Genomic DNA, 130,736 nt, shown 5'->3' with positions numbered 1-130,736 from the left:
TCATCGCTCTCTCTCTCTCCCCCCCCCATCGCTCTCTCTCTTCTCTCTCTCTCCCCCCCCATCGCTCTCTCTCTCTCTCTCTCTCTCTCCCCCCCATCGCTCTCTCTCTCTCTCTCCCCTCCATCGCTCTCATCTCTCTCTCTCTCTCTCCCCATCGCTCTCTCTCTCTCTCTCTCCCCATCGCTCTCTCTCTCGCTCTCTCTCCCCCATCGCTCTCTCTCTCTCACTCTCCCTCCCCCATCGCTCTCTCTCTCTCTCTCTCTCAACCGCATCGCTCTCTCTCTCTCTCCCCCCATCGCTCTCTCTCTCTCTCTCTCTCACCCCCATCGCTCTCTCTCTCTCCCTCTCTCTCCCCCCCATCGCTCTCTCTCTCTCCCTCTCTCTCCCCCCCCCCATCGCTCTCTCTCTCTCTCTCTCTCCCCCCCCATCGCTCTCTCTCTCTCTCTCTCTCTCTCCCCCCATCGCTCTCTCTCTCTCTCTCTCTCTCCCCCCCCCATCGCTCTCTCTCTCTCTCTCTCCCCCCCCCATCGCTCTCTCTCTCTCTCTCTCTTCCCCCATCGCTCTCTCTCTCTCTCTCTCTCTCTCTCATCTCCCCCCCAATCGCTCTCTCTCTCTCTCTCTCTCTACCCCCATCGCTCTCTCTCTCTCTCTCTCCCCCCATCGCTCTCTCTCTCTCTCTCTCTCTCTCTCTCTCCCCATCGCTCTCTCTCTCTTTCTCTCTCTCCCCCCCATCGCTCTCTATCTCCCCCCCATCGCTCTCTCTCTCTCTCTCTCTCGTCTCCCCCCATCGTTCTCTCTCTCTCTCTCTCTCTCCCCCATCACTCTCTCTCTCTCTCTCTCTCTCCCCCATCACTCTTTCTCTCTCTCCCCCCATCGTCTCACTCTCTCTCTCTCTCTCCCCCCATCGTCTCTCTCTCTCTCTCTCTCTCACTCCCCCCATCGTCTCTCTCTCTCTCTCTCTCCCCCCATCGCTCTCTTTCTCCTCTCTCTCCCCCATCGCTCTCTCTCTCTCTCTCCCCCCATCGCTCTCTCTCTCTCTCTCTCCCCCCATCGCTCTCTCTCTCTCTCTCTCCCCCATCGCTCTCTCTCTCTCTCTCCCCCCCATCGCTCTCCCTCTCTCTCTCTCCCCCATCGCTCTCTCTCTCTCTCTCTCCCCCCCCATCGCTCTCTCTCTCTCTCTCTCCCCCCCCCATCGCTCTCTCTCGCTCTCTCTCCCCCCCATCGCTATCTCTCTCTCTCTCTCCCCCCCATCGCTCTCTCTCTCTCTCTCTCTCTCCCCCCATCGCACTCTCTCTCTCTCTCTCTCCCCCCCATCGCACTCTCTCTCTCTCTCTCTCTCCCCCCCATCGCTCTCTCTCTCTCTCTCTCTCTCTCTCCCCATCGCTCTCTCTCTCTCTCTCTCTCCCCCCATCGCTCTCTCTCTCTCTCTCTCTCTCTCCCCCCATCGCTCTCTCTCTCTCTCTCTCTCCCCCCATCGCTCTCTCTCTCTCTCTCTCTCCCCCCATCGCTCTCTCTCTCTCTCTCTTTTTCTCCCCCCATCGCTCACTCTCTCTCTCTCTCTCTCTCTCTCTCACCCCCCATCGCTCTCTCTCTCTCTCTCTCCCCCATCGCTCTCTCTCTCTCCCCATCGCTCTCTCTCTCTCCCCCACATCGCTCTCTCTCTCTCTCTCGCTCTCCCCCCCATCGCTCTCTCTCTCTCTCGCTCTCCCCCCATCGCTCTCTCTCTCTCTCGCTCTCCCCCCATCGCTCTCTCTCTCTCTCTCTCCCTCCCATCGCTCTCTCTCTCTCTCTCTCCCCCCCATCGCTCTCTCTCTCTCTCTCTCCCCCCCCATCGCTCTCTCTCTCTCTCTCCCCCCCCATCGCTCTCTCTCTCTCTCTCTCTCCCCCCCATCGCTCTCTCTCTCTCTCTCTCTCTCCCCCCCATCGCTCTCTCTCTCTCTCTCTCTCCCCCCCATCGCTCTCTCTCTCTCTCTCTCTCTCCCCCATCGCTCTCTCTCTCTCTCTCCCTCCCCCATCGCTCTCTCTCTCTCTCCCCCCCATCGCTCTCTCTGTCTCTCTCTCTCCCCCCCATCGCTCTCTCTGTCTCTCTCTCTCCCCCCATCGCTCTCTCTCTCTCTTTCTCTCCCCATCGCTCTCTCTCTCTCTCTCTCTCTCTCTCTCTCTCCCCCCCATCGCTCTCTCTCTCTCTCTCTCTCTCCCCCCCATCGCTCTCTCTCTCTCTCTCTCTCCCCCCCATCGCTCTCTCTCTCTCTCTCTCTCTCCCCCCATCGCTCTCTCTCTCTCTCTCTCTCCCCCCCATCGCTCTCTCTCTCTCTCTCTCTCTCCCCCCCATCGCTCTCTCTCTCTCTCTCTCTCTCCCCCCCCATCGCTCTCTCTCTCTCTCTCTCTCTCTCCCCCCCATCGCTCTCTCTCTCTCTCTCTCTCTCTCCCCCCCATCGCTCTCTCTCTCTCTCCCCCCATCGCTCTCTCTCTCTCTCTCTCTCTCCCCATCGCTCTCTCTCTCTCTCTCCCCATCGCTCTCTCTCTCTCTCTCCCCATCGCTCTGTCTCTCTCTCTCTCCCCCATCGCTCTCTCTCTCTCACTCTCCCTCCCCCATCGCTCTCTCTCTCTCTCTCTCTCACCCGCATCGCTCTCTCTCTCTCTCCCCCCCATCGCTCTCTCTGTCTCTCTCTCTCCCCCCATCGCTCTCTCTCTCTCTTTCTCTCACCCCCATCGCTCTCTCTCTCTCCCTCTCTCTCCCCCCCCATCGCTCTCTCTCTCTCTCTCTCTCCCCCCCCCATCGCTCTCTCTCTCTCTCTCTCTCTCTCCCCCCATCGCTCTCTCTCTCTCTCTCTCTCTCTCCCCCCCCATCGCTCTCTCTCTCTCTCTCTCCCCCCCATCGCTCTCTCTCTCTCTCTCTCTCTCCCCCATCGCTCTCTCTCTCTCTCTCTCTCTCTCTCTCTCCCCCCAATCGCTCTCTCTCTCTCTCTCTCTCTACCCCCATCGCTCTCTCTCTCTCTCTCTCCCCCCATCGCTCTCTCTCTCTCTCTCTCTCTCAGGATTAAATTCCATTTGCCACAGCTGCCTAATTAACTCGGTACAGCTGCTCTCAGACAGCTTGTATATCCCTGTTCAAGACTGGAAGAAACTTAACTTGCCTCCAAACTTACACAGTATTGTTAGTTAATTGCTAAATGTAAGCAAAAACTAGACTTAGAGAGATTAAGATCCCTTCACTCACCAAACTCCTGGTTTCACACTCCGTGCACTCAAGCAACATTCAACATCAGCTTCATGTGGTCAGCAATGACATTTCTAGAAGAACCATAGGCAACCGCCATCATTCCACCCAACTTGTACAGCAATGCTAGGAAGGTGTGTCACATGTGGTTCTTTTAGCTGCTTGCAGGAAGTATTTGGGTGTCAGAAAGGTCTGTGCATCATATCCTGTCGAGTGATGGACAGCCGTTTCAGATAAGCCCCTGAAAGCAATACTGCAGTATTTAAAACAATATCACAATAAAGGTAGAATTCATTTTGCAAAAGAAGAAAAACAAAATTGTCTGTCTTCCTACAAATGTCTCTTTTCTGTCTTAATTGCTAATTATTTGTGTTGCTCAGTGTTTATGTTGGACTTTCACTCTATTGCTAATGCTCTCCGAACCATTAGAACAAATACTGATAGAGCCCCATACAGAGGTGATACAACCAATACCACCTCCTCAGCAGGACAACCATTCAGCAGACCATTGGGTGGTGCCCTCCAATATGCTCCTGCAAGGGTCTCAGCCAATATGGTGATCTGCTGCTATCTCCATATCAGAGAGGGTGTAGACCTGGAGGATGGAGACAGCTCATAGGGGAGGGGCAGGAGCAGGTGATGGAGGAGCAAAAAGAGGCTAAGGGAGATGTTGCTGAAAAGAGACATACCTTCGCTGCACGAGGAGGTGGCCTCCTCCTGTCACCCTCCAGGAAGAGGACCTCCCTCCTCTCCCTCACAGCCTCCAGCGTTAGAGCCAGGTCAGTATCAATAAAGCGAGGGTCTTCCCTGTCCCTGGTGCCAGACGTCTGGCTCCCCTGTGACATCGTGCTTCCCTCTGGTGCAGTGGAAGACTTTGTCCCTCAAGACAACCAACAGCGGTGAAAATTCAGTCCTTCGTAACTTGGGGCCGAATTCAGTGGAGCCGGCAGGGCTACTGGAGCCACGCCAAACAGGTGGGGGGAATCCCACCTCCACTGTTCAGACCCCCCAATCCCAGCACAATTCAATGGTGCCAGGCCAATTTACAGCCCAGGATCCCCATCCCTTTAAAGATGAGGATCCCACCTCCAAGAGCTGCTGGCAATCACAGGGCTGGCAGCTCAGTAGTATCAGCAGCACCACCGGGATTGTTTCTACAGCATAACCTGGGTTTAGTGATAACCCACAGGAACTAGGCTCTCCAAGTTTTCTTTTTTACCTGCTGAATAAGTAGATTCTCAACGACAACATGTAACACAACATTGCAATTTTAATGGACTTGTTTTACAGGAGGAGACTAAACTTTAAGACTAGATTTTCCTCCATACTTTGTGCTCCATACCTGCTCGGCTGCTGTAAAATGGCATTTAAACAGCATGTGCATGTTGATATGACTCAATCATGGAAAATGTTAGTATTGCTCAGTAATTTTAATTTCAGGTTGGTAAATCTGTGCATAAACATATTTATTACTCTGGCCTAATGCACCAACTACAGTTTTAATTACAGGTTTGCTTAAAATTAGTGTTTTAACAAATGAACACAAAATATTACATCAGTGAAAAAACACACTTGTGAAAACCATAAAAATCACAAAAAGTAGAAGGTAAATAGTTGTCTGTTGAGAAATATTTTTATTTGATAAAGCAGTCTTGTAAAGTCTTCTTCACACATAAAAAAAGGAACAGTGAAGTTTTGGAAAAGGGGTCCGTTATTTGAGCCAGCTTGCTGCTTAAGATTTACATCGAGGTATTTACTTTATACAGCAACATGGTAAATACAGCTTTACTCAGGTTTCTTTTTCACATGACTACAACTTAGAAACTCTGTGTTTGCTGAGAAGACTGTTTCTTGACAAAAAGGATTGACAAGAACCATTCCAGTGTCCACATAGTCACCATTTAGAGGGGATTGAGGATCAGATAGATGGCCCTGAAAAATAAAAACAAGCATTTTCAGACCCCAAATATTCATTCTTTCTTGATAAGTAGAGCCTTGTATTTCTGGTATCATCCTTGTAATTCTTTTTTGAATGTTCTCCATTGCCTCTATATCCTTTTTATACTACAAGTGTGGTTTAACGAAGGTTCAATACAAGTTTAGCTCAACTTACATACTTTTCAATTTTAACCCTCTAGAAATGAAATCTAGTGCTTGGTTTGGCCTTACAGCTTCTGGCTTTATAAACCTGCACAAGTACTTTTACTGACTTGTATATTTGTCTTCCCAGATCCCTTTGCTATTCCAAAAGATTATTATTTTCCAATATGCAACCTCCTTATTTATCTTACCAAAGTGAAATCATTTGCCAATTATATGACCATTATACATTGGGAGTCCTCCACAAGATTAACTACCCTCCATCCCACCTCAACCCAACATTTGATTCAGCCACAAATTTAGAAATTGTGTTTTTGATTCCAACGTCTAAATCATTAAAATAAATTGCGAACAAAAGTGATCCCAGCACTGATCCTTGTGGGACCCCACTTTCACATTCTGCACTTTGAATAGTTTTCCTTTAGCCCTATTATTTGCTTTCTGCCTTGCAGACTGTTAGCTCTACATTCTGCTACTCGTCCCCTGATTCCGCATATTCTGACCTTATTCATTAGTCTATTACGTGGCACCTCATTGAAGGTGTTTTGGAAATCTAGATAAACTGCATATGCTGAATTAGTCATGTTCACTCTCTCTCTTCAAGGAATTCAATGAAGTAGATCAAGCAAAACTTTCCCTTTTAAAATCCATGCTGAGTATTAATTGTTTGCTGTCTAGATGGTTTTCAATTTCTCCTTTATTCTATATTTTTTACGCCACTATTTTTCCTACCACTGGTCTATAGTTCCCTGGGTATGTTTTATCTCTTTCTTAAATATTGGTATAATGTTGGTGGACGTAGTATACTTTGATTTTTAGAAGGCTTTTGATAAAGAAGGTTGGTTAGCAAAATTAAAGCACATGGGATAGGAGGTAATATACTGGCATGGATTAAGGATTGGTTAACAGGCAGAAAACAGGCTCCAGTTTCCTCCCACAGCCAAAGACTTGCAGGTGATAGGTAAATTGGCCATTGTAAATTGCCCCTAGTATAGGTAGGTGATAGGGAATAAGGGATTACTGTAGGGTTAGTATAAATGGGTGGTTGTTGGTCGGCACAGACTTGGTGGGCCGAAGGACCTGTTTCAGTGCTGTATCTTTAAATAAAAAATAAAAAAAACAGAGAGTAGGAATAGATGAGTCATTCTCATGTTGGCAGGCTGTGACTAGTGGGGTACCGCAGGCCCCAGTTGTTCACAATATATATCAATGATTTGGATGTGGAGACCAAATGTAATATTTCCAAGTTTGCGGATGACACAAAACTAGGTGGGAATGTGTGTTGTGAGGACGATGCAAAGTGGATTCATGGGGACTTGGACAGGATAACTGAATGGGCAAGAACATGGCAGATGAAATATAAGGTGGAAAAATGTGAGGTTATCTACTTTGGTAGGAGGAACAGAGGTGCAGAGTATTTCTTAAATGGAAAGAGATTAGAAAGTGTAGATGCACAAAGGGACCTGGGAGTCTTAGTCAATAAGGCACTGAAAGCTAACATGCAGATGCAGCAAGCAATTAGGAAGACTAATGGTATGTTAGCCTTTATCACAAGAGGATTTGAGTACAGGAGTAGCGAAGTCTTGCTTCAATTGTATAGAACCTTGGTTAGACCGCACCTGGAGTACTGTGTGCAGTTTTGGTCCCCTTACCTTAGGAAGGATATTATTGCCATAGAGGGAGTGCAACAAAGGATCACTAGACCTGTTCCTGGGATGGTGGGACTGTCTTTGGAGAGAGATTGGGGAAACTGCAGTTTCGAAGAATGAGAGGTGATCTCATTGAAACCTACAAAATACTTAAAGGGATAGACAGGGTAGATGCAGCTAAGATGTTTCCCCGGACTGGGGAGTCTAGAACCAGCAGATACAATTTCAAAATAAGGGGAAAGCCACTTAGAACCAAGGTGAGGTAAAATTTCTGTATTCAGAGGGTTATGAATCTTTGGAATTCTCTACCCCAGAGGGCTGTGGAAGCTCAGTCATTGAGTATGTTTAAAGCAGAGATGGACAGATTTCTAAATATCAATGACATAAAGGTTTATGGGGATAGTATGGGGGAAAAGGCATTAAAGTGGATGATCAGCCATGATCGTATTGAATGGTGGAGCATTCTCAATAGGCTGAATGGCTTACTCCTGTTCCTATGATCCTATCAGCCAGACCTCTGGCACGACACCTTTTTCTAATAAGTTATTAAATATATGTAATAGTATGTCTGCTATCTCTTCTTTAGATTCTTTTAAATGCATGGATGGAATCCATCTGAACCAGGAGTCTTGTCCTCTTTGAGTTTGGCTGGTTTATTTAATATTTCTCCTTCTTCTGTTTTAAATGCAGTTATATAATGTCTAATCCCAGCGTCTGACATCATGAACATCTGATCTGTCTCCCTGGTAAATAATGAAACAAAGTAATCATTTAATATTTTTTGAAATTTACTTATTGCCGTCTGTAATTTTATCCTGTCCATCCTTTAGTGGCCCTATTCCCACCCTGACTTTCCTTTTATTAATGGCATGCCTGTAGATTATTTTACTATTTTGATTTATGTTCTTTGATTATATAATTTCATTAATAATAATTCTCTTTGCCTTTCTAATTGTTTTTTTAACTTCTCTCCTAGTTCTCTGGTGAAAAGCTAGAAACAGTGGTGGTCCAAAGTACTTGGGGTCCAGCTCCACAGATCATTACAATGGACAGGTACATAAAATGCTCTCCTTTACATCCAGAAGACTAGAAACAAAGGAGTAGAAGTCATGCTTCAGCTATACAAAGCCCTGGTCAGGCCACAGCTGGGGCACTGTCAATAGTTCTGGTCACCACAACTTAGGAAGGAAGCCTTGGAGGGAGTACAGTTGGGGAGTCTGGAACCAGGAGAATAGTCAGAAAAAATTGGAGCCAGACCTTTCAGGAATGAAATTAGAAAACATTTTTTCATACAAAAAGTTTGGAACTGTCTTCCGCAAATGATAATTGATGCTAGATCAATTGTTAGTTTTAAAATACTGATATTGTTAGCTAAAGGTATCAAAGGATATGGGCAAAGGAAGGTATATGAAGTTAGGACAGAGATCAGCCATAATCTCATTGCATGGCAGAATAGGCTCGAGGGGCCAAATGGCCCACTCCTGTTCCTAAGTTCCTGGTCTCTTCATATTCTTCCACATCATGCTGTCCCCTGCTGTCCATGTGCCTCTTTCTTTACCCTCCATTCTTCCTCTTCTGCCTGTATTCATCCATAGTTTTTCAGTAGTGTTAAATTTGTTCTTTTTAGCAAAATACGAAATATATTTTTTCTTGGACTCTGCTGAATACCTTTTCAAATGTTTCACAGTGCTGTTTGCCCATATTGTTGTCAATTATATTTTCCCAAGTTCTATTCTTAGTCTATTTCCCTGGTGTTTGTCATGCTTAAATACTTCTGAATTATTATTTTATAGCATATTATCTTGTATTAAAGTGTTATTTTCACTGAATTAAAGCTTTTCCTATCATGTATTACTATTTTTAATGAAATCAAAATCATTTTCAGTTGTTCTTGGTAAGTTTTGATTTTCTTGCATAAGTGTTGATCTCACCGAGTTAAAGCTTTTTCTGTCATGTACTGCTATTTTTATTTAAGTCTCGAGTCTTTCTCGCGAACGTTGGATTACATTGTATAAACTTATTTAGCTGACTGAGGGGTTATAGGGATAGTTTTTACCAGCCTTGTGGAGATGGAGGCCAGGAAAATAGTTGGGAGCCGCATTGGGATGGTTTCCCGACTTTTTCCTGCCTTGGGGGGGGTGGGGGGGTGGGGGGTACTTTCCCATGAACGGGCTGACACCTGGTCAGCTGCCGGATTCATGGAGGCAGCCAGCCAATGAGTGCAATTCTGGCTCCACTTAGGGTCATTCTGAGCCGGTGTTGATAATTTACTGACGTTGGAGCAGCCTCCTTGCCTTGTGCTGAGGACACCAGCTCAACCAAGGCAGCCTCCCAGCGGCAGGCCAGGAAGCCATCAGAGCCAGAGGCTTCATGCCCCCATGATGGGGCTGTGGGGAATGAAAGGCAACAACCCCATCTATGAATAGGCCTGTGGAGGGGCTTCCCCTGCAACCAGTGTCCCTACTGTCTTCGAGAATCTTCAGTGCAGGCTTTCTGTGTTGCCCATGAAGGCGCCTCTATATTGAGGCGCCCTCGCAAACCTGTCCTGCCTCAGGAATGCACACATTTCCTGGTGTGGCCATCAAGGCTCCAGAGCTGGCAGCCCTCTGATTGGGCCTGTAGCATCGGAAGCCTGCCTGCCATTCTTAATAGGATGGTAATCGTGCAGACAGCCAATTAGGAGGCCGCCTCCCAGAAGATTGAGCTGTTGGTCGCGCTCCAGGCAAGTGTCGACCGGGGACCTCCATTTGGTTCCCACTTCAGGTGCCTAAAGCATGCGGGAAAATCCAGCCCAGGGTCTCAGGATAACGGGTTGGTCATTTGGGACTGAGATAAACATAGAAACATAGAAAACAGGAGCAGGAGTAGGCCATTCGGCCCTTCGAGCCTGCTCTGCCATTCATTATGATCATGGCTGATTATCCAACTCAGTAGTCTGTTCCCGCTTTCACCCCATACCCTTTGATCCTTTTAGACCCAAGAGCTATATCTAACTCCTTCTTGAAAACATGCAATGATTTGGCCTCAACTGCTTTCTGTGGTAGCGAATTCCACAGGCTCACCACTCTCTGGGTGAAGAAAATCCTCCTCATCTCAGTCCTGAAAGGTTTATCCCGTATCCTTAGACTATGACCCCTGGTTCTGGACTCCTCCACCATCGGGAACATCCTTCCTGCATCAAGTCCTTTTAGAATTTTATAGGTTTCTATGAGAACCCCCTCACTCTTCTGAACTCCAGCGAATATAATCCTAACTGACACACTCTCTCCTCATAAATCAGTCCCACCGTCCCAGGAATCAGTCTGGAAAACCTTCGCTGAACTCTCTCTATAGCAAGATAAGGAGACCAAAACTGCACACAATATTCCAGGTGTGGTCTCACCAAAGCCCTGTATAATTGCAGCAAGACATTCCTGCTTCTGTACTTGAATCCTCTCGCTATGAAGGCCAACATACCATTTGCCTTTTTTACTGCCTGTTGCACCTGCATGCTTACCTTCAGCGACTGGTGTACGAGAACAACCAGGTCTCACTGCATATTCCCCTCTCTCAGTTTATAGCCATTCCGATAATAATCTGCCTTCCTGTTTTTGCTACCAAAGTGGATAACCTCACATTTATCCACATTATACTGCATCTGCCATGCATTAGCCCACTCACTCAACTTGTCCAAATCACCCTGAAGCCTCTCTGCATCCTCCTCACAACTCACCCTCCCACCCAGTTTTGTGTCATTTGCAAAGTTGGAGATAATACATTTAGTGCCTTCATCTAAATCTGGTGGCACAGTGGCGCAGTGGTTAGCACTGCAGCCTCACAGCTCCAACAACCCGGGTTCAATTCTGGGTACTGCCTGTGTGGAGTTTGCAAGTTCTCCCTGTGTCTGCGTGGGTTTTGTCCGGGTGCTCCGGTTTCCTCCCACAAGCCAAAAGACTTGCAGGTTGGTAGGTAAATTGGCCATTATAAATTGTCCCTAGTATAGGTAGGTGGCAGGGAAATATAGGGACAGGTGGGGATGTGGTAGGAATATGGGAATAGTGTAGGATTAGTATAAATGGGTGGTTGATGGTCGGCACAGACTCGGTGGGCTGAAGGGCCTGTTTCAGTGCTGTATCTCTAAACTAAACTAAATCATTAATGTATATTATGAATAGCTGGGGTCCTCGCACCGATTCCTGTGGTACCCCACTAGTCACTGCCTGCCATTCGGAAAAAGATCCATTTCACCCTCTTTGTTTCCTGTCCGCCAACCAATTTTCTATCCATTGCAATAGACTACCCCCAATACCATGCGCTTTAATATTACATGCTAATCTCTTATGTGGGACTTTGTCGAAAGCCTTCTGAAAGTCCAAATAAACCACATCCACTGGCTCCCCCTCATCAACTCTACTAGTTACATCCTCGAAGAATTCTAGTAGATTTGTCAAGCATGATTTCCTTTTCGTAAATCCATGCTGACTCTGCCTGATTCTACCACTATTCTCTAAGTGCTCTGCTATAAAATCTTTGATAATAGAGTCTAGAATTTTCCCCACTACCGATGTCAGGCTGACTGGTCTATAATTCCATGTTTTCTCTCTACCTCCCTTTTTAAATAGAGGGGTTACATTAGCTACCCTCCAATCAGTAGGAGCTGTTCCAGAGTCTATAGAAACTTGGAAGATGACCACCAATGCCTCCACTATTTCTAGGGCCACTTCCTTAAGTACTCTGGGATGCATACCATCGGGTTCTGGGGATTTATCGGCCTCCAATCCCACCAATTTCCCACAACACCATTTCTCTACTAATACTGATTTCCTTCAGTTCCTCTCTCTCACTAAGCCCTGTGTTCCCCAACATTTCTGGTGTGGTATTTGTGTCCTCCTTTGTGAAGACAGAACCAAAGTATGCATTTAGTTGGTCAGCCATTTCTTTGTTCCCCATAATAAATTCCCCTGTTTCTGACTGTAAGGTACTTACATTTGTCTTCACCAATTTTTTTCTCTTCACATACCTATAGAAACTTTTACAGTCAGTTTTTATGTTCCCTGCAAGCTTGCTCTCGTACTCTCTTTTCCCCTTCTTAATCAATCCCTTGGTCCTCCTTTGCTGAATTCCAAACTGCTCCCAATCCTCAGGTCTATTGTATTTTTCTGGCAGAGTTATATGCCTCTTCCTTGAATCTAATGCTGTCTCTAATTTCCCTTGTAAGCCATGGTTTGGCTACGTTTCCCATTTTACTTTTGCGCCAGACAGGGATATACAATTATTGCAGTTCATCCATGCGCTCCTTAAATGTTTGCCATTGCCGATCCACCATCATCCCTTTAAATAACGTTTCCTGATCCGTCATAGCCAACTCGCACCTCATATCTTTGTAGTTTCCTTCACTAAGATTCAGGACCCTAGTCTCAGAATCAACTACGTCACTCTCCATCTTGATGAAGATTTCTATCATATTATGTTCGCTCATCCCCAAGGGGTCTCGCACCACTAGACTGTCAATTATTCTTTTATTATTAATTATCAATTAATTATTAAATTAATTATTCAATTATTATAACAATATATTTCTTCATAAAGTCATAGCATCATTATGGCACAGAAGGAGGCCATTCGGGCCATCGAGTCCATGCTGGCTCTCTGTACAGCTATCCAGTCAGTCTCATGCCCCCGCTCTATCCCTGTATTACTGGAAGTTTATTTCTGTCCAGTGTCCATCCAATTTCCTTTTGAAATCATTGATCGTCACCGCTTCTGTCACCCTTGTAGCAAGTTTCACGTCATTAACACTTGCCATTCAAAAAAGTTAGTCTTCACATTCCCCCTCTATCTCTTGTGCAAGACTGTGTTCCCTAGTTCTTGTACCATCAGCTAATGGGAACAGCTTTTCTTTGTTTACCTTATCTAAACCTATCATAATCGTGTACGCTTCTATCAGATCTCCCCTCAATCTCCTTTCCTCCAAGGACAACCAGCCCAGTTTCTCCAAACTAACCTTTGTTCCGTCATCCCTGGAATCATTCTGGTAAATCTCCTCTGCACCCTCTCAAGGACCTTCACATCCTCCTAAAGTATGGTGAGCAGAATGGGATGAAATACTCTCGTTGTGGCCTAACCAGAGCTTTATAAAGGTTCAGCATAACTTCCCTGCTTTTGTGCTCAGTACCTCTATGCATGAAGCCATAAGCTTTGCTAACTACTCTTTCAATATGTTTTGCCACCTTCAAAGATCTATGTACCTGAATCCCCAGGTCCCTCTGTCCCTGCACACTCTTTACAACTGTACCCTTAAGTATATATTGCCTCTCAATAGCCCTTCTGCCAAAATGCAACCCCTCCAACTTCTCTATGTTAAATTCCATCTGTCACTTGTCTGTCCATTCTGCGACCCAATCGATGTCCTGATGCAGTTGACTGGTATCATCCTCACTGTTTACTACACCTAAGTTTGGTATCATTGGCAAATCTTGAAATTTCATTCTGCATTTTACTGTCCAAGTCATTTATATGTATCAAAAAGCAGTGGTCCTAGCACTGACCCCTGTCTACTATCCTCCAGTCTGAAAAACAGCCATTTACCACCACTTCCTGTCCTTAAGCCAATTTTTTATCCTATCCCATGAGCCTCAATTTTTTTAACCATCCTTTTACATAGTACTTTATCAAATCTTTCTTAAAAATCGTATAGACAGTATCCACACATCCCCTCATCAACATTCTCTGTTACTTCATCAAAAGATTGAATTAGTCAAGCACAATCTGACTTTTACAAATCCATGCTGGCTCTCCTTAAATAACTCAAGCCTCTCCAAGTGCCTGTTGATTTTTTCCCTGATTATTTCTAAAACAGTACCCACCAATGATGTTAAAATGAATGACCTGTAGTTACCTGTGGACCCTTAGATTACAGGATGATATAGATGGGCTGGTAAGATAGGCGGAGCTGTGGCAAATGGAATTTAATCCTGAGAAGTGTGAGGTGATGCATTTTGGGAGGACTAACAAGGCAAGGGAATATACAATGGACGATAGGACCCAAGGAAGTACAGAAGGTCACAGGGACCTTAGTGTACTTATCTACAGATCACTGAAGGCAGCAGCACAGGTAGATAAGGTGGTTAGAAAGGCATATGGGATACTTGCCTTTATTAGCCGAGGCATAGAATATAAGAGCAGGGAGGTTATGATGGAGCCGCATAAAACACTAGTTAGGCCACAGCTGGAGTACTGTGTACAGTTCTGGGCACCACACTATAGGAAGGATGCGATTGCACTGGAGAGGGTGCAGAGAAGATTCACCAGGATGTTGCCTGAGGTGGAGCATTTCAGCTAGAAAGAGAGACTGAAAAGGCTAGAATTGTTTTCCTTAGAGCAGAGAAGGCAGAGGGGAGGTATCATTGATGTATACAAAATTATGAGGGGCACTGATGGTTAGATAGGAAGAAGCTTTTTCCCTTAGCAGAGGGGTCAATAACCAGGGGGCATAGATTTAAGGTAAGGGGCAGGAGATTTAGAGGGGATGTGAGGAAAATTTTTTTTACCGAGAGGGTGGTTGGAATCTGGAACACAATGCATGAAGGGGTGGTAGAGGCAGGAACCCTCACAACATTTAAGTGTTTAGATGAGCACTTGAAACGCCAAAGCTTACTAGGCTATGGGCCAAGTGCTGGAAAATGGGATTAGAATAGATAGGTGCTTGATGGCCAGCACAGACACGATGGGCCGAAAGGCCTGTTTTTGTGCTGTATAACTCTATGACACCCAATTCTTTGTATTGAATTCCATCTGCCACTTCAATGCCCATTCTGCTCACCTGTCTATCACCTGCTCCAGTCGATTTGAAAGATCCTTGCTGTTTGCTACACCTCCAAGTTTGATATCAGCAGCAAATTTTGAAATTTTACGCTGTATTCCAATATCCAAATCATTTACTGTTATGGAGATCAAAAAGCCAAAAGAATTGAATTTACTGACCAGCCCCAGTAGGAAAACCAAACAGACAAGATGTCACTATTATAAATTTTGCTTTAACACTCAAACTGACATAAATTAAGCACACATTGACAATTAAGTCACAGTAGTTTAAAGATTACAAGTTAACTATCAGGTGCAACCAAGCTCGATCTTATGGATTTACTGGGCAGTCCACTCAGTAAAGATGGCACCGAACAGCCACAAACTCTGAACTTCTTCAGGTAGATTTCCAGCTCCAGTTTTCCAAGATGTAGTTGCCGATTTGATACTTCTCATTGAATTCTCATTGCAGTCTTCCCTTCAACATTTCACTCTTGTTGCTTCTCGAACCTCCTCGGCCCATCTCACGACAGTCTTGATGGCATAGTTCCACCGGGGTTTCTTTAGGTCACTGAAAGCAGTTGCTGCAACTCATATTTGCCAATGGCCAGCTCCCAGAATCAGTTTTCTCTTTCTGCATCTTCTCTGCCAAAAATCCTGCAGCCCGCTTGAACTCTGTGTGGCTAAAATATGAGCTTGGATAGCTCTAGTCACATGCCTCTGGTCAAATGACTTTGGTTCCAACCAGTTTCAATTTCCCCAGAGCCCTGAAGTTTTTAGTTTCACTTTCAAGTTACGTCTGTCTCACAAACAAGCTTTGAAACCAGGGTCAACCAGGGGCACCTTACAAAACATTTGACAGCTCACACATGCTCCCCCACTGGTCCTGCTAAACCATGGACCCCATCACATTTACATATATCAGAAAAATGGTCCCAGCACTGACCCCTAGGGGAGCATCATTTACCAACTGAGAAACAACCATTTACCATGAATCGCTGTTTCTGTCCTTAAGCCAAATTTTTATCCAAGCTAACAGTGATCTTCCTATTCCATAACCCTCACTTTTGTTAACCAGCTTTTTATGTGATACTTTGCCAAATACTTTCTTAAAATCCATATTGACAGCATCTATTACATTCCCTTCATCAATCCTCTCTGTTACTTTATCAAAAAATTCAATTAGATTAGTCAAGCACAATCTGCCTTATGTTCTTAAATATTTATCCACTTCACTTTTGAAAGCGTTTATGGATTCTGCTTCCACCATTATTTCCGGGAGTGAATTTCTTGTCGTAATCACCCTCTGCATAAAAGATTATCCTAGCCTCTCCATTTGTTTTTTCGATGATCTTAAGTTTACACCCTGCAGTTACTGATTCACTCACCAAGAGAAACAGTTATTTTTATGGTTTTTACCACCTCTATCAGAACTCCTTTTAACCTTCTCTGTTCTGCTGAATAAGTCCCAGTTTCTCTAATCTGCCTTCACAACAAAATATCTTTACTCTTATTGTCAATTTTCTTCATGAACATCCTCTGTACACACAATCTAGCTTTGATATCCTTCCTAAATAGCGTGCTTTAAATAGAATACAATATTCTAACTGCAATCTAATCAATGACTGATGTTGATTTAACATTAACCCTTTGCATTTATACTCTATTCGGCTATTTAGGATGCAATGTGCTTTTTAAACAGTTTTATCAACTTGTTTTCTAATTTTTCAAGATTTGCAAGTCTGAACACCTGCTCCTCCTCTGGGTCTGCATTAATTAAGAAAAATGACTCAAACTCATGTTTTAGACAGTGGCCAACTGTATGTCAGGTGAAGTTGAGTCAAGCAGGCCCAGCATGTTCCCTTTGCCCTGTGGGATCATAAAACAGATATTAGGACCCTTATTTACATATGTAAGTGGCTTACTGCCTGTTTCAGGTGTTTTAGGCCACCAAGGATGCCTACAAAATTGCCCAACCCAATTTCATGTCAGACGTCATTCAGCCATCCTGGTGAGTTCCTTACTTTGGCCTTCAAAAAAAGGATGTGGAGGCTTTGGAGAGGGTACAGAAGAGGTTTACCAGGATGTTGCCTGGTCTGGAGGGTACTAGCTGTGAGGAGAGGCTGGATAAACTCGGATTGTTTTCACTGGAACGACGGAGGTGGAGGGCGACCTGATAGAGGTTTACAAAGTTATGAGTGGCATGGACAGAGTGGATAGTCAGAAGCTTTTTCCCGGGATGGAAGAGTCAGTTACTAGGGGACATAGGTTTAAGGTGCAAGGGGCAAAGTTTAGAGGGGATGTGCGAGGCAAGTTTTTTTACACAGAGGGTGGTGAGTGCCTGGAACTTGCTGCCGGGGGAGGTGGTGGAAGCAGATACGATAGCGACGTTTAAGAGGCATTTTGACAAATACATGAATAGGATGGAAATAGAGGGGTACGGTCCCCGGAAGTCCAGAAAGTTTTAGTTTAGACAGGCATCATGATAGGCGCAGGCTTGGAGGGCCGAATGACCTGTTCCTGTGCTGCACTGTTCTTTGTTCATTATGTTGATTTTACACCCATAAAACAAGCACAAAAATTTCTACCCCTCAAGATTCTCATTAATTCCATTTTCATTTCAAATCAGTTCAACTCTTTCTTTAAATTTTCTTCTTTTTAATGTGTTGATAAAATCCTTTATTATTTACCCTTTCATTTGCCATGAAATTTAATCCCCCTTTTTGCATCCTCTCTAGATATTAGGCTAGGTCCTAATGTCCCAAGAATATTAATCCTTCCGTCCTAGGTGGATTTTGGAACTCACTTCCAAATGCTCGACCAATTGCTAATTTTAAATATGAGATTGGTTGATTCTTGTTAACGTAAAGTACTAAGGGATATGGGGCAAAGGTGGATATATAGAGTTAGGGCGCAGATCAGCCATGATCTCATTGAATGGCGTAACAGTGGTTAAATGGCCTACTCCTATTCCTGTGTTCCTATATCTATACAGCCAAGCATTTAACTTCCTTATCTTACAATTTATGTACTCTATAAATTCTGTTATGTAGCCTAATGTGGCAGCCAATTGCACATAGCAAGGCTCCACAAACATTTAACTATTCAACAAATTTGGGCGGCAGGAAATTTTCTTCAATTATGGGTACTGTTATGGTACCACCGCTCAGGACAAAGCCCCCAATCAAAATATATGATTCTGATCGCGGTGGGAGCAACGCACTGTCAATTCAGTCCCACCGCTCCACTGGTCACATCATACATATCTTTTAAGCTTTCCAAATCAAAGAAAGTAGCAGCTGAATTGAAACAATCTATAAACCCCCGAATGAGGCGAATCAAACCAGGTATCTTTAAATATCAACAAATTAACTATTTATTTTTTAAAAACTAAAATCTTGAACACTACTAAGATAAATCAATATCTAAAGACCTTATAACTTATTTAAAGCATCTAACTCCTGCATTTGCATACACATTTTCAAACTAACAGTATTTTGTTGTTTAATTAGCTACCTGAAAAATAAATAAAATAACAATAAAGTCTTTGCAGATTACGCTTCCTGATGAACAGTCCACTTATTCAAAGTTCATTTGCAGTCTTCCAAGGCCTGAGGAAAGGATCCTTTCAGAGATAGGAATTCAGCAGTTCTGTTCAGCATTTGAAGCGTCAAACTCTTCTCTTTCCAGCAATGAACACAGATCAATAATTAGTTTTGTTTTAAAAAGAATTAATCTGGCTTAACTTTTTAGAATTTTGAGAGATAATAATAAACTAACTTCTCTTCCTTCAGTTTAAATGGTCTGAGAGCCCTCCTTTCTCCCTTCAGGTGCTAGCACACAGCAGTGTCAACTGTCTGTGTCTGCCAGCCAGATTCAAAGTCAAACGACAACATTGTATTTCATCTCTTTCTGATTTATGTGGTTGTAGCTAGGCAACTAGAATCCACTTTCACTTATAGTGCTTGGAGATTGTTGCCTTAAAGCAGTACTGATCTTTTTACAGCCTTAAAGGCACACCGCAATATTTCCCGAGGAGAAAAAAAATCAGGATCATGACACCTCCACCCCTGGCGAAATGAAACGCCATTCCCGAAATGCATTTCATTACAATGTAAAAAATAGAAATTGAAAAAACACTAACTTTTTTTCCCCCACTGAGATATAGGCATACATTTTTTCTAAAATGGTAAGACTACAGCAACAAGTTCCATTAGTACATTTTCAGCTTTAAATTTTACAAAGGTTGTCCCAATTAGCCTATTTCAAATTTCCAAACATAGTCTCCCAGTTGTTTCATATTTTCCTTCCAAGTGTCCCTATTGTCCATCACCTCAGCCAGGTGAACTGCACAGCTAGGAGCACTGACCACTACTGGATTCACTATTCCCTGAGAAGTTTCTCGAGTACCCCTTAACCTGTGTGGCATCACTTGATACTGGAAAACCCTGTCCTTATCTTGGGGTGTCAAAGGAATTTGAAAGTAACCCTCCAATACATCTGCCTTTTGAAGACACATGGTGTTGCCCACGCTGTCCATATAGTCCTTTAAATGACAATTTGGGTAGGTGTCTGCCTTCTTTACCGCAATGATTTTTCTATAGTCTATGCAAGTTTGAGCCGACCCACCAGGTTTAGGCATCAAGACCACCTACGAATTCCAGCTGTCCTGACTACATCCTGGGCATGTATTGGCCCTCTGCTTCCATTTGGGCCCATCTGTCTGGACCTAAGTGGTAAGGATGTTGCTTCAAAGGAACTGTTCCCCCTATATCCACATCATGAGTTGCTAAGGTTGTACATCCCAGCTTATCCCTACAAACTCTTTTAAACATTGTGAAAAGCCTGGTTAGGTCTTCACGCTGTTTTGCCTCCAAGTGCAAAAGCATATTGTCTAATTTTCCGAGCCATTCTGTATTCGCAAATCTGATAGTTGGAGGTTCAATCTGAGAATTTCCTAGGCCTGCTTCTGCCTCATCCTCACTATCCTTTTCCTTCTCAACAGTCCCGATTACCTGACATACCTGTACTGACTTATCCTCCTTCCTGGGGTAATATTGCTTTATCATATTGATGTGACACAACCGGTTCTTCTTCTGGCGATCAGCAGTGTCAATCAAGTAATTTCCCTTACCCACTCTTTTGATCACTTTATATGCGTCACTGAACCATACTTTTAATGGTTCTCCCTGTAACGGTAACAACACTAATACTTCATCCCCTGGTTGAAAATCACGGGCTTTTGCATTCCTGTTTGCCCATTTTTTCATATTGGCTTGAGATGCTTTAAGGTGTTCCTGAGCTACACTGCAAGCTTTCGTGAGCCAGTCCCGGAACACAGATACATAGTCCAGCATCGAAGATTCATTCTTTTTTTCCAAGAATCTGTCTTTTAATCTGGTCTGATTAGTAAGTTTGCGGACGACACAAAGGTTGGTGGAGTTGCGGATAGTGATGAGGATTGTCAGAGGATGCAGCAGGATATAGATCGGTTGGAGACTTGGGCGGAGAAATGGCAGATGGAGTTTAATCCGTACAAATGTGAGGTAATGCATTTTGGAAGGTCTAATACTGGTCGGTCGTATACAGTAAATGGCAGAGCCCTTAGGAGTATTGACAGGCAGAGAGATCTGGGCGTACAGGTCCACAGGTCACTGAAAGTGGCAACGCAGGTCGATAAGGAAGTCAAGAAGGCACACGGCATGCTTGCCTTCATCGGTCGGGGCACTGAGTATAAAAATTGGCAAGTCATGCTGCAGCTGTACAGAACCTTAGTTATGCCACACTTGGAATATTGCGTACAATTCTGGTTGCCACACTACCAGAAGGACGTGGAGACTTTGGAGAGGGTAGAGAAGAGGTTTACCAGGATGTTGCCTGGTCTGGAGGGTATTAGCTATGAGGAGAGGTTGGATAAACTCGGATTGTTTTCACTGGAACGACGGAGGTGGAGGGGCGACACGATAGAGGTTTGCAAAGTTATGAGTGACATGGACAGAGTGGATGGTCAGAAGTTTTTTCCCAGGGTGTAGGGGACATAGGGGACATGTCCTAGGGGACATAGGTTTAAGGTGCGAGGGGTAAAGTTTAGAGGGGATGTGCGAGGCAAGTTTTTTTACACAGAGGGTGGTGAGTGCCTGGAACTTGCTGCCGGGGGAGGTGGTGGAAGCAGGTACGATAGCGACGTTTAAGAGGCATCTTGACAAATATATAAATAGGATGGGAATGGAGGGATACGGTCCCTGGAAGTGCAGAAGGTTTTAGTTTAGGCAGGCATCATGATCGGCGCAGGCTTGGCGGGCCGAATGGCCTGTTCCTGTGCTGTACTGTTCTTTGTTGTTTATAAGTTTTAGAGGACCTCTTACTTTATGTCTGTAAACTAATTTGAAAGGACTGAAGCCTGTAGACTCATTCAGTGAGTCTCTGGTGGCGAATACAAGAAAGACTAGTCCTTTATCCCAGTCATGTGGATATTCGTGACAGTATGTTCTAATCATCGTTTTGAGAGTTTGGTGAAATCTCTCAAAGTTCCCTGTGACTGTGGGTGATATGCTGAAGATTTCAACTGTCTAATCCCCAAATTGCCCATGGCTTCTTGAAATATCCTAGACATGAAATTAGAACCTTGATCTGATTGAACTTGGCAACCCATATCTCGTAAAGAATTGGGTTAGCTTTGGGTTTACCTCAAATTGCAGTGTAGAACTGCACAGAAATTCTGTGACCAAGTGTAAGTATAATGAATGGTGAACACCGTTTGTTCTCTGCTGACTACAAAATCCAGGCTATGGCCTTGTAACTTAAAGGTGAGAGTTCTACAACTCCATCAAATTGACATTTTGAAAAAGAGCTGGACTCTGGCTGAAAAAGATGAACAACAGCAACTGCAAAACCTTCCCCTATAGATGCTGCAGGTTTCAAGAAAATATTTTTTTTCATTTACCCAATTTATACCCTCCTTGCTATTAGCCGCAGAACAGGACAAAATAAGATATGTTAATCCTGCTGTTGGCTAGTTTAGTTTAGAGATACAGCACTGAAACAGGCCCTTCGGCCAACGAGTCTGTGCCGACCATCAACCACCCTATAATCCTAGTATAATCCTACACTAATCCCATGTTCCTACCACATCCCCATCTGTCCCTATATTTCCCTACCAGCTACCTATACGAGGGGCAATTTATAATGGCCAATTTACCTATCAACCTGCAAGTCTTTGGCATGTGGGAGGAAACCGGAGCACCCGGAGGAAACCCACGCAGACACAGGGAGAACTTGCAAACTCCACACAGGCAGTACCCAGAATGGAACCCGGGTCGCTGGAGCTGTGAGGCTGCTTTTTTACACAGAGGGTGGTGAGTGCCTGGAACTTGCTGCCGGGGGAGGTGGTGGAAGCAGGTACAATAGCGATGTTTAAGAGGCATCTTGACAAATATATGAATAGGATGGGAATAGAGGGATACGGTCCCTGGAAGTGCAGAAGGTTTTAGTATAGGCAGGCATCATGATCGGCGCAGGCTTGGCGGGCCGAATGGCCTGTTCCTGTGCTGTACTGTTCTTTGTTTCTTTGTTGTTTATAAGTTTTAGAGGACCTCTTACTTTATGTCTGTAAACTAATTCGAAAGGACTGAAGCCTGTAGACTCATTCAGTGAGTCTCTGGTGGCGAATACAAGAAAGACTAACCACTGCGCCACTGGGAAGAAGGTGCAAGTCAGGCAGATCTGCTGGCTGATATGGAATCACCAGATGACAAATGGTAGAAGTCAAGTAATTATAGTAAGCTTAAGTGATCATCTGGCTGGGAGTCAGATATTTAATCTTTGTTAGGCCACCACAGCACAATATTTAATGAATCTATAAATTTCTTCAATTTAAAAAAAAATTACCTCTGATGTTTCAAGAGACTGAATTTCTCTTGGAAGTTCCACAGCGTGTCTGTTGAAGTAATCCATAGTGATTGCATTGTTCCAATAACTCAAATTGTTTTCAGGGTTTGATGTCTTCCTCTTTTTCTGCATACAGCACACTGTAAGTAAAACTGCTGTCAACAGGGAACAAAAGTTAATTTTATGTAAGAAAGCACCTTGTGCTGATGATGATACTATTTTACACCAGGCAGTCAGAACATTAAAAGACTCAAAGAGGACAAAAAGAGGCGTGTACTGCAGGCGAGAGAGCAACACAGCGAGAAAGAGAGCCCCAGCGAGAGAGCAAGAGAGAAAGAGCGAGCGAGAGCGAGAGAGCGAGAGCGAAGCAAGAGAGCGAAACGAGAGTGCGACCGTGAGAAAGGGAGAGCGCGAGAGAGAGCGCTAGCGAGCAAAATCACGAGCGAGAGCGTGAGAGAGCGCGAGCACAAGCAAGAGCGAGAGCAAAAGAGCGAGAGAGAGACAGCGAGAGTGAGAGAGAGATCGCGAGTGAGAGCCCGAGAGCAAGAGCACGAGCGAAAGAGCAAGAGCGAGAGTGAGAGCGCGAGCGACTGAGAAAGAGCGAGAGAGAGCCCGAGAGCAAAAGCAAGAGCGAGAGTGAGAGCGCAAGCGAGTGAGAAAGAGCGAGAGGGAGAGCGAGAGCAAGAGCGAGAATGCGAGCGAGTGAGAAAGAGCGAGTGAGAAAGAGCGAGTGAGAAAGAGCGAGAGAGAGAGAGCGAGAGAGAGAGAGCGAGAGAGAGGGAGCGAGGCAGCGAGAGCAAGAGCGAGAGCACGAGAGAGCGCGAGAGAGAGAGCACGAGAGAGAGAGCGCGAGAGAGAGAGCGCGAGAATGCGAGCGAGTGAGAAAGAGCGAGTGAGAAAGAGTGAGAGAGAGAGCGAGGCAGCAAGAGCAAGAGCGAGAGTGCGAGAGAGCACGAGAGAGAGAGCGCACGAGAGAGAGCGCAAGAGAGAGAGAGCGCGAGAGAGAGAGAGCGCGAGAGAGAGAGAGCGCGAGAGAGCGCTAGCGAGCAAAAGCGCGAGCGAGTGAGAAACAGCGAGAGCGAGCGAGAGAGAGATCGTGTGTGAGAGCCCGAGAGCGTGAGCAAGAAAGCGCGAGAGAGGGCCCGAGCGTGAGCGAGACAGGGCGAGCGTGAGAGCGCAAGCGTGAGCGAGAGAGCGTGAGTGAGAGAGCGAGAGCAACAGCTAGAGCGCGGGAGCGAGAGAGCGCGGGAGCGAGAGAGCGCGAGAGAGAAAGCGCGAGAGAGAAAGCGCGAGAGAGAGAGCGAGAGCGCGAGAGAGAGTGAGAGCGCGCAAGCGTGAGCAAGCACGCAAGAGGGCGAGAGAAAGAGCACGGGAGAGAGCGCGAGCGAGAGAGAGCGCGAGCGAGAGAGCGCAAGAGAGAGATAGCGCAAGAGAGAGGGAGCGCAAGAGAGAGGGAGCGCAAGAGAGAGGGAGCGCGAGCGAGAGACAGCGCGAGACCGCAAGAGAGTGCAAGAGCACGAGCGAGCGAGAGCAAGAGCACGAGAGAGAACGCGAGAGAGCGAGACAAACGAAAGAGAGCGAGAGCGCGACTGAGAGCGTGAGAGAGAGCGCGAGCGAGAGAGCGCGAGCGAGAGCGCGAGACAGCGCAAGAGAGAGCGCGAGAGAGCGCAAGAGAGAGCACAAGAGAGAGCGCGAGAGCGAGAGCGCGAGACAGCGAGAGCGCGAGCGAGAGCGAGCGAAAGAGAGCAAAAGTGCGTGAGAGAGAGAGCGCGAGACCGCAAGAGAGAGCAAGAGCGCGAGAGAGAACGCGAGAGCACGAGAGAGCGATACAAGCGAAAGAGAACGAGAGCGCGAGAGGGAGAGCGCATGAGAGAGAGCGCAAGAGAGAGAGCGCAAGAGAGAGAGCGCAAGAGAGAGAGCGCAAGAGAGAGAGCGCAAGAGAGAGAGCGCAAGAGAGAGAGCGCAAGAGAGAGAGCGCAAGAGAGAGAGCGCAAGAGAGAGTGCTAGCAAGCAAAAGCGCGAGCGAGAGCCCAACGAGCAAAAGCGCGAGTGAGAGCGAAAGAGTGAGAGCGAGAGAGAGAGAGCAAGAGCGAAAGCGCAAGAGTGAGAGCGAGAACGAGAATGAGAGAGAGAGAGAGAGAGAGAGTGAGAATGAGCGAGAGATCGCGAGTGAGAGCCCGAGAGCGCGAGCAAGAAATCGCGAGAGAGACCGTGAGAGAGATGCCCAAGGGTGAGAGAGCGCGAGCGTGAGGGAGAGAGCGCGAATGCAAGAGAAAGCGCGAGAGAGAGCGCGAGCGTGAGGGAGAGAACGTGAACGCGAGAGAGAGCGCGAGAGTGAGCGCGAGAGAGAGCGCGAGAGAGTGAGAGCACGAGAGCGCGAGAGAGAGCACGAGAGCGCGAGAGAGCGAGACAAGCGAAAGAGAGCAAGAGCCCCAGCGAGAGCGCGAGACTGAGAGAGAGAGCGAGACCGCGAGAGAGAGCCAGAGTGCGTGAGAGAGCGAGAGGGCGTGAGAGAACGAGAGCGTGTGAGAGAGCGAGAGAGGGAGCGAGAGCGAGAGAGGGAGCGAGAGCGAGAGATAGAGCGCGCGAGTGAGCGCGAGGTAGCAAGCTATAAAGCGAGAGAGCGAAAGAGAGCAAAAGAGAGCAATAGAGAGCGCGAGCGAGCGAAAGAGAGTGCGAGAGACCGAGAAAGCGAGAGCACGCAAGAGAGCGAGAGCGTGCGAGATTGCGAGAGGGAGCGAGCGAGAGTGAAAGAGAGCGCGAGAGCACGCGAGTGAGCGAATGAGAGCGTGAGAGTGCGAGTGAGCGAAAGGGAGTGCGAGTGAGCGAAAGAGAGTGCGAGTGAGCGAAAGAGAGTGCGAGTGAGCGAAAGAGAGTGTGAGTGAGCGAAAGAGTACGAAAGAGAGCGCGAGAGAGAGAGTGCAAGAGAGAGAGCACGAGAGAGACCACGAGAGAGAGCACGAGAGAGAGCACAAGAGAGAGCACGAGAGAGAGAGCGCAAGAGAGAGAGCGAGAGAGCGAGAGCACGCAAATGTGAGTAAGTGTGCAAGAGCGCGAGAGAAAGAGCGCGAGCGAGAGAGAGCGCGAGAGAGAGAGAGAGCGAGAGAGAGAGAGAGCACGAGAGAGAGCGCGAGAGAGAGCGCGAGAGAGAGCGCGAGAGAGAGAGAGCAAGAGTACGAGCGAGCCAGAGTGCGAGAGAGCAAGAGTGCGAGAGAGTGCGCAAGAGCGCGAGACTGTGAGAGAGAGCGAGAGTGCGAGAGAGAGCGAGAGCGCGTGAGAGAGCGAGAGAGCGCGAGACTGCAAGAGAATGCGAGACAGCGAGAGAGAGAGAGAGCGAGAGAGAGAGAGCGAGAGAGAGGGCGAGAGTGAACGAGAGCGAGCACGAGAAAGAGAGAGAGAGCAGGAGAGCGAGAGTGAGAGCGAGTGAATGCAAGAGAGCGCGAGAATGAGAGAGAGCTAGAGAGCGCGTGGGAGAGCGGGCGAAAGTGCGCGAGGCAGCGCAAGATTGAGAGCGCGAGACCACAAGAGAGCGCGACCGCTAGACAGCGCGACCGAGAGCGAGAGCGCAACCGAGAGCGAGAGCTCGACCGAGAGCGAGATCTCGACCGAGAGCGAGACAAGCGAAAGAGAGCGAGACAAGCGAAAGAGAGCGAGACAAGCGAAAGAGAGCGAGAGTGCGAGCGAGATCGCCAGACTGCGAGAGAGAGCAAGAGCGCGAGACAGCGAGAGCGCGAGAGAGCAAGAGCGCGAGAGAGAGCGAGAGAGGGAGCTTGAGAGAGGGAGCGCGACTGAGGGAGCGCAAGAGAGAGAGCGCGAGAGAGAGCGAAAGAGAGGGAGTGCGAGCGAGAGGGAGTGCGAGCGAGAGAGAGCAAGAGAGAGCGCGAGTGAGAGAGAGCGCGAGCGAGAGAGAGCGCGAGCGAGAGAGAGCGCGAGAGCGAGCGCGAGCGAGAGCGAGCGAAAGAGAGCGAAAGCGCATGAGAGAGAGAGCGCATGAGAGAGAGAGCGCGAGACCACAAGAGAGAGCAAGAGCATGAGCGAGCGACAACGTGAGAGAGCAAGAGCGCGAGAGAGAACGCGAGAGCACGAGAGAGCGAGAGTGCGAGAGGGAGAGCGCAAGAGAGAGAGCGAAAGAGAGCGCAAGTGTGCGAAAGAGAGCGCAAGAGAGCAAGAGAGAGCGAGAACGCGAGAACGAGAGAGCGCGCGACAGAGAACGCGAGAGAGAGCACTAGCGAGCAAAAGCGCGAGCGAGAGCCCAACGAGCAAAAGCGCGAGTGAGAGCGAAAGAGTGAGAGCGAGAGCAAGAGCGAAAGCGCAAGAGCGAGAGAGCGAGAGAGAGAGCGAGAGCGAGCGAGAGAGAGATCGCGAGTGAGAGCCTGAGAGCGCGAGCAAGAAAGCGCGAGAGAGAGCGCGAGAGAGATGCCCAAGGGTGAGAGAGCGCGAGCGTGAGGGAGAGAGCGCGAACGCGAGAGAAAGCGCAAGAGAGCGAGAGCGCAAGACCGCGAGAGAGAGCGCGAGCGTGAGGGAGATAACGCGAACGCGAGAGAGAGCGCGAGAGAGAGCGCAAGAGAGAGCGCGAGAGAGCGAGAGCACGAGAGCGCGAGAGAGCGAGAGCACGAGAGCGCGAGAGAGAGCACGAGAGCGCGAGAGAGCGAGACAAGCGTAAAAGAGCGAGAGCGCTAGCGAGAGCGCGAGACTGCGAGAGAGAGTGAGACCGCGAGAGAGCGAGAGAGGGAGCGAGAGCGAGAGAGAGAGCGCGCGAGGGAGCGCGAGGTAGCGAGCTATAAAGTGAGAGAACGAAAGAGAGCGCGAGAGAGCAAAAGAGAGCGCGAGCGAGCGAAAGAGAGCGCCAGAGACCGAGAAAGCGAGAGCACGCAAGAGAGCGAGAGCACGCGAGATTGGGAGAGGGAGCGAGCGAGAGCGAAAGAGAGCACGAGAGCATGTGAGTGAGCGAATGAGAGCGCGAGAGCGAAAGAGAGTGCGAGTGAGCGAAAGACAGTGCGAGTGAGTGAAAGAGTGCGAAAGAGAGTGCGCGAGAGAGCGCGCGAGAGAGCGCGCGAGAGAGAGCACGAGAGAGAGAGCGCGAGAGAGAGAGCGCGAGAGAGAGAGCGAGAGAGAGCACAAGAGAGAGCACGAGAGAGAGAGCACAAGAGAGAGAGCGAGAGCGAGAGAGCGAGAGCGTGCAAGCGTGAGTAAGTGTGCAAGAGCACGTGAGAAAGAGCGCGAGCGAGAGAGAGAGAGCGCAAGAGAGAGCGCGAGAGAGAGAGCGAGAGAGAGCGCGAGAGAGCGCGAGCGAGAGTGCAAGAGAGCAAGAGTGCGAGAGAGTGCGAGAGAGTGCGCAAGAGCGTGAGACTGCGAGAGAGAGCGAGAGAGAGAGCGCGAGAGAGAGCGCGAGAGAGAGCGAGAGCGCGAGAGAGAGCGAGAGCGCGAGAGAGAGCGAGAGCGCGTGAGAGAGCGAGAGCGCGCGAGAGAGCGAGAGCGCAAGACCGCGAGAGAGAGCGCGAGCGTGAGGGAGAGAGCGCGAATGCGAGAGAGAGCGCGAGAGAGAGCGCGAGAGAGAGAGCGCAAGAGAGAGAGCTCAAGAGAGAGAGCGCAAGAGAGAGAGCGCAAGAGAGAGAGCGCAAGAGACAGCGCGATAGAGAGCGCGAGAGAGAGCTCGAGAGAGAGCACGAGATAGAGCACGAGAGAGAGCACAAGAGAGAGCACGAGAGAGAGAGCACAAGGGAGAGAGCGAGAGCGAGAGAGCGAGAGCGCGCAAGCGTGAGTAAGTGTGCAAGAGCACGTGAGAAAGAGCGCGAGCGAGAGAGAGAGAGCGCAAGAGAGAGCGCGAGAGAGAGAGCGAGAGAGAGAGCGAGAGAGAGCGCAAGAGAGCGCGAGCGAGAGCGCAAGAGAGCGCGAGCGAGAGCGCAAGAGAGCAAGAGTGCGAGAGAGTGCGAGAGAGTGCGCGAGCGAGAGCGCAAGAGAGGAAGAGTGCGAGAGAGTGCGAGAGAGTGCGCGAGAGCGCGAGACTGCGAGAGAGAGCGAGAGCGAGAGCGCGAGAGAGAGCGCAAGCGAGAGCGCAAGAGAGCAAGAGTGCGAGAGAGTGCGAGAGAGTGCGCGAGAGCGCGAGACTGCGAGAGAGAGCGAGAGCGAGAGCGCGAGAGAGAGCGTGAGAGAGAGCGAGAGCGCGAGAGAGAGCGAGAGTGCGAGAGAGAGCGAGAGCGCGTGAGAGAGCGAGAGCGCAAGAGAGAGCGAGAGCGCGTGAGAGAGCGAGAGCGCGCGAGAGAGCGAGAGCGCAAGACCGCGAGAGAGAGCGCGAGCGTGAGGGAGAGAGCGCGAATGCGAGAGAGAGCGCGAACGCGAGAGAGAGCGCGAGAGAGAGCGCGAGAGAGAGAGCGCGAGAGAGAGAGCGCAAGAGAGAGAGCGCAAGAGAGAGAGCGCAAGAGAGAGAGCGCAAGAGACAGCGCGAGAGAGAGCGCGAGAGAGAGCACGAGAGAGAGCACGAGAGAGAGCACGAGAGAGAGCACGAGAGAGAGCACGAGAGAGAGAGCACAAGAGAGAGAGCGAGAGCGAGAGAGCGAGAGCGCGCAAGCGTGAGTAAGTGTGCAAGAGCACGTGAGAAAGAGCGCGAGCGAGAGAGAGAGAGCGCAAGAGAGAGCGCGAGAGAGAGAGCGAGAGAGAGAGAGCGAGAGAGAGCGCAAGAGAGCGCGAGCGAGAGCGCAAGAGAGCAAGAGTGCGAGAGAGTGCGAGAGAGTGCGCGAGCGAGAGCGCAAGAGAGGAAGAGTGCGAGAGAGTGCGAGAGAGTGCGCGAGAGCGCGAGACTGCGAGAGAGAGCGAGAGCGAGAGCGCGAGAGAGAGCGCAAGCGAGAGCGCAAGAGAGCAAGAGTGCGAGAGAGTGCGAGAGAGTGCGCGAGAGCGCGAGACTGCGAGAGAGAGCGAGAGCGAGAGCGCGAGAGAGAGCGTGAGAGAGAGCGAGAGCGCGAGAGAGAGCGAGAGTGCGAGAGAGAGCGAGAGCGCGTGAGAGAGCGAGAGCGCAAGAGAGAGCGAGAGCGCGTGAGAGAGCGAGAGCGCGCGAGAGAGCGAGAGCGCAAGACCGCGAGAGAGAGCGCGAGCGTGAGGGAGAGAGCGCGAATGCGAGAGAGAGCGCGAAAGCGAGAGAGAGCGCGAGAGAGAGCGCGAGAGAGAGAGCGCGAGAGAGAGAGCGCAAGAGAGAGAGCGCAAGAGAGAGAGCGCAAGAGAGAGAGCGCAAGAGACAGCGCGAGAGAGAGCGCGAGAGAGAGCACGAGAGAGAGCACGAGAGAGAGCACGAGAGAGAGCACGAGAGAGAGAGCACAAGAGAGAGAGCGAGAGCGAGAGAGCGAGAGCGCGCAAGCGTGAGTAAGTGTGCAAGAGCACGTGAGAAAGAGCGCGAGCGAGAGAGAGAGAGCGCAAGAGAGAGCGCGAGAGAGAGAGCGAGAGAGAGAGAGCGAGAGAGAGCGCAAGAGAGCGCGAGCGAGAGCGCAAGAGAGCAAGAGTGCGAGAGAGTGCGAGAGAGTGCGCGAGCGAGAGCGCAAGAGAGGAAGAGTGCGAGAGAGTGCGAGAGAGTGCGCGAGAGCGCGAGACTGCGAGAGAGAGCGAGAGCGAGAGCGCGAGAGAGAGCGCGAGCGAGAGCGCAAGAGAGCAAGAGTGCGAGAGAGTGCGAGAGAGAGCGCGAGAGCGCGAGACTGCGAGAGAGAGCGAGAGCGAGAGCGCGAGAGAGAGCGTGAGAGAGAGCGAGAGCGCGAGAGAGAGCGAGAGCGCGAGAGAGAGCGAGAGCGCGTGAGAGAGCGAGAGCGCGTGAGAGAGCGAGAGCGCGTGAGACTGCGAGAGCGCATGAGAGAGCGAGAGAGAGAGAGAGCGAGAGAGAGAGCGAGAGAGAGAGCAAGAGCGAACGAGAGCGAGCACGAGAGAGAGAGAGAGAGCAGGAGAGCGAGAGTGAGAGCGAGTGAACGCAGGAGAGCACGAGAATGAAAGAGAGCTAGAGAGCGCGAGAGCGCATGGGAGAGCGGGCGAAAGTGCAATTTTGAGAGCGCGAGACTGCAAGAGAGCGCAACCACTAGACAGCACGACCGAGAGCGAGAGCGCGACCGAGAGCGAGAGCGCGACCGAGAGCGAGAGCGCGACCGAGAGCGAGAGCGCGACCGAGAGCGAGAACTCGACCGAGAGCGAGAACTCGGCCGAGAGCGAGAACTCGGCCGAGAGCGAGACAAGCGAAAGAGAGCGAGAGCACGAGAGGGAGAGCGCAAGAGAGAGAGCGCAAGAGAGAGAGAGCGCAAGAGAAAGTGCACAAGAGAAAGAGCGCAAGAGAGAGAACGAAAGAGAGAGAGCAAAAGAGAGCGCAAGTGAGCGAAAGAGAGCGCGAGAGAGCAAGAGACCGAGAGAGCGAGAAAGCGAGAGAGCGAGAAAGCGAGAACGGGAGAGCGAGCGACAGAGAGCGCGAGAGAGAGCGCTAGCGAGCAAAAGCGCTAGCGAGATCCCAACGAGCAAAAGCGCGAGTGAGAGCGAAAGAGCGAGAGCAAGAGCGAGAGCAAGAGCGAAAGCGCAAGAGCGAGAGAGTGAGAGCGAGAGCAAGAGAGAGCGAGACCGAGCGTGAGAGAGATCGCGAGTGACTGCCCGAGAGCGGGAGCAGGAAAGCGCGGGAGAGAGCGCGAGAGAGAGCGGAGAGAGGGCCCAAGAGCGAGAGAGCACGAGCGTGATAGACAGAGGGCGAGCGCCTGAGCGAGAGAGGGCGAGCGCCAGAGCGAGAGAGCGCGAGAGAGAGAGCGCGAGAGAGAGAGCACGAGAGAGAGAGCACGAGAGAGAGAGCGCGAGAGAGAGAGCACGAGAGAGAGAGCACGAGAGAGAGAGCGCGAGAGAGAGAGCGCGAGAGAGAGAGCGCGAAAGAGAGAGCACGAGAGAGAGAGCACGAGAGAGAGAGCGCGAGAGAGAGAGCGCGAGAGAGAGAGCGCGAGAGAGAGAGCGCGAGAGAGAGAGCGCGAGAGAGAGAGCGCGAGAGAGCAAAAGTGTGAGCGAGAGCGAAAGAGCGAGAGAGTGAGAGCGAGAGCATGAGAGAGCAAGAGAGAGATCACGAGAGAGAGAGGGAGCGTGAGGGAGCGAGCAAGAGAGCGAGACGAGCAAAAGAGAGAGAGCGAGAGAAAGATAGCACGAGAAGGAGCCAGAGCGCGACAGGGAGTGAGAGCACAACAGGGAGCGAGAGCACAAAAAACTGGGAGAGTGTGAAGAGAGAGCGGGAGAGGGCGGGAGAGAGCAGGAGAGAGCGGGAGAGAGCGAGCGCGGGAGAGAGCTCGAGAGCGAGCGAGAGATAGCAAGCGCGCGCGAGAGAGAGAGGGAGCGCGAGGGAGCGAGCAAGAGAGCGAGAGAGCGAAAGAGAGCACGAGAGAGCACGAGAGAGCGAAAGAGGGCGCGGGTGAGCGAAAGAGAGCGCGAGAGAGCGAGAACGAGAGTGCGCGTGAGAGAGCGAGAACGCGAGAGAGAGAGCATGCGAGAGCGCGCGAGAGAGCACGCAAGAGAGGGAGAGGGCAAGAGAGGGAGAGGGCGAGAGAGCGAATAGCGCAAGAGAGGCGAGAGAGAGCGAGACGAGCGAGAGAGAGCGAGATGAGCGAAAGAGTGATGGAGCGCGAGAGAGCAACAGCGCAAGAGAGCAAGAGCACATGAGAGAGTGAGAGCGAGACCACAAGAGAGCGAGACCGCGACCGAGAGCGAGAGCACGACCGAGAGCGAGAGCACGACCGAGTGCGAGAGCACAACCGAGAGCGAGAGCACGACCGAGAGCGCGAGAGAGCAAGAGCGCGAGCGCGAGAGAGCAAGAGCGCGAGCGCGAGAGAGCAAGAGCGCGAGCGCGAGAGGGGTGAGACCGGCGAGAGGGGCGAGAGCATGGGAGAGCGTGAGTGAGAGAGCGAGTGATAGCGCGAGTGAGAGCACGAGTGAGAGCGTGAGTGAGAGCGCGAGTGAGAGCGCGAGTGAGAGCACGAGTGAGAGCGCGAGAGAGAGAGAGCGCGAGTGGGAGCGCGAGACCGCAAGAGAGAGCAAGAGCACGAGAGTGCGACAGAGCGCGAGAGAGAGTGAGAGAGAGCGAGAGAGAGCAAGAGAGAGCGAGACGAGCAAAAGAGTGCTGGAGCGCGAGAGAGCAAGAGCGCGCGAGAGAGAGAGAGCGACACCACAAGAGAGTGAGACCGAGAGCGAGAGCACGACCGAGAGTGCGAGAGAGCAAGAGCGCAAGCGAGAGCGCGAGCGCGAGAGGGGTGAGAGCGGCGAGAGAGGCGAGAGGGGCGAGAGCGCGAGTGAGAGCGCGAGTGAGAGCGCGAGTGAGAGCGCGAGTGAGAGCGCGAGTGAGAGCGAGAGAGCGCGAGAGAGCGCGACCGAGAGCGACCGATAGCGAAAGCGCGAGAGAGAGAGTGAGACCGCAAGAGAGTGCGACCACAAGAGAGCGAGAGCGCGACCGAGAGCGAGAGAGCGAGAGCGCGACCGAGAGCGAGAGCGCGAGAGCACGAGCGAGAGCGCGCGAGAGAGACAGCGCACCAGAGAGAGAGAACGCGAGAGAGAGAACGCGAGAGAGAGAACGCGAGAGAGAGAGCGCGAGAGAGAGAGCGCGAGAGCGAGCCAAAGAGAGCGCGAGAGAGCGAAAGAGAGCGCGAGAGAGTGAGAACGCAAGAGCGAGAGAGGCGAGAGCGCGAGTGAGAGCGAGATGAGCGAAAGAGAGCGATAGCGCGAGAGAGCAGGAGCATGAGAGAGCAAGAGAGCGCGAAAGAGAGCGACCGAGAGCAAAAGCGCGAGAGAGAGAGAGCGAGACCGCAAGAGAGCGCGACCACAAGAGAGCGAGAGCGCCACCGAGAGCGCCGAGAGCGCGAGACAGCGAGAGCGCGAGACAGCGAGAGCGCGAGAGAGAGGGAGCGCGAGAGAGAGGGAGCGCGAGAGAGAGGGAGCGCGAGAGAGAGAGCGCGAGAGAGAGAGAGCGCGAGAGAGCAAAAGTGCGCGCGAGAGTGAAAGAGCGAGAGAGTGAGAGCGAGAGCACGAGAGAGCAAGAGAGAGATCACGAGAGAGAGAGGGAGCGCAAGGGAGCGAATAGCGCAAGAGAGGCGAGAGCGCGGGAGTGCGCGCGAGAGCGCGAGAGAGCAGGAGCGTGAGAGAGCAAGAGAGCGCGAAAGAGAGCGACCGAGAGCGAAAGCGCGAGAGAGAGACGGCGAGACTGCAAGAGAGCGCGACCACAAGAGAGCGAGAGTGCCACCGAGAGCGCCGAGAGCGCAAGACAGCGAGAGCGCGAGAGAGAGGGAGCGCGAGAGAGAGAGAGCGCGAGAGAGAGAGAGCGCGCAAGAGAGAAAGCGCGCAAGAGAGTGAGCACGCAAGAGAGAGCGCGTGAGAGAGAGAGCGCATGAGAGAGAGAGCGCGTGAGAGAGAGAGCGCGAGAGAGAGAGCGCGAGAGAGCAAAAGTGCGCGCGAGAGCGAAAGAGCGAGAGAGTGAGAGCGAGAGAGCGAGAACGCGAGAGCGCGAGAGAGATCACGAGAGAGAGAGCACGCGAGAGAGGGAGAGCACGAGCGAGCGAATAGCGCAAGAGAGGCGAGACAGGCGAGAGCGCGGGAGTGCGTGGGAGAGCGCGAGTGAGAGCGACAAAGCACGAGAGAGCACGGGAGAGCACGCTAGAGCGCGAGAGAGCTCGAGAGAGAGCGAGAGAGAGCGAGAGAGAGCGAGAGAGAGCGAGAGAGAGCGAGGCGAGCAAAAGAGAGCTGGAGCGCGAGAGAGCAACAGCGCGAGAGAGCAAGAGCGCGTGAGAGAGAGAGAGCGAGACCACAAGAGAGCGAGACCACAAGAGAGCGAGACCACAAGAGAGCGAGACCACAAGAGAGCGAGACCACAAGAGAGCGAGAGCACGACCGAGAGCGAGAGCGAGAGCACGACCGAGAGCGCGAGAGAGCAAGAGCGCGAGCGAGAGCACGAGCGCGAGAGGGGTGAGAGCAGCAAGAGAGGCGAGAGGGGCGAGAGCACGGGAGAGCGCGAGTGAGAGCGCGAGAGCGCGAGTGAGAGCGCGAGAGCGCGAGAGAGTAAGAGAGCATGAGAGAGAGCGACCGAGAGCGAAATCGCAAGAGAGAGAGCGAGAGAGAGCGCGAGAGAGAGCGCGAGAGAGAGAGAGAGAGCAAGACGAGTGAAAGAGAGCTAGAGCGCGAGAGAGCAGGAGCGCGAGAGCGCGAGAGAGCAAGAGAGCGCTAAAGAGAGCGACCGAGAGTGAAAGCGCGAGAGAGAGAGCGACACTGCAAGAGAGCGCGACCACAAGAGAGCGAGAGCGCCACCGCGAGCGAGAGCGAGAGCACGACCGAGCGCGAGAGCGCGAGCAAGAGCGCGCGAGAGAGACAGCGCACCAGAAAGAGAGAACGTGAGAGAGAGAATTCGAGAGAGAGAGCACGAGAGAGAGAGCGAGAGCGAGCCAAAGAGAGCGAGAGAGAGCGAAAGAGAGCAAAAGAGAGCGAAAGAGAGCGCGAGAGAGCGAGAACGCAAGAGCGAGAGAGGCGAGAGCGCGAGAGAGGCGAGATCGCGAGAGAGGCGAGAGCGCTAGAGAGGCGAGAGCGCTAGAGAGAGGGAGCGCGAGAGAGAGGGAGTGCGAGAGAGAGGGAGCGCGAGAGAGAGGGAGTGCGAGAGAGAGGGAGTGCGAGAGAGAGGGAGCGCGAGAGAGAGACAGCGCGCAAGAGAGAGAGCGCGAGAGAGCAAAAGTGCGAGCGAGAGCGAAAGAGCGAGAGAATGAGAACGAGAGCACGAGAGAGCAAGAGAGAGATCACAAGAGGGAGAGGGAGCGCGAGGGAGCGAGCAAGAGAGCAAGACGAGCAAAAGAGAGAGAGCGAGAGAAAGATAGCACGAGAAGGAGCGAGAGCGCGACAGGGAGCGAGAGCACGACAGGGAGTGAGAGCACGACAGGGAGCGAGAGCACGACAGGGAGCGAGAGCACGACAGGGAGCGAGAGTGCAAAAAACTGGGAGAGTGCGAAGAGAGAGCGGGAGAGAGCGAGCGCAGGAGAGAGCTCGAGAGCGAGTGAGAGAGAGAGAGCGAGTGAGAGAGAGAGAGCGTGCGACAGAGAGAGAGAGCGCGTGAGAGAGAGAGAGAGAGCGCGAGAGAGAGAGGGAGCGCGAGGGAGCGAGCAAGAGAGCGAGAGCACGAGAGAGCGCGAGAGAGCGCGAGTGCGCGCGAGTGAGCGAAAGAGGGTGCAAGTGAGCGAAAGAGAGCGCAAGAGAGCGAGAACGAGAGTGCGCGCGTGAGTGCGAGAAAGCGAGAGACAGAGCACGAGAGAGCATGAGACAGCACGAGAGAGAGAGCGCGCGAGAGAGAGACAACGCGCGAGAGAGAGACAACGCGTGAGAGAGAGACAACGCGCGAGAGAGAGACAACACGCGAGAGAGAGACAACGCGCGAGAGAGAGACAACGCGCGAGAGAGAGACAACGCGCGAGAGAGAGAGAGTGGGAGAGCGAGAGAGAGCGCGAGAGAGTGAGACAGAGCGAAAGAGAGTGAGACAAGCGAAAGAGAGCTAGAGCGCGAGAGAGCTAGAGCGCGAGAGAGCAAGAGCGCGAGAGAGCAAGAGCGCGAGAGAGCAAGAGCGCGAGAGAGCGAGCGCATGACCGATAGCGCGAGAGAGCAAGAGCTGGAGCGAGAGCGCGAGAGAGTGCGAGAGAGCGCGACAGAGAGCGAAAGCGACAGAGAGCGAGAGAAAGATAGCAAGAGAGGGAGCGAGAGCGCGAGAGGGAGCGAGAGCGCGAGAGGGAGCGAGAGCGCGAGAGGGAGCGAGAGCGCGAGAGGGAGCGAGAGCGCGAGAGGGAGCGAGAGCGCGACAGGGAGCGAGAGCGCAAAAAACTGTGAGAGAGCGAGAGAGAGCGCGAGAGTGGGAGAGAGCGCGAGATAGCGAGAGCGCGAGACAGAGAGAGCGCGAGACAGAGAGAGCGCGAGACAGAGAGAGCGCGAGACAGAGAGAGCGCGAGACAGAGAGAGCGCGAGACAGAGAGAGCGCGAGACAGAGAGAGCGCGAGACAGTGTGAAAGCGAGACAGTGTGAAAGCGAGACAGTGTGAAAGCGAGACAGCGTGAGCGAGAGCAAGATAGCGAGAGCGTGAGACAGCGAGAGCGAGAGAGCAAAAGCGAGAGCGAGAGAGGCGAGAGAGAGCGCGCGAGAGAGAGAGCACGAGAGAGAGAGTGCAAACGAGAGAGCAAGTGAGAGAGCGAGAGCGCGAGAGAGAGAGAGCACGAGAAAGCGAGAGCGCGAGAAAGCGAGAGCGCGAGAAAGCGTGAGTGCGAGAAAGCGAGAGACAGAGCACGAGAGAGCATGAGACAGCACGAGAGAGAGCGCGAGAGAGAGCGCGAGAGCGCGAGTGAGCGCGAATGAGCGAAAGAGGGTGCAAGAGAGCGAGAACGAGAGTGCGTGCGAGAGAGCGAGCACGCGAGAGCACGCGAGAGAGAGAGCACGCGAGAGAGGGAGAGCACGAGAGAGCGAATAGCGCAAGAGAGGCGAGAGAGGCGAGAGCGCGGGAGAGCGCGAGAGAGAGCGCGAGAGAGAGCGCGAGAGAGAGCGCGAAAGAGAGCGCGAGAGAGAGCGCGAAAGAGAGCGCGAGAGAGAGCGCGAAAGAGAGCGCGAAAGAGAGCACGAGAGAGTGCGCGAGAGAGAGAGAGAGAGCGAGTGAGAGAGCGAGAGCGCGAGAGAGAGAGCGAGAGAGCGAGAGAGAGCGCGAGAGAGAGCGCGAGAGAGCGAGAGAGAGCGCGAGAGAGCGAGAGAGAGAGAGAGAGAGCGAGAGAGAGCGAGAGAAGGCGAAAGTGAGAGAGAGCGAAAGCGACAGAGAGTGAGACGAGCGTAAGAGAGAGCGCGAGAGAGAGAGCGTGTGAGAGAGAGAGAGAGTGCAAATGAGAAAGCAAGTGAGAGAGCGAGAGCGCGAGAGAGCGAGAGCGCGAGAAAGTGAGAGCGCGAGAGAGCGAGAGCGCGAGAAATCGAGAGACACAGCGCGAGAGAGCGCGAGAGAGAGAGAGCGCGAGAGAGAGAGAGCGCGAGAGAGCGAGAGCGTGAGAGAGAGAGCGAGAGAGCGAGAGAGAGCGAGAGAGAGCGAGAGAGAGCGAGAGAGAGTGAGAGAGAGCGAAAGTGACAGAGAGCGAGACGAGCATAAGAGAGAGCGCGAGAGAGAGAGCGCACGAGAGAGAGAGAGAGTGCGAACGAGAGAGCAATTGAGAGAGCGAGAGCGCGAGAAAGCGAGAGCGCGAGAAAGCGAGAGCGCGAGAAAGCAAGAGCGCGAGAAAGCGAGAGCGCGAGAAAGCGAGAGACACAGCGCGAGAGAGCGTGAGAGAGAGAGCGCGAGAGAGAGAGCACGAGAGAGAGAGCGCGAGAGAGAGAGAGAGCGCGAGAGAGAGAGAGCGCGAGAGAGAGAGAGCACGAGAGAGCGAGAGCGCGAGAAAGCGAGAGCGCGAGAAAGCGTGAGTGCGAGAAAGCGAGAGACAGAGCACGAGAGAGCGTGAGACAGCACGAGAGAGAGCGCGAGAGAGAGCGCGAGAGAGAGCGTGAGAGAGAGAGCGCGAGAGAGAGAGCGCGAGAGAGAGCGCGAGAGAGAGCGCGAGAGAGAGCGCGAGAGAGAGCGCGAAAGAGAGCGCGAAAGAGAGCGCGAAAGAGAGCGCGAAAGAGTGCGCGAGAGAGAGAGAGAGAGCGAGTGAGAGAGCGAGAGCGCGAGAGAGAGAGCGAGAGAGCGAGAGAGAGCGCGAGAGAGCGAGAGAGAGCGCGAGAGAGCGAGAGAGAGCGCAAGAGAGCGAGAGAGAGAGAGAGAGCGAGAGAGAGCGAGAGAGGACGAAAGTGAGAGAGAGCGAAAGCGACAGAGAGTGAGACGAGCGTAAGAGAGAGCGCGAGAGAGAGAGCGTGTGAGAGAGAGAGAGAGTGCGAATGAGAAAGCAAGTGAGAGAGCGTGAGCGCGAGAGAGCGAGAGCGCGAGAAAGCGAGAGCGCGAGAAAGCGAGAGCGCGAGAAAGCAAGAGCGTGAGAAAGCAAGAGCATGAGAAAGCGAGAGACACAGCGCGAGAGAGAGAGAGCGCGAGAGAGAGAGAGCGCGAGAGAGCGAGAGCGTGAGAGAGAGAGCGAGAGAGCGAGAGAGCGTGAGAGAGCGAGAGAGAAAGCGGGAGAGAGCGAGAGAGGGCGAAAGTGAGAGAGAGCGAATGTGACAGAGAGCGAGACGAGCGTAAGAGAGAGCGCGAGAGAGAGAGCGCACGAGAGAGAGAGAGAGTGCGAACGAGAGAGCAAGTGAGAGAGCGAGAGCGCGAGAGAGAGAGAGCACGAGAAAGCGAGAGCGCGAGAAAGCGAGAGCGCGAGAAAGCGTGAGTGCGAGAAAGCGAGAGACAGAGCACGATAGAGCATGAGACAGCACGAGAGAGAGCGCGAGAGAGAGCGCGAGAGCGCGAGTGAGCGCGAATGAGCGAAAGAGGGTGCAAGAGAGCGAGAACGAGAGTGCGTGCGAGAGAGCGAGCACGCGAGAGCACGCGAGAGAGAGAGCACGCGAGAGAGGGAGAGCACGAGAGAGCGAATAGCGCAAGAGAGGCGAGAGAGGCGAGAGCGCGGGAGAGCGCGAGAGAGAGCGCGAGAGAGAGCGCGAGAGAGAGCGCGAAAGAGAGCGCGAGAGAGAGCGCGAAAGAGAGCGCGAGAGAGAGCGCGAAAGAGAGCGCGAAAGAGAGCACGAGAGAGTGCACGAGAGAGAGAGAGAGAGCGAGTGAGAGAGCGAGAGCGCGAGAGAGAGAGCGAGAGAGCGAGAGAGAGCGCGAGAGAGAGCGCGAGAGAGCGAGAGAGTGCGCGAGAGAGCGAGAGAGAGAGAGAGAGAGCGAGAGAGAGCGAGAGAAGGCGAAAGTGAGAGAGAGCGAAAGCGACAGAGAGTGAGACGAGCGTAAGAGAGAGCGCGAGAGAGAGAGCGTGTGAGAGAGAGAGAGAGTGCAAATGAGAAAGCAAGTGAGAGAGCGAGAGCGCGAGAGAGCGAGAGCGCGAGAAAGTGAGAGCGCGAGAGAGCGAGAGCGCGAGAAAGCGAGAGCGCGAGAAAGCGAGAGCGCGAGAAATCGAGAGACACAGCGCGAGAGAGCGCGAGAGAGAGAGAGCGCGAGAGAGAGAGAGCGCGAGAGAGCGAGAGCATGAGAGAGAGAGCGAGAGAGCGAGAGAGAGCGAGAGAGAGCGAGAGAGAGCGAGAGAGAGTGAGAGAGAGCGAAAGTGACAGAGAGCGAGACGAGCATAAGAGAGAGCGCGAGAGAGAGAGCGCACGAGAGAGAGAGAGAGTGCGAACGAGAGAGCAATTGAGAGAGCGAGAGCGCGAGAAAGCGAGAGCGCGAGAAAGCGAGAGCGCGAGAAAGCAAGAGCGCGAGAAAGCGAGAGCGCGAGAAAGCGAGAGACACAGCGCGAGAGAGCGTGAGAGAGAGAGCGCGAGAGAGAGAGCACGAGAGAGAGAGCGCGAGAGAGAGAGAGAGCGCGAGAGAGAGAGAGAGCGCGAGAGAGAGAGAGCACGAGAGAGCGAGAGCGCGAGAAAGCGAGAGCGCGAGAAAGCGTGAGTGCGAGAAAGCGAGAGACAGAGCACGAGAGAGCGTGAGACAGCACGAGAGAGAGCGCGAGAGAGAGCGCGAGAGAGAGCGTGAGAGAGAGAGCGCGAGAGAGAGAGCGCGAGAGAGAGCGCGAGAGAGAGCGCGAGAGAGAGCGCGAGAGAGAGCGCGAAAGAGAGCGCGAAAGAGAGCGCGAAAGAGAGCGCGAAAGAGTGCGCGAGAGAGAGAGAGAGAGCGAGTGAGAGAGCGAGAGCGCGAGAGAGAGAGCGAGAGAGCGAGAGAGAGCGCGAGAGAGCGAGAGAGAGCGCGAGAGAGCGAGAGAGAGCGCGAGAGAGCGAGAGAGAGCGCAAGAGAGCGAGAGAGAGAGAGAGAGCGAGAGAGAGCGAGAGAGGACGAAAGTGAGAGAGAGCGAAAGCGACAGAGAGTGAGACGAGCGTAAGAGAGAGCGCGAGAGAGAGAGCGTGTGAGAGAGAGAGAGAGTGCGAATGAGAAAGCAAGTGAGAGAGCGTGAGCGCGAGAGAGCGAGAGCACGAGAAAGCGAGAGCGCGAGAAAGCGAGAGCGCGAGAAAGCAAGAGCGTGAGAAAGCAAGAGCGTGAGAAAGCGAGAGACACAGCGCGAGAGAGCGCGAGAGAGAGAGAGCGCGAGAGAGAGAGAGCGCGAGAGAGCGAGAGCGTGAGAGCGAGAGAGCGTGAGAGAGCGAGAGAGAAAGCGGGAGAGAGCGAGAGAGGGCGAAAGTGAGAGAGAGCGAATGTGACAGAGAGCGAGACGAGCGTAAGAGAGAGCGCGAGAGAGAGAGCGCACGAGAGAGAGAGAGAGTGCGAACGAGAGAGCAAGTGAGAGAGCGAGAGCGCGAGAGAGAGAGAGCACGAGAAAGCGAGAGTGCGAGAAAGCGAGAGCGCGAGAAAGCGTGAGCGCGAGAAAGCGTGAGTGCGAGAAAGCGAGAGACAGAGCACGAGAGAGCGTGAGACAGCACGAGAGAGAGCGCGAGAGAGAGCGCGAGAGAGAGCGCGAGAGAGAGCGCGAGAGAGAGCACGAGAGAGAGAGCGCGAGAGAGAGCGCGAGAGAGAGCGCGAAAGAGAGCGCGAGAGAGAGCGCGAAAGAGAGCGCGAGAGAGTGCGCGAGAGAGAGAGAAAGAGCGAGTGAGAGAGCGAGAGCGCGAGAGAGAGAGCGAGAGAGCGAGAGAGAGCACGAGAGAGCGAGAGAGAGCGCGAGAGAGCGAGAGAGAGAGAGAGAGAGAGAGAGAGAGAGCGAGAGAGAGCGAGAGAAGGCGAAAGTGAGAGAGAGCGAAAGCGACAGAGAGCGAGACGAGCGTAAGAGAGAGCGCGAGAGAGAGAGCGTGTGAGAGAGAGAGAGAGTGCAAATGAGAAAGCAAGTGAGAGAGCGAGAGCGCGCGAGAGAGAGAGCATGAGAGAGAGAGTGCAAACGAGAGAGCAAGTGAGAGAGCGAGAGCGCGAGAGAGAGAGAGCACGAGAAAGCGAGAGTGCGAGAAAGCGAGAGCGCGAGAAAGCGTGAGTGCGAGAAAGCGAGAGACAGAGCACGAGAGAGCGTGAGACAGCACGAGAGAGAGCGCGAGAGAGAGCACGAGAGAGAGCGCGAAAGAGAGCGCGAGAGAGAGCGCGAAAGAGAGCGCGAGAGAGAGCGCGAAAGAGAGCGCGAGAGAGTGCGCGAGAGAGAGAGAAAGAGCGAGTGAGAGAGCGAGAGCGCGAGAGAGAGAGCGAGAGAGCGAGAGAGAGCGCGAGAGAGCGAGAGAGAGCGCGAGAGAGCGCGAGAGAGCGAGAGAGAGAGAGAGAGAGAGCGAGAGAGAGCGAGAGAAGGCGAAAGTGAGAGAGAGCGAAAGCGACAGAGAGCGAGACGAGCGTAAGAGAGAGCGCGAGAGAGAGAGCGTGTGAGAGAGAGAGAGAGTGCAAATGAGAAAGCAAGTGAGAGAGCGAGAGCGCGAGAGAGCGAGAGCACGAGAAAGCGAGAGCGCGAGAAAGCGAGAGCGCGAGAAAGCGAGAGCGCGAGAAAGCGAGAGACACAGCGCGAGAGAGCGCGAGAGAGAGAGAGCGCGAGAGAGAGAGAGCGCGAGAGAGAGAGAGCGCGAGAGAGAGAGAGCGCGAGAGAGAGAGAGCGCGAGAGAGAGAGAGCGCGAGAGAGAGAGCGAGAGAGCGAGAGAGAGCGAGAGAGAGCGAGAGAGAGCGAGAGAGGGCGAAAGTGAGAGAGAGCGAAAGTGACAGAGAGCGAGACGAGCATAAGAGAGAGCGCGAGAGAGAGAGCGCACGAGAGAGAGAGAGAGTGCGAACGAGAGAGCAAGTGAGAGAGCGAGAGCGCGAGAAAGCGAGAGCGCGAGAAAGCGAGAGCGCGAGTAAGCGAGAGCGCGAGTAAGCGAGAGCGCGAGTAAGCGAGAGACACAGCGCGAGAGAGCGTGAGAGAGAGAGCGCGAGAGAGAGAGCGCGAGAGAGAGAGCACGAGAGAGAGAGCACGAGAGAGAGAGCGCGAGAGAGAGAGAGCGCGAGAGAGAGAGAGAGCGCGAGAGAGAGAGAGAGCGCGAGAGAGAGAGAGAGCGCGAGAGAGAGAGAGCACGAGAGAGCGAGAGCGCGAGAAAGCGAGAGCGCGAGAAAGCGTGAGTGCGAGAAAGAGAGAGACAGAGCACGAGAGAGCGTGAGACAGCACGAGAGAGAGCGCGAGAGAGAGCGCGAGAGAGAGAGCGCGAGAGAGAGAGCGCGAGAGAGAGAGCGCGAGAGAGAGCGCGAGAGAGAGCGCGAGAGAGAGCGCGAGAGAGAGCGCGAAAGAGAGCGCGAAAGAGAGCGCGAAAGAGAGCGCGAAAGAGAGCGCGAAAGAGAGCGCGAGAGAGTGCGCGAGAGAGAGAGAGAGAGCGAGTGAGAGAGCGAGAGCGCGAGAGAGAGAGCGCGAGAGCGAGAGAGAGCGCGAGAGAGCGAGAGAGAGCGCGAGAGAGCGAGAGAGAGAGAGAGAGCGAGAGAGAGCGAGAGAGGACGAAAGTGAGAGAGAGCGAAAGCGACAGAGAGTGAGACGAGCGTAAGAGAGAGCGCGAGAGAGAGAGCGTGTGAGAGAGAGAGAGAGTGCGAATGAGAAAGCAAGTGAGAGAGCGTGAGCGCGAGAGAGCGAGAGCACGAGAAAGCGAGAGCGCGAGAAAGCGAGAGCGCGAGAAAGCGAGAGCGTGAGAAAGCGAGAGCGTGAGAAAGCGAGAGACACAGCGCGAGAGAGCGCGAGAGAGAGAGAGAGCGCGAGAGAGAGAGAGCGCGAGAGAGCGAGAGCGTGAGAGAGAGAGCGAGAGAGCGAGAGAGAGTGAGAGAGCGAGAGAGAGAGCGAGAGAGAGCGAGAGAGGGCGAAAGTGAGAGAGAGCGAATGTGACAGAGAGCGAGACGAGCGTAAGAGAGAGCGCGAGAGAGAGAGCGCACGAGAGAGAGAGAGTGCGAACGAGAGAGCAAGTGAGAGAGCGAGAGCGCGAGAAAGCGAGAGCGCGAGAAAGCGAGAGCGCGAGAAAGCGAGAGCCACAGCGCGAGAGAGCATGAGAGAGAGAGCGCGAGAGAGAGAGAGAGCGCGAGAGAGAGAGAGAGCACGAGAGAGAGAGAGAGCGCGAGAGAGAGAGAGCACGAGAGAGAGAGAGCGCGAGAGAGAGAGAGAGCGCGAGAGAGAGAACGCGAGAACGCGAGAGAGAGAACGCGAGAACGCGAGAGAGAGAACGCGACAACGCGAGAGAGCGAGAAAGCGCGAGAGAGCGCGAGAGTGAGAGAGAGCGAAAGCGACAGAGAGCAAGACGAGCGTAAGAGAGAGAACGAGAGAAAGATAGCGTGAGAGAGAACGAGAACGCGACAGGGAGCGAGAACGTGACGGAGCGAGAGCGCGAGACAGCAAAAGCGCGAGAGAGCGAGAGAGAGCAAGAGCACGAGAGAGCGTGAGCGAGAGAGAGCGTGAGCGAGAGAGAGCGCGAGAGAGAGAGAGCGCAAGAGAGAGAGAGCGCAAGAGAGAGAGAGCGCAAGAGAGAGCGCGAGCGAGAGAGAGCGCGAGCGAGAGAGAGCGCGAGCGAGAGAGAGCGCGAGAGAGAGAGAGCGCGAGAGAGAGCGTGAGCGAGAGAGAGCGCGAGAGAGAGAGCGCGAGCGAGAGAGAGCGCGAGAGAGAGAGCGCGAGAGAGAGCGAGAGAGAGAGCGAGAGAGAGAGAGAGAGAGAGCGAGAGAGAGAGCGAGAGAGAGAGAGAGAGAGCGAGAGAGAGCGAGAGAGAGAAAGAGCGCGAGCGAGAGATAGAAAGAGCGCGAGCGAGAGATAGAAAGAGCACGAGCGAGAGAGAGCGCGAGAGAGAGAAAAAGCGCGAGTGAGAGAGAGCGCGAGCGAGAGAGAGCACGAGAGAGAGAGAGCGCCAGAGAGAGAGAGCGCGCGAGAGAGAGAGAGTGCGAGAGAGAGAGAGAGCGAGAGAGAAAGAGAGCGAGAGAGAAAGAGCGCGAGAGAGAGAGAGAGTGCGAACGAGCGAGCAAGTGAGAGAGCGAGAGCACGACAGACCGAGAGCACGAGAGAGCGAGAGCACGAGAGAGCAAGAGCACGAGAAAGCGAGAGCACGAGTATGCGAGAGCACGTGAAAGCGAGAGACAGAGCGTGAGAGAGCGAGAGAGAGCTAGAGAGAGCACGAGAGAGCACGAGAGAGCATGAGAGAGCACGAGAGAGCACGAGAGAGCGCGAGAGAGCGCAAGAGAGCGAGAGTGAGCGAGAGAGAGTGAGAGAGAGTGAGAGAGAGTGAGAGGGCGCGAGAGAGCGCGAGAGAGAGCGAGAGAGCGCAAGAGAGCGCGACAGAGCGCGAGAGAGCGCGAGAGATAGAGAGCGCGCGAGAGAGAGAGCGCGCGAGAGAGAGAGCGCGCGAGAGAGAGAGCGCGCGAGAGAGAGAGAGAGCGCGAGAGAGAGAGAGCGCGCGAGAGAGAGACAGCGCGCGAGAGAGAGACAGCGCGCGAGAGAGAGACAGCGCGCGAGAGAGAGACAGCGCGCGAGAGAGAGACAGCGCGCGAGAGACAGACAGCGCGCGAGAGAGAGACAGCGCGCGAGAGAGAGACAGCGCGCGAGAGAGAGACAGCGCGCGAGAGAGAGACAGCGTGCGAGAGAGAGACAGCGCGCGAGAGAGGCGCAGCGGGAGAGCGTGAGAGAGGGAGAGTGCGAGAGAGGGAGACAGCGAGAGAGGGAGAGCGCGAGAGAGGGAGAGCGCGAGAGAGGGAGAGAGGGAGAGCGCGAGAGAGGGAGACAGCGAGAGAGGGAGACAGCGAGAGAGAGTGAGAGACAGCGAAAGCACGAGAGAATGCGAGAAAGTGAGAAGGAGCGAGAGGGAGCGAGAGGGAGCGAGAGGGAGCGAGAGGGAGCGAGAGGGAGCGAGAGGGAGCGAGAGGGAGCGAGAGGGAGCAAGGGAGAACGAGAGACAGCGAGAACGAGTGAGAGAAAGCACAAGAAAGAGAGAGAGAGCGAGAGAGTGAGTGCGCGCAAGAGAGCGCAAGAACGAGAGAGAGCTAGAGAACGAGAGAGAGCTAGAGAGCGAGAGAGAGGTAGAGAGCGCGAGAGCGCGTGGGAGAGCGCACGAAAACGCGCGAGAGCGAGAGACCACAAGAGAGCGCGACCGCTAGAGAGCGAGAGCGCGACCGCTAGAGAGCACGACCGAGAGCGTGACCGACAGCGCGACCGACAGCGCGACCGACAGCGCGACCGACAGCGCGACCGACAGCGCGACCGACAGCGCCCGCGCGACCGAGAGCAAGAGCGCGACCGAGAGCGATAGCGCGAGAGAGCGATAGCGCGAGAGAGCAAGAGCGCGGGAGAGTGCGAGAGCATGAGAAAGCGCGAGAGAAAGTGCGAGAGAGAGTGCGAGAGAGTGTGAGAGCGCGAGAGCGAGAGTGCAAACGAGTGAGTGAGAGCGCGAGAGCAAGAGTGCAAACAAGTGAGCGCGAGAGCAAGAGCGCGAGAGGGAGAGCGCGAGAGGGAGAGCACGAGAGGGAGAGCACGAGAGGGAGAGCGCGAGAGTGAGAGCGCGAGAGAGAGAGCACGAGAGAGGGAGAGTGCGAGAGAGGGAGAGTGCGAGAGAGGGAGAGCGCGAGAGAGGGAGAGCGTGAGAGACGGAGACAGCGAGAGAGAGCGAGAGACAGCGAAAGCGCGAGAGAACACGAGAGAACGCGAGAGAATGCGAGACAGCGAGAGAGAGGGATCGAGAGCGAACGAGAGACAGCGAGAACGAGCGAGAGAAAGCACGAGAAAGAGAGAGAGAGCGAGTGAGCGCAAGAGAGCGCGAGAACGAGAGAGAGCTAGAGAGCGAGAGAGAGCTAGAGAGCACGTGGGAGAGCGCACGAAAGCAAGAGACTGCAAGAGAGCGTGACCACTAGAGAGCGCGACCGCTAGAGAGTGAGAGCGCGACCGAGAGCGCGACCGAGAGCGCGACCGAGAGCGAGACCGAGAGCGAGACCGAGAGCGAGACCGAGAGCGTGAGCGCGCGCGCGACCGAGAGCGAGAGCAAGAGCGCGACTGAGAGTGAGAGCGCGACCGAGAGCGAGAGCGCGAGAGAGCAAGTGTGCGGGAGAGTGCGAGAGCATTGTAAAGCGCGAGAGAGAGTGCAAGAGAGGGTGAGAGTGCGAGAGCGACAGCGCGAGAGCAAGAGCTCAAACGAGTGAGTGAGAGCGCGAGAGCAAGAGTGCAAACGAGTGAGCGCGAGAGCAAGAGTGCAAACGAGTGAGTGAGAGCGCGAGAGCAAGTGTGCAAACGAGTGAGCGCGAGAGCAAGAGTGCGAACGAGAGCGCGAGAGGGAGAGCGCGAGAGAGAGTGCGCGAGATGGAGAGCGCGAGAGGGAGATCGCGAGAGGGAGAGCGCGAGAGGGAGAGCGCGAGAGGGAGAGCGCGAGAGGGAGAGCGCGAATGGGAGCGGGCGAGAGCGAGCGGGAGAGAGCATGCGCGAGAGAGAGAGCGAGCGCGAGAGAGAGAGCGAGCACATGAGAGAGAGACAGTGCGCAAGAGAGAGCGAGTGCGCAAGAGAGAGCGAGAGCGCGAGAGAGCAAAAGCGCGAGAGAGCAAAAGCGCGAGAGAGTGCGAGCGAGAGAGAGACAGCGCGCGAGAGAGAGACAGCGCGCGAGAGAGAGACAGCGCGCGAGAGAGAACAGCGCGCGAGAGAGAGACAGCGCGCGAGAGAGAGACAGCGCGCGAGAGAGAGACAGCGCGCCAGAGAGAGACAGCGCGCGAGAGAGAGACAGCGCGCCAGAGAGAGACAGCGCGCGAGAGAGAGACAGCGCGCGAGAGAGAGACAGCGCGCGAGAGAGAGACAGCGCGCGAGAGAGAGACAGCACGCGAGAGAGAGAGACAAGCGCGAGAGAGAGAGACAAGCGCGAGAGAGAGAGACAGCGCATGAGAGAGAGAAAGCGGGAGAGCGGGAGAGCGCGAGAGAGCGCGAGAGAGCGCGAGAGAGCGCGAGAGAGCGCGAGGGAGCGCGAGGGAGCGCGAGGGAGCGCGAGAGAGTGAGAGAGAGCGAGAGAGAGCGAGAGAGAGCGAGAGAGAGCGAAAGAGAGCGAAAGAGAGTGAGACGAGCGAAAGAGAGCTAGAGCGCGAGGGAGCAAGAGCGCGAGAGAGCGAAAGCGTGACCAAGAGCGTGAGCGATAGCGCGAGAGAGCAAGAGCGGGAGCAAGAGCACGAGAGAGCGCGAGCGCGAGAGAGTGCGAGAGAGAGACAGCGCAACAGAGAGCGCAACAGATGGCAAAAGCGACAGAGAGTGAGAGAAAAATAGCGCAAGAGAAAGATAGAGCGACAGAAAGATAGCGCGAGAGGGAGCGAGAGCGCGAGAGGGAGCGAGAGCGCGAGAGGGAGCGAGAGCGCGACAGGGAGCGAGAGCGCGACAGGGAGCGAGAGCGCAAAATACTGCGAGAGCGTGAGAGAGAGCAGGAGAGAGCGCGAGAGAGCGAGAGCGGGAGAGAGCGAGAGCGGGAGAGAGCGAGAGCGCGAGAGCGAGAGAGGCAAGAGAGCGAGAGAGGCGAGAGCGCCAGAGAGGATAGAGCACGAGAGAGTGAGAGAGCGCGAGAGAGCGCAGGACAGCGCGAGAGAGAGCGAGAGAGAGCGACACGAGTGAAAGAGAGCTGGAGCGCGAGAGAGCAGGAGCGCGAGAGAGCAAGAGAACGCGAAAGAGAGCGACCGAGAGCGAAAGCGTGAGAGAGACAGCGAGAGAGAGAGCGCGACCACAAGAGAGCGAGAGCGCCACCGAGACCGAGAGCGCCAACGGCACCGAGAGCGCTACCGAGAGCGAGAGCGCGACCGAGTGCGCGACCGAGAGTGCGAGAGAGTGCGAGCGCGAGAGAGCGCGTGAGTGAGAGAGCGCGATAGAGAGAGAGAGTGCGAGAGCGAGAGAGAGCGCGAGAGAGAGAGCGCGCGAGAGAGAGCGCGCGAGAGAGAGCGCGCGAGAGAGAGCGCGCGAGAGAGAGAGTGCGAACGAGAGAGAGAGAGTGCGAATGAGAGAGCAAGTGAGAGAGCGAGAGAGCGCGAGAGGGCGAGAGCGCAAGAGAGAGCGAAAGTGAGAGAGAGCGAAAGCGACAGAGAACGAGACGAGCGTAAGAGAGAGAGCAAGAGAAAGATAGCGCGAGAGAGAGCGAGATCGCGACAGGGAGCGAGAACGCGACAGGGAGCGAGAACGCGACAGGGAGCAAGAGCGCAAAAAAGAGGGAGAGCGCGAGAGATAGAGAGCGCGAGGGATAGAGAGCGCGAGGGACAGAGAGCGCGAGGGACAGAGAGCGCGAGGGACAGAGAGCGCGAGGGACAGAGAGCGCAAGGGACAGAGAGCGCGAGGGACAGAGAGCGCGAGGGACAGAGAGCGCGAGGGACAGAGAGCGCGAGGGACAGAGAGCGCGAGGGACAGAGAGCGGGAGGGATAGAGAGCGCGAGGGATAGAGAGCGCGAGGGATAGAGAGCGCGAGGGATAGAGAGCGCGAGGGATCGAGAGAGAGATAGCGCGCGAGAGAGAGACAGCGTGCGAGAGAGAGACAGCGGGAGAGCGCGAGAGATGGAGAGCGCGAGAGAGGGAGAGCACGAGAGAGGGAGAGCACGAGAGAGGGAGAGCACGAGAGAGGGAGAGCACGAGAGAGGGAGAGCGCGAGAGAGGGAGAGCGCGAGAGAGGGAGAGCGCGGGAGAGTGCGAGAGCGCAGGAGAGTGCGAGAGCGCAGGAGAGTGCGAGAGCGCAGGAGAGTGCGAGAGCATGATAAAGCGCGAGAGAGAGTGCGAGAGAGGGTGAGAGCGTGAGAGCGTGAGAGCGAGAGCAAGAGCAAGAGTGCAAGCGCGAGAGCAAGAGTGCGAACGAAAGCACGAGAGGGAGAGCGCGAGAGGGAGAGCGCGAGAGGGAGAGCGCGAGAGGGAGAGCGCGAGAGGGAGAGCGCGAGAGGGAGAGCCCGAATGGGAGCGGGCGGGAGCGAGCGGGCGAGAGCGAGCGGGAGAGAGCGTGCGCGCGAGAGAGCAAGCGCGAGAGAGAGAGCGAGCCCGAGAGAGGGACAGTGCGCGAGATAGAGCGCGAGAGCGCAAGAGAGAGCGCGAGAGCGCAAGAGAGAGCGCGAGAGCGCGAGAGAGAGCGCGAGAGCGTGAGAGAGAGCGCGAGAGCGTGAGAGAGCAAAAGCGCGAGAGAGTGCGAGCGAGAGAGAGACAGCGCGCGAGAGAGAGACAGCGCGCGAGAGAGAGAGACAGCGCGCGAGAGAGAGAGACAGCGCGCGAGAGAGAGAGACAGCGCGCGAGAGAGAGAGACAGCGCGCGAGAGAGAGAGACAGCGCGCGAGAGAGAGAGACAGCGCGCGAGAGAGAGAGACAGCGCGCGAGAGAGAGAGACAGCGCGCGAGAGAGAGAGACAGCGCGCGAGAGAGAGACAGCGCGCCAGAGAGAGACAGCGCGCGAGAGAGAGACAGCGCGCGAGAGAGAGACAGCGCGCGAGAGAGAGACAGCGCGCGAGAGAGAGACAGCGCGCGAGAGAGAGACAGCGCGCGAGAGAGAGACAGCGCGCGAGAGAGAGACAGCGCGCGAGAGAGAGACAGCGCGCGAGAGAGAGACAGCGCGCGAGAGAGAGACAGCGCGCGAGAGAGAGACAGCGCGCGAGAGAGACACAGCACGCGAGAGAGAGACAGCACGCGAGAGAGAGAGAGCGCGTGAGAGAGAGAGAGCGGGAGAGCGCGAGAGAGCGATAGAGAGCGAAAGAGAGCGAGACGCGCGACCGAGAGCACGAGCGATAGCACGAGAGAGCAAGAGCGGGAGCGAGAGCATGAGCGCGGATGAGTGCAAGAGAGAGAGAGTGCGACAGAGAGCAAAAGCGACAGAGAGCGAAAGTGACAGAAAGCGAAAGCAACAGAGAGTGAGAGAAAAATAGCGCGAGAGAAAGATAGAGCGAGAGAAAGGTAGCGCGAGAGGGAGCGAGAGCGCGAGAGGGAGCGAGAGCGCGACAGGGAGCGAGAGCACGAGAGGGAGCGAGAGCGCAAAAAACTGCTAGAGCGCGAGAGAGAGAGCGGGAGAGAGCGCGAGAGCGGGAGAGAGTGAGAGCGGGAGAGAGCGAGAAAGGATAGAGTGCGGGACAGCGCGAGAGAGAGCGAGAGAGAGTGACACGAGTGAAAGAGATCTAGAGCGCGAGAGAGCAGGAGCGCGAGAGAGCAAGAGAACGCGAAAGAAAGCGACCAAGAGCGAAAGCATGAGATAGAGAGCAAGAGAGAGAGCGCGACCACAGGAGAGAGAGAGCGCAACCACAAGAGACCGAGAGCGCCACCGAGACCGAGAGCGCCAACGGGACCGAGAGCGCCACTGAGAGCGAGAGCGCGACCGAGAGCGCGAGAGAGCATGAGAGAGCGTGAGAGAGAGAGAGCGCGAAAGAGAGAGAGCGCGAGAGAGAGAGAGAGCGCGAGAGAGAGAGAGAGCGCGAGAGAGAGAGAGCATGAGAGAGAGAGTGCGAACGAGAGAGAGAGAGAGTGCGAACGAGAGAGCAAGTGAGAGAGCGAGAGCGTGAGAGCATGAGAAAGCACGAGAGAGAGAGCGCGAGAGAAAGAGAGAGAGCGCGAGAGAGCGCGAGAGCGCGAGAGCGAGAGAGAGTGCGAGAGCAAGAGAGAGCGCGAGAGTGAGAGAGAGCGCGAGAGTGAGAGAGAGCGCGAGAGTGAGAGAGAGAGCGAGAGAGCGAAAGCGACAGAGAGCGAGACGAGCGTAAGAGATAGAGCGAGAGACAGATAGCTCGAGAGAGAGTGAGAACGCGACAGGGAGCGAGAACACAACGGGGAGTGAGAGCGCGGGACAGCGAGAGCGCGGGACAGCGAGAGCGCGAGACAGCGAGAGCGCGAGACAATGAGAGCGAGAGAGAGCAAGAGCGAGAGAGAGCAAGAGCGTGAGAGAGCGCGAGAGAGAGAGAGCGAGAGAGAGAGAGCGCAAGAGAGAGAGAGCACGAGAGAGAGAGTGCGAACGAGAGAGCAAGTGAGAGAGCGAGAGCGCGAGAGAGCGAGAGCACGAGAGAGCGAGAGCACGAGAGAGCGAGAGCACGAGAAAGCGAGAGCGCGAGAAAGCGAGAGTGCGAGAAAGCGAGAGCACGAGAAAGCGAGAGCACGAGAAAGCGAGAGACACAGCGCAAGAGAGCGCAAGAGAGAGCGAGAGAGAGAGCGAGAGAGAGCGAGAGAGAGCGAGAGCGAGAGAGAGCGCGAGAGGGAGAGCGAGAGGGAGAGCGAGAGGGAGAGCGCGAGAGAGAGCGCGAGAGAGAGCGCGAGAGAGAGAGCGCGAGAGAGAGAGAAAGTGAGAGAGCGAGAGAGCGAGAGCACGAGAAAGCGCGAGAGCGAGAGAGAGCGCGAGAGCGAGAGAGAGCGCGAGAGCGAGAGAGAGCACGAGAGAGCGAGAGAGAGCGAGAGCAAAATAGAGAGCGCGAGAGAGAGCGCGAGAGAGAGCGCGCGAGAGAGAGAGCGCGAGAGAGAGCGCGCGAGAGAGAGAGCGCGAGAGAGAGAGCGCGACAGAGAGAGCGCGAGAGAGAGAGCGCGAGAGAGAGAGCGTGAGAGAGAGAGCGCGAGAGAGAGAGAGCAAGTGAGAGAGAGCAAGTGAGAGAGCGAGAGCACGAGAAAGCACGAGAAAGCGCAAGAGAGTGCGCGAGAAAGCGCAAGAGAGAGCGCGAGAAAGCGCAAGAGAGAGCGCGAGAAAGCGCAAGAGAGAGCACGAGAAAGCGCAAGAGAGAGCGCGAGAGCGAGAGAGAGCGCGAGAGCGAGAGAGAGCGCGAGAGCGAGAGAGAGCGCGATAGCGAGAGAGAGCACAAGAGAGCGCGAGAGAGCGCGAGACAGAGCGCGAGAGAGCGCGAGAGAGAGCATGAGAGAGTGAGAGAGCACGAGAGGGCGAGCGCGTATGAGAGAGCGAAAGTGAGATAGAGTGAAAGCGACAGAGAGCGAGACGAGCGTAAGAGAGAGAGCGAGAGAAAGATAGCGCGAGAGAGAGCGAGAACGCGACAGGGAGCGAGAACGCGACAGGGAGCGAGAACGCGACAGGGAGCGACAGCTCAAAAAAGAGGGAGAGCGCGAGAGATAGAGAGCGCGAGGGATAGAGAACGCGAGGGATAGAGAACGCGAGGGATAGAGAACGCGAGGGATAGAGAACGCGAGGGATAGAGAACGCGAGGGATAGAGAACGCGAGGGATCGAGAACGCGAGGGATAGAGAACGCGAGGGATAGATAGCGCGAGAGAGAGAGAGCGCGAGAGAGAGAGCGCGAGAGAGCAAAAGTGCGCGCGAGAGCGAAAGAGCGAGAGAGTGAGAGCGAGAGCACAAGAGAGCAAGAGAGAGATCACGAGAGAGAGAGGGAGCGTGAGGGAGCGAGCAAGAGAGCGAGACGAGCAAAAGAGAGTGAGCGAGAGAAAGATAGCACGAGAAGGAGCGAGAGCGCGACAGGGAGCGAGAGCACGACAGGGAGCGAGAGCACGACAGGGAGCGAGAGCACGACAGGGAGCGAGAGTGCAAAAAACTGGGAGTGCGCGAAGAGAGAGCGGGAGTGGGCGAGTGCGGGAGAGAGCTCGAGAGCGAGTGAGAGAGAGAGAGCGCGCGAGGGAGAGAAAGGGAACGCGAGAGAGAGAGGGAGCGCGAGGGAGCGAGCAAGAGAGCAAGAGAGTGAAAGAGAGCATGAGAGAGCGCGAGTGAGCGAAAGAGGGCGCAAGTGAGCGCAAGAGAGCGAGAACGAGAGTGCGCGCGAGAGAGCGAGAACGCGCGAGAGAGAGAGCACGCGAGAGAGGGAGAGCACGAGAGAGCGAATAGCGCAAGAGAGGCGAGAGAGGCGAGAGAGGCGAGAGCGCGTGAGTGCGTGGGAGAGCGCGAGTGAGAGCGACAAAGCACGAGAGAGCACGGGAGAGCGCGAGAGAGAGCGAGAGAGCTCGAGAGAGAGCGAGAGAGAGCGAGAGAGAGCGAGAGAGAGCGAGAGAGAGCGAGAGAGAGCGAGGCGAGCAAAAGAGAGCTGGAGCACGAGAGAGCAACAGCGCGAGAGAGCAAGAGCGCGTGAGAGAGAGAGAGCGAGACCACAAGAGAGCGAGACCACAAGAGAGCGAGACCACAAGAGAGCGAGACCGAGAGCGAGAGCACGACCGAGAGCGAGAGCGAGAGCACGACCGAGAGCGCGAGAGAGCAAGAGCGCGAGCGAGAGCACGAGCGCGAGAGGGGTGAGAGCAGCGAGAGAGGCGAGAGGGGCGAGAGCACGGGAGAGCGCGAGTGAGAGCGCGAGAGCGCGAGTGAGAGCGAGAGAGCGCGAGAGAGTAAGAGAGCATGAGAGAGAGCGACCGAGAGCGAAAGCGCAAGAGAGAGAGCGAGAGAGAGCGCGAGAGAGAGAGAGAGAGCAAGACGAGTGAAAGAGAGCTAGAGCGCGAGAGAGCAGGAGCGCGAGAGAGCAAGAGAGCGCGAAAGAGAGCGACCGAGAGCGAAAGCGCGAGAGAGAGAGCGAGACTGCAAGAGAGCGCGACCACAAGAGAGCGAGAGTGCCACCACGAGCGAGAGCGAGAGCACGACCGAGCGCGAGAGCGCGAGCGAGAGCGCGCGAGAGAGACAGCGCACCAGAGAGAGAGAACGTGAGAGAGAGAATTCGAGAGAGAGAGCGCGAGAGAGAGAGCGAGAGCGAGCCAAAGAGAGCGAGAGAGAGCGAAAGAGAGCAAAAGAGAGCGAAAGAGAGCGCGAGAGAGCGAGAACGCGAGAGCGAGAGAGGCGAGAGCGCGAGAGAGCGCGAGAGAGAGAGAGAGGCGAGAGCGCCAGAGAGGCGAGAGCGCGAGTGAGAGCAAGATGAGCGAAAGAGAGCGAGAGAGCAGGAGCGTGAGAGAGCAAGAGAGCGCGAAAGAGAGCGACCGAGAGCGAAAGCACGAGAGAGAGACAGCGAGACCACAAGAGAGCGCGACCACAAGAGAGCAAGAGCGCCACCGAGAGCGCGAGACAGCGAGAGCGCGAGACAGCGAGAGCGCGAGTCAGCGAGAGAGAGGGAGCGCGAGAGAGAGGGAGTGCGAGAGAGAGGGAGCGCCAGTGAGAGGGAGTGCGAGAGAGAGGGAGCGCGAGAGAGAGGGAGCGCGAGAGAGAGACAGCGCGCAAGAGAGAGAGTGCGAGAGAGCAAAAGTGCGAGCGAGAGCGAAAGAGCGAGAGAGTGAGAGCGAGAGCACGAGAGAGCAAGAGAGAGATCACGAGAGAGAGAGGGAGCGCGAGGGAGCGAGCAAGAGAGCAAGACGAGCAAAAGAGAGAGAGCAAGAGAAAGATAGCACGAGAAGGAGCGAGAGCGCGACAGGGAGCGAGAGCACGACAGGGAGCGAGAGCACGACAGGGAGCGAGAGCACGACAGGGAGCGAGAGCACGACAGGGAGCGAGAGTGCAAAAAACTGGGAGAGTGCGAAGAGAGAGCGGGAGAGAGCGAGCGCAGGAGAGAGCTCAAGAGCGAGTGAGAGAGAGAGAGCGTGCGACAGAGAGAGAGAGCGCGTGAGAGAGAGAGAGAGAGCGCGAGAGAGAGAGGGAGCGTGAGGGAGCGAGCAAGAGAGCGAGAGAGCACGAGAGAGCGCGAGAGAGCGCGAGTGCGCGCGAGTGAGCGAAAGAGGGTGCAAGTGAGCGAAAGAGAGCGCAAGAGAGCGAGAACGAGAGTGCGCGCGAGAGAGCGAGAACGCGAGAGCGTGCGAGAGAGCGAGCACGCGAGAGCGCACGAGAGAGCGAGCACGCGAGAGCGCACGAGAGAGCGAGAACGCGAGAGCGCGCGAGAGAGAGAGCACGCGAGAGCACGCGAGAGAGAGAGCACGCGAGAGAGGGAGAGCACGCGAGAGAGGGAGAGCACGAGAGAGCGAATAGCGCAAGAGAGGCGAGAGAGGCGAGAGCGCGGGAGTGCGCACGAGAGCGCGAGAGAGCAGGAGCGTGAGAGAGCAAGAGAGCGCGAAAGAGAGCGACCGAGAGCGAAAGCGCGAGAGAGAGAGGGCGAGACCGCAAGAGAGCGCGACCACAAGAGAGCGAGAGTGCCACCGAGAGCGCCGAGAGCGCAAGACAGCAAGAGCGCGAGACAGCGAGAGCGCGAGAGAGAGGGAGCGCGAGAGAGAGAGAGCGCGCAAGAGAGAGAGCGCGCAAGAGAGAGAGCACGCAAGAGAGAGAGCACGCAAGAGAGAGAGCGCGAGAGAGCAAAAGTGCGCGCGAGAGCGAAAGAGCGAGAGAGTGAGAGCGAGAGCACAAGAGAGCAAGGGAGAGATCACGAGAGAGAGAGGGAGCGCAAGGGAGCGAGCTAGAGAGCGAGACCAGCAAAAGAGAGTGAGCAAGAGAAAGATAGCACGAGAAGGAGCGAGAGCGCGACAGGGAGCGAGAGCACGACAGGGAGCGAGAGCACGACAGGGAGCGAGAGCACGACAGGGAGCGAGAGTGCAAAAAACTGGGAGAGTGCGAAGAGAGAGCGGGAGTGGGCGAGCGCAGGAGAGAGCTCGAGAGCGAGTGAGAGAGAGAGAGCGCGCGAGAGAGAGAAAGGGAACGCGAGAGAGAGAGGGAGCGCGAGGGAGCGAGCAAGAGAGCGAGAGAGCGAAAGAGAGCATGAGAGAGCGCGAGTGAGCGAAAGAGGGCGCAAGTGAGCAAAAGAGAGCGCAAGAGAGCGAGAACGAGAGTGCGCGCGAGAGAGCGAGAACGCGAGAGTGCGCGAGAGAGAGAGCACGCGAGAGAGGGAGAGCACGAGAGAGCGAATAGCGCAAGAGAGGCGAGAGAGGCAAGAGCGCGGGAGTGCGTGGGAGAGCGCGACTGAGAGCGAGAAAGCGAGAGAGAGCGAGAGCGAGCGAGAGAGAGCGAGAGCGAGCGAGAGAGAGCGAGAGAGAGCGAGAGAGAGCGAGAGAGAGCGAGAGAGAGCGAGAGAGAGCGAGGCGAGCAAAAGAGAGCTGGAGCGCGAGAGAGCAACAGCGCGAGAGAGCAAGAGCGCGTGAGAGAGAGAGAGCGAGACCACAAGAGAGCGAGACCACAAGAGAGCGAGACCACAAGAGAGCGAGACCGAGAGCGAGAGCACAACCGAGAGCGAGAGCGAGAGCACGACCGAGAGCGCGAGAGAGCAAGAGCGCGAGCGAGAGCACGAGCGCGAGAGGGGTGAGAGCAGCGAGAGAGGCGAGAGGGGCGAGAGCACGGGAGAGCGCAAGTGAGAGCGCGAGAGCGCGAGTGAGAGCGAGAGAGCGCGAGAGAGTAAGAGAGCACGAGAGAGAGCGACCGAGAGCGAAAGCGCAAGAGAGAGAGCGAGAGAGAGCGCGAGAGAGAGAGAGAGAGAGAGAGCGAGAGAGAGCAAGACGAGTGAAAGAGAGCTAGAGCGCGAGAGAGCAGGAGCGCGAGAGAGCAGGAGCGCGAGAGAGCAAGAGAGCGTGAAAGAGAGCGACCGAGAGTGAAAGCGCGAGAGAGAGAGCGAGACTGCAAGAGAGCTCGACCACAAGAGAGCGAGTGCGCCACCGCGAGCGAGAGCGAGAGCACGACCGAGAGCGAGATCGCGAGCGAGAGCGCGCGAGAGAGACAGCGCACCAGAGAGAGAGAACGTTAGAGAGAGAACTCGAGAGAGAGAGCGCGAGAGAGCGAAAGAGAGCGCGAGAGAGCGAGAACGCGAGAGCGAGAGAGGCGAGAGCGCGAGAGAGGCGAGAGCGCGAGAGAGGCGAGAGCGCGAGAGAGGCGAGAGCGCGAGAGAGGCGAGAGCGCCAGAGAGGCGAGAGCGCCAGAGAGGCGAGAGCGCGAGTGAGAGCAAGATGAGTGAAAGAGAGCGAGAGAGCAGGAGCGTGAGAGAGCAAGAGAGCGCAAAAGAGAGCGACCGAGAGCGAAAGCGCGAGAGAGAGAGAGCGAGACCGCAAGAGAGCGCGACCACAAGAGAGCAAGAGCGCCACCGAGAGCGCGAGACAGCGAGAGTGCGAGACAGCGAGAGCGCGAGACAGCGGGAGCGCGAGAGAGAGGGAGCGCGAGAGAGAGGGAGCGCGAGAGAGAGGGAGCGCGAGAGAGAGGGAGCGTGAGAGAGAGGGAGCGCGAGAGAGAGGGAGCGCGAGAGAGAGGGAGCGCGCAAGAGAGAGAGCGCGCAAGAGAGAGAGCGCGCAAGAGAGAGAGCAAAAGTGCGAGCGAGAGCGAAAGAGGGTGCAAGTGAGCGAAAGAGAGCGCAAGAGAGCGAGAACGAGAGTGCGCGCGAGAGAGCGAGAACGCGAGAGCGCGCGATAGAGAGAGCACGCGAGAGCACGCGAGAGAGAGAGCACGCGAGAGAGGGAGAGCACGAGAGAGCGAATAGCGCAAGAGAGGCGAGAGAGGCGAGAGCGCGGGAGTGAACGGGAGAGTGCGAGTGAGAGCGAGAGAGCACGAGAGAGCGCGAGAGAGCGCGAGAGAGCGCGAGAGAGCGCGAGAGAGCGCGAGAGAGCGCGAGAGAGCGCGAGAGAGCGCGAGAGAGCGCGGCGAGCAAAAGAGAGCTGGAGCGCGAGAGAGCAACAGCGCGAGAGAGCAAGAGCGCGCGAGAGAGAGAGAGCGAGACCACAAGAGAGCGAGACCACAAGAGAGCGAGACCACAAAAGAGCGAGACCACAAGAGAGCGAGAGCACGACCGAGAGCGAGAGCACGACCGAGAGCGAGAGCACGACCGAGAGCGAGAGCACGACCGAGAGCGCGAGAGAGCAGGAGCGCGAGCGAGAGCACGAGCGCGAGAGGGGTGAGAGCGGCGAGAGAGGCGAGAGGGGCGAGAGAGGCGAGAGGGGTGAGAGCACGGGAGAGCGCGAGTGAGAGCGCGAGAGCGCGAGTGAGAGCGCGAGAGCGCGAGTGAGAGCGAGAGAGCGTGAGAGAGTAAGAGAGCACGAGAGAGAGCGACCGAGAGCGAAAGCGCAAGAGAGAGAGCGAGAGAGAGCGCGAGAGAGAGAGAGAGAGCAAGACGAGTGAAAGAGAGCTAGAGCGCGAGAGAGCAGGAGCGCGAGAGAGCAAGAGAGCGCGAAAGAGAGCGACCGAGAGCGAAAGCGCGAGAGAGAGAGCGAGTCCGCAAGAGAGCGCGACCACAAGAGAGCGAGCGCGCCACCGCGAGTGAGTGCGTGAGTGAGAGTGCGAGCGAGAGCAGGAGAGAGCGCGAGAGAGAGAGCGAGAGAGAGAGAGCGCGAGAGAGAGCGCGAGAGAGAGCGCGAGAGAGAGCGCGAGAGAGAGCGCGAGAGAGAGCGCGAGAGAGAGAGAGCGCGAGAGAGAGAGAGCACGAGAGAGAGAGAGCGCACGAGAGAGAGAGCGCACGAGAGAGAGAGCGCACGAGAGAGAGAGCGCACGAGAGAGAGACAACGCGCGAGAGAGAGACAACGCGCGAGAGAGAGACAACGCGCGAGAGAGAGACAACGCGCGAGAGAGAGAGTGGGAGAGCGAGAGAGAGCGCGAGAGAGTGAGACAGAGCGAAAGAGAGTGAGACAAGCGAAAGAGAGCTAGAGCGCGAGAGAGCAAGAGCGCGAGAGAGCGAGCGCACGACCGATAGCGCGAGAGAGCAAGAGCTGGAGCGAGAGCGCGAGAGAGCGCGAGAGAGTGCGAGAGAGCGCGACAGAGAGCGAAAGCGACAGAGAGCGAGAGAAAGATAGCAAGAGAGGGAGCGAGTGCGCGAGAGGGAGCGAGAGCGCGAGAGGGAGCGAGAGCGCGAGAGGGAGCGAGAGCGCGAGAGGGAGCGAGAGCGCAAAAAACTGCGAGAGAGCGAGAGAGAGCGCGAGAGTGGGAGAGAGCGCGAGACAGCGAGAGCGCGAGACAGCGAGAGCGCGAGACAGCGAGAGCGCGAGACAGCGAGAGCGCGAGAAAGAGAGAGCGCGAGAAAGAGAGAGCGCGAGACAGAGAGAGCGCGAGACAGAGAGAGCGCGAGACAGAGAGAGCGCGAGACAGAGAGAGCGCGAGACAGAGAGAGCGCGAGACAGAGAGAGCGCGAGACAGAGAGAGCGCGAGACAGTGTGAAAGCGAGACAGTGTGAAAGCGAGACAGCATGAGCGACAGCAAGATAGCGAGAGCGTGAGACAGCGAGAGCGAGAGAGCGAAAGCGAGAGCGAGAGAGGCGAGAGAGAGCTCGCGAGAGAGAGAGCATGAGAGAGAGAGAGAGTGCAAACGAGAGAGCAAGTGAGAGAGCGAGAGCGCGAGAGAGAGAGAGCACGAGAAAGCGAGAGCGCGAGAAAGCGAGAGCGCGAGAAAGCGAGAGCGCGAGAAAGCGAGAGCGCGAGAAAGCGTGAGTGCGAGAAAGCGAGAGACAGAGCAAGCGAGAGCGTGAGACAGCGCGAGAGAGAGCGCGAGAAAGTGCGCGAGAGAGAGAGCGCGAGAGAGAGAGCGTGAGAGAGAGAGCGCGAGAGAGAGCGCGAAAGAGAGCGCGAGAGAGAGCGCGAAAGAGAGCGCGAAAGAGAGCGCGAAAGAGAGCGCGAAAGAGAGCGCGAGAGAGTGCGCGAGAGAGTGCGCGAGAGAGTGCACGAGAGAGAGAGAGAGAGAGCGAGTGAGAGAGCGAGAGCGCGAGAGAGAGAGCGAGAGAGCGAGCGAGAGAGCGAGAGAGCGAGAGAGAGCGCGAGAGAGCGAGAGAGAGCGCGAGAGAGCGAGAGAGAGAGAGAGAGAGAGAGCGAGAGAGAGCGAGAGAGGGCGAAAGTGAGAGAGAGCGAAAGCGACAGAGAGCGAGACGAGCGTAAGAGAGAGCGCGAGAGAGAGAGCGTGTGAGAGAGAGAGAGAGAGTGCGAATGAGAAAGCAATTGAGAGAGCGAGAGCGCGAGAGAGCTAGAGCGCGAGAATGCGAGAGCGCGAGAAAGCGAGAGCGCGAGAAAGCGAGAGACACAGCGCGAGAGAGCGCGAGAGAGAGAGAGCGAGAGCGCGAGAGAGCGAGCGAGAGAGAGCGAGAGAGAGCGAGAGAGAGCGAGAGAGAGCGAGAGAGAGCGAGAGAGGGCGAAAGTGAGAGAGAGCGAAAGTGACAGAGAGAGCGACGAGCGTAAGAGAGAGCGCGAGAGAGAGAGCGCACGAGAGAGAGAGAGAGAGTGCGAACGAGAGAGCAAGTGAGAGAGCGAGAGCGCGAGAAAGCGAGAGCGCGAGAAAGCGAGAGCGCGAGAAAGCGAGAGCGCGAGAAAGCGAGAGACACAGCGCGAGAGAGCGTGAGAGAGAGAGCGCGAGAGAGAGAGCACGAGAGAGAGAGCGCGAGAGAGAGAGCGCGAGAGAGAGAGAGAGCGCGAGAGAGAGAGAGCGCGAGAGAGAGAGCACGAGAGAGAGAGCGCGAGAGAGAGAGCGCGAGAGAGAGAGCGCGAGAGAGAGAGAGAGCGCGAGAGAGAGAGAGCACGAGAAAGCGAGAGCGCGAGAAAGCGAGAGCGCGAGAAAGCGTGAGTGCGAGAAAGCGAGAGACAGAGCACGAGAGAGCGTGAGACAGCACGAGAGAGAGCGCGAGAGAGAGCGCGAGAGTGAGCGCGAGAGAGAGAGCGCGAGAGAGAGCGCGAGAGAGAGCGCGAAAGAGAGCGTGAAAGAGAGCGCGAAAGAGAGCGCGAAAGAGAGCGCGAAAGAGAGCGCGAGAGAGAGCGCGAAAGAGAGCGCGAGAGAGTGCACGAGAGAGAGAGAGAGAGCGAGTGAGAGAGCGAGAGCGCGAGAGAGAGAGCGAGAGAGCGAGAGAGAGTGCGAGAGAGCGAGAGAGAGCGCGAGAGAGCGAGTGAGAGAGAGAGAGAGCGAGAGAGAGAGAGAGCGAGAGAGAGCGTGAGAGGGCGAAAGTGAGAGAGAGCGAAAGCGACAGAGAGCGAGACGAGCGTAAGAGAGAGTGCGAGAGAGAGAGCGTGTGAGAGAGAGAGAGAGTGCGAATGAGAAAGCAAGTGAGAGAGCGAGAGCGCGAGAAAGCGAGAGCACGAGAAAGCGAGAGCGCGAGAAAGCGAGAGCGCGAGAAAGTGAGAGCGCGAGAGAGCGAGTGAGAGAGAGAGAGAGCGAGAGAGAGAGAGAGCGAGAGAGAGCGAGAGAGGGCGAAAGTGAGAGAGAGCGAAAGCGACAGAGAGCGAGACGAGCGTAAGAGAGAGTGCGAGAGAGAGAGCGTGTGAGAGAGAGAGAGAGTGCGAATGAGAAAGCAAGTGAGAGAGCGAGAGCGCGAGAAAGCGAGAGCACGAGAAAGCGAGAGCGCGAGAAAGCGAGAGCGCGAGAAAGTGAGAGCGTGAGAAAGCGAGAGCGTGAGAAAGTGAGAGACACAGCACGAGAGAGCGCGAGAGAGAGAGAGCGCGAGAGAGAGAGAGCGCGAGAGAGAGAGAGCGCGAGAGAGCGAGAGCGCGAGAGAGCGAGAGCGCGAGAGAGAGAGCGAGAGAGAGCGAGAGAGAGCGAGAGAGAGCGAGAGAGAGCGAGAGAGAGCGAGAGAGGGCGAAAGTGAGAGTGAGCGAAAGTGAGAGAGAGCGAAAGTGACAGAGAGCGAGACGAGCGTAAGAGAGAGCGCACGAGAGAGAGAGAGAGAGTGCGAATGAGAGAGCAAGTGAGAGAGCGAGAGCGCGAGAAAGCGAGAGCGCGAGAAAGCGAGAGCGCGAGAAAGCGAGAGACACAGCGTGAGAGAGCGTGAGAGAGAGAGTGCGAGAGAGAGAGTACGAGAGAGAGAGCGCGAGAGAGAGAGAGAGCGAGAGAGAGAGAGAGAGCGCGAGAGAGAGAACGCGAGAACGTGAGAGAGAGAACGCGAGAACGCGAGAGAGCGAGAAAGCGCGAGAGAGCGCGAGAGAGAGCGAGAGTGAGAGAGAGCGAAAGCGACAGAGAGCGAGACGAGCGTAAGAGAGAGAACGAGAGAAAGATAGCGCGAGAGAGAGCGAGAACGCGACAGGGAGCGAGAACGTGACAGAGCGAGAGCGTGAGACAGCAAAAGCGCGAGAGAGCGAGAGAGAGCAAGAGCACGAGAGAGCGCGAGAGAGAGAGAGCACGAGAGAGAGAGAGCGTGAGAGAGAGCGCGAGAGAGAGAGCGCGAGAGAGAGAGCGCGAGAGAGAGAGCGCGAGTGAGAGAGCGCGAGAGAGAGCGAGAGAGAGAGCGAGAGAGAGAGCGAGAGAGAGAGAGAGAGAGAGCGAGAGAGAGCGAGAGAGAGCGAGAGAGAGAAAGAGCACGAGCGAGAGAGAGAAAGAGCGCGAGCGAGAGAGAGAAAGAGCGTGAGCGAGAGAGAGCACGAGAGAGAGAAAGAGCGCGAGTGAGAGAGAGCGCGAGCGAGAGAGAGTTCGAGAGAGAGAGAGCGCGCGAGAGAGAGAGAGTGCGAGAGAGAGAGAGAGAGCGAGAGAGAAAGAGCGCGAGAGAGAGAGAGAGTGCGAACGAGTGAGCAAGTGAGAGAGCGAGAGCACGACAGACCGAGAGCACGAGAGAGCGAGAGCACGAGAGAGCGAGAGCACGAGAAAGCGAGAGCACGAGAAATCGAGAGCACGAGTATGCGAGAGCACGAGAAAGCGAGAGACAGAGCGTGAGAGAGCGAGAGAGAGCGAGAGAGAGCGAGAGAGAGCACGAGAGAGCACGAGAGAGCACGAGAGAGCACGAGAGAGCGCGAGAGAGCGCGAGAGAGCACGAGAGAGCGCGAGAGAGCGAGAGAGAGCGAGAGAGAGCGAGAGAGAGCGAGAGAGCGCGACAGAGCGCGACAGAGCGTGAGAGAGCGCGAGAGGGCTAGAGCGCAAGTGAGAGAGAGCGAAAGTGAGAGAGAGCGAAAGCGACAGAGAGCGAGACGAGCGTAAGAGACAGAGCGAGAGAGAGATAGCGCGAGAGAGAGTGAGAACGCGACAGGGAGCGAGAACGCGACAGGGAGCGAGAACGCGACAGGGAGCGAGAACGCGACAGGGTGCGAGAACGCGACAGGGTGCGAGAACGCGACAGGGTGCGAGAACGCGACAGGGTGCGAGAGCACAAAAAAGAGGGAGAGCGCGAGAGATAGAGAGCGCGAGAGATAGAGAGCGCGAGAGATAGAGAGCGCGAGAGATAGAGAGCGCGAGAGATAGAGAGCGCGAGAGATAGAGAGCGCGAGAGATAGAGAGCGCGAGAGATAGAGAGCGCGCGAGAGAGAGACAGCGCGCGAGAGTGAGACAGCGCGCGAGAGAGAGACAGCGCGCGAGAGAGAGACAGCGCGCGAGAGAGAGACAGCGTGCGAGAGAGAGACAGCGCGCGAGAGAGAGACAGCGCGCGAGAGAGAGACAGCGCGCGAGAGAGAGACAGCGCGCGAGAGAGAGACAGCGCGCGAGAGAGAGACAGCGCGCGAGAGTGAGACAGCGCGCGAGAGAGAGACAGCGCGCGAGAGAGAGACAGCGCGCGAGAGTGAGACAGCGCGCGAGAGAGAGACAGCGCGCGAGAGAGAGACAGCGCGCGAGAGTGAGACAGCGCGCGAGAGAGAGACAGCGCGCGAGAGAGAGACAGCGCGCGAGAGAGAGACAGCGCGCGAGAGAGAGACAGCGCGCGAGAGAGAGACAGCACGCGAGAGAGAGACAGCGCGCGAGAGAGAGACAGCGCGCGAGAGAGGCGCAGCGGGAGAGCGTGAGAGAGGGAGAGTGCGAGAGAGGGAGACAGCGAGAGAGGGAGACAGCGAGAGAGGGAGACAGCGAGAGAGGGAGAGCGCGAGAGAGGGAGACAGCGAGAGAGAGTGAGAGACAGCGAAAGCGCGAGAGAATGCGAGAAAGCGAGAGGGAGCGAGAGGGAGCGAGAGGGAGCGAGAGGGAGTGAGAGGGAGCAAGAGAGAACGAGTGACAGCGAGAACGAGTGAGAGAAAGCACAAGAAAGAGAGAGAGAGCGAGAGAGTGAGTGCGCGCAAGAGAGCGCAAGAACGAGAGAGAGCTAGAGAGCGAGAGAGAGGTAGAGAGCGCAAGAGCGCGTGGGAGAGCGCACGAAAACGCACGAGAGCGAGAGACCACAAGAGAGCGCGACCGCTAGAGAGCGAGAGCGCGACCGCTAGAGAGCGCGACCGACAGCGCGACCGACAGCGCGACCGACAGCGCGACCGACAGCGCGACCGACAGCGCGACCGACAGCGCGACCGACAGCGCGACCGACAGCGCCCGCGCGACCGAGAGCAAGAGCGCGACCGAGAGCGATAGCGCGAGAGAGCAAGAGCGCGGGAGAGTGCGAGCGCGAGAGAGGGAGAGCGCGAGAGAGGGAGAGCGTGAGAGACAGAGAGAGCGAGAGAGAGCGAGAGACAGCGAAAGCACGAGAGAACACGAGAGAACGCGAGAGAATGCGAGACAGCGAGAGAGCGCGAGAGGGATCGAGAGCGAATGAGAGACAGCGAGAACGAGCGAGAGAAAGCACGAGAAAGAGAGAGAGAGCGAGTGAGCGCAAGAGAGCGCGAGAACGAGAGAGAGCTAGAGAGCGAGAGAGAGCTAGAGAGCACGTGGGAGAGCGCACGAAAGAGAGCAAGAGACTGCAAGAGAGCGTGACCACTAGAGAGCGCGACCGCTAGAGAGCGAGAGCGCGACCGAGAGTGCGACCGAGAGCGCGACCGAGAGCGAGACCGAGAGCGAGACCGAGAGCGAGACCGAGAGCGAGACCGAGAGCGAGAGCGAGACCGAGAGCGAGAGCGCACGCGCGACCGAGAGCGAGAGCAAGAGCGCGACTGAGAGTGAGAGCGCGACCGAGAGCGAGAGCGCGAGAGAGCAAGAGTGCGGGAGAGTGCGAGAGCATTGTAAAGCGCGAGAGAGAGTGCAAGAGAGGGTTAGAGCGCGAGAGCGACAGCGCGAGAGCAAGAGCTCAAACGAGTGAGTGAGAGCGCGAGAGCAAGAGTGCAAACGAGTGAGCGCGAGAGCAAGAGTGCAAACGAGTGAGTGAGAGTGCGAGAGCAAGTGTGCAAACGAGTGATCGCGAGAGCAAGAGTGCGAACGAGAGCACGAGAGGGAGAGCGCGAGAGGGAGAGCGCGAGAGAGAGTGCGCGAGAGGGAGAGCGCGAGAGGGAGATCGCGAGAGGGAGAGCGCGAGAGGGAGAGCGCGAGAGGGAGAGCGCAAGAGGGAGAGCGCGAGAGGGAGAGCGTGAATGGGAGCGGGCGAGAGCGAGCGGGAGAGAGCATGCGCGAGAGAGAGAGCGAGCGCGAGAGAGAGAGCGAGCACATGAGAGAGAGACAGTGCGCAAGAGAGAGCGAGTGCGCAAGAGAGAGCGAGAGCGCGAGAGAGCAAAAGCGCGAGAGAGCAAAAGCGCGAGAGAGTGCGAGCGAGAGAGAGACAGCGCGCGAGAGAGAGACAGCGCGCGAGAGAGAGACAGCGCGCGAGAGAGAGACAGCGCGCGAGAGAGAGACAGCGCGCGAGAGAGAGACAGCGCGCGAGAGAGAGACAGCGCGCGAGAGAGAGACAGCGCGCGAGAGAGAGAGACAGCGCGCGAGAGAGAGAGACAGCGCGCGAGAGAGAGAGACAAGCGCGAGAGAGAGAGACAAGCGCGAGAGAGAGAGACAAGCGCGAGAGAGAGAGACAGCGCATGAGAGAGAGAAAGCGGGAGAGCGGGAGAGAGCGAGAGAGCGCGAGAGAGCGCCAGAGAGCGCGAGAGAGCCCGAGAGCGCGAGAGAGCGCGAGAGAGCGAGAGAGAGCGAGAGAGAGCGAGAGAGAGCGAGAGAGAGCGAGAGAGAGCGAGAGAGAGCGAGAGAGAGCGAAAGAGAGTGAGACGAGCGAAAGAGAGCTAGAGCGCGAGGGAGCAAGAGCGCGAGAGAGCGAAAGCGTGACCAAGAGCGTGAGCGATAGCGCGAGAGAGCAAGAGCGGGAGCGAGAGCACGAGAGAGCGCGAGCGCGAGAGAGTGCGAGAGAGAGACAGCGCAACAGAGAGCGCGACAGATGGCGAAAGCGACAGAGAGTGAGAGAAAAATAGCGCAAGAGAAAGATAGAGCGACAGAAAGATAGCGCGAGAGGGAGCGAGAGCGCGAGAGGGAGCGAGAGCGCGAGAGGGAGCGAGAGCGCGAGAGGGAGCGAGAGCGCGAGAGGGAGCGAGAGCGCGAGAGGGAGCGAGAGCGCGAGAGGGAGCGAGAGCACAAAAAACTGCGAGAGCGTGAGAGAGAGCAGGAGAGAGCGCGAGAGAGCGAGAGCGGGAGAGAGCAGGAGAGAGCGAGAGCGCGAGAGCGAGAGAGGCAAGAGAGCGAGAGAGGCGAGAGCGCCAGAGAGGATAGAGCACGAGAGAGTGAGAGAGCGCGAGAGAGCGTGGGACAGCGCGAGAGAGAGTGAGAGAGAGCGAGAGAGAGCGACACGAGTGAAAGAGAGCTGGAGCGCGAGAGAGCAGGAGCGCGAGAGAGCAAGAGAACGCGAAAGAGAGCGACCGAGAGCGAAAGCGTGAGAGAGACAGCGAGAGAGAGAGCGCGACCACAAGAGAGCGAGAGCGCCACCGAGACCGAGAGCGCCAACGGCACCGAGAGCGATACCGAGAGCGAGAGCGCGACCGAGTGCGCGACCGAGAGTGCGAGAGAGTGCGAGCGCGAGAGAGCGCATGAGAGAGAGAGCGCGATAGAGAGAGAGAGCGCGAGAGCGAGAGAGAGTGCGAGAGAGAGAGCGCGCGAGAGAGAGCGCGCGAGAGAGAGCGCGCGAGAGAGAGCGCGCGAGAGAGAGAGTGCGAACGAGAGAGAGAGAGTGTGAATGAGAGAGCAAGTGAGAGAGCGAGAGAGCGTGAGAGGGCGAGAGCGCAAGAGAGAGCGAAAGTGAGAGAGAGCGAAAGCGACAGAGAACGAGACGAGCGTAAGAGAGAGAGCGAGAGAAAGATAGCGCGAGAGAGAGCGAGAACGCGACAGGGAGCGAGAACGCGACAGGGAGCAAGAGCGCAAAAAAGAGGGAGAGCGGGAGGGATAGAGAGCGGGAGGGATAGAGAGCGGGAGGGATAGAGAGCGGGAGGGATAGAGAGCGCGAGGGATAGAGAGCGCGAGGGATAGAGAGCGCGAGGGATAGAGAGCGCGAGGGATAGAGAGCGCGAGGGATCGAGAGAGAGACAGCGCGCGAGAGAGAGACAGCGTGCGAGAGAGAGACAGCGCATGAGAGAGAGACAGCGTGCGAGAGAGAGACAGCGTGCGAGAGAGAGACAGCGGGAGAGCGCGAGAGAGGGAGAGCGCGAGAGAGGGAGAGCGCGAGAGAGGGAGAGCGTGAGAGAGGGAGAGCGCGAGAGAGGGAGAGCACGAGAGAGGGAGAGCACGAGAGAGGGAGAGCACGAGAGAGGGAGAGCGCGAGAGAGGGAGAGCGCGAGAGAGGGAGAGCGCGAGAGAGGGAGAGCGCGGGAGAGTGTGAGAGCGCGGGAGAGTGCGAGAGCGCGGGAGAGTGCGAGAGCGCAGGAGAGTGCGAGAGCGCAGGAGAGTGCGAGAGCATGATAAAGCACGAGAGAGAGTGCGAGAGAGGGTGAGAGCGTGAGAGCGTGAGAGCGAGAGCAAGAGTGCAAGCGCGAGAGCAAGAGTGCGAACGAGAGCACGAGAGGGAGAGCGCGAGAGGGAGAGCGCGAGAGGGAGAGCGCGAGAGGGAGAGCGCGAGAGGGAGAGCGCGAGAGGGAGAGCGCGAGAGGGAGAGCGCGAGAGGGAGAGCCCGAATGGGAGCGGGCGGGAGCGAGCGGGCGAGAGCGAGCGGGAGAGAGCGTGCGCGCGAGAGAGCAAGCGTGAGAGAGAGAGCGAGCCCGAGAGAGGGACAGTGCGCGAGAGAGAGCGCGAGAGTGCAAGGGAGAGCGCGAGAGCGCAAGAGAGAGCGCGAGAGCGCAAGAGAGAGCGCGAGAGCGTGCGAGAGAGCAAAAGTGCGAGAGAGTGCGAGAGAGAGACAGCGCGCGAGAGAGAGACAGCGCGCGAGAGAGAGACAGCGCGCGAGAGAGAGACAGCGCGCGAGAGAGAGACAGCGCGCGAGAGAGAGACAGCGCGCGAGAGAGAGACAGCGCGCGAGAGAGAGACAGCGGGAGAGCGCGAGAGAGCGCGAGAGAGCGAAAGAGAGCAAAAGAGAGCGAAAGAGAGTGAAAGAGAGTGAAAGAGAGCGAGACGCGCGACCGAGAGCACGAGCAAGAGCGCGAGAGAGCAAGAGCGGGAGCGAGAGCACGAGCGCGAGAGAGTGCAAGAGAGAGAGAGCGCGACAGAGAGCAAAAGCGACAGAGAGCGAAAGTGACAGAAAGCGAAAGCAACAGAGAGCGAGAGAAAGGTAGCGCGAGAGGGAGCGAGAGCGCGAGAGGGAGCGAGAGCGCGAGAGGGAGCGAGAGCGCGAGAGGGAGCGAGAGCGCGAGAGGGAGCGAGAGCGCAAAAAACTGCTAGAGCGCAAGAGAGAGAGCGGGAGAGAGCGCGAGAGCGGGAGAGAGTGAGAGCGGGAGAGAGCGAGAAAGGATAGAGCGCGGGACAGCGCGAGAGAGAGCGAGAGAGAGTGACACGAGTGAAAGAGATCTAGAGCGCGAGAGAGCAGGAGCGCGAGAGAGCAAGAGAACGCAAAAGAAAGCGACCAAGAGCGAAAGCATGAGATAGAGAGCGAGAGAGAGAGCGCGACCACAGGAGAGAGAGAGCGCAACCACAAGAGACCGAGAGCGCCACCGAGACCGAGAGCGCCAACGGGACCGAGAGCGCCACTGAGAGCGAGAGCGCAACCGAGAGCGCGAGAGAGCATGAGAGAGCGTGAGAGAGAGAGAGCGCGAAAGAGAGAGAGCGCGAGAGAGAGAGAGCGCGAGAGAGAGAGAGCACGAGAGAGAGAGTGCGAACGAGAGAGAGAGAGTGCGAACGAGAGAGCAAGTGAGGGAGCGAGAGCGTGAGAGCATGAGAAAGCACGAGAGAGAGAGCGCGAGAGAAAGAGAGAGAGCACGAGAGCGTGAGAGAGCGCGAGAGCGCGAGAGAGCGCGAGAGCGAGAGAGCGAGAGAGAGCGCGAGAGAGAGCGCGAGAGCGCGAGAGCGAGAGAGCGAGAGAGAGCGCGAGAGCGCGCGAGAGAGCGCGAGAGAGCGCGAGAGAGCGCGAGAGAGCACGAGAGAGAGCGAGAGAGCGAAAGCGACAGAGAGCGAGACGAGCGTAAGAGAGAGAGCGAGACGAGCGTAAGAGAGAGAGCGAGAGACAGATAGCTCGAGAGAGAGAGTGAGAACGCGACAGGGAGCGAGAACACGACGGGGAGTGAGAGCGCGGGACAGCGAGAGCGCGGGACAGCGAGAGCGCGAGACAATGAGAGCGAGAGAGAGCTAGAGCGAGAGAGAGCAAGAGCGAGAGAGAGCAAGAGCGCGAGAGAGCGTGAGAGAGAGAGAGCGCAAGAGAGAGAGAGCGAGAGAGAGAGAGCGCAAGAGAGAGAGAGCGCGAGAAAGAGAGTGCGAACGAGAGAGCAAGTGAGAGAGCGAGAGCGCGAGAGAGCGAGAGCGCGAGAGAGCGAGAGCACGAGAGAGCGAGAGCACGAGAGAGCGAGAGCACGAGAGAGCGAGAGCGCGAGAGAGCGAGAGCGCGAGAGAGCGAGAGCGCGAGAAAGCGAGAGCGCGAGAAAGCGAGAGCGTGAGAAAGCGAGAGCGCGAGAAAGCGAGAGCACGAGAAAGCGAGAGACACAGCGCAAGAGAGCGCAAGAGAGAGCGAGAGAGAGAGCGAGAGAGAGCGAGAGCGAGAGAGAGAGCGAGAGGGAGAGCGAGAGGGAGAGCGAGAGGGAGAGCGCGAGAGAGAGCGCGAGAGAGAGCGCGAGAGAGAGCGCGAGAGAGAGAGCGCAAGAGAGAGAGAAAGTGAGAGAGCGAGAGAGCGAGAGCACGAGAAAGCGCGAGAGCGAGAGAGAGCGCGAGAGCGAGAGAGAGCGCGAGAGAGCGAGAGAGAGTGAGAGAGAGCGAGAGCAAAATAGAGAGCACGAGAGAGAGCGCGAGAGAGAGCACGCGAGAGAGAGAGCGCAAGAGAGAAAGCGCGAGAGAGAGAGCGCGAGAGAGAGAGCGCGAGAGAGAGAGCGCGAGAGAGAGAGAGCAAGTGAGAGAGCGAGAGCACGAGAAAGCACGAGAAAGCGCAAGAGAGAGCGCGAGAAAGCGCAAGAGAGAGCGCGAGAAAGCGCAAGAGAGAGCGCGAGAAAGCGCAAGAGAGAGCGCGAGAAAGCGCAAGAGAGAGCGCGAGAGCGAGAGAGAGCACGAGAGCGAGAGAGAGCGCGATAGCGAGAGAGAGAACAAGAGAGCACGAGAGAGAGCGCGAGAGAGCGCGAGAGAGAGCGTGAGAGAGTGAGAGAGAGTGAGAGAGCACGAGAGGGTGAGCGCGCATGAGAGAGCGAAAGTGAGAGAGAGTGAAAGCGACAGAGAGCGAGACGAGCGTAAGAGAGAGAGCGAGAGAAAGATAGCGCGAGAGAGAGCGAGAACGCGACAGGGAGCGAGAACGCGACAGGGAGCGAGAACGCGACAGGGAGCGAGAACGCGACAGGGAGCGTGAACGCGACAGGGAGCGAGAACGCGACAGGGAGCGAGAACGCGACAGGGAGCGACAGCTCAAAAAAGAGGGAGAGCGTGAGGGATAGAGAGCGCGAGGGATAGAGAACGCGAGGGATAGAGAACGCGAGGGATCGAGAACGCGAGGGATCGAGAACGCGAGGGATCGAGAACGCGAGGGATCGAGAACGCGAGGGATAGAGAGCGCGAGGGATAGAGAGCGCGAGGGATAGAGAGCGGGCGAGGGATAGAGAGCGGGCGAGGGATAGAGAGCGGGCGAGGGATAGAGAGCGGGCGAGGGATAGAGAGCGGGCGAGCGATCGAGAGCGGGCGAGGGATAGAGAGCGGGCGAGGGATAGAGAGCGGGTGAGGGATAGAGAGCGGGCGAGGGATAGAGAGCGGGCGAGGGATAGAGAGCGGGCGAGGGATAGAGAGCGGGCGAGAAATAGAGAGCGGTCGAGAGAGACAGCGCGCGGGAGAGAGACAGCGCACGAGAGAGAGACAGCGCGCGAGAGAGAGACAGCGCGTGAGAGAGAGACAGCGCGCGAGAGAGAGACAGCGCGCGAGAGAGAGACAGCGCGCGAGAGAGAGACAGCGCGCGAGAGAGGGAGAGCGTGCGAGAGAGGGAGAGCGCGAGAGAGGGAGAGTGCGAGAGAGGGAGACAGCGAGAGAGCGCGAGAGACAGCGAAAGCACGAGAGAACGCGAGAGAATGCGAGACAGCGAGAGGGAGCGAGAGAGAACGAGAGACAGCGAGAACGAGCGAGAGAGCGCTAGAGAGCGCTAGAGAGCGCGAGAAAGAGAGAGAGCTAGAGAGCGAGAGAGCGCTAGAGAGCGCTAGAGAGCGCTAGAGAGCGAGAGGGAGCATGAGAGAGAGAGCGACAGAGCGAAAGAGAGCGCGAGAGAGCGCGGGTGAACGAAAGAGAGCGCAAGAGAGTGAGAATGCGAGAGAATGCGAGAGAGCGCGAGAGAGAACGAGTGAGAGCGAGAGAGAGCGAGAGAGAGCGAGAGCGCGAGATAGCAAGAGCGCGAGACAGCGAGACAGCGAGACAGCGAGACAGCGAGACAGCGAGACAGCGAGACAGCGAGAGCGAGAGAGTGACAGAGGCAAGAGTGCGAGAGCGCGACAGGGAGCGAGAACGTGACAGGGAGCGAGAATGCGATAGGGAGCGATAACGCGACAGGCAGCGAGAGCGCAAAAAAGAGGGAGAGCGCGAGAGATAGAGAGCGCGAGAGATAGAGAGCGCGAGAGATAGAAAGAGTGAGGGATAGAGAGCGCGAGGGATAGAGAGCGCGAGGGATAGAGAGCGCGAGGGATAGAGAGCGCGAGGGATAGAGAGCGCGAGGGATAGAGAGCGCGAGGGATAGAGAGCACGAGGGATAGAGAGCGGGCGAGAGATAGAGAGCGGGCGAGAGATAGAGAGCGGGCGAGAGATAGAGAGCGGGCGAGAGATAGAGAGCGGGCGAGAGATAGAGAGCGGGCGAGAGATAGAGAGCGGGCGAGAGAGACAGCACGCGAGAGAGAGACAGCGCACAAGAGAGAGACAGCGCGCAAGGGAGAGACAGCGCGCAAGGGAGAGACAGCGCGCAAGGGAGAGACAGCGCGCAAGGGAGAGACAGCGCGCAAGGGAGAGACAGCGCGCAAGGGAGAGACAGCGCGCAAGGGAGAGACAGCGCGCGAGAGAGAGACAGCGCGTGAGAGAGAGACAGCGCGCGAGAGAGAGACAGCGCGCGAGAGAGAGACAGCGCGCGAGAGAGAGACAGCGCGCGAGAGAGAGACAGCACGAGAGAGCGCGAGAGAGCACGAGAGAGCGCGAGAGAGCGAAAGCGACAGAGAGCGAGACGAGCGTAAGAGAGAGAGCGAGAGACAGATAGCTCGAGAGAGAGTGAGAACGCGACAGGGAGCGAGAACACGACGGGGAGTGAGAGCGTGGGACAGCGAGAGCGCGGGACAGCGAGAGCGCGGGACAGCAAGAGCGCGGGACAGCGAGAGCGCGAGACAATGAGAGCGAGAGAGAGCTAGAGCGAGAGAGAGCTAGAGCGAGAGAGAGCAAGAGCGAGTGAGAGCAAGAGCGAGAGAGAGCAAGAGCGAGAGAGAGCAAGAGCGAGAGAGAGCAAGAGCGCGAGAGAGCGCGAGAGAGAGAGAGCGCAAGAGAGAGAGTGCGCGAGAGAGAGAGTGCGAACGAGAGAGCGAGAGCGCGAGAGAGCGAGAGCACGAGAGAGCGAGAGCACGAGAGAGCACGAGAGAGCACGAGAGAGCGAGAGCACGAGAGAGCGAGAGCGCGAGAAAGCGAGAGCGCGAGAAAGCGAGAGCGCGAGAAAGCGAGAGCGCGAGAAAGCGAGAGCGCGAGAAAGCGAGAGCACGAGAAAGCGAGAGCACGAGAAAGCGAGAGCACGAGAAAGCGAGAGACACAGCGCAAGAGAGCGCAAGAGAGAGCGAGAGAGAGAGCGAGAGGGAGAGCGAGAGGGAGAGCGAGAGGGAGAGCGAGAGGGAGAGCGCGAGAGAGAGCGCGAGAGAGAGCGCGAGAGAGAGAGCGCGAGAGAGAGAGCGCGAGAGAGAGAGCGCGAGAGAGAGAGAAAGTGAGAGAGCGAGAGAGCGAGAGCACGAGTAAGCGCGAGAGCGAGAGAGAGCGCGAGAGCGAGAGAGAGCGCGAGAGCGAGAGAGAGCGCGAGAGCGAGAGAGAGCGCGAGAGAGCGAGAGAGAGCGAGAGAGAGCGAGAGCAAAATAGAGAGCGCGAGAGAGAGCGCGAGAGAGAGCGCACGAGAGAGAGCGCGCGAGAGAGAGCGCGCGAGAGAGAGAGCGCGAGAGAGAGAGCGCGAGAGAGAGAGCGCGAGAGAGAGAGCGCGAGAGAGAGAGCACGAGAGAGAGAGAGCAAGTGAGAGAGCGAGAGCACGAGAAAGCACGAGAAAGCGCAAGAGAGATCGCGAGAAAGCGCAAGAGAGAGCGCGAGAAAGCACAAGAGAGAGCGCGAGAAAGCGCAAGAGAGAGCGCGAGAAAGCGCAAGAGAGAGCGCGAGAGCGAGAGAGAGCGCGAGAGCGAGAGAGAGCGCGATAGCGAGAGAGAGCGCGAGAGAGAGCGCGAGAGAGAGCGTGACAGAGTGAGAGAGCACGAGAGGGCGAGCGCGCATGAGAGAGTGAAAGTGAGAGAGAGTGAAAGCGACAGAGAGCGAGACGAGCGTAAGAGAGAGAGTGAGAGAAAGATAGCGCGAGAGAGAGCGAGAACGCGACAGGGAGCGAGAACGCGACAGGGAGCGAGAACGCGACAGGGAGCGACAGCTCAAAAAAGAGGGAGAGCGCGAGAGATAGAGAGCGCGAGAGCGCGAGAGAGGGAGAGCGCGAGAGAGGGAGAGCGCGAGAGCGCGAGAGCGCGAGAGAGGGAGAGCGCGAGAGAGGGAGAGCGCGAGAGAGGGAGAGAGGGAGAGCGCGAGAGAGGGAGAGCGCGAGAGAGGGAGAGCGCGAGAGAGGGAGAGCGCGAGAGAGGGAGAGCGCGAGAGCGCGAGAGAGGGAGAGCGCGAGAGAGGGAGAGCGCGAGAGAGGGAGAGCGCGAGAGCGCGAGAGAGGGAGAGCGCGAGAGAGGGAGAGCGCGAGAGAGGGAGAGCGCGAGAGAGGGAGAGCGCGAGAGAGGGAGAGCGCGAGAGAGGGGGAGCGCGAGAGAGGGAGAGCGCGAGAGAGGGAGAGCACGAGAGACAGCGAGAGAACGCGAGAGACAGCGAGAGAACGCGAGAGAATGCGTGACAGCGAGAGGGAGCGAGAGAGAATGAGAGACAATGAGAACGAGCGAGAGAGCGCTAGAGAGCGCAAGAGAGCGCGAGAACGAGAGAGAGCTAGAGAGCGAGAGAGAGCGGGAGTGAGCGAAAGAGAGCGGGAGTGAGCGAAAGAGAGCGGGAGTGAGCGAAAGAGAGCGGGAGTGAGCGAAAGAGAGCGCAAGAGAGCGAGAACGCGAGAGAGCGCGAGAGAGAACGAGAGAGAGCGAGAGAGAGCGAGAGAGAGCGAGAGAGAGCGAGAGAGTGAGACAGCGAGACAGCGAGACAGTGAGACAGCGAGAGCGAGAGAGTGACAGAGGAGAGATGGAGAGAGCGCGAGAGCGAGAGAGCGCGCGAGAGCGAGAGAGCGCGCGAGAGCGAGAGAGCGCGCGAGAGAGAGAGAGAGAGCGCGCGAGAGAGCGAGAGAGCGCGCGAGAGAGAGAGAGAGCGCGCGAGAGAGAGAGAGAGCGCGCGAGAGAGAGAGAGAGAGCGCGCGAGAGAGAGAGAGAGAGCGCGCGCGAGAGAGAGAGAGAGCACGCGAGAGAGAGACAGCGCGCGAGAGAGAGACAGCGCGCGAGAGAGAGACAGCGCGCGAGAGAGAGACAGCGCGCGAGAGAGAGACAGCGCGCGAGAGAGAGACAGCGCGCGAGAGAGAGACAGCGCGTGAGAGAGAGCGGGAGATCGGGACAGCGAGAGAGAGCGAGAGAGAGCGAGAGAGAGCGAGAGAGAGCGAGAGATAGCGAGAGAGAGCGAGAGAGAGCGAGAGAGAGCGAGAGAGAGCGGGAGAGAGCGGGAGAGAGCGGGAGAGCGCGAGAGAGAGCGAGAGAGAGCGAGAGAGAGCAAGAGAGAGCGAGACGAGCGAAAGAGAGCTGGAGCGCGAGAGAGCGAGAGCGCGAGAGAGCGAGAGCGCGAGAGAGCGAGAGCGCAAGAGAGCGAGAGCGCGAGAGAGCGAGAGCGCGACCGAGAGTGCGAGCGATAGTGCGAGAGAGCAAGAGCAGGAGCGAGAGCGCGAGAGCGCAAGAGAGAGAGAGAGCGCGACAGAGAGCGAAAGCGACAGAGAGCGAAAGCGACAGAGAGCGAAAGCGACAGAGAGCGAAAGCGACAGAGAGCGAGAGCGCGAGAGGGAGCGAGAGTGCGATAGGGAGCGAGAGCGCGACAGGGAGCGAGAGCGCAAAAAACTGCGAGAGCGCGAGAGAGAGAGCGGGAGAGAGCGCGAGAGTGGGAGGGAGCGCGAGACAGCGAGAGCGCGAGACAGCGAGAGCGAGAGAGGCGAGAGAGTGAGAGAGGCAAGAGCGCGAGAGAGGATAGAGCGTGAGAGAGCGAGAGAGCACGAGAGAACGACACGAGTGAAAGAGAGCTAGAGCGCAAGAGAGCAGGAGCGTGAGAGAGCAAGAGAGCACGAAAGAGAGTGACCGAGAGCGAAAGCGCGAGAGAGAGAGCGAGAGAGAGAGCGCGACCACAAGAGAGCGAGAGCGCCAACGAGACCGAGAGCGCCAATGAGACCGAGAGCGCCACCGAGAGCGAGAGCGCGACCGAGAGCGCGAGAGAGTTCGAGCGAGAGAGTGCGTGAGAGTGAGAGAGAGAGAGAGAGAGCGAGAGGGAGAGAGCGCGAGAGAGAGAGAGCGCGAGAGAGAGAGAGCGAGAGAGAGAGAGCGCGAGAGAGAGAGAGCGCGAGAGAGAGAGAGCGCGAGAGAGAGAGAGCGCGAGAGAGAGAGAGCGCGAGAGAGAGAGAGCGCGAGAGAGAGAGCGCGAGAGAGAGAGAGCGCGAGAGAGAGAGAGCGCGAGAGAGAGAGATTGCGAGAGAGAGAGATTGCGAATGTGAGAGCAAGTGAGAGAGCAAGAGCGCGAGAGAGCGAGAGCGTGAGAGAGAGATCGCGAGCAAGCGAGAGCACGAGAAAGCGCGAGAAAGCGAGAGCACGAGAAAACGAGAGACAGAGCGCGAGAGAGCACAAGAGAGAGCGCGAGAGAGAGCGCGAGAGAGAGCGCGAGAGAGAGCGCGAGAGAGAGCGCGAGAGAGAGAGCGCGGGAGAGAGAGCGCGAGAGAGAGAGCGCGAGAGAGAGAGCGCGAGAGAGAGCGCGAGAGACAGCGCGAGAGACAGCACGAGAGACAGCGCGAGAGACAGCGCGAGAGACAGCGTGAGAGAGAGCGCGAGAAAGCGCGAGGAAGCGTGAGATCGAGAGAGAGCGCGAGAGAGTGAGAGAGAGCGAGAGAGAGCGAGAGAGCACGAGAGAGTGAGAGAGATCAAGCGAAAGCGAGCGAAAGCGGCAGAGAGCGAGACGAGCGTAAGAGAGAGAGCGAGAGAGCGAGAGTAAGAGTGCGAACGAGAGCGCGAGAGGGAGTGCGCGAGACAGCGAGAGCGCGAGAGAGAGCGAGATGAGCGAAAGAGAGCTAGAGCGCGAGAGAGCAGGAGCGCGAGAGAGCAGGAGCGCGAGAGAGAGCGACCGAGAGCGAAAGCGTGAGAGAGAGCGCGAGACCGCAAGAGAGCGCGACCACAAGAGAGCGAGAGCGCCACATAGACGGAGAGCGCCACCGAGACCGAGAGCGCGAGTGCGTGAGAGAGAGTGAGCGCGAGAGAGAGAGAGCGCGAGAGAGAGAGAGCGCGAGAGAGAGAGAGCGCGAGAGAGAGAGAGCGCGAGAGAGAGAGAGCGTGAGAGAGAGAGAGCAAGTGAGAGAGAGAGAGCAAGTGAGAGAGCGAGAGAGAGCGCAAGAGCGAGAGAGAGCGAGAGGGAGCGCGAGAGAGCGTGAGAGAGAGCGAGAGAGAGCGAGAGAGAGCGAGAGAGATCGAGAGAGATCGAGAGAGAGCGAGAGAGAGCGAGAGAGAGCGAGAGAGAGCGAGAGAGAGCGAGAGCGCGAGAGAGCGCTAGAGAGCGCGAGAGAGCGCGAGAGAGCGCGAGAGAGCGCGAGAGGGTGAGAGCGCATGAGAGAGCGAAAGTGAGAGAGAGCGAAAGCGACAGAGAGCGAGACGAGCGTAAGAGAGAGAGCGAGAGAAAGATAGCACGAGAGAGAGCAAGAACGCGACAGGGAGCGAGAACGCGACAGGGAGCGAGAACGCGACAGGGAGCGAGAACGCAAAAAAGAGGGAGAGCGCGAGAGATAGAGAGCGCGAGAGATAGAGAGCGCGAGAGATAGAGAGCGCGAGAGATAGAGAGCGCGAGAGATAGAGAGCGCGAGAGATAGAGAGCGCGAGAGATAGAGAGCGTGAGAGATAGAGAGCGCGAGAGATAGAGAGCGCGAGAGATAGAGAGAGAGAGAGAGAGCGAGAGAGAGCGAGAGCGCGAGACAGCGAGAGCGCGAGACAGCGAGAGCGCGAGACAGCGAGACAGCGAGACAGCGAGACAGCGAGACAGCGAGACAGCGAGACAGCGAGAGCGTGACAGAGGCGAGAGAGCGAGAGCGCAAGAGAGAGAGCGCGTGAGAGAGAGAGCACGCGAGAAAGAGAGAGAGCGCGCGAGAGAGAGAGAGCGCGCGCGAGAGAGAGAGCGCGAGAGAGAGAGAGCGCGAGAGAGAGAGAGCGCGAGAGAGAGAGAGCGCGAGAGAGAGAGATTGCGAATGAGAGAGCAAGTGAGAGAGCAAGAGCGCGAGAGAGCGAGAGCGTGAGAGAGAGATCGCGAGCAAGCGAGAGCACGAGAAAGCGCGAGAAAGCGAGAGCACGAGAAAACGAGAGACAGAGCGCGAGAGAGCGCGAGAGAGAGCGCGAGAGAGAGCGCGAGAGACAGCGCGAGAGACAGCGCGAGAGACAGCGCGAGAGACAGCGCGAGAGACAGCGCAAGAGACAGCGTGAGAGAGAGCGCGAGAAAGCGCGAGGAAGCGTGAGATCGAGAGAGAGCGCGAGAGAGCGAGAGAGAGCGAGAGAGCACGAGAGAGCCAGAGAGCAAGCGAAAGCGAGCGAAAGCGGCAGAGAGCGAGACGAGCGTAAGAGAGAGAGCGAGAGAGCGAGAGTAAGAGTGCGAACGAGAGCGCGAGAGGGAGTGCGCGAGACAGCGAGAGCGCGAGAGAGAGCGAGATGAGCGAAAGAGAGCTAGAGCGCGAGAGAGCAGGAGCGCGAGAGAGCAGGAGCGCGAGAGAGAGCGACCGAGAGCGAAAGCGTGAGAGAGAGCGCGAGACCGCAAGAGAGCGCGACCACAAGAGAGCGAGAGCGCCACATAGACGGAGAGCGCCACCGAGACCGAGAGCGCGAGTGCGTGAGAGAGAGTGAGCGCGAGAGAGAGAGAGCGCGAGAGAGAGAGAGAGCGCGCGAGAGAGAGAGAGCGCGAGAGAGAGAGAGCGAGCGAGAGAGAGAGCGAGCGAGAGAGAGAGCGCGAGAGAGAGAGCGCGAGAGAGAGAGCGCGAGAGAGAGCGCGAGAGAGAGAGAGCGTGAGAGAGAGCGTGAGAGAGAGCGTGAGAGAGAGCGTGAGAGAGAGCGCGAGAGAGAGCGTGAGAGAGAGAGAGCGCGAGAGAGAGAGAGCGCGAGAGAGAGAGAGCGCGAGAGAGAGAGCGCGAGAGAGCGCGAGAGAGCGCGAGAGAGCGCGAGAGAGCGCGAGAGAGAGAGAGCACGGGAGAGAGAGAGAGAGTGCGAATGAGAGAGCAAGTGAGAGAGCAAGAGCGCGAGAGAGCGAGAGCACGAGAAAGCAAGAGCACGAGAAAGCGAGAGACAGAGCGCCAGAGAGAGCGCGAGAGAGAGCGTCAGAGAGAGAGAGCGAGTGACAGCGCGAGTGACAGCGCGAGTGACAGCGCGAGAGAGAGCGCGAGAGAGAGAGAGCGAGAGAGAGAGCGCGAGAGAGAGAGCGTGCGAGAGCGAGAGCGCGAGAGAGAGCGCAAGTGAGAGAGCGAGAGCGAGAGCAAGAGAGTGCGAGAGCGGGAATGCGAGAGCAAGAGTGCGAGAGAGCAAGAGTGCAAACGAGTGAGCGCGAGCACGAGAGTGCGTTCGAGAGAGCGAGAGTGCGAGAGCGAGAGAGCGCGAGAGCAAGAGTGCAAGAGTGCAAACGAGTGAGTGTGAGCGCGAGAGTGCGAACAAGAGAGCGAGAGCGAGAGTGCGAGAGCGAGAGTGCGAGAGCGAGAGTGCGAGAGCGAGAGTGCGAGAGCGAGAGAGCGAGAGTGCGAACGAAAGCGCGAGAGAGAGAGCGCGCGAGAGCAAGAGCGCGAGAGAGCGAGGGAGCAAGAGCGTGCGAGAGTGCGAGCGAGCAAGAGCGCACGAGAGAGCGAGAGGCAGCGCGAGGGAGCGCGAGGGAGAGAGCGAGAGAGCAAAAGAGAGCGCGAGTGAGCAAAAGAGAGCGCGAGTGAGCAAAAGAGAGCGCGAGAGAGCGAGAACACGAGAGCGCGTGAGAGAGCGAAAGAGAGCACGACAGCGCGAGAGTAAGAGTGCAAATGAGAGCGCGAGGGCGAGAGCGCGAGAGACAGAGCGCGAAAGCGCGGGAGACAGTGCGCCAGAGAGAGAGCGCGGGAGAGAGAGCGCGAGAGAGAGAGCGCGGGAGAGAGAGCGCGAGAGAGAGAGCGCGAGAGAGAGAGCGCGAGAGAGAGAGCGCGAGAGAGAGAGCGCGAGTGGGAGCGCGAGTGGGAGCGCGAGAGGGAGCGCGAGTGGGAGCGCGAGAGGGAGCGCGAGTGGGAGCGCGAGAGGGAGCGCGAGAGGGAGCGCGAGTGGGAGCGCGAGAGGGAGCGCGAGAGGGAGCGCGAGAGGGAGCGCGAGTGGGACCGCGAGTGGGACCGCGAGAAGGAGCGCGAGAGAGCGCGAAGAGAGAGAGAGGCAGCGAGAGAGCGCGAGAGAGAGAGACCGAGAGCGAAAGCGCGAGAGAGAGAGCGTGTCCGCAAGAGAGCACGACACAAGAGAGCGAGAACGCCACCGAGAGCGAGAGCGCCACCGAGAGCGAGAGCGTCACCGAGAGCGAGATAGCGAGAGCGCGAGAGAGCAAGAGAGCAAGAGAGCAAGAGCGCGAGAGAGCGAGAGCGAGAGAGAGCGCAAGAGAGCGCGAGAGAGCGCGAGAGAGCGCGAGAGAGCGCGAGAGAGCGCGAGTGAGGGCGAGTGAGCGCGAGTGAGCGAAAGAGAGTGCGAGTGAGTGAAAGAGAGTGAAAAAGAGCGAAAGAGAGCGCGAGAGAGCGAGAGCGCGAGAGAGCGAGAGCGCGAGAGAGCGAGAGAGCGAGAGCGCGAGAGAGCGAGCGAGAGAGCGAGAGAGCGAGAGTGAGAGCAAGAGAGTGCGAGAGCGAGAATGCGAGAGCAAGAGTGCGCGAGAGCAAGAGTGCAAATGAGTGAGCGCGAGCAATTGAGTGCGTTCGAGATAGCGAGAGTGCGAGAGCGAGAGAGCACGAGAGCAAGAGTGCAAGAGTGCAAACGAGTGAGTGTGAGCGCGAGAGTGCGAACAAGAGATCGAGAGCGAGAGTGCGAGAGCGAGAGTGCGAAAGCGAGCGCGCGAGAGCTAGAGCGCGAGAGAGCGAGGGAGCAAGAGCGTGCGAGAGAGCAAGCGAGCAAGAGCGCACGAGAGAGCGAGAGGGAGCGCGAGGGAGCGCGAGGGAGCGAGCGAGAGAGCGAAAGAGAGCGCGAGAGAGCGCAAGTGAGCCAAAGAGAGCACGAGAGAGCGGGAGTGAGCGAAAGAGAGCGCGAGAGGGAGCGCGAGAGGGAGCACAAGGGAGCGCGAGGGAGCACGAGGGAGTGAGAGGGAGCGAGAGGGAGCGAGAGGGAGCGAGAGGGAGCGAGAGGGAGCGAGAGGGAGCGCGATGGAGCGAGAGGTATCGCGATGGAGCGAGCGAGAGAGCAAGAGTGCGAAAGAGAGTGCGAGTGAGTGAAAGAGAGTGCAAGAGAGCGCGAGTGAGCGAAAGAGAGCGCGAGTGAGCGAAAGAGAGCGCGAGTGAGCGAAAGAGAGCGCGAGTGAGCAAAAGAGAGCGCGAGAGAGCGAGAACGCGAGAGCGCGCGAGAGAGCGAAAGAGAGCACGACAGCGCGAGAGTAAGAGTGCAAACGAGAGCGCGAGGGCGAGAGCGCGAGAGACAGAGCGCGAAAGCGCGGGAGACAGAGCGCCAGAGAGAGAGCGCCAGAGAGAGAGCGCGGGAGAGAGAGCGCGAGAGAGAGAGCGCGAGAGAGAGAGCACGAGAGAGAGAGCGTGGGAGAGAGAGCGCGGGAGAGAGAGCGCGAGAGAGAGAGCGCGGGAGAGAGAGCGCGGGAGAGAGAGCGCGGGAGAGAGAGCGCGGGAGAGAGAGCGCGGGAGAGAGAGCGTGGGAGAGAGAGCGCGGGAGAGAGAGCGCGAGAGAGAGAGCGCGAGAGAGACAGCGCGAGAGAGACAGCGCGAGAGAGACAGCGCGAGAGAGACAGCGCGAGAGAGCGAGAAAGCAATAGAGAGCGAGAGAGAGCGAGAGAGAGCGCGAGAGAGCGAGAGAGAGCGAGAGAGAGCGAGAGACAGCGAGAGCGCGAGACAGCGAGAGCGCGAGACAGCGAGAGCGCGAGACAGCGAGAGCGCGAGACAGCGAGAGCGCGAGACAGCGAGAGCACGAGAGAGAGCGAGAGCGAGAGCACGAGAAAGCAAGAAGATCGAAAGAGAGTGAAAGCGAGAGAGCGAGACGAGCGCGAGACCGCAAGAGAGAGCAAGAGCACGAGCGAGCGAGAGCGCGAGAGAGCAAGAGCGCGAGAGAGAGCGCGAGAGTGCAAGAGAACGAGACAAATGAAAGAGAGCGAGAGAGCGAGAGCGCGAGAGAGAGCGCGAGAGAGAGCGCGAGAGAGAGCGCGAGAGCGAGCGCGAGAGCGAGCGCGAGAGCGAGAGCGAGCGCGAGAGCGAGCGCGAGAGAGAGCGCGAGAGAGAGCGCGAGAGAGAGCGCGTCAGAGAGCGCGTGAGAGCGCGTGAGAGAGCGCGAGCGCGTGAGAGAGCGCGAGCGCGTGAGAGAGCGAGAGAGGGAGCGCGAGAGGGAACGCGAGTGGGAGCCCGAGTGGGAGTGCGTGGGAGCGAAAGAGAGCGCGAGAGAGCGCGAGTGAGCGAAAGAGAGCGCGAGTGAGCGAAAGAGAGCGCGAGTGAGCGAAAGAGAGCGCGAGTGAGCGAAAGAGAGCACGAGTGAGCGAAAGAGAGCACGAGAGAGCACGAGAGGGAGCGCGAGGGAGCGAGTGAAAGAGAGTGCAAGAGAGCGCGAGTGAGCGAAAGAGAGGACGAGAAAGCGCGAGTGAGTGAGAGAGAGCGAAAGAGAGCGCGAGTGAGCGAAAGAGAGCGAAAAAGAGCGAAAGAGAGCGCGAGAGAGCGAGAGCGCGAGAGAGCGAGAGCGCGAGAGAGCGAGAGCGCGAGAGAGCGAGAGCGCGAGAGAGCGAGAGCCCGAGAGGGCGAGAGCGCGAGAGGGCGAGAGCGCGAGAGAGCGAGAGCGCGAGAGAGCGAGAGAGCGAGAGAGCGAGCGAGAGCAAGAGTGCGCGAGAGCAAGAGTGCAAACGAGTGAGCGCGAGCACGAGAGTGCGTTCGAGAGAGCGAGAGTGCGAGAGCGAGAGAGCGCGAGAGCAAGAGTGCAAGAGTGCAAACGAGTGAGTGTGAGCGCGAGAGTGCGAACAAGAGAGCGAGAGCGAGAGTGCAAACGAGTGAGCGCGAGCACGAGAGTGCTTTCGAGAGAGAGAGAGAGCGAGAGCGCGAGAGAGCGAGAGCGCGAGAGAGCGAGCGAGAGAGCGAGAGCAAGAGTGCGCGAGAGCAAGAGTGCAAACGAGTGAGCGCACGCACGAGAGTGCGTTCGAGAGAGCGAGAGTGCGAGAGCGAGAGAGCGCGAGAGCAAGAGTGCAAGAGTGCAAACGAGTGAGTGTGAGCGCGAGAGTGCGAACAAGAGAGCGAGAGCGAGAGTGCGAGAGTGAGAGTGCGAAAGCGAGAGTGCGAGAGCGAGAGTGCGAGAGCGAGAGTGCGAAAGCGAGAGTGCGAAAGCGAGAGTGCGAGTACGAGAGTGCGAACGAAAGCGCGAGAGAGAGAGCGCGCGAGAGCAAGAGCGCGAGAGAGCGAGGGAGCAAGAGCGTGCGAGAGAGCGAGCGAGCAAGAGCGCACGAGAGAGCGAGAGGGAGCGCGAGGGAGCGCGAGGGAGAGAGCGAGAGAGCAAAAGAGAGCGCGAGTGAGCAAAAGAGAGCGCGAGTGAGCAAAAGAGAGCGCGAGAGAGCGAGAACACGAGAGCGCGCGAGAGAGCGAAAGAGAGCACGACAGCGCGAGAGTAAGAGTGCAAATGAGAGCGCGAGGGCGAGAGCGCGAGAGACAGAGCGCGAAAGCGCGGAAGACAGTGCGCCAGAGAGAGAGCGCGGGAGAGAGAGCACGAGAGAGAGAGCGCGAGAGAGAGAGCGCGAGAGAGAGAGCGCGAGAGAGAGAGCGCGAGAGAGAGAGCGCGAGAGAGAGAGCGCGAGAGAGAGAGCGCGAGAGAGAGAGCGCGAGAGAGAGAGCGCGAGTGGGAGCACGAGTGGGAGCGCGAGAGGGAGCGCGAGTGGGAGCGCGAGTGGGAGCGCGAGAGGGAGCGCGAGAGGGAGCGCGAGAGGGAGCGCGAGTGGGAGCGCGAGAGGGAGCGCGAGTGGGAGCGCGAGTGGGAGCGCGAGTGGGAGCGCGAGAAGGAACGCGAGAAGGAACGCGAGTGGGAGCGCGAGAGGGAACGCGAGTGGGAGCGCGAGAAGGAGCGCGAGAGAACGCGAAGAGAGAGAGAGGCAGCGAGAGAGCGCGAGAGAGAGAGACCGAGAGCGAAAGCGCGAGAGAGAGAGCGAGTCCGCAAGAGAGCACGACCACAAGAGAGCGAGAACGCCACTGAGAGCGAGAGCGCCACCGAGAGCGAGAGCGTCACCGAGAGCGAGAGAGCGAGAGCGCGAGAGAGCAAGAGAGCAAGAGAGCAAGAGAGCAAGAGCGCGAGAGAGCGAGAGCGAGAGAGAGCGCAAGAGAGCGAGAAAGCAATAGAGAGCGAGAGAGAGCGAGAGAGAGCGCGAGAGAGCGAGAGAGAGCGAGAGAGAGCGAGAGAGAGCGAGAGACAGCGAGAGACAGCGAGAGACAGCGAGAGACAGCGAGAGCGCGAGACAGCGAGAGCGCGAGACAGCGAGAGCGCGAGACAGCGAGAGCGCGAGACAGCGAGAGCGCGAGAGAGAGCGAGAGCGAGAGCACGAGAAAGCAAGAAGATCGAAAGAGAGTGAAAGCGAGAGAGCGAGACGAGCGCGAGACCGCAAGAGAGAGCAAGAGCACGAGCGAGCGAGAGCGCGAGAGAGCAAGAGCGCGAGAGAGAGCGCGAGAGTGCAAGAGAACGAGACAAATGAAAGAGAGCGAGAGAGCGAGAGCGCGAGAGAGAGCGCGAGAGAGAGCGCGAGATAGAGCGCGAGAGAGAGCGCGAGAGCGAGCGCGAGAGCGAGCGCGAGAGCGAGCGCGAGAGCGAGAGCGAGCGCGAGAGCGAGCGCGAGAGAGAGCGCGACAGAGAGCGCGAGAGAGAGCGCGTCAGAGAGCGCGTGAGAGCGCGTGAGAGAGCGCGAGCGCGTGAGAGAGCGAGAGAGGGAGCGCGAGAGGGAACGCGAGTGGGAGCCCGAGTGGGAGTGCGAGGGAGCGAAAGAGAGCGCGAGAGAGCGCGAGTGAGCGAAAGAGAGCGCGAGTGAGCGAAAGAGAGCGCGAGTGAGCGAAAGAGAGCGCGAGTGAGCGAAAGAGAGCACGAGTGAGCGAAAGAGAGCACGAGAGAGCACAAGAGGGAGCGCGAGGGAGCGAGTGAAAGAGAGTGCAAGAGAGCGCAAGTGAGCGAAAGAGAGGACGAGAAAGCGCGAGTGAGTGAGAGAGAGCGAAAGAGAGCGCGAGTGAGCGAAAGAGAGCGAAAAAGAGCGAAAGAGAGCGCGAGAGAGCGTGAGCGCGAGAGAGCGAGAGCGCGAGAGAGCGAGAGCCCGAGAGGGCGAGAGCGCGAGAGGGCGAGAGCGCGAGAGAACGAGAGAGCGAGAGAGCGAGCGAGAGCAAGAGTGCGCGAGAGCAAGAGTGCAAACGAGTGAGCGCGAGCACGAGAGTGCGTTCGAGAGAGCGAGAGTGCGAGAGCGAGAGAGCGCGAGAGCAAGAGTGCAAACGAGTGAGTGTGAGCGCGAGAGTGCGAACAAGAGAGCGAGAGCGAGAGTGCAAACGAGTGAGCGCGAGCACGAGAGTGCTTTCGAGAGAGAGAGAGAGCGAGAGCGCGAGAGAGCGAGAGCGCGAGAGAGCGAGCGAGAGAGCGAGAGCAAGAGTGCGCGAGAGCAAGAGTGCAAACGAGTGAGCGCGCGCACGAGAGTGCGTTCGAGAGAGCGAGAGTGCGAGAGCGAGAGAGCGCGAGAGCAAGAGTGCAAGAGTGCAAACGAGTGAGTGTGAGCGCGAGAGTGCGAACAAGAGAGCGAGAGCGAGAGTGCGAGAGTGAGAGTGCGAAAGCGAGAGTGCGCGAGCGAGAGTGCGAGAGCGAGAGTGCGAAAGCGAGAGTGCGAAAGCGAGAGTGTGAGAACGAGAGTGCGAACGAAAGCGCGAGAGAGAGAGCGCGCGAGAGCAAGAGCGCGAGAGAGCGAGGGAGCAAGAGCGTGCGAGAGAGTGAGCGAGCAAGAGCGCACGAGAGAGCGAGAGGGAGCGCGAGGGAGCGCGAGGGAGAGAGCGAGAGAGCAAAAGAGAGCACGAGTGAGCAAAAGAGAGCGCGAGTGAGCAAAAGAGAGCGCGAGTGAGCGAAAGAGAGCGCGAGTGAGCGAAAGAGAGCACGAGAGAGCACGAGAGGGAGCGCGAGGGAGCGAGTGAAAGAGAGTGCAAGAGAGCGCGAGTGAGCGAAAGAGAGGACGAGAAAGCGCGAGTGAGTGAGAGAGAGCGAAAGAGAGCGCGAGTGAGCGAAAGAGAGCGAAAAAGAGCGAAAGAGAGCGTGAAAGAGCGTGAGCGCGAGAGAGCGAGAGCGCGAGAGAGCGAGAGCGCGAGAGAGCGAGAGCGCGAGAGAGCGAGAGCCCGAGAGGGCGAGAGCGCGAGAGGGCGAGAGCGCGAGAGAGCGAGAGCGCGAGAGAGCGAGAGAGCGAGAGAGCGAGCGAGAGCAAGAGTGCGCGAGAGCAAGAGTGCAAACGAGTGAGCGCGAGCACGAGAGTGCGTTCGAGAGAGCGAGAGTGCGAGAGCGAGAGAGCGCGAGAGCAAGAGTGCAAGAGTGCAAACGAGTGAGTGTGAGCGCGAGAGTGCGAACAAGAGAGCGAGAGCGAGAGTGCAAACGAGTGAGCGCGAGCACGAGAGTGCTTTCGAGAGAGAGAGAGAGCGAGAGCGCGAGAGAGCGAGAGCGCGAGAGAGCGAGCGAGAGAGCGAGAGCAAGAGTGCGCGAGAGCAAGAGTGCAAACGAGTGAGCGCACGCACGAGAGTGCGTTCGAGAGAGCGAGAGTGCGAGAGCGAGAGAGCGCGAGAGCAAGAGTGCAAGAGTGCAAACGAGTGAGTGTGAGCGCGAGAGTGCGAACAAGAGAGCGAGAGCGAGAGTGCGAGAGTGAGAGTGCGAAAGCGAGAGTGCGAGAGCGAGAGTGCGAGAGCGAGAGTGCGAAAGCGAGAGTGCGAAAGCGAGAGTGCGAGAACGAGAGTGCGAACGAAAGCGCGAGAGAGAGAGCGCGCGAGAGCAAGAGCGCGAGAGAGCGAGGGAGCAAGAGCGTGCGAGAGAGCGAGCGAGCAAGAGCGCACGAGAGAGCGAGAGGGAGCGCGAGGGAGCGCGAGGGAGAGAGCGAGAGAGCAAAAGAGAGCGCGAGTGAGCAAAAGAGAGCGCGAGTGAGCAAAAGAGAGCGCGAGAGAGCGAGAACACGAGAGCGCGCGAGAGAGCGAAAGAGAGCACGACAGCGCGAGAGTAAGCGTGCAAATGAGAGCGCGAGGGCGAGAGCGCGAGAGACAGAGCGCGAAAGCGCGGGAGACAGTGCGCCAGAGAGAGAGCGCGGGAGAGAGAGCACGAGAGAGAGAGCGCGAGAGAGAGAGCGCGAGAGAGAGAGCACGAGAGAGAGAGCGCGAGAGAGAGAGCGCGAGAGAGAGAGCGCGAGAGAGAGAGCGCGAGAGAGAGAGCGCGAGAGAGAGAGCGCGAGTGGGAGCACGAGTGGGAGCGCGAGAGGGAGCGCGAGTGGGAGCGCGAGTGGGAGCGCGAGAGGGAGCGCGAGAGGGAGCGCGAGTGGGAGCGCGAGAGGGAGCGCGAGTGGGAGCGCGAGTGGGAGCGCGAGAGGGAGCGCGAGTGGGAGCGCGAGAGGGAGCGCGAGTGGGAGCGCGAGTGGGAGCGCGAGTGGGAGCGCGAGAAGGAACGCGAGAAGGAACGCGAGTGGGAGCGCGAGAGGGAACGCGAGTGGGAGCGCGAGAAGGAGCGCGAGAGAACGCGAAGAGAGAGAGAGGCAGCGAGAGAGCGCGAGAGAGAGAGACCGAGAGCGAAAGCGCGAGAGAGAGAGCGAGTCCGCAAGAGAGCACGACCACAAGAGAGCGAGAACGCCACCGAGAGCGAGAGCGCCACCGAGAGCGAGAGCATCACCGAGAGCGAGAGAGCGAGAGCGCGAGAGAGCAAGAGAGCAAGAGAGCAAGAGAGCAAGAGCGCGAGAGAGCGAGAGCGAGAGAGAGCGCAAGAGAGCGAGAAAGCAATAGAGAGCGAGAGAGAGCGAGAGAGAGCGCGAGAGAGCGAGAGAGAGCGAGAGAGAGCGAGAGAGAGCGAGAGACAGCGAGAGACAGCGAGAGACAGCGAGAGACAGCGAGAGACAGCGAGAGCGCGAGACAGCGAGAGCGCGAGACAGCGAGAGCGCGAGACAGCGAGAGCGCGAGACAGCGAGAGCGCGAGAGAGAGCGAGAGCGAGAGCACGAGAAAGCAAGAAGATCGAAAGAGAGTGAAAGCGAGAGAGCGAGACGAGCGCGAGACCGCAAGAGAGAGCAAGAGCACGAGCGAGCGAGAGCGCGAGAGAGCAAGAGCGCGAGAGAGAGCGCGAGAGTGCAAGAGAACGAGACAAATGAAAGAGAGCGAGAGAGCGAGAGCGCGAGAGAGAGCGCGAGAGAGAGCGCGAGATAGAGCGCGAGAGAGAGCGCGAGAGCGAGCGCGAGAGCGAGCGCGAGAGCGAGCGCGAGAGCGAGAGCGAGCGCGAGAGCGAGAGCGAGCGCGAGAGCGAGCGCGAGAGAGAGCGCGAGAGAGAGCGCGAGAGAGAGCGCGTCAGAGAGCGCGTGAGAGCGCGTGAGAGAGCGCGAGCGCGTGAGAGAGCGCGAGCGCGTGAGAGAGCGCGAGCGCGTGAGAGAGCGAGAGAGGGAGCGCGAGAGGGAACGCGAGTGGGAGCCCGAGTGGGAGTGCGAGGGAGCGAAAGAGAGCGCGAGAGAGCGCGAGTGAGCGAAAGAGAGCGCGAGTGAGCGAAAGAGAGCGCGAGTGAGCGAAAGAGAGCGCGAGTGAGCGAAAGAGAGCGCGAGTGAGCGAAAGAGAGCACGAGTGAGCGAAAGAGAGCACGAGAGAGCACGAGAGGGAGCGCGAGGGAGCGAGTGAAAGAGAGTGCAAGAGAGCGCAAGTGAGCGAAAGAGAGGACGAGAAAGCGCGAGTGAGTGAGAGAGAGCGAAAGAGAGCGCGAGTGAGCGAAAGAGAGCGAAAAAGAGCGAAAGAGAGCGCGAGAGAGCGTGAGCGCGAGAGAGCGAGAGCGCGAGAGAGCGAGAGCGCGAGAGAGCGAGAGCGCGAGAGAGCGAGAGCCCGAGAGGGCGAGAGCGCGAGAGGGCGAGAGCGCGAGAGAGCGAGAGAGCGAGAGAGCGAGCGAGAGCAAGAGTGCGCGAGAGCAAGAGTGCAAACGAGTGAGCGCGAGCACGAGAGTGCGTTCAAGAGAGCGAGAGTGCGAGAGCGAGAGAGCGCGAGAGCAAGAGTGCAAACGAGTGAGTGTGAGCGCGAGAGTGCGAACAAGAGAGCGAGAGCGAGAGTGCAAACGAGTGAGCGCGAGCACGAGAGTGCTTTCGAGAGAGAGAGAGAGCGAGAGCGCGAGAGAGCGAGAGCGCGAGAGAGCGAGCGAGAGAGCGAGAGCAAGAGTGCGCGAGAGCAAGAGTGCAAACGAGTGAGCGCGCGCACGAGAGTGCGTTCGAGAGAGCGAGAGTGCGAGAGCGAGAGAGCGCGAGAGCAAGAGTGCAAGAGTGCAAACGAGTGAGTGTGAGCGCGAGAGTGCGAACAAGAGAGCGAGAGCGAGAGTGCGAGAGTGAGAGTGCGAAAGCGAGAGTGCGCGAGCGAGAGTGCGAGAGCGAGAGTGCGAAAGCGAGAGTGCGAAAGCGAGAGTGTGAGAACGAGAGTGCGAACGAAAGCGCGAGAGAGAGAGCGCGCGAGAGCAAGAGCGCGAGAGAGCGAGGGAGCAAGAGCGTGCGAGAGAGTGAGCGAGCAAGAGCGCACGAGAGAGCGAGAGGGAGCGCGAGGGAGCGCGAGGGAGAGAGCGAGAGAGCAAAAGAGAGCGCGAGTGAGCAAAAGAGAGCGCGAGTGAGCAAAAGAGAGCGCGAGAGAGCGAGAACACGAGAGCGCGCGAGAGAGCGAAAGAGAGCACGACAGCGCGAGAGTAAGAGTGCAAATGAGAGCGCGAGGGCGAGAGCGCGAGAGACAGAGCGCGAAAGCGCGGGAGACAGTGCGCCAGAGAGAGAGCGCGGGAGAGAGAGCACGAGAGAGAGAGCGCGAGAGAGAGAGCGCGAGAGAGAGAGCACGAGAGAGAGAGCACGAGAGAGAGAGCGCGAGAGAGAGAGCGCGAGAGAGAGAGCGTGAGAGAGAGAGCGCGAGAGAGAGAGCGCGAGTGGGAGCACGAGTGGGAGCGCGAGAGGGAGCGCGAGTGGGAGCGCGAGAGGGAGCGCGAGTGGGAGAGCGAGAGGGAGCGCGAGTGGGAGCGCGAGAGGGAGCGCGAGAGGGAGCGCGAGTGGGAGCGCGAGTGGGAGCGCGAGTGGGAGCGCGAGAAGGAACGCGAGAAGGAGCGCGAGAGAACGCGAAGAGAGAGAGAGGCAGCGAGAGAGCGCGAGAGAGAGAGACCGAGAGCGAAAGCGCGAGAGAGAGAGCGAGTCCGCAAGAGAGCACGACCACAAGAGAGCGAGAACGCCACCGAGAGCGAGAGCACCACCGAGAGCGAGAGCGTCACCGAGAGCGAGAGAGCGAGAGAGCGAGAGCGCGAGAGAGCAAGAGAGCAAGAGAGCAAGAGAGCAAGAGAGCAAGAGAGCAAGAGAGCAAGAGCGCGAGAGAGCGAGAGCGAGAGAGAGCGCAAGAGAGCGCGAGAGAGCGCGAGAGAGCGCGAGAGAGCGTGAGAGAGCGCGAGAGAGCGCGAGTGAGCGCGAGTGAGCGCGCGTGAGCGAAAGAGAGCGCGAGTGAGCGAAAGAGAGTGAAAAAGAGCGAAAGAGAGCGCGAGAGAGCGAGAGCGCGAGAGAGCGAGAGCACGAGAGAGCGAGAGCGCGAGAGAGCGAGCGAGAGAGCGAGAGCGAGAGCAAGAGAGTGCGAGAGCGAGAATGCGAGAGCGAGAGAGCGCGAGAGCAAGAGTGCAAGAGTGCAAATGAGTGAGTGTGAGCGCGAGAGTGCGAACAAGAGAGCGACAGCGAGAGTGCGAGAGCGAGAGTGCGAAAGCGAGAGTGCGAGAGCAAGAGTGCGAATGAGAGCGCGAGAGAGAGAGCGCGCGAGAGCAAGAGCGCGAGAGAGCGAGGGAGCAAGAGCGTGCGAGAGAGCGAGCGAGCAAGAGCGCACGAGAGAGCGAGAGGGAGCGCGAGGGAGCGCGAGGGAGAGAGCGAGAGAGCGAAAGAGAGCGCGAGAGAGCGCAAGTGAGCCAAAGAGTGCACGAGAGAGCGGGAGTGAGCGAAAGAGAGCGCGAGAGGGAGCGCGAGAGGGAGCACAAGGGAGCGCGAGGGAGCACGAGGGAGCGAGAGGGAGCGCGATGGAGCGAGAGGTATCGCGATGGAGCGAGCGAGAGAGCAAGAGTGCGAAAGAGAGCGCGAGTGAGCGAAAGAGAGTGCAAGAGAGCGCGAGTGAGCGAAAGAGAGCGCGAGTGAGTGAAAGAGAGCGCGAGTGAGCGAAAGAGAGTGCGAGTGAGCGAAAGAGAGCGCGAGTGAGCAAAAGAGAGCGCGAGAGAGCGAGAATGCGAGAGCGCGCGAGAGAGCGAAAGAGAGCACGACAGCGCGAGAGTAAGAGTGCAAACGAGAGCGCGAGGGCGAGAGGGCGAGAGACAGAGCGCGAAAGCGCAGGAGACAGAGCGCCAGAGGGAGAGCGCGGGAGAGAGAGCACGAGAGAGAGAGAGCGCGGGAGAGAGAGCGCGGGAGAGAGAGCGCGGGAGAGAGAGCGCGGGAGAGAGAGCGCGGGAGAGAGAGCGCGGGAGAGAGAGCGCGGGAGAGACAGCGCGAGAGAGACAGCGCGAGAGAGACAGCGCGAGAGAGACAGCGCAAGAGAGCGAGAGAGCAAGAGAGAGCGAGAGAGAGCGAGAGAGAGCGCGAGAGAGCGAGAGAGTGCGAGAGACAGTGAGAGCACGAGACAGCGAGAGCGCGAGACAGCGAGAGCGCGAGACAGAAATAGCGCGAGACAGCAATAGCGCGAGACATCGAGAGCGCGAGACAGCAATAGCGCGAGACAGCAATAGCGCGAGACAGCAATAGCGCGAGACATCGAGAGCGCGAGACAGCGAGAGCGCGAGACAGCGAGAGCGCGAGACAGCGAGAGCGCGAGACAGCGAGAGCGCGAGAGTGCGAGAGCAAGAGTGCGAACGAGAGCGCGAGAGCACGAGAGCGCGAGAGAGAGCGAGAGCGAGAGCACGAGAGAGCAAGAAGAGCGAAGGAGAGAGAAAGCGAGAGAGCGAGATGAGCGCGAGACCGCAAGAGAGAGCAAGAGCACGAGCGAGCGAGAGCGCGAGAGAGCAAGAGTGCGAGAGAGAGCGCGAGAGTGCAAGAGAACGAGACAAACGAAAGAGAGCGAGAGCGCGAGAGAGAGCGCGAGAGAGAGCGCGAGAGAGAGCGCGAGAGAGAGCGCGAGAGAGAGCGCGAGAGAGAGCGCGAGAGAGAGCGCGAGAGAGAGCGCGTCAGAGAGCGCGAGAGAGAGCGCGTCAGAGAGCGCGTCAGAGAGCGCGAGCGCGTGAGAGAGCGCGTGAGAGAGCGAGAGCGCGTGAGAGAGCGCGAGTGAGCGAAAGAGAGTGCAAGAGAGCGCGAGTGAGCGAAAGAGAGCGCGAGTGAGCGAAAGAGAGCGCGAGTGAGCGAAAGAGAGTGCGAGTGAGCGAAAGAGAGCGCGAGTGAGCAAAAGAGAGCGCGAGAGAGCGAGAATGCGAGAGCGCGCGAGAGAGCGAAAGAGAGCACGACAGCGCGAGAGTAAGAGTGCAAACGAGAGCGCGAGGGCGAGAGGGCGAGAGACAGAGCGCGAATGCGCAGGAGACAGAGCGCCAGAGGGAGAGCGCGGGAGAGAGAGCACGAGAGAGAGAGAGCGCGGGAGAGAGAGCGCGGGAGAGAGAGCGCGGGAGAGAGAGCGCGGGAGAGAGAGCGCGGGAGAGAGAGCGCGGGAGAGAGAGCGCGGGAGAGAGAGCGCGGGAGAGAGAGCGCGGGAGAGAGAGCGCGAGAGAGAGAGCGCGAGAGAGACAGCGCGAGAGAGACAGCGCGAGAGAGACAGCGCGAGAGAGACAGCGCAAGAGAGCGAGAGAGCAAGAGAGAGCGAGAGAGAGCGAGAGAGAGCGCGAGAGAGCGAGAGAGTGCGAGAGACAGTGAGAGCACGAGACAGCGAGAGCGCGAGACAGCGAGAGCGCGAGACAGAAATAGCGCGAGACAGCAATAGCGCGAGACATCGAGAGCGCGAGACAGCAATAGCGCGAGACAGCAATAGCGCGAGACAGCAATAGCGCGAGACATCGAGAGCGCGAGACAGCGAGAGCGCGAGACAGCGAGAGCGCGAGACAGCGAGAGCGCGAGACAGCGAGAGCGCGAGAGTGCGAGAGCAAGAGTGCGAACGAGAGCGCGAGAGCACGAGAGCGCGAGAGAGAGCGAGAGCGAGAGCACGAGAGAGCAAGAAGAGCGAAGGAGAGAGAAAGCGAGAGAGCGAGATGAGCGCGAGACCGCAAGAGAGAGCAAGAGCACGAGCGAGCGAGAGCGCGAGAGAGCAAGAGTGCGAGAGAGAGCGCGAGAGTGCAAGAGAACGAGACAAACGAAAGAGAGCGAGAGCGCGAGAGAGAGCGCGAGAGAGAGCGCGAGAGAGAGCGCGAGAGAGAGCGCGAGAGAGAGCGCGAGAGAGAGCGCGAGAGAGAGCGCGTCAGAGAGCGCGAGAGAGAGCGCGTCAGAGAGCGCGTCAGAGAGCGCGAGCGCGTGAGAGAGCGCGTGAGAGAGCGAGAGCGCGTGAGAGAGCGAGAGCGCGTGAGAGAGCGAGAGCGCGTGAGAGAGCGAGAGAGGGAGCGCGAGAGGGAACGCGAGAGGGAGCCCGAGAGGGAGCGCGAGGGAGCGAAAGAGAGCACGAGAGAGCGCGAGTGAGTGAAAGAGAGCGCGAGTGAGCGAAAGAGAGCGCGAGTGAGCGAAAGAGAGCACGAGAGAGCACGAGAGGGAGCACGAGGGAGCAAGTGAAAGAGAGTGCAAGAGAGCGCGAGTGAGCGAAAGAGAGGATGAGAAAGCGCGAGTGAGTGAGAGAGAGCGAAAGAGAGCGCGAGTGAGCGAAAGAGAGCGCGAGTGAGCGAAAGAGAGCGCGAGTGAGCGAAAGAGAGCGCGAGAGAGCGAGAGCGCGAGAGAGCGAGAGCGCGAGAGAGCGAGAGCGAGAGCAAGAGAGTGCGAGAGCGAGAATGCGAGAGCAAGAGTGCGCGAGAGCAAGAGTGCAAACGAGTGAGTGCGAGCACGAGAGTGCGTTCGAGAGAGCGAGAGAGCGAGAGAGCGAGATAGCGAGAGCGCGAGAGAGCGAGAGCGCGAGAGAGCGAGAGCGCGAGAGCGCGAGAGAGCGAGAGAGCGAGCGAGAGAGCGAGAGCGAGAGCAAGAGAGTGCGAGAGCGAGAATGCGAGAGCAAGAGTGCGCGAGAGCAAGAGTGCAAACGAGTGAGCGCGAGCACGAGAGTGCGTTCGAGAGAGCGAGAGTGCGAGAGCGAGAGAGCGTGAGAGCAAGAGTGCAAGAGTGCAAACGAGTGAGTGTGAGCGCGAGAGTGCGAACAAGAGAGCGAGAGCGAGAGTGCGAGAGCGAGAGTGCGAAAGCGAGAGTGCGAAAGCGAGAGTGCGAGAGCGAGAGTGCGAGAGCGAGAGTGCGAGAGCGAGAGTGCGAGAGCGAGAGCGAGAGTGCGAACGAAAGCGCGAGAGAGAGAGCGCGCGAGAGCAAGAGCGCGAGAGAGCGAGGGAGCAAGAGCGTGCGAGAGAGCGAGCGAGCAAGAGCGCACGAGAGAGCAAGAGGGAGCGCGAGGGAGCGCGAGGGAGAGAGCGAGAGAGCAAAAGAGAGCGCGAGAGAGCGCAAGTGAGCCAAAGAGAGCACGAGAGAGCGGGAGTGAGCGAAGGAGAGCGCGAGAGGGAGCGCGAGAGGGAGCGCTAGAGGGAGCGCTAGAGGGAGCGCTAGAGGGAGCGCTAGAGGGAGCGCTAGAGGGAGCGCAAGGGAGCGCGAGGGAGCGAGAGGGAGTGAGAGGGAGCACGATGGAGCGAGAGGTATCGCGATGGAGCGAGCAAGAGAGCAAGAGTGCAAAAGAGAGCGCGAGTGAGCGAAAGAGGGCGCAAGAGAGCGCGAGTGAGCGAAAGAGAGCGCGAGTGAGCGAAAGAGAGCGCGAGTGAGCGAAAGAGAGCGCGAGTGAGCAAAAGAGAGCGCGAGTGAGCAAAAGAGAGTGCGAGAGAGCAAGAACGCGAGAGCGCACGAGAGAGCGAAAGAGAGCACGACAGCGCGAGAGTAAGAGTGCAAACGAGAGCGCGAGGGCGAGAGTGCGAGAGACAGAGCGCGAAAGCGCGGGAGACATTGCGCCAGAGAGAGAGCGCGGGAGAGAGAGCACGAGAGAGAGAGCGCGGGAGGGAGAGCGCGGGAGGGAGAGCGCGGGAGAGAGAGCGCGGGAGAGAGAGCGCGGGAGAGAGAGCGCGGGAGAGAGAGCGCGGGAGAGACAGCGCGAGAGAGACAGCGCGAGAGAGACAGCGCGAGAGAGACAGCGCGAGAGAGACAGCGCGAGAGAGACAGCGCGAAAGAGACAGCGCGAGAGAGACAGCGCGAAAGAGACAGCGCGAAAGAGACAGCGCGAAAGAGACAGCGCGAAAGAGACAGCGCGAGATGGACAGCGCGAGAGGGACAGCGCGAGAGGGACAGCGCGAGAGGGACAGCGCGAGAGGGACAGCGCGAGAGGGACAGCGCGAGAGGGACAGTGCGAGAGGGACAGCGCGAGAGAGACAGCGCGAGAGAGACAGCGCGAGAGAGACAGCGCAAGAGAGACAGCGCAAGAGAGCGAGAGAGCAAGAGAGAGCGAGAGAGAGCGCGAGAGAGCGAGAGAGTGCGAGAGACAGTGAGAGCACGAGACAGCGAGAGCGCGAGACAGCGAGAGCGCGAGACAGAAATAGCGCGAGACAGCAATAGCGCGAGACATCGAGAGCGCGAGACAGCAATAGCGCGAGACAGCAATAGCGCGAGACAGCAATAGCGCGAGACATCGAGAGCGCGAGACAGCGAGAGCGCGAGACAGCGAGAGCGCGAGACAGCGAGAGCGCGAGAGTGCGAGAGCAAGAGTGCGAACGAGAGCGCGAGAGCACGAGAGCGCGAGAGAGAGCGAGAGCGAGAGCATGAGAGAGCAAGAAGAGCGAAGGAGAGAGAAAGCGAGAGAGCGAGATGAGCGCGAGACCGCAAGAGAGAGCAAGAGCACGAGCGAGCGAGAGCGCGAGAGAGCAAGAGCACGAGAGAGAGCGCGAGAGTGCAAGAGAACGAGACAAACGAAAGAGAGCGAGAGCGCGAGAGAGAGCGCGAGAGAGAGCGCGAGAGAGAGCGCGAGAGAGAGCGCGAGAGAGAGCGCGAGAGAGAGCGCGAGAGAGAGCGCGTCAGAGAGCGCGAGAGAGAGCGCGAGAGAGAGCGCGAGAGAGAGCGCGTCAGAGAGCGCGTCAGAGAGCGCGAGCGCGTGAGAGAGCGCGTGAGAGAGCGAGAGCGCGTGAGAGAGCGAGAGCGCGTGAGAGAGCGAGAGCGCGTGAGAGAGCGAGAGAGGGAGCGCGAGAGGGAACGCGAGAGGGAGCCCGAGAGGGAACGCGAGAGGGAGCGTGAGAGGGAGCGCGAGAGGGAGCGCGAGTGGGAGCCCGAGTGGGAGCGCGAGGGAGCGAAAGAGAGCACGAGAGAGCGCGAGTGAGTGAAAGAGAGCGCGAGTGAGCGAAAGAGAGCGCGAGTGAGCGAAAGAGAGCACGAGAGAGCACGAGAGGGAGCACGAGGGAGCAAGTGAAAGAGAGTGCAAGAGAGCGCGAGTGAGCGAAAGAGAGGACGAGAAAGCGCGAGTGAGTGAGAGAGAGCGAAAGAGAGCGCGAGTGAGCGAAAGAGAGCGCGAGTGAGCGAAAGAGAGCGCGAGAGAGCGAGAGCGCGAGAGAGCGAGAGCGCGAGAGAGCGAGAGCGCGAGAGAGCGAGAGCGAGAGCAAGAGAGTGCGAGAGCGAGAATGCGAGAGCAAGAGTGCGCGAGAGCAAGAGTGCAAACGAGTGAGTGCGAGCACGAGAGTGCGTTCGAGAGAGCGAGAGAGCGAGAGAGCGAGAGAGCGAGAGCGCAAGAGAGCGAGAGCGCGAGAGAGCGAGAGCGCGAGAGCGCGAGAGAGCGAGAGAGCGAGCGAGAGAGCGAGAGCGAGAGCAAGAGAGTGCGAGAGCGAGAATGCGAGAGCAAGAGTGCGCGAGAGCAAGAGTGCAAACGAGTGAGCGCGAGCACGAGAGTGCGTTCGAGAGAGCGAGAGTGCGAGAGCGAGAGAGCGTGAGAGCAAGAGTGCAAGAGTGCAAACGAGTGAGTGTGAGCGCGAGAGTGCGAACAAGAGAGCGAGAGCGAGAGTGCGAGAGCGAGAGTGCGAAAGCGAGAGTGCGAAAGCGAGAGTGCGAAAGCGAGAGTGCGAGAGCGAGAGTGCGAGAGCGAGAGTGCGAGAGCGAGAGTGCGAGAGCGAGAGTGCGAACGAAAGCGCGAGAGAGAGAGCGCGCGAGAGCAAGAGCGCGAGAGAGCGAGGGAGCAAGAGCGTGCGAGAGAGCGAGCGAGCAAGAGCGCACGAGAGAGCGAGAGGGAGCGCGAGGGAGCGCGAGGGAGAGAGCGAGAGAGCAAAAGAGAGCGCGAGAGAGCGCAAGTGAGCCAAAGAGAGCACGAGAGAGCGGGAGTGAGCGAAGGAGAGCGCGAGAGGGAGCGCGAGAGGGAGCGCTAGAGGGAGCGCTAGAGGGAGCGCTAGAGGGAGCGCTAGAGGGAGCGCAAGGGAGCGTGAGGGAGCGAGAGGGAGTGAGAGGGAGCACGATGGAGCGAGAGGTATCGCGATGGAGCGAGCGAGAGAGCAAGAGTGCGAAAGAGAGCGCGAGTGAGCGAAAGAGGGCGCAAGAGAGCGCGAGTGAGCGAAAGAGAGCGCGAGTGAGCGAAAGAGAGCGCGAGTGAGCGAAAGAGAGCGCGAGTGAGAAAATGAGAGTGCGAGAGAGCGAGAACGCGAGAGCGCACGAGAGAGCGAAAGAGAGCACGACAGCGCGAGAGTAAGAGTGCAAACGAGAGCGCGAGGGCGAGAGTGCGAGAGACAGAGCGCGAAAGCGCGGGAGACATTGCGCCAGAGAGAGAGAGCGCGGGAGAGAGAGCACGAGAGAGAGAGTGCGGGAGAGAGAGCGCGAGAGAGAGAGCGCGAGAGAGCGAGCGCGAGAGAGAGAGCGCGAGAGAGAGAGCGCGAGAGAGAGAGCGCGAGAGAGACAGCGCGAGAGAGAGAGCGCGAGAGAGACAGCGCGAGAGAGAGAGCGCGAGAGAGACAGCGCGAGAGAGCGAGAGAGAGCGCGAGAGAGCGAGAGAGAGCGAGAGAGAGCGCGAGAGAGCGAGAGAGAGCGAGAGACAGTGAGAGCACGAGACAGCGAGAGCGCGATACAGCGAGAGCGCGAGACAGCAATAGCGCGAGACAGCGAGAGCGCGAGACAGCGAGAGCGCGAGAGTGTGAGAGCAAGAGTGCGAACGAGAGCGCGAGAGCGAGAGCGCGAGAGAGAGCGAGAGCGAGAGCACGAGAGAGCAAGAAGAGCGAAAGAGAGCGAAAGCGAGAGAGCGAGACGAGCGCGAGACCGCAAGAGAGAGCAAGAGCACGAGCGAGCGAGAGCGCGAGAGAGCAAGAGCGCGAGAGAGAGCGTGAGAGTGCAAGAGAACGAGACAAACGAAAGAGAGCGCGAGAGAGAGCGCGAGAGAGAGCGCGAGAGAGAGCGTGAGAGAGAGCGCATCAGAGAGCGCGTCAGAGAGCGCGTGAGAGAGCGCGTGAGAGAGCGAGAGCGCGTGAGAGAGCGAGAGAGGGAGCGCGAGAGAGAACGCGAGAGGGAGCGCGAGAGGGAGCGCGAGAGGGAGCGCGAGAGGGAGCGCGAGTGGGAGCGCGAGTGGGAGCGCGAGTGGGAGCGAGAGAGGGAGTGCGAGGGAGCGAAAGAGAGCGCGAGAGAGCGCGAGTGAGCGCGAGAGAGCGCGAGAGAGCGCGAGTGAGCGCGAGTGAGCGAAAGAGAGCGCGAGTGAGCGAAAGAGAGCACGAGAGAGCACGAGAGGGAGCGCGAGTGAGCGAAAGAGAGGACGAGAAAGCGCGAGTGAGTGAGAGAGAGCGCGAGTGAGCGCAAGAGAGTGAGGGAGCGATAGGGAGCGCGCGGGAGCGATAGGGAGCGCGAGGGAGCGCGAGGGAGCGCGAGGGAGCGTGAGGGAGCGAGAGGAGCGTGAAGGAGCGAGAGGAGCGCCAAGGAGCGAGCGAGAGCGCGCGAGAGAGCGCGAGAGAGCGCGAGAGAGCGCGAGTGAGCGAAAGAGAGCGCGAGTGAGCGAAAGAGAGCGCGAGTGAGTGAAAGAGAGCGCGAGAGAGCGAGAGTGAGCGAAAGAGAGCGCGAGAGAGCGCGAGTGAGCGAAAGAGAGCGGGAGAGAGCGCGAGTGAGCGAAAGAGAGCGGGAGAGAGCGCGAGTGAGCGAAAGAGAGCGCGAGAGAGCGCGAGAGAGCGCGAGAGAGCGAGAGCGAGAGCGCGAGAGAGCGAGAGCGCGAGAGAGCGAGAGAGCGAGAGAGCGAGAGCGCGAGAGAGCGAGAGCGCGAGAGAGCGAGAGAGCGAGAGAGCAAGAGCGCGAGAGAGCGAGGGAGCAAGAGCGCGAGGGAGCAAGAGCGCGAGAGAGTGTGAGAAAGAGCGAGAGAGCGAGAGCGCGAGAGAGCGAGAGAGCGAGAGAGAGAGACCGAGAGCGAAAGCACGAGAGAGAGAGCGAGTCCGCAAGAGAGCATGACCACAAGAGAGCGAGAGTGCAACCGAGAGCGAGAGTGCGAGAGCAAGAGTGCGAATGAGAGCGTGAGAGAGAGAGCGCGCGAGAGCAAGAGCGCGAGAGAGCGAGGGAGCAAGAGCGTGCGAGAGAGCGAGCGAGCAAGAGCGCACGAGAGAGCGAGAGGGAGCGCGAGGGAGCGCGAGGGAGAGAGCGAGAGAGCGAAAGAGAGCGCGAGAGAGCGCAAGTGAGCCAAAGAGAGCACGAGAGAGCGGGAGTGAGCGAAAGAGAGCGCGAGAGGGAGCGCGAGAGGGAGCACAAGGGAGCGCGAGGGAGCACGAGGGAGCAAGAGGGAGCACGAGGGAGCGAGAGGGAGCAAGAGGGAGCGCGATGGAGCGAGAGGTATCGCGATGGAGCGAGCGAGAGAGCAAGAGTGCGAAAGAGAGCGCGAGTGAGCGAAAGAGAGTGCAAGAGAGCGCGAGTGAGCGAAAGAGAGCGCGAGTGAGCGAAAGAGAGCGCGAGTGAGCGAAAGAGAGCGCGAGTGAGCAAAAGAGAGCGCGAGTGAGCAAAAGAGAGCGCGAGAGAGCAAAAGAGAGCGCGAGAGAGCAAAAGAGAGCGCGAGAGAGCGAGAACGCGAGAGCGCGCGAGAGAGCGAAAGAGAGCACGACAGCGCAAGAGTAAGAGTGCAAACGAGAGCGCGAGGGCGAGAGCGCGAGAGACAGAGCGCGAAAGCGCGGGAGACAGAGCGCCAGAGGGAGAGCGCGGGAGAGAGAGCACGAGAGAGAGAGCGCGGGAGAGAGAGCGCGGGAGAGAGAGCGCGGGAGAGAGAGCGCGGGAGAGAGAGCGCGGGAGAGAGAGCGCGGGAGAGAGAGCGCGGGAGAGAGAGCGCGGGAGAGAGAGCGCGGGAGAGAGAGCGCGAGAGAGACAGCGCGAGAGAGACAGCGCGAGAGAGACAGCGCGAGAGAGACTGCGCGAGTGGGACAGCGCGAGAGGGACAGCGCGAGAGGGACAGCGCGAGAGGGACAGCGCGAGAGGGACAGCGCGAGAGGGACAGCGCGAGAGGGACAGCGCGAGAGAGACAGCGCGAGAGAGACAGCGCGAGAGAGACAGCGCGAGAGAGACAGCGCGAGAGAGACAGCGCGAGAGAGACAGCGCAAGAGAGACAGCGCAAGAGAGACAGCGAGAGCGCGAGACAGCGAGAGCGCGAGAGTGCGAGAGCGCGAGAGTGCGAGAGCAAGAGTGCGAACAAGAGCGCGAGAGCGAGAGCGCGAGAGAGAGCGAGAGCGAGAGCACGAGAGAGCAAGAAGAGCGAAGGAGAGCGAAAGCGAGAGAGCGAGACGAGCGCGAGACCGCAAGAGAGAGCAAGAGCACGAGCGAGCGAGAGCGCGAGAGAGCAAGAGCGCGAGAGAGAGCGCGAGAGTGCAAGAGAACGAGACAAACGAAAGAGAGCGAGAGCGCAAGAGAGAACGCGAGAGGGAGCCCGAGAGGGAACGCGAGAGGGAGCGTGAGAGGGAGCGCGAGAGGGAGTGCGAGTGGGAGCCCGAGTGGGAGCCCGAGTGGGAGCGAAAGAGAGCGCGAGATAGCGCGAGTGAGCGAAAGAGAGCGCGAGTGAGCGAAAGAGAGCACGAGAGAGCACGAGAGGGAGCACAAGGGAGCGAGTGAAAGAGAGTGCAAGAGAGCGCGAGTGAGCGAAAGAGAGGACGAGAAAGCGCGAGTGAGTGAGAGAGAGCGAAAGAGAGCGCGAGTGAGCGAAAGAGAGCGCGATTGAGCGAAAGAGAGCGAAAAAGAGCGAAAGAGAGCGCGAGAGAGCGAGAGCGCGAGAGAGCGAGAGCGCGAGAGAGCGAGAGCGCGAGAGCGAGAATGCGAGAGCAAGAGTGCGCGAGAGCAAGAGTGCAAACGAGTGAGCGCGAGCACGAGAGTGTGTTCGAGAGAGCGAGAGAGCGAGAGCGCGAGAGAGCGAGAGTGCGAGAGAGCGAGCGAGAGAGCGAGAGCGAGAGCAAGAGAGTGCGAAAGCGAGAATGCGAGAGCAAGAGTGCGCGAGAGCAAGAGTGCAAACGAGTGAGCGCGAGCACGAGAGTGCGTTCGAGAGAGCGAGAGAGCGAGAGCGAGAGAGCGCGAGAGCAAGAGTGCAAGAGTGCAAACGAGTGAGTGTGAGCGCGAGAGTGCGAATAAGAGAGCGAGAGCGAGAGTGCGAGAGCGAGAGTGCGAAAGCGAGAGTGCGAGAGCGAGAGTGCGAGAGCGAGAGTGCGAGAGCGAGAGTGCGAGAGCGAGAGTGCGAGAGCGAGAGTGCGAACGAAAGCGCGAGAGAGAGAGCGCGCGAGAGCAAGAGCGCGAGAGAGCGAGGGAGCAAGAGCGTGCGAGAGAGCGAGCGAGCAAGAGCGCACGAGAGAGTGAGAGGGAGCGCGAGGGAGCGCGAGGGAGAGAGCGAGAGAGGAAAAGAGAGCGCGAGAGAGCGAAAGTGAGCCAAAGAGAGCACGAGAGAGCGGGAGTGAGCGAAAGAGAGCGCGAGAGGGAGCGCGAGAGGAAGCGCAAGGGAGCGCGAGGGTGCGAGAGGGAGCGAGAGGGAGCGAGAGGGAGCGCGATGGAGCGAGAGGTATCGCGATGGAGCGAGCGAGAGAGCAAGAGTGCGAAAGAGAGCGCGTGTGAGCGAAAGAGGGCGCAAGAGAGCGCGAGTGAGCGAAAGAGAGCGCGAGTGAGCGAAAGAGAGCGCGAGTGAGCGAAAGAGAGCGCGAGTGAGCAAAAGAGAGCGCGAGTGAGCAAAAGAGAGCGCGAGTGAGCAAAAGAGAGCGCGAGTGAGCAAAAGAGAGCGCGAGTGAGCAAAAGAGAGCGCGAGTGAGCAAAAGAGAGCGCGAGTGAGCAAAAGAGAGTGCGAGAGAGCGAAAACGCGAGAGCGCGCGAGAGAGCGAAAGAGAGCACGACAGCGCGAGAGTAAGAGTGCAAACGAGAGCGCGAGGGCGAGAGCTCGAGAGACAGAGCGCGAAAGCTCGGGAGACATTGCGCCAGAGAGAGAGCGCGGGAGAGAGAGCGCGGGAGAGAGAGCGCGGGAGAGAGAGCGCGGGAGAGAGAGCGCGAGAGAGAGAGCGCGAGAGAGAGAGCGCGAGAGAGAGACCGCGAGAGAGAGAGCGCGAGAGAGACAGCGCGAGAGAGACAGCGCGAGAGAGACAGCGCGAGAGAGACAGCGCGAGAGAGACAGCGCGAGAGAGACAGCGCGAGAGAGACAGCGCGAGAGAGCGAGAGAGAGCGCGAGAGAGCGAGAGAGAGCGCGAGAGAGCGAGGGAGAGCGAGAGAGAGCGAGAGAGAGCGAGAGAGAGCGCGAGAGAGCGCGAGAGAGCGAGAGAGAGCACGAGAGAGCGAGAGACAGTGAGAGCACGAGACAGCGAGAGCGCGAGACAGCGAGAGTGCGAGACAGCGAGAGCGCGAGACAGCGAGAGCGCGAGACAGCGAGAGCGCGAGACAGCGAGAGCGCGAGACAGCGAGAGCGCGAGAGTGCGAGAGCAAGAGTGCGAACGAGAGCGTGAGAGCGAGAGCGCGAGAGAGAGCGAGAGCGAGAGCACGAGAGAGCAAGAAGAGCGAAAGAGAGCGAAAGCGAGAGAGCGAGACGAGCGCGAGACCGCAAGAGAGAGCAAGAGCACGAGCGAGCGAGAGCGCGAGAGAGCAAGAGCGCGAGAGAGAGCGCGAGAGTGCAAGAGAATGAGACAAACGAAAGAGAGCGAGAGAGTGAGAGCGCGAGAGAGAGCGCGAGAGAGAGCGCGTCAGAGAGCGCGTCAGAGAGCGCGTCAGAGAGCGAGAGCGCGTGAGAGAGCGAGAGCGCGTGAGAGAGCGAGAGAGGGAGCGCGAGAGGGAATGCGAGAGGGAACGCGAGAGGGAGCCCGAGAGGGAACGCGAGAGGGAGCGCGAGAGGGAGCGCGAGAGGGAGCGCGAGAGTGAGCGCGAGAGGGAGCGCGAGTGGGAGCCCGAGTGGGAGCGAGAGAGAGAGTGCAAGGGAGCGAAAGAGAGCGCGAGAGAGCTCGAGTGAGCGCGAGAGAGCGCGAGTGAGCGCAAGTGAGCGCGAGTGAGCGAAAGAGAGCGCGAGTGAGCGAAAGAGAGCGCGAGTGAGCGAAAGAGAGCACGAGAGAGCGAAAGAGAGCACGAGAGAGCGAAAGAGAGCACGAGAGAGCGAAAGAGAGCACGAGAGAGCGAAAGAGAGCACGAGAGAGCAAAAGAGAGCACGAGAGAGCACGAGAGGGAGCGCGAGTGAGCGAAAGAGAGGACGAGAAAGCGCGAGTGAGTGAGAGAGAGCGCGAGTGAGCGCAAGAGAGTGAGGGAGCGATAGGGAGCGCGCGGGAGCGATAGGGAGCGCGAGGGAGCGATAGGGAGCGAGAGGGAGCGAGAGGGAGCGAGAGGGAGCGAGAGGGAGCGCGAGGGAGCGCGAGGGAGCGCGAGGAGCGTGAAGGAGCGAGAGGAGCGCCAAGGAGCGAGCGAGAGAGCGCGAGAGAGCGCGAGAGAGCGCGAGAGAGTGCGAGTGAGCGAAAGAGAGCGAGAGAGCGCGAGTGAGCGAAAGAGAGCGGGAGAGAGCGCGAGTGAGCGAAAGAGAGCGGGAGAGAGCGCGAGTGAGCGAAAGAGAGCGGGAGAGAGCGCGAGTGAGCGAAAGAGAGCGGGAGAGAGCGCGAGTGAGCGAAAGAGAGTGGGAGAGAGCGCGAGTGAGCGAAAGAGAGCGGGAGAGAGCGCGAGTGAGCGAAAGAGAGCGGGAGAGAGCGCGAGTGAGCGAAAGAGAGCGGGAGAGAGCGCGAGTGAGCGAAAGAGAGCGGGAGAGAGCGCGAGTGAGCGAAAGAGAGCGGGAGAGAGCGCGAGTGAGCGAAAGAGAGCGGGAGAGAGCGCGAGTGAGCGAAAGAGAGCGGGAGAGAGCGCGAGTGAGCGAAAGAGAGCGGGAGAGAGTGCGAGTGAGCGAAAGAGAGCGCGAGAGAGCGAGAACACAAGAGAGCGAGACGAGCACGAGACCGCAAGAGAGAGCAAGAGCACAAGCGCGAGAGAGCGCGAGAGAGCGAGAGCGTGAGAGAGCGAGAGCGCGAGAGAGCGAGAGCGCGAGAGAGCGAGAGAGCGAGAGAGCGAGAGCGCGAGAGAGCGAGAGCGCGAGAGAGCGAGAGAGCGAGAGAGCAAGAGCGAGAGAGAGCAAGAGCGCGAGGGAGCAAGAGCGCGAGAGAGTGTGAGAAAGAGCGAGAGAGCGAGAGCGCGAGAGAGCGAGAGCGCGAGAGAGCGAGAGAGCGAGAGCGCGAGAGAGCGAGAGAGCGAGAGCGCGAGAGAGCGAGAGAGCGAGAGAGCAAGAGCAAGAGAGAGCAAGAGCGCGAGGGAGCAAGAGCGCGAGAGAGTGTGAGAAAGAGCGAGAGAGCGAGAGCGCGAGAGCGAGAGAGAGCGAGAGAGCGAGAGAGAGAGAGACCGAGAGCGAAAGCACGAGAGAGAGAGCGAGTCCGCAAGAGAGCATGACCACAAGAGAGCGAGAGTGCAACCGAGAGCAAGAGCACGAGAGAGCAAGAGAGCGAGAGCGAGCGAGAGAGAGAGACAGAGAGCGAAAGCGCGAGAGAGAGAGCGAGTCCGCAAGAGAGCACGACCACAAGAGAGCGAGAGCGCCGAGAGCCAGAACGCCACCGAGAGCGAGAGAGCGAGAGCGCAAGAGAGCGAGAGAGCGAGAGCGCGAGAGAGAGCAAGAGCGCGAGAGAGAGCGAGAGAGAGCAAGAGAGCGCGAGAGAGCGCGAGAGAGAGCGAGAGAGAGCGAGAGAGAGCGAGAGAGTGCGAGAGAGTGCGAGAGAGAGAGTGCGCGAGAGAGAGAGCGCGAGAGAGAGAGCGCGAGAGAGCAAGAGCGCGAGAGCGAGAGCACGAGAGAGTGTGAGAAAGAGCGAGAGCGCGACAGAGCGAGAGCGCGCGAGAGAGAGAGCACGCGAGAGAGAGAGAGTGCGAACGAGAGAGCGAGAGAGCGAGTGCGTGAGAGCTCGAGAAAGCGAGAGCACGAGAAAGCGAGAGAGAGCGAGAGAGAGAGCGCGAGAGTGAGAGCGCGAGAGAGAGAGCGCGAGAGAGAGAGCGCAAGAGAGCGAGAGAGAGTGAGAGAGAGTGAGAGCACGAGAGAGAGCGAGAGCACGAGAGAGAGCGAGAGCACAAGAGAGAGCAAAAGCCGCAGAGAGCGAAAGCGACAGAGAGCGAGCGAGAGAGCGTGAGAGAGAGCGCGCGAGAGCGTGAGAGATAGAGCGAGAGAGCGAGAGCGAGAGAGCGAGAGAGCGAGAAAGCGAGAAAGCGAGAGTGAGCGAGAAAGCGAGAGTGAGAAAGCGAGAGAGCGTGAGAAAGCGAGAGAGCGCGAGAAAGCGAGAGAGCGCGAGAAAGTGAGAGAGCAAGCGAGAGCGAGAGAGCGAGAGAGAGTGTGAGACTGCGCGAGAGGGAGCGAGAGCACAAGAGCAAAAGAGCGCGAGAGCGAGATTGCGAAAGAGCGCGAGAGCGAGATCGCGAAAGAGAGCGAGGGCGAGAAGGGCGGCACAGTGGCGCAGTGGTTAGCACCGCAGTCTCACAGCTTCAGGGACCCGGGTTCGATTCCGGGTACTGCCTGTGTGGAGTTTGCAAGTTCTCCCTGTGTCTGCGTGGGTTTTCTCCGGGTGCTCCGGTTTCCTCCCACAAGCCAAAAGACTTGCAGGTTGATAGGTAAATTGGCCATTATAAATTGTCACTAGTATAGGTAGGTGGTAGGGAAATATAGGGACAGGTGGGGATGTTTGGTAGGGATATGGGATTAGTGTAGGATTAGTATAAATGGGTGGTTGATGTTCGGCACAGACTCGGTGGGCCGAAGGGCCTGTTTCAGTGCTGTATCTCTAATCTAATCTAAACGCGAAAGAGAGAGAGAGAGCGCGAGAGAGAGAGCGCGAGAGAGAGAGCGCGAGAGAGAGAGCGCGAGAGAGAGAGCGCGAGAGAGCAAGAGCGCGAGAGAGCAAGAGCGCGAGAGAGCAAGAGCGCGAGAGAGCAAGAGCGCGACAGAGTGCGAGAGCATGAGAAAGCGCGAGAGAGTGCGAGAGAGAGTGGGAGAGAGTGTGAGAGCGCGAGAGTGAGAGCAAGAGAGAGCGAGAGGGAGAGAGCGAGAGGGAGAGCGCGAGAGGGAGAGCGCGAGAGGGAGAGCGCGAGAGGGAGAGCGCGAGAGGGAGAGCGCGAGAGAGGCACGAGAGAGCGCGAGAGAGGCGCGAGAGAGAGCGAGAGAGAGCGAGAGAGAGCGAGACGAGCGAAAGAGAGCCAGAGCGCGAGAGAGCTAGAGCGCGAGAGAGCAGGAGCGTGAGAGAGCAAGAGAGCGTGAGAGAGAGCGACCGAGAGCGAAAGCGTGAGAGAGAGCGAGACCGCAAGAGAGCGCGACCACAAGAGAGCGAGAGCGCCACCGAGACCGAGAGCGCGAGAGAGCGAGAGAGAGAGAGCGCGAGAGAGAGAGAGCGCGAGAGAGAGAGAGAACGCGAGAGAGAGAGAGAACGCGAGAGAGAGAGAACGCGAGAGAGAGAGAACGCGAGAGAGAGAGAACGCGACAGAGAGAGAACGCGACAGAGAGAGAACGCGACAGAGAGAGAACGCGACAGAGAGCAAGAGCGAGAGCACGAGAAAGCGAGAGCGCGAGAGAGCGAGAGAGCGCGAGAGAGAGAGCGAGAGCGCGCGAGAGAGAGAGCGCGAGAGAGAGAGCGAGAGAGCGCGAGAGAGAGAGCGAGAGAACGCGAGAGAGAGAGCGAGAGAGCGCGAGAGAGAGAGCGAGAGAGAGCGAGAGAGCGCGAGAGAGCGCGAGAGAGAGAGCGAGAACGCGCGAGAGAGCGAGAACGCGCGAGAGAGAGAGCGAGTACGCGCGAGAGAGAGCGAGAGCGCGCGAGAGAGAGCGAGAGCGCGAGAGAGAGAGCGAGAGCGCGAGAGAGAGAGCGAGAGAGAGCGAGAGAGAGCGAGAGAGAGCGAGAGAGAGCGAGAGAGAGCGAGAGAGAGCGAGAGAGAGCGAGAGAGAGTGAGAGAGAGTGAGAGAGAGCGAGAGAGAGCGAGAACGTGAGAGAGAGCGAAAGCGACAGAGAGCGAGATAAGCGTAAGAGAGAGAGCGAGAGAGTCAGCGAGAGCGCGACAGGGAGCGAGAGCGCGACAGAGAGCGAGATGAGCGAACGAGAGAGAGCGAGAATGAGCGAGAACGCGAGAGAGAGCGAAAGCGACAGAGAGCGAGATGAGCGAACGAGAGAGAGCGAGAACGAGCGAGAACAAGCGAGAGAAAGCACGAGAAAGAGAGAAAGAGCGAGAGTGAGAGCGAGTGAGCGCAAGAGAGAGCGAGAACGAGAGAGAGCTAGAGAGCGCAAGAGAGAGCGCGAGAGAGAGCGCGAGCACGTGAAAGAGTGAGAGAGCGAGAGAGAGCGCAAGAGAGAGAGCGAGAGAGAGAGCGAGAGGGAGCGCGAGTGGGAGCGCGAGCGGGAGCGCGAGAGGGAGCGCGAGAGGGAGCGCGAGAGGGAGCGCGAGTGGGAGCGCGAGAGGGAGCGCGAGTGGGAGCGCGAGAGGGAGCGCGAGTGGGAGCGCGAGAGGGAACGCGAGTGGGAGCGCGAGAGGGAGCGCGAGAGAGCACGAAGAGAGAGAGAGGCAGCGAGGGAGCGCGAGAGAGAGAGACCGCGAGCGAAAGCGCGAGAGAGAGAGCGAGTCCGCAAGAGAGCACGACCACAAGAGAGCGAGAACGCCACCGAGAGCGAGAGCGCCACCGAGAGCGAGAGGGTCACCGAGAGCGAGAGCGTCACCGACAGCGAGAGAGCGAGAGCGCGAGAGAGAGAGAGCGCGAGAGAGAGAGAGCGCGAGAGAGAGAGCGCGAGAGAGAGAGAACGCGAGAGAGAGAGAACGCGAGAGAGAGAGTGCGAACGAGAGAGCAAGAGCGAGAGCGCGAGAAAGCGAGAGCGCGAGAAAGCGAGAGCGCGAGAAAGCGAGAGCGCGAGAGAGCGAGAGCGCGAGAGAGAGAGAGCGAGTACGCGCGAGAGAGAGAGAGAGAGAGAGCGAGAGCGCGCGAGAGAGAGCAAGAGCGCGCGAGAGAGAGCGAGAGAGAGCTAGAGAGAGCGAGAGCGCGAGAGAGAGCGAGAGAGAGTGAGAGAGAGCAAGAACGTGAGAGAGAGCGAAAGCGACAGAGAGCGAGATGAGCGAACGAGAGAGAGCGAGAGAGAGCGAGAAAAAGCGAGAGAAAGCACGAGAAAGAGAGAAAGAGAGTAAGAGCAAGAGTGAGAGCGAGTGAGCGCAAGAGAGAGCGCGAGAGAGAGCGCGAGAGCGCGAGAGAGCGAGAGCGCGAGAGCGCGAGAGAGCGAGAGCGCGAGAGAGCGAGAGCGCGAGCGAGAGAGCGAGAGCGAGAGCAAGAGAGTGCGAGAGCGAGAATGCGAGAGCAAGAGTGCGCGAGAGCAAGAGTGCAAACGAGTGAGCGCGAGCACGAGAGTGCGAACGAGAGAGCGAGAGTGCGAGAGTGCGAGAGCAAGAGTGCAAGAGTGCAAACGAGTGAGTGCGAGCGCGAGAGTGCGAACGAGAGAGCGAGAGTGCGAGAGCGAGAGTGCGAGAGCGAGAGTGCGAAAGCGAGAGTGCGAAAGCGAGAGTGCGAACGAGAGCGCGAGAGAGAGAGTGCGCGAGAGCAAGAGCGCGAGAGAGTGAGGGAGCAAGAGCGTGCGAGAGACAGAGCGAGCAAGAGCGCACAAGAGAGCGAGAGGGAGCGCGAGGGAGCGCGAGGGAGAGAGCGAGAGAGCGAAAGAGAGCGCGAGAGAGCGCAAGTGAGCCAAAGAGAGCACGAGAGAGCGGGAGTGAGCGAAAGAGAGCGCGAGAGGGAGCGCGAGAGGGAGCACGAGAGGGAGCGCGAGAGGGAGCGCGAGAGGGAGCGCGAGAGGGAGCGCGAGAGGGAGCGAGAGGGAGCGAGAGGGAGCGAGAGGGAGCGCGATGGAGCGAGCGAGTGAGCAAGAGTGCGAAAGAGAGAGCGAGTGAGCGAAAGAGAGCGCAAGAGAGCGCGAGTGAGCGAAAGAGAGCGCGAGTGAGCGAAAGAGAGCGCGAGTGAGCGAAAGAGAGCGCGAGTGAGCGAAAGAGAGCGCGAGAGAGCGAGAACGTGAGAGCGCGCGAGAGAGCGAAAGAGAGCACGACAGTGCGAGAGTAAGAGTGCAAACGAGAGCGCGAGGGCGAGAGCGCGAGATGCAGAGCGTAAAAGCGCGGGAGACAGAGCGCCAGAGAGAGCGCGCGGGAGAGAGAGCATGAGAGAGAGAGCGCGGGAGAGAGAGCGCGGGAGAGAGCGCGCGAAAGAGAGAGCGCGAGAGAGAGAGCGTGAGAGAGAGAGCACGAGAGAGACAGCACGAGAGAGACAGCGCGAGAGAGCGAGAGAGCAAGAGAGAGCGAGAGAGAGCGAGAGAGAGCGCGAGAGAGCGAGAGGGAGCGAGAGAGAGCGAGAGAGAGCGAGAGAGAGCGAGAGAGAGCGAGAGACAGCGAGAAACAGCGAGAGACAGCGAGAGACAGCGAGAGCACGAGACAGCGAGAGCGCGAGACAGCGAGAGCGCGAGACAGCGAGAGCGCGAGACAGCGAGAGCAAGAGTGCGAACGAGAGCGCGAGAGCGAGAGCGCGAGAGAGAGCGAGAGCGAGAGCACGAGAGAGCAAGAAGAGCGAAAGAGAGCGAAAGCGAGAGAGCGAGTCGAGCGCGAGACCGCAAGAGAGAGCAAGAGCACGAGCGAGCGAGAGCGCGAGAGAGCAAGAGCGCGAGAGAGCAAGAGCGCGAGAGAGAGCGCGAGAGTGCAAAAGAACGAGACAAACGAAAGAGAGCGAGAGCGCGAGAGAGAGCGCGTCAGAGAGCGCGTGAGAGAGCGAGAGCGCGTGAGAGAGCGAGAGCGCGTGAGAGAGCGAGAGAGGGAGCGCGAGAGGGAGCGCGAGAGGGAGCGCGAGAGGGAGCGAGAGGGAGCGAGAGGGAGCGCGATGGAGCGAGAGGGAGCGCGATGGAGCGAGCGAGAGAGCAAGAGTGCGAAAGAGAGAGCGAGTGAGCGAAAGAGAGCGCAAGAGAGCGCGAGTGAGCGAAAGAGAGCGCAAGTGAGCGAAAGAGAGCGCGAGTGAGCGAAAGAGAGCGCGAGTGAGCGAAAGAGAGCGCGAGTGAGCGAAAGAGAGCGCGAGAGAGCGAGAACGTGAGAGCGCGCGAGAGAGCGAAAGAGAGCACGACAGTGCGAGAGTAAGAGTGCAAACGAGAGCGCGAGGGCGAGAGCGCGAGATGCAGAGCGTAAAAGCGCAGGAGACAGAGCGCCAGAGAGAGAGCGCGGGAGAGAGAGCATGAGAGAGAGAGCGCGGGAGAGAGAGCGCGGGAGAGAGCGCGCGAAAGAGAGAGCGCGAGAGAGAGAGCATGAGAGAGAGAGCACGAGAGAGACAGCACGAGAGAGACAGCATGAGAGAGACAGCGCGAGAGAGCGAGAGAGCAAGAGAGAGCGAGAGAGAGCGAGAGAGAGCGAGAGAGAGCGAGAGAGAGCGCGAGAGAGCGAGACAGAGCGCGAGAGAGCGAGAGGGAGCGAGAGAGAGCGAGAGAGAGCGAGAGAGAGCGAGAGAGAGCGAGAGACAGCGAGAGACAGCGAGAGACAGCGAGAGACAGCGAGAGCACGAGACAGCGAGAGCGCGAGACAGCGAGAGCGCGAGACAGCGAGAGCGCGAGACTGCGAGAGCAAGAGTGCGAACGAGAGCGCGAGAGCGAGAGCGCGAGAGAGAGCGAGAGCGAGAGCACGAGAGAGCAAGAAGAGTGAAAGAGAGCGAAAGCGAGAGAGCGAGTCGAGCGCGAGACCGCAAGAGAGAGCAAGAGCACGAGCGAGCGAGAGCGCGAGAGAGCAAGAGCGCGAGAGAGAGCGCGAGAGTGCAAAAGAACGAGACAAACGAAAGAGAGCGAGAGCGCGAGAGAGAGCGCGTCAGAGAGCGCGTGAGAGAGCGAGAGCGCGTGAGAGAGCGAGAGCGCGTGAGGAGCGAGAGCGCGTGAGAGAGCGAGAGAGGGAGCGCGAGAGGGAGCCCGAGTGGGAGCCCGAGTGGGAGCGCGAGAGGGAGTGCGAGGGAGCGAAAGAGAGCGCGAGAGAGCGCGAGTGAGCGAAAGAGAGCGCGAGTGAGCGAAAGAGAGCACGAGAGAGCACGAGAGGGAGCGCGAGGGAGCGAGCGAAAGAGAGTGCAAGAGAGCGCGAGTGAGCGAAAGAGAGGACGAGAAAGCGCGAGTGAGCGCAAGAGCGCGAGGGAGTGATAGGGAGCGTGAGGGAGTGATAGGGAGCGCGAGGGAGCGATAGGGAGCGCGAGGGAGTGATAGGGAGCGAGAGGGAGCGAGAGGAGCGCCAAGGAGCGAGTGAGAGAGCGAAAGAGAGCGCGAGAGAGCGCGAGAGAGCGCGAGTGAGCGAAAGAGAGCGCGAGTGAGCGAAAGAGAGCGCGAGAGAGCGCGAGTGAGCGAAAGAGAGCGCGAGAGAGCGAGAACGCAAGAGAGCGAGACGAGCGCGAGACCGCAAGAGAAAGCATGAGCACAAGCGCGAGAGAGCGCGAGAGAGCGAGAGCGCGAGAGAGCGAGAGACCGAGAGCGCGAGAGAGCGAGAGCGCGAGAGAGCAAGAGAGCGAGAGCGCGAGGGAGCAAGAGCGCGAGGGAGTAAGAGCGCGAGAGAGTGTGAGAAAGAGCGAGAGAGCGAGAGCGCGAGAGAGCGAGAGCGCGAGAGAGCGAGAGAGAGAGCGAAAGCGCGAGAGAGAGAGCGAAAGCGCGAGAGAGAGAGCGAAAGCGCGAGAGAGAGAGCGAGTCCGCAAGAGAGCACGACCACAAGAGACCGAGAGCGCCGAGAGCCAGAACGCCACCGAGAGCAAGAGAGCGAGAGCGCGAGGGAGCAAGAGCGCGAGGGAGTAAGAGCGCGAGAGAGTGTGAGAAAGAGCGAGAGAGCGAGAGCGCGAGAGAGCGAGAGCGCGAGAGAGCGAGAGCGCGAGAGAGCGAGAGAGAGCGAAAGCGCGAGAGAGAGAGCGAAAGCGCGAGAGAGAGAGCGAGTCCGCAAGAGAGCACGACCACAAGAGACCGAGAGCGCCGAGAGCCAGAACGCCACCGAGAGCGAGAGAGCAAGAGCGCGAGAGAGCGAGAGCGCGAGAGAGAGCGAGAGAGCGCAAGAGAGAGCGAGAGAGCGCAAGAGAGAGCGAGAGAGCGCAAGAGAGAGCGAGAGAGCAGGAGAGTGCGAGAGAGAGAGTGCGCGAGAGAGAGTGCGTGAGAGAGCAAGAGCGCGAGAGCGAGAGCACGAGAGAGTGTGAGAAAGAGCGAGAGCGCGACAGAGCGAGAGCGCGCGAGAGAGAGAGTACGCGAGAGAGAGAGAGTGCGAACGAGAGAGGGAGAGAGCGAGTGCGTGAGAGCTCGAGAAAGCGAGAGAGAGCGAGAGAGAGAGCGCGAGAGTGAGAGCGCGAGAGAGAGAGCGCGAGAGAGAGAGCGCGAGAGAGAGAGCGCGAGAGAGCGAGAGAGAGTGAGAGAGAGCGAGAGCACGAGAGAGAGCGAGAGAGAACGAGAGCACGAGAGAGAGCGAGAGAGAGCGAGAGCACGAGAGAGAGCAAAAGCCGCAGAGAGCGAAAGCGACAGAGAGCGAGCGAGAGAGAGAGCGCGAGAGAGAGAGCGTGAGAGAGCGAGAGATACAGCGAGAGATACAGCGAGAGATACAGCGAGAGTTCGAGAGAGCGCGAGAGAGCGCGAGAGAGCGCGAGAGAGCGCGAGAGAGAGCGAGAGAGCGCAAGAGAGAGCGAGAGAGCAGGAGAGTGCGAGAGAGAGAGTGCGCGAGAGAGAGTGCGTGAGAGAGCAAGAGCGCGAGAGCGAGAGCACGAGAGAGTGTGAGAAAGAGCGAGAGCGCGACAGAGCGAGAGCGCGCGAGAGAGAGAGTACGCGAGAGAGAGAGAGTGCGAACGAGAGAGGGAGAGAGCGAGTGCGTGAGAGCTCGAGAAAGCGAGAGAGAGCGAGAGAGAGAGTGCGAGAGTGAGAGCGCGAGAGAGAGAGCGCGAGAGAGAGAGCGCGAGAGAGAGAGCGCGAGAGAGAGAGCGCGAGAGAGAGAGCGCGAGAGAGCGAGAGAGAGTGAGAGAGAGCGAGAGCACGAGAGAGAGCGAGAGAGAACGAGAGCACGAGAGAGAGCGAGAGAGAGCGAGAGCACGAGAGAGAGCAAAAGCCGCAGAGAGCGAAAGCGACAGAGAGCGAGCGAGAGAGAGAGAGCGCGAGAGAGAGAGCGCGAGAGAGAGAGCGTGAGAGAGCGAGAGATACAGCGAGAGATACAGCGAGAGATACAGCGAGAGTTCGAGAGAGCGCGAGAGAGCGCGAGAGAGCGCGAGAGAGTGCGAGAGAGCGCGAGCGGGAGCGAGAGGGAGCGAGAGCACAAGAGCGAAAGAGCGCGAGAGCGAGATTGCGAAAGAGCATGAGAGCGAGATCGCGAAAGAGAGCGAGGGCGAGAACGCGAAAGAGAGAGAGAGAGCGCGAGAGAGAGAGAGCGCGAGAGAGAACGAGAGAGAACGAGAGATACAGCGAGAGATACAGCGAGAGATACAGCGAGAGAGCGAGAAAGCGAGAGAGAGCGAGAAAGCGAGAGAGAGCGAGAAAGTGAGAGAGAGCGAGAAAGCGACAGCGCGCAAGAGCGAGTGAGAGCGAGAGAGAGGGAGCGAGAGCGAGAGAGAGAGAGAGCGAGAGAGAGGGAGCGAGATGGAGCGCGAGAAAGCGAGAGAGAGCGAGAGAGCGAGAAAGCGAGAGAGCGCGAGAAAGCGCGAGAGCGAGAGCGAGAGCGAGAGAGAGGGAGCGAGAAAGCGAGAGAACGCGCGAGAGGGAGCGAGAGAGCGAGAGCGAGCGAGCGCGAAGGAGCGTGAGAGAGCGCCAGAGCGAGAGAGCGCCAGAGCAAGAGGGGGCGAGAGTGTGGGAGCGAGAGCACCAGAGCGAAAAAGCGCGAGAGTGAGATCGCGAAAGAGCGCGCGAGCAAGATCGCGAAAGAGAGCGAGAGCGCGAGAGAGAGCGAGAGCGCGTGAGAGAGAGCGCGAGAGAGAGCGAGAGCGCGAGAGAGAGCGCGAGAGAGAGCGAGAGCGCGAGTGCGCAAGCGAGATTGTGAAAGCGATAGAGAGCGCAAGAGCGAGATCGTGAAAGAGAGCGAGAGCGCAAGAGAGAGCGAGAGAGATCAAGAACGCGAGAGAGAGCATGAGAGCGAGTGCGTGAGTGGGCGAGAGCGAGTGCGTGAGTGGGCGAGAGCGTGAGTGGGCGAGAGCGAGAGCGCGCGCGAGAGAGAGAGCGCGAGAAAGAGAGAGCGCGAGAAAGAGAGAGCGATAGCGTGAGAAAGAGAGAGCGATAGCGCGAGCGAGAGAGCTAGAGCGCGAGTGAAGGAGCACGAGCGAGGGTCCGAGAGCGCGAGCGAGAGAGCAAGAGCATGAATGAGAGAACGCAGGCGAAAGAGCGCAAGAGAGAGAGCAAGAGCGCTAGTGAGAGCGCGAGCGAGAGAGTGCAAGCGAGGGAGCGAGAGTGCGAGCAAGGGAGCGAGAGTGCGAGCGAGACAGGGAGAGCACAAGCGCGAGCGAGAGAGACAGGGAGAGCACAAGCGCGAGCGAGAGAGCAAAAGCGAGGTAGAGCGCAAGCGCGAGCGAGTGAGCAAGACCGAGGGACCGAGAGCGAGAGCGAGGGACCGAGTGCGAGGGAGCGAGAACGAGCGAGGGACCGGGAGCGCGAGCGAGGCAGCGCGAGCGAGAGAGCGATCGCGCGAGAGCGCGAGCGAGTGAGCGAGAGCGCAAGTGAGGGAGCACGAGCGAGGGACCGAGGGCGCGAGCCAGAGAGCGAGAGCACGAACGATAGAACGCGAGCGAGAGAACACGAGCGAGAGAGCAAGAGTGAGAGAGCAAAAGAGCGCGAGCGAAAGAGCGCAAGCGAGAGAGCGCGAGAGCAAGCACGAGAGAGAGCGCGAGAGAGAGAGAGCGCGAGAGAGATTTTGTTATAATTAGCCTTCCCCCAATTTAGCACCTTCACCCGAGGACTACTCTTCTCCTTATCCACAAGTACCTTAAAACTTATGGAATTATGGTCACTGTTCCCGAAATGCTCCCCTACTGAAACTTCGACCACCTGGCCGGGCTCATTCCCCAATACCAGGTCCAGTACGGCCCCTTCCCTAGTTGAACTATCTACATACTGTTTCAAGAAGCCCTCCTGGATGCTCCTTACAAATTCTGCCCCATCCAAGCCCCTAGCACTAAGTGAGTCCCAGTCAATATGGGGGAAGTTAAAATTATCCACCACTGCAAACATTACCTTCACATCTTTCCAAAATCTGTCCACATATCTGCTCCTCTACCTCCCGCTGGCTGTTGGGAGGCTTGTAGTAAAACCCCAACATTGTGACTGCACCCTTCCTATTCCTGAGCTCCACCTATATTGCCTCACTGCATGAGCCCTCCGAGGTGTCCTCCCGCTGTACAGCTGTCATATTCTCCTTAACCAGTAATGCAACTCCCCCACTCCTTTTACATGCCCCTCTATCCTGCCTGAAGCATCTAAATCCCAGAATGTTTAGCTGCCAATCCTGTCCTTCCCTCAATTAAGTCTCTGTAATAGCAACATCATAGTTCCAAGTACTAATCTAAGCTCTAAGTTCATCTGCCTTACCTATTATACTTCTCGCATTGAAACAAATGCACTTCAGACCACCAGTCCCACTGTGCTCAGCAACATCTCCCTGCCTGCTCTTCCTCTTAGTCTTACTGGCCTTATTTACTAGTTCCCCCTCATTTATTTCACTTGCTGTCCTACTGCTCTGGTTCCCACCCCCCTGCCACACTAGTTTAAACCCTCCCGAGTGACACTAGCAAACCTCGCAGCTAGAATATTTGTGCCCCTCCAGTTTAGATGCAACCCGTCCTTCTTGTACAGGTCCCACCTGTCCCAGAAGAGATCCCAATGATCCAGATATCTGAAACCTTCCCTCTTACACCAGATGTTTGGCCACATTTAGCTGCACTATCTTCCTATTTCTAGCCTCACTGGCATGTGGGACAGGGAGTAATCCCAAGATGACAACCCTAGAGGTCCTGTTTTTTAAACTTGCTACCTAACTCCCTGAACTCCCCCTGCAGGACCTCATCACTCTTCCTGCCTATGTCGTTAGTACCAATGTGTACCACTACCTCCCCCTTCAGAATGTCCCCTGCCCGTTCAGAGACATCCTTGACCCTGGCACCAGGGAGGCAACATACCATCCTGGAGTCTCTTTCACGTCCACAGAAGCGCCTATCTGTGCCCCTGACTATAGAGTCCCCTATAACTATTGCTCTTCTGCGCTTTGTCCCTCCCTGAACAACAGAGCCAGCCATGGTGCCACTGCTCTGGCTGCTGCTGTTGGTTTCCCGACAGGCCATCTCCCACAACAGTTTGGAGTTGCGGGAAATATATTAGCATGGATTAGTTAACAGACAGGAAGCAACAAGTGGGCAAAAACAGGGCATTTTTAATTTGGCATGGAGTGAATAGTGGAGTGTCACAAGGATCAGTGCTGGGGCCTCAGCTATTTACAATCTATATTAATGATTTAGAAGAAGAGACAGAGTATCTAAGTTTTCTGATGATACAAAGGTCGGTGGAAGGTAAGCTGTGGGGAGGACACAGAGAGGCTGCAAAGAGATAGAGACAGGTTAATTGAGTGGGCAAAACATGGCAGATGGAATATAATGTAGAGAAGTGCGAAGTTGTTCACTCTGGTCGTAAGAATAGAAAAGCAGAATATTTTTTAAAAGATGTGAAACTTGTAATTGTCGATGTTCAAAGAGACTTGGGTGTGCTTGTACAAGGAACACACAAAGTTAACATGCAGGTACAGCAAGCAATTAGGAAGGCAAATGGCATGTTGGCCTTTATTGCAAGGGGATTGGAGTACAGGAATAAGTAACTATTGCTACAATTGTACAGGGTTTTGGTGAGACCACATCTGGAATACTCAGTGCAGTTTTGGTCTCCACATTTAAGGAAGGATATACTTGCACTGGAAGCAGTGCAGTGAAGGTTCACTAGATTGGTCCCTGGGATGAGGGGGTTGTCTTCTGATAAGACACTAAATAAAGTGGGCCTGTATTCTCTGGAGTTTAGAAGCACGAGAGGTGATCTCATTGAAACATACAAGACTCTAAAGGGGGTTCCTAGGGTAGACACAGAGATTATTTCCGCTGGTCGGGGAATCTAAAACATGGGGGCACAGTCTCAGGATAAAGGGTCGATCATTTAGGCCTGAGAAGAGAGAAATTTACTTCAATCAAAGGGTTGTGAATCTTTGGAACTCTCTACCCCAGAGGGTTGTGGATGCTCTATCGTGGAATACATTTAAGGCATGGATAGATAGATTTTTGGTCTCTCAGGAAATCAAGGGGCATGGCGAGCAGGCGGGAAAGCAGAGTTGAATCCTAAGATCACCATAATCGTTTTGAATGGACCATATGGCTTACTCCTGCTCATATTTTTTGTGTTCTTGTATACCTTCGAAACTATTTCCGCTGGTTGGAGAGTCTAGGACCAGGGGATGTAGTCTAAAAATTAGAGCGAGACCTTTCAGGAGTGAAATTAAGAAGCACTTCAACACACAAAAGGTGGTAAAAGTTTGGAACTCTCTTCTGCAAACAGTCTTGATGTTAGATCAACTGTAAATTTGAAATCCGAGATTGCTAGATTTTTGTTTTCCAATATTAAGGGATATAGGCAAAGGCCAATATGGAGTTAGGTCACAGATCAGCCATGATCTCAACGACTGGCAGAACAGGCTCAAGGGACTAAATGACTTACTCCTGTTCCCATGTTCCTATTCCCAACTACAGTGCTAGAGAATAGTTTTTTTTTTAAACTACACACTCATCAACACCACAAAGCAGTCTTACAAAAGTGTCTAAGGCAGATGAAGTACAGCACTCCCCAGCAGACATTACCCTAACAGTTGCATATATCTTACCCAAAGAGCACCAGTCAGATGCTTTGGTTTCCGACAGTGTCTGTGAAACATGAATACTCAATCTGCAAATACTTCGCGCTTCCAGTGGTTATGTATTAATTTAGGATTTTTAACCACTACTTGTACAATGGTTGTAGTTTCATACTGATGATACCTTTCTCAGTCCAGTCATGCACTGATAAAATGCAGAACTTACTCAAGTTCAGAGCAGTTCTGTGCCACTTTCTGTCATTGTATTTGCAGAATTAGGACATCACAGTTAGACTTTATCAGATACGAGTGCCCAGCCTACAGTAGCTCTTTTTCTGGACATGCTTAGATTAAACCAGAAGCAATGGTCTCAATTATTAATATGATGTGACATTATTCTTTTTATAAGTTAGCCTTTCTACACTGCTTTCAGTGTAAGGTTGTCCTAGAAGCTCCTCGTTGCTTACATAGATGAGTTATTTTCAGTTGCACTGGACATTGAAGTCTGTGTTGAATTGCTAATCATTATTGTAGCCACATGTCAGCTGAATATCTAAACTATTCATCTATCTATACCCATATAATAGTGGAATTAAATTCCTTACTTACAGCATGATGAAACAGGCACACTAATAACCAGAATAATCCATGCTATGTCAACTTTGCTGAGGCAGATAGTTGCTTTTTGTTGAGGCTTATCTACTTCAGTTACATGGGAAATGTTGCTGGTTGTTTCCGGGCCCCTAGTTCCAGCAGGAACTATTCTGTTCAGGAAGCTTCCTGCTGCCGTTGTGTCAGATTCAGAGAAGGTTGAAAAAATCCCAGGTGTAGACATAGTTGGCAGAATGCCATTAGCTAATGCATCATTTTCCATCGTGCTGAATGTTGTCATGGAGGTTGAAATATAAGATCCAAACACAGCTGACAGGTTTTGATCACTAACTTTCAATAAATCCTTAAGTTTATCTATATATGGGGGATAGTCACCTGTTGTTGCAATGGACAAATCTACGTTTAGACCTGGCTGTGATTTTAATGACAAGTTATCAAAGACAGAAGTGACTGGTGAGACAGAACTAATCATCGGATTAGTTGGCAAGGCCAGAAGAAGTGATGTCTGTGGAACCCTTTCTTCTGTAATGTTTGATCCCTCAGCTTGCCAGAGGCTCTTAAGGTCATGCAGGTTGTCAGTCTGATTCAGTGTAGCTGCATCATTTGAAGATTTCAACATAGCGATGTTATGGATATCAGAGGTTTGTAAAACCAGCTCAGCTTGATGGTTAACAGCAGAAGAGATTGTGTCAAAATCTCTGTGGTATATTCTAGTAGAAAATGAAGAATGCAGTATTACATTTCCATGAAGTTGTACAGACTCCAATAAATCATCTTTATGAAGTGGAAACAGTCTTTCCTTTAAAGGTGTTGGCTCTGAATATAAAGTACTTTGATTATACAAGGAAACTGTGACCTCCATTGTTCTGTGATAATTATGGGCAATATCTTGTGGTGGGACTGACAGAGGTAACTGGATGGCAGTAGGTGTGGGTTCAATTAAGCTGGTATTCATCAGCTTGATGTCATGGACTATCTGAAGGTATTTCATGATATTTCCATCTGTATCTGAAGTCCTGTACCGGTTCGTGTGATCCATTATCTTGGGAATGGCACTAGATTTGGGCATCACCATGCTTACAGTAGTTAAGTCTATTAGATGATTTTGAGACCTTGAGTAAGGAGACAATTCTTGTGCAGTGGATATTAGTTCTTCTGTCAGTGCCAGGATCAGGAGAACAACTAGATGCAAATAAGAACAAGATGTTTTTTGAAATCAAACAACAAGATAGTAATATTATATCATACAAGCAAAGGAATGACAGATTATAGAATCATAGACTGAAATGACAACACATCCTGTGGACTGGCATGCACTACCACAACCGCCAGTGGCTACAGCAGCTTGGCAACAGGCAGCAATGCTGAAAACAACAAACCACAGAATCACTTGGCAGCTTAACGTGCGGCACAGTGGCGCAGTGGCTAGCACCGCAGCCTCACAGCTCCAGCGACCCGGGTTCAATTCTGGGTACTGCCTGTGTGGAGTTTGCAAGTTCTCCCTGTGTCTGCGTGGGTTTTCTCCGGGTGCTCCGGTTTCCTCCCACAAGCCAAAAGATTTTCAGGTTGGTAGGTAAATTGGCCATTATAAATTGCCCCTAGTATAGGTAGGTGGTCGGGAAATATAGAGACAGGTGGGGATGTGGTAAGAATATGGGATTAGTGTAGGATTAGTATATATGGGTGGTTGATGGTCGGCACAGACTCGGTGGGCCGAAGGGCCAGTTTCAGTGCTGTATCTCTAAAAAAAAAACCTCACCCTCAAAGATTGGCCTTCACAGCCATCAGCAAAGGTGCACCAAAAGAAGACAGCCCACCTAAATGGATTGTTTGCTGCGTATCCATCATCTTTCATCGACAGAAGGATGACAACCAACTAAGCAGAATGATACAGCATAGAAGGAGGCCATTCAGCTCATCATCCCTGTATAGGCTCGTTGCCTGAGCTGTCCTACTTGCCTGCTCATTCCTCATAGCCCTTTAAATTATTTTCCTTTAAGTATTTATACAAATCCCTTTGAAAGTGACCAATGCATTTTCATCTACCACCCTTTCTGAAGTACATTCTAGATCACAAAAACTGAGTGTAAAAAAATGTTTCCTCATGTCTCCTCTGACTCTTTTGCCAAGCGCTTTAAATTCACATTCTCTGGTTTTCTGCCACTGGAAAGAGTGCCTTATTTACCTTATTAAAACCATTCATGGTCAAATTTCCTCTAAATCTCTCTGCTCTAAAGAGAGCAGCTTCTCTAATCTTTCTACATAACTGATGTTCTTCATCCCTGGTGCTGCCTCGTAAATCTCTTCTGCACCTCTCTTAAGGTTTTGACATCCTTCTTACAAGTGTGGTGCCCACAACTGAACACAATTCAATTGCCTAACCAGTACTTTATGAGGTTTGGCATAACTTCCTTGCTGTTGTACTCTATATCTCTATTAATATAGGATCTTTGCTTTATTTTTTTTTTAAAAAACAGCCTTCTCAACTTGTCCTGTCACCTTTAAAGATTTTTGTACATACGCCCTCAGGACTCTCTGTTCCTGCAGCCCTTTTAAAAGTTAGTTCATTTTTGCCTCTTCTCATTCTTACTTCACACTTCTTCATGTTAATTTTTACCTACCATGAGTCTGCCCATTTCAGTGGTCTGGTTATGTCCTCCTGAAATCTGTTATCCATTCTTACTGTTTACTACATTGAGTTTTCTGTCATCTGAAACTTTGAAATTATGCCTGTATTCCCAAATACAGGTAATTAATTTATATTAAAAAAAGCAGTGGTCCCAATAATGTCCCATGGGGAACATCATTGTATATTTCTCCCCAGTCTGATACATTTGCTCACCGTTAATCTCTGCTTTCTGTCCCTTGGCCAAGTGACATACTGTCACTGTCCTTTTAATCCCATGGGCTTCATTTTGTAAGACCGCAATTGTTGACAACGCGATCGGTAGGTGGCGCTGTTTTGGCACATGCGCAAATACAGCATATGCCACGAAAACATCACAGCTTGCGACTGCAGCAGCTGCCAGGACTAAAGATGGCGCTGCTCAAAGAATCACAGAGATGAAACCTAACAAACACGTGGCAGAATACAATGGCCGGAGTGAGAGTGTGGAGCGGGCCGGGAAAAGAGAGAGGGAGAGGGGGGAGGGAGAGGGGGGAGAGAGAGGGAGAGGGGGGAGGGAGAGGGAGAGGGGGGAGGGAGAGGGAGAGGGGGGAGGGAGAGGGAGAGGGGGGAGAGAGAGGGAGAGGGGGGAGAGAGAGGGAGAGGGGGAGAGAGAGGGAGAGGGGGGAGAGAGAGGGAGAGGGGGGAGAGAGAGGGAGAGGGGGGAGAGAGAGGGAGAGGGGGGAGAGAGAGGGAGAGGGGGGGAGAGAGAGGGAGAGGGGGGAGAGAGAGGGAGAGGGGGGAGAGAGAGGGAGAGGGGGGAGAGAGAGGGAGAGGGGGGAGAGAGAGGGAGAGGGGGGAGAGAGAGGGAGAGGGGGGAGAGAGAGGGAGAGGGGGGAGAGAGAGGGAGAGGGGGGAGAGAGAGGGAGAGGGGGGAGAGAGAGGGAGAGGGGGGAAAGAGGGAGAGGGGGGAAAGAGGGAGAGGGGGGGAAAGAGGGAGAGGGGGGAAAGAGGGAGAGGGAGGGGTCAAGGAGGGAGAGGGAGGGGTCAAGGAGGGAGAGGGAGGGGTCAAGGAGGGAGGGGTGAAGGAGGGAGGGGTCAAGGAGGGAGGGGTCAAGGAGGGAGGGGTCAAGGAGGGAGGGGTCAAGAAGGGAGGGGTCAAGAAGGGAGGGGTAAAGAAGGGAGGGGTAAAGAAGGGAGGGGTAAAGAAGGGAGGGGTAAAGAAGGGAGGGGTGGGGGAGAGCGGGGGGGAGGGGGAGAGGGAGGAAGGGGAGAGAGTGGGGGGGGAGCAGTGGAACGGAAGAGGAGTGCCTTTTTATGTGCATGCGCCATAAACACAACAGCAAAAGACTTACTGGCCAGTCCCTGGACCCGGTGACACCAAGGTCTTCGCACGCTCGCTCCCCGCGGCTCTCTACGGCCTCTCAATTCCAGCCCTCTCCATTCAGCCGTTCCCTCCAGCTGCGGATGCCCAATCCAGTTGCTTTCTCTACTTCTCCACAGTACTTCAGGCATTGCAACTGTCTGGTCCCTGCATTTTGCATGCTCCCTCTCCCCACCCCTCCCCGCTCTCCCCACCCCCTCTTCACCCACCCCTCCCTCCCCGCTCTCCCCACCCCCTCTTCACCCACCCCTCCCTCCCCCTCTTCACCCACCCCCCCTCTACCCCCCTACCTCCACCCGTCCACCATAGTTGAATATCTGAAGTGCAGTTGCAAAGTCGGGGAAATAACATGCAAAACAAAACCTCAACAATTCTGGGTTTAATTATTGAAAAGTTTTATTAAGTTCATTAAGTATCCGAGGAACTGCTGTGCATGGATACATGAGTGTTGTGTCCAGCATTCCCGTTAGACAGACAGGCCAAGTCTCTGCTATGCACAGCTAAAGAGATTGTTCCTGGAGAGCCTTGTGGTGAATGAATGCTTGGCTCTCTATTTCAAAGAACAAAGAACAAAGATAATTACAGCACAGGAACAGGCCCTTCGGCCCTCCAAGCCTGCGCCGATCCAGATCCTCTCTCTAAACATGTCGCCTATTTTCTAAGGTTCTGTATCTCTTTTCTTCCTGCCCATTCATGTATCTGTCCAGATACATCTTAAAAGACTCCATCGTGCCCGCATCTACCACCTCCGCTGGCAATGCGTTCCAGGTGCCCACCACCCTCTGCGTAAAGAACTTTCCACGCATATCCCCCCTAAACTTTTCCCCTTTCACTTTGAACTCGTGTCCTCTAGTAATTGAAACCCCCACTCTGGGAAAAAAGCCTCTTGCTATCCACCCTGTCTATACCTCTCATGATTTTGTACACCTCAATCAGGTCCCCCCTCAACCTCCGTCTTTCTAATGAAAATAATCCTAATCTGCTCAACCTCTCTTCATAGCTAGCGCCCTCCATACCAGGCAACATCCTGGTGAACCTCCTCTGCACCCTCTCCAAAGCATCCACATCCTTTTGATAATGTGGCGACCAGAACTGTACGCAGTATTCCAAATGTGGCCGAACCAAAGTCCTATACAACTGTAACATGACCTGCCAACTCTTGTACTCAATGCCCCGTCCGATGAAGGAAAGCATGCCGTATGCCGTCTTGACCACTCTATTTACCTGCGTTGCCACCTTCAGGGAACAGTGGACCTGAACACCCAAATCTCTCTGGACATCAATTTTCCCCAGGACTTTTCCATTTACTGTATAGTTCACTCTTGAATTGGATCTTCCAAAATGCATCACCTCGCATTTGCCCTGATTGAACTCCATCTGCCATTTCTCTGCCCAACTCTCCAATCTATCTATATTCTGCTGTATTCTCTGACAGTCCCCTTCACTATCTCCTACTCCACCAATCTTAGTGTCGTCTGCAAATTTGCTAATCAGTCCACCTATACTTTCCTCCAAATCATTAATGTATATCACAAACATCAGTGGTCCCAGCACGGATCCCTGTGGAACACCACTGGTCACACGTCTCCATTTTGAGAAACTCCCTTCTACTGCTACTCTCTGTCTCCTGTTGCCCAGCCAGTTCTTTATCCATCTAGCTAGTACACCTTGGACCCCAAGCGCCTTCACTTTCTCCATCAGCCTGCCATGGGGAACCTTATCAAACGCCTTACTGAAGTCCATGTATATGACATCGACAGCCCTTCCCTCATCAATCAACTTTGTCACTTCCTCAAAGAATTCTATTAAGTTGGTAAGACATGACCTTCCCTGCACAAAACCATGTTGCCTATCACTGATGAGCCCATTTTCTTCCAAATGGGAATAGATCCTATCCCTCAGTATCTTCTCCAGCAGCTTCCCTACCACTGACGTCAGGCTCACCGGTCTATAATTACCTGGATTATCCCTGCTACCCTTCTTAAACAAGGGGACAACATTAGCAATTCTCCAGTCCTCCGGGACCTCACCCGTGTTTAAGGATGCTGCAAAGATATCTGTTAAGGCCCCAGCTATTTCCTCTCTCGCTTCCCTCAGTAACCTGGGATAGATCCCATCCGGACCTGGGGACTTGTCCACCTTAATGCCCTTTGGAATACCCAACACTTCCTCCCTCCTTATGCCGACTTGACCTAGAGTAATCAAACATCTGTTCCTAACCTCAACATCAGTCATGTCCCTCTCCTCGGTGAATACCGATGCAAAGTACTCGTTTAGAATCTCACCCATTTTCTCTGAGTCCAAGCATAACATTCCTCCTTTGTCCTTTAGTGGGCCAATCCTTTCTCTAGTTACCCTCTTTCTCCTTATATATGAATAAAAGGCTTTGGGATTTTCCTTAACCCTGTTTGCTAAAGATATTTCATGACCCCTTTTAGCCCTCTTAATTCCTCGTTTCAGATTGGTCCTACATTCCCGATATTCTTTCAAAGCTTCGTCTTTCATCAGCCGCCTAGACCTTATGTATGCTTCCTTTTTCCTCTTAGCTAGTCTCACAATTTCACCTGTCATCCATGGTTCCCTAATCTTGCCATTTCTATCCCTCATTTTCACAGGAACATGTCTCTCCTGCACGCTAATCAACCTCTCTTTAAAAGCCTCCCACATATCACATGTGGATTTACCTTCAAACAGCTGCTCCCAATCTACATTTCCCAGCTCCTGCCGAATTTTGGTGTAGTTGGCCTTCCCCCAATTTAGCACTCTCCCTTTTGGACCACTCTCGTCTTTGTCCATGAGTATTTTAAAGCTTACGGAATTGTGATCACTATTCCCAAAGTAGTCCCCTACTGAAACTTCAACAACCTGGCCGGGCTCATTCCCCAACACCAGGTCCAGTATGGCCCCTTCCCGAGTTGGACTATTTACATACTGCTCTAGAAAACCCTCCTGGATGCTCCTTACAAATTCTGCTCCATCTGGACCTCTAACACTAAGCGAATCCCAGTCAATGTTGGGAAAATTAAAATCTCCTATCACCACCACCCTGTTGCTCCTACATCTTTCCATAATCTGTTTACATATTTGTACCTCTATCTCACGCTCGCTGTTGGGAGGCCTGTAGTACAGCCCCAACATTGTTACCGCACCCTTCCTATTTCTGAGTTCTGTCCATATTGCCTCACTGCTCGAGTCCTCCATAGTGCCCTCCTTCAGCACAGCTGTGATATCCTCTTTGACCAGTAATGCAACTCCTCCACCCCTTTTACCTCCCTCTCTATCCCGCCTGAAGCATCGATATCCTGGGATATTTAGTTGCCAATCATGCCCTTCCCTCAACCAAGTCTCAGTAATAGCAATAACATCATACTCCCAGGTACTAATCCAAGCCCTAAGTTCATCTGCCTTACCTACTACACTTCTTGCATTAAAACAAATGCACCTCAGACCACCAGTCCCTTTATATTCATCATCTGCTCCCTGCCTGCTCTTCCCCTTAGTCACACTGACTTCATTATCTAGTTTCTTACAGGCTTTTGTTACTACCTCCTTACTGTCAACTGACCTCAATTGGTTCCCATCCCCCTGCCACATTAGTTTAAACCCTCCCCAACAGCGTTAGCAAAAGCACCTCCAAGGACATTGGTTCCAGTCCGGCCCAGGTGTAGACCGTCCAATTTGTAATAGTCCCACCTCCCCCAGAACCGGTCCCAATGTCCCAAAAATCTGAACCCCTCCTTCCTGCACCATCTCTCAAGCCACGCATTCATCCTGACTATTCTTTCATTTTTACTCTGACTATCACGTGGCACTGGTAGTAATCCTGAGATTACTACCTTTGAGGTCCTACTTTTTAACTTGGCTCCTAACTCCCTAAACTCTGCATGTAGGACCTCATCCCGTTTTTTACCTATATCATTAGTGCCTATGTGCACAATGACAACTGGCTGTTCACCCTCCCCCTTTAGAATGTTCTGCAGCCGATCTGAGACGTCCCTGACCCGTGCACCTGGGAGGCAACATACCATTCGGGAGCCTCGTTTTCGACCACAGAACCGCCTATCTACTCCCCTTACAATCGAATCCCCTACGACTATAGCCCTTCCACTCTTTTTCCCGCCCTTCGGAACAGCAGAGCCAGCCACGGTGCCATGGACCTGGCTACTGCTGCCTTCCCCTGGTGAGCCATCTCCCTCAACAGTATCCAAAACGGTATACTTGTTTTGGAGGGAGATGACCGCAGGGGACTCCTGCGCTGCCTTCCTGCTCTTTCTCTGCCTTTTGGTCACCCATTCCCTTTCTCCCTCAGCAATCCTAATCTGCGGTGTGACCAATTCACTAAACGTGCTATCCACGACCTCCTCAGCATCGCGCATGCTCCAAAGTGAGTCCATCCGCAGCTCGAGAGCCGTCATGCGGTCTAACAAGAGCTGCAGCTGGACACACTTCCTGCACGTGAAGGAGTCAGGGTCATCAACCATGTCCCTGAGCTCCCACATTGAGCAAGAGGAGCATGATACGGGTCTGAGATCTCCTGCCATTTTTAATCTTAAGTTTAAACTTAGTTAAATGAAAAAGGAACGAAAGGTTTTTACCAATCACAATAAAACCAGAGAAATCAAAAAAGCCTTACCTTATAAACACCCCACCGAGTCCTTTTTTTTGGTTAGAGGAGGAGGGCGGGTGGGAGACACTACAAGTGTGGTGTCTCGGGTTCAGAAACCGCCCAAATATATAGTGTTTTACTTACCCAGCAGCCCCCTGGCCTCCGCCGAAAAACAAAAGGAAATTAAATTTACTTTCAAACGGACTTTCCCAGCTGCTCACTCGCTCACACGCTGCTCCCGAAAAAGCTGCTGCACTGAAAGGAAAGTTATTTTAAACCGCCCAAATATATAGTGTTTTACTTACCCAGCAGCCCCCTGGCCTCCACCGAAAAACAAAAGGAAATTAAATTTACTTTCAAACGGACTTTCCCAGCTGCTCACTCGCTCACACGCTGCTCCCGAAAAAGCTGCTGCACTGAAAGGAAAGTTATTTTAAACCGCCCAAATATATAGTGTTTTACTTACCCAGCAGCCCCCTGGCCTCCGCCGAAAAACAAAAGGAAATTAAATTTACTTTCAAACGGACTTTCCCAGCTGCTCACTCGCTCACACGCTGCTCCCGAAAAAGCTGCTGCACTGAAAGGAAAGTTATTTTAAACCGCCCAAATATATAGTGTTTTACTTACCCAGCAGCCCCCTGGCCTCCGCCGAAAAACAAAAGGAAATTAAATTTACTTTCAAACGGACTTTCCCAGCTGCTCACTCGCTCACACGCTGCTCCCGAAAAAGCTGCTGCACTGAAAGGAAAGTTATTTTAAACCGCCCAAATATATAGTGTTTTACTTACCCAGCAGCCCCCTGGCCTCCGCCGAAAAACAAAAGGAAATTAAATTTACTTTCAAACGGACTTTCCCAGCTGCTCACTCGCTCACACGCTGCTCCCGAAAAAGCTGCTGCACTGAAAGGAAAGTTATTTTAAACCGCCCAAATATATAGTGTTTTACTTACCCAGCAGCCCCCTGGCCTCCGCCGAAAAACAAAAGGAAATTAAATTTACTTTCAAACGGACTTTCCCAGCTGCTCACTCGCTCACACGCTGCTCCCGAAAAAGCTGCTGCACTGAAAGGAAAGTTATTTTAAACCGCCCAAATATATAGTGTTTTACTTACCCAGCAGCCCCCTGGCCTCCGCCGAAAAACAAAAGGAAATTAAATTTACTTTCAAACGGACTTTCCCAGCTGCTCACTCGCTCACACGCTGCTCCCGAAAAAGCTGCTGCACTGAAAGGAAAGTTATTTTAAACCGCCCAAATATATAGTGTTTTACTTACCCAGCAGCCCCCTGGCCTCCGCCGAAAAACAAAAGGAAATTAAATTTACTTTCAAACGGACTTTCCCAGCTGCTCACTCGCTCACACGCTGCTCCCGAAAAAGCTGCTGCACTGAAAGGAAAGTTATTTTAAACCGCCCAAATATATAGTGTTTTACTTACCCAGCAGCCCCCTGGCCTCCGCCGAAAAACAAAAGGAAATTAAATTTACTTTCAAACGGACTTTCCCAGCTGCTCACTCGCTCACACGCTGCTCCCGAAAAAGCTGCTGCACTGAAAGGAAAGTTATTTTAAACCGCCCAAATATATAGTGTTTTACTTACCCAGCAGCCCCCTGGCCTCCGCCGAAAAACAAAAGGAAATTAAATTTACTTTCAAACGGACTTTCCCAGCTGCTCACTCGCTCACACGCTGCTCCCGAAAAAGCTGCTGCACTGAAAGGAAAGTTATTTTAAACCGCCCAAATATATAGTGTTTTACTTACCCAGCAGCCCCCTGGCCTCCGCCGAAAAACAAAAGGAAATTAAATTTACTTTCAAACGGACTTTCCCAGCTGCTCACTCGCTCACACGCTGCTCCCGAAAAAGCTGCTGCACTGAAAGGAAAGTTATTTTAAACCGCCCAAATATATAGTGTTTTACTTACCCAGCAGCCCCCTGGCCTCCGCCGAAAAACAAAAGGAAATTAAATTTACTTTCAAACGGACTTTCCCAGCTGCTCACTCGCTCACACGCTGCTCCCGAAAAAGCTGCTGCACTGAAAGGAAAGTTATTTTAAACCGCCCAAATATATAGTGTTTTACTTACCCAGCAGCCCCCTGGCCTCCGCCGAAAAACAAAAGGAAATTAAATTTACTTTCAAACGGACTTTCCCAGCTGCTCACTCGCTCACACGCTGCTCCCGAAAAAGCTGCTGCACTGAAAGGAAAGTTATTTTAAACCGCCCAAATATATAGTGTTTTACTTACCCAGCAGCCCCCTGGCCTCCGCCGAAAAACAAAAGGAAATTAAATTTACTTTCAAACGGACTTTCCCAGCTGCTCACTCGCTCACACGCTGCTCCCGAAAAAGCTGCTGCACTGAAAGGAAAGTTATTTTAAACCGCCCAAATATATAGTGTTTTACTTAGCCAGCAGCCCCCTGGCCTCCGCCGAAAAACAAAAGGAAATTAAATTTACTTTCAAACGGACTTTCCCAGCTGCTCACTCGCTCACACGCTGCTCCCGAAAAAGCTGCTGCACTGAAAGGAAAGTTATTTTAAACCGCCCAAATATATAGTGTTTTACTTACCCAGCAGCCCCCTGGCCTCCGCCGAAAAACAAAAGGAAATTAAATTTACTTTCAAACGGACTTTCCCAGCTGCTCACTCACTCACACGCTGCTCCCGAAAAAGCTGCTGCACTGAAAGGAAAGTTATTTTAAACCGCCCAAATATATAGTGTTTTACTTACCCAGCAGCCCCCTGGCCTCCGCCGAAAAACAAAAGGAAATTAAATTTACTTTCAAACGGACTTTCCCAGCTGCTCACTCGCTCACACGCTGCTCCCGAAAAAGCTGCTGCACTGAAATGAAAGTTATTTTAAACCTCCCAAATATATAGTGTTTTACTTACCCAGCAGCCCCCTGGCCTCCGCCGAAAAACAAAAGGAAATTAAATTTACTTTCAAACTGACTTTCCCAGCTGCTCACTCGCTCCTCCCGAAAAAGCTGC

The 130,736-nt window shown here is 57.0% G+C and overlaps 3 protein-coding genes and 1 pseudogene across 3 annotated transcripts; all 4 read left to right on the top strand.

Moving 5' to 3' along the window:
• Positions 1–25,945: 25,945 nt before the first annotated feature.
• LOC137363981 (RNA-binding protein 25-like) lies at positions 25,946–29,863 on the top strand (the record flags this gene model as incomplete). The annotated part of the gene is made up of 5 exons (XM_068027470.1): positions 25,946–26,061; positions 26,181–26,376; positions 28,004–28,090; positions 29,239–29,397; positions 29,789–29,863. Coding segments are annotated over exons 1-5 (633 nt in total), but the record flags the coding sequence as incomplete, so codon positions are not given.
• Positions 29,864–40,410: 10,547 nt separating this feature from the next.
• Positions 40,411–42,383, top strand: LOC137363980 (probable splicing factor, arginine/serine-rich 6; the record flags this gene model as incomplete). The annotated part of the gene is made up of 2 exons (XM_068027469.1): positions 40,411–40,539; positions 42,351–42,383. Coding segments are annotated over 2 exons (162 nt in total), but the record flags the coding sequence as incomplete, so codon positions are not given.
• A 2,362-nt stretch (positions 42,384–44,745) lies between these two features.
• LOC137363979 (RNA-binding protein 25-like) lies at positions 44,746–50,437 on the top strand (annotated as a pseudogene).
• Positions 50,438–54,369: 3,932 nt separating this feature from the next.
• Positions 54,370–101,329, top strand: LOC137363978 (trichohyalin-like). The gene is given in 19 exon segments (XM_068027468.1): positions 54,370–54,547; positions 56,533–56,664; positions 66,711–66,884; positions 70,901–70,959; positions 78,196–78,336; positions 79,512–79,762; positions 79,934–80,188; positions 82,100–82,301; positions 82,339–82,451; positions 83,901–84,477; positions 84,826–84,876; positions 86,595–86,753; positions 86,968–87,041; positions 87,495–87,952; positions 88,841–89,257; positions 92,287–92,405; positions 96,435–96,613; positions 98,417–98,591; positions 101,024–101,329. Coding segments are annotated over 19 exon segments (4,020 nt in total).
• Positions 101,330–130,736: the final 29,407 nt, after the last annotated feature.

Source organism: Heterodontus francisci, unplaced genomic scaffold, assembly GCF_036365525.1.
Source record: "Heterodontus francisci isolate sHetFra1 unplaced genomic scaffold, sHetFra1.hap1 HAP1_SCAFFOLD_1144, whole genome shotgun sequence".
Lineage (NCBI taxonomy): Eukaryota > Metazoa > Chordata > Chondrichthyes > Heterodontiformes > Heterodontidae > Heterodontus > Heterodontus francisci.
Note: the sequence above shows the minus strand (reverse complement) of the source record. Positions and strands in the feature narration are given on the sequence as shown.